At 46.6% G+C, this 101,378-nt stretch overlaps 2 protein-coding genes and 1 long non-coding RNA gene across 9 annotated transcripts; 1 reads left to right on the top strand and 2 right to left on the bottom strand.

Annotated features, from left to right (window-relative positions):
- Positions 1 to 3,766: 3,766 nt before the first annotated feature.
- On the bottom strand, positions 3,767 to 26,438 carry CHFR (checkpoint with forkhead and ring finger domains). 3 transcript variants are annotated; one of them, XM_089894296.1, is made up of 17 exons: positions 26,374 to 26,437; positions 26,074 to 26,217; positions 22,577 to 22,676; positions 20,131 to 20,240; positions 19,182 to 19,241; positions 18,837 to 19,055; positions 18,276 to 18,443; positions 15,755 to 15,908; positions 14,341 to 14,658; positions 11,726 to 11,868; positions 10,562 to 10,678; positions 9,930 to 10,013; positions 9,416 to 9,486; positions 8,386 to 8,473; positions 6,549 to 6,656; positions 6,045 to 6,097; positions 4,736 to 4,869 (listed from the first exon to the last, which is right to left on the bottom strand). In XM_089894296.1, exons 2-17 carry the CDS (start codon positions 26,204 to 26,206, stop codon positions 4,849 to 4,851), a joined length of 1,947 nt encoding a protein of 648 aa, XP_089750422.1. In that variant the 5' UTR covers positions 26,207 to 26,217; positions 26,374 to 26,437; the 3' UTR covers positions 4,736 to 4,848. The 3 variants fall into 3 exon arrangements, with proteins under 3 accessions (XP_089750421.1, XP_089750420.1, XP_089750422.1); XM_089894295.1 differs by lacking the exon at positions 6,045 to 6,097 and having other exon boundaries at positions 3,767 to 4,869; positions 26,374 to 26,438; XM_089894294.1 differs by lacking the exon at positions 26,374 to 26,437 and having other exon boundaries at positions 4,720 to 4,869; positions 6,025 to 6,097; positions 26,074 to 26,230.
- Positions 24,335 to 59,761, top strand: LOC149747532 (uncharacterized). 2 transcript variants are annotated; one of them, XR_016387444.1, is made up of 3 exons: positions 24,335 to 25,931; positions 26,111 to 26,807; positions 51,712 to 59,761. It is a non-coding gene; the product is annotated as an uncharacterized LOC149747532 (long non-coding RNA). The 2 variants fall into 2 exon arrangements; XR_016387443.1 differs by having other exon boundaries at positions 24,349 to 24,842; positions 25,667 to 25,931; positions 26,111 to 59,739.
- Positions 59,762 to 67,741: 7,980 nt separating this feature from the next.
- On the bottom strand, positions 67,742 to 88,916 carry ZNF605 (zinc finger protein 605). Of its 4 annotated transcripts, XM_022598233.2 has the most exons (8): positions 88,828 to 88,916; positions 84,677 to 84,776; positions 84,448 to 84,577; positions 82,783 to 82,919; positions 82,306 to 82,473; positions 77,820 to 77,940; positions 77,497 to 77,589; positions 67,742 to 74,083 (listed from the first exon to the last, which is right to left on the bottom strand). In XM_022598233.2, the coding sequence occupies exons 5-8, from the start codon at positions 82,318 to 82,320 to the stop codon at positions 72,288 to 72,290; spliced, it is 2,025 nt and encodes a 674-aa protein (XP_022453941.1). In that variant the 5' UTR covers positions 82,321 to 82,473; positions 82,783 to 82,919; positions 84,448 to 84,577; positions 84,677 to 84,776; positions 88,828 to 88,916; the 3' UTR covers positions 67,742 to 72,287. The 4 variants fall into 4 exon arrangements, with proteins under 4 accessions (XP_022453941.1, XP_089750423.1, XP_089750425.1 ...); XM_089894297.1 differs by lacking the exon at positions 82,783 to 82,919; XM_089894299.1 differs by lacking the exons at positions 82,306 to 82,473; positions 82,783 to 82,919.
- Between the last annotated feature and the right edge of the window lie 12,462 nt (positions 88,917 to 101,378).

The raw sequence follows: 101,378 nt of genomic DNA, 5'->3' as shown, positions 1-101,378 counted from the left end.
AAGGTCCTTAACTTGCAAAGTCCCTTCTGCTAGATAAGGTAACACTCACAGGGTCCAGGGGTCAGGACATGGATGTCTTTGGAGACAGGGGCAGAGGGCATTATTCAGCCTGCCACGGGGTGTTAATAGTATATAGGGTGTGGGGTTTGCCTAAAGGAAACCCACCTGACTTTATAAAACCCTGTGGTGTTTGATGTCTGATGACAAAGTGTTATGGGCTGAACTGTGTCTGCCTCTGCCACCCTAAATTCACATGTTGAAGCCCTAACCCTGAGGACCTCAGAATGTGACTGTGTGCAGAAATAGGGACTCTAAGTGGGTGACTGAGGTAAAATGAGGCCATATGCGTGGGCCCCAACCCAATGTGACTGGTGTCCTTATAAGAGGAGGAGATCAGGGCACACACACACAGGGACTACCACATGGGGACACGGGGAGAAGACAGCCATCTACACGCCCAGGAGAGAGGCCTCAGGGGGAACCAGCCCTGCAACACCTATCTCCAGAACTGTGAGACCGGAAATGTCTGTTGTTTAAGCCTCCCCATCTGTGGTGCATGTTATGCAGGCCCCAGGGACCAGCACACAGAGCTGCTACTGAGAGCAGCACCGCCCACAGCAGCACGTACGGTTGGGTCAGCACTCAACATGGCTTCCCACACTCGTCCTGCCAGGCTGCTCCGTGTGGGTGGGGGAGAACCAGAGATGAGGACACAGGTCAGGATCACCATCTCCAGAAGGAAACACACAGAAAACAAAATGAGAGAACACACTAGGCTCAACAGAGAGGAGAAGAGCCTCAGGAGAGGGGTGCAAAGCAGGGTCTTTGTGAGCACCCGACTGCCAGCGGTCAGCAGACGCTTCAGCCAAGTTTACACCAGCGAAGCAAGCCAGGAAGCGTCCTGCTCTGAATTGTGAAGGGGAGATAAAACAGTAAGGAAACGTTTCCTTTCCAATGGTCGGCACCAGGAAGAAAGCCAGACAGCCTGATGCTAGAATGGCTGGTTGGGAGGCCCCTCCAGGGAGCGGGTCTGGGCCAAGCCCTGAGTGGGGAGGAGACATCGCCAGGCAGCCCGGGCGAGGGCCCAGGTTTGGGTCTAGCTGCGGAAGACCCTGGGGAGGTTTGCTGAGGGAGGGGAGGGGGCCACCCAGTGCTGGGCCTTTGTGGGCCGTGGTAGCACCATTCATTCCTACGTAACAAGCCAACCCAAACCGCAGTGGCTTCAAACAACTATTACTTCTCACGATTATACTGGTTGGGGGCAGTGGCATGCTGCCTTTAACAACCTTCTCTCCAGAAAACAACAAAATGACCCTGATTTGCAGCAATTACCCATTTCCATGGTGTAGATACTCCTAGTGGGGCCAGTTTCAAGCTACCAACAGTGAGGTCCACAGACCGATCAAAGGCAGCACCGCAGAGAACCTACAGGTACAGTCGTAGATGCCCTCGGGAGCAGAGGAAACAGCCAGATGCACACGTTTATCAAGAAGGGCTGAGTCCTGAGTGCTTATTACCTTTGTTTAATCATAACTTGAGAATTCCAAGTTTATACAATTTTCTGAAGGGCTGTGTTTCAGTTACCAGTGGGAGTCATTCCTGAGATGGTGACAGTTGTCCCCTGGGAGCTGGCCACGAGGTCCTTCTGCAGGTCAGGACTTTCAGCTGGCAGATCCGCGGGGCTGGGCCTCCCTCCAACTTCCAAGCTCCACTGGGGCCCAGGGCAGAGGCTGAGAGTGGGAAGGCACGCGCACAGCTCATCTCTGCTGCATTTGCTTTGCCAGCGTCCCGAGGGACAGGATGGAAAGAACGTCCATTTGCAACAGAGAAATGAACCAGCACGTGGCACACCCAAGGGAGCGCTGGACGGCTCGACTGGGGGGTCCTCAACACCCTCACAGTGCGTACTTCATGGCTTCCATCTCAGAGGGGCCGGGAAGGGGTGGGAATGAGGAGACAGAGCCAGAGGCCGAACTGGGTGGCAGCCCTGTGTGCTGAGGGCCTCGGACTTAATTCTGCAGGGAGCTACGAATGCCACTGCAGGCCGGCACTTCCAGGGGGAGTAACCGAGACCCAGCAGCACGGTTCCCGTCAGCATCAGGCCTGGGATGGGCTGAGCTCTAGCGGGCTGCCTGGCCCAGCAGTCAGTCTGCTTTTTTGCTGGTGACACTGGAGCCTGCCTTCCCCCAGCCCCACCTGCTTACGGGGTGCTGGAGGCTAGAAGGCGGTGAGAGGCTTGGGTCTGGCTGCTTATCAGCTTTGGGGTCAGGGACAGGCTTCTGTTCAAACTGGTGGGGAGGCCACCAGTTCACCTGTGTCAGCTTGGAGGAAAGCTGAGGTCTGGGAAGAGGCCACCACACACAGGAAGAGAAGGGTCTCGCATCCAGCCGCGCTGGAAGTCAGGCTCACTCTGGACTTTCAAACCCCATCCATCCCCCATTTTCTCTTCCTTCCTCCAGAGCACAGGTCAGCTGCTTGGTGCTGGGCTGCTGGTGCCCTCTGCAGCAGCAATCCTGATTCAGAACCTCAGCTTTCCTGGGCGTCTTCTCTGCTGGCTGCATGAAGACTGGTCTGGCTGCAGGGCCCCCACTGATAGAGGCCTGGCTCAGAATCCACTCTCTCTGTTTGGGCACTTCCCTGGGGCAAGATCCGCCGATGTCATGCTGGGGCTCTCAGATCTGGGCCTGTGATTCCAATCCTGTTAGCTATGAGGTATTTAAGATGACCTGCTGGGTCCTTGGTCACACCAGGAGCGCTGACAGAGGCTGGCCCGAAGAGGACTCCAGGTGGTTGCCTGGGAGCTTGAACCCACAGGACAGGAAGGGCAAGTGTGCAGCCCCTGGAGGATGCCCAGCAGATGGGAAGCGCAGGCAGGGCCAGCCCATCTGACAGGGGCACCAGGAGCCCAAGAGGGACACGAGTCTGGGGATGGGCTGAGCAAGGCTGTACAAGGACGCGGGCTGGGCCCAAGGAGCCGGCCACAAGCACACGGGAGTCATCGGGCACGAGCTGAGCCACCAGGACACGAGCACACAGCAGGCTCCAACCCGCTGTGGGCTGGATGCGGCAGGGGGTGGGGGTGTGTGTGTCACGGAACAGGAAGTAGAGAAAAGTCGCAGAAACACCGCACGGTGCGCCCTGTAAAACAGCTTGTCAGCAAGCCTGGAGAACCACCACCCCGGCCTGGGCTCCTGCCTCAGGTCAGAGCTGACAAGCTCCGTTCTGACCCCGGTGTGCTTGTCAGAAGTGGGGAATCCAAGTTCCACTGCAGTCGGGCCGGCACCGTGGACCAGCAGTCTGATGCGGTGCATGCCCTGCCCTTTGCTGACGGATCCGGCGTAGCCCACGTAAGGCTGCGTGTTTAAGCCTTGGCCAAGAAAGCTGCTACATCTGCTACGGGGCCTGCGTCTCTGTTCTTAGTTTGAGGGAGGGGTCAGGGTCAGAAGTGAAGGGGGTAATGAGTCAAGGTCCTAAGCGTGGAGGGCAGCTTCATGCCCACACGAGCCAGGCCGGGGCTTAGACACAAAGCCGTGCCTTCAACCTGGGACCAAGTCGGGGTTGGCGGATCCAGGGGAACCCGTGCCTTTTCCCAAATGCTCAGACCCAGGCCCTGACCCCAGGTCACACGCGCCTGCAGGGCCTGCGAGGCTAATCCAAGTAGAGCCCCCGGGTGGACTCTTTGTTAGTCAGCAGGTAACCAGTGACGCCTGTAGCCGGTCCCACCGTGACAGGAGGGAGCACATCACAACCAGCACACGAACGAACGTGCCGGGGAGAGAAACAGACACGGCTTGTTTATTAGAACGCAGGAAGGAGGCCTTCTTCCACGGAGCGCTGCTTCTCAGAGTCTGTATCAAGAGCAACACAAAGTTGAAAATCGTATTCCTGAGAAGAAGCAAAAAAGGTACAATTTTGCAAACAAACGTTAACGGGTGATTTCAACAACTGATAAAAAACTTTTTTTTTTTAAACAATAAAATTTCAAGTATTATTCCAGATGACACGGCAAACCCATAGCAGGCGGAAAGGGCAAGGACTTGTGGAAGCTCTCGGTGGGAAGAAGCTGCTACTGGCAGGCCGGGGCACCACCAGGGACGACCTGCACCCCAGGTCCCTGGGCCACCCCGGCCCCGGCCGCAGGGGAGGAGTGAAGAAGGCGGGACAGGTTGGCAGGGCTGCAGTTGTGCTGAGGAGCCCGGCGTGGCAGTGACCCAATCATGCCCTTGGAGCTGGGGTCCCTGGACGTCTGATGATTTTTCTTTTATAAACAGAAACATATGCTTATTCTTTCAAATATCATACTATCTCCCATTTTAGTCAACTTGTAAATTATAAGTTATATCATTTGTGCTACAGTTTGCGATATTTAAACCTTATTAGGAGATGAGCACCAAACCTATGAAAGTGCACAGGTCAGCCGCTGTGTGCGCCCCAGCTGGAAACTTTGTTCCCTTCCCTCAAACAGCACAGCATTTCTGACAAATTCCCCTTCTTCTCCCAGGGCACTTTTCTTGAAGAGAGACGTCTGCTTTGACCGTGGCTGTGCGAAAGGTACAGAGAGCAAACCTCGTGGTCGTCTTCAACAGGAGGGGACGGCCGACAGCTCCTGCTCTGGCCCAGGGCTCTGGGCGCCACTGGTAGGGGTTCTCGCCGAGAGGGTCTCACTCCACAAGAGAAAGGTCGCACCAGAGTGCCCGAAGCAGTGACCCCCGGCGTCCCCTGAGGGGCACTGTGAAATGCTCTTAAAGCGTCTGTATTCAGTATTTTCTGAGACACTGTCATTGACCGGCAATACTCCCAAGCCATTGTGCTGTCTCCCTGGATGTTTAGTTCTTGAACCTCGTCTGTTCACAGATGTGATTGAATTTCCTGCAGGGAGACAACGGTGAAATACACAAGAGGGCATCAGAGACACGTTCAACAAAGGAATTCTGAATTGCACCTGGGGGAGCTACAGGAGAAGCAACCCTGTGCTTGGGGGTTCGCAAGGGCTTGTCTCTCATACCATCAAAGAAACTAGCCCCAAACGCAGCCTCTTTTCTCCTTTTTTAAATTTTAAAATGTAAGTGGAACATTTAGGTAATTCCCAGAGACTCAAAGCATCCCCAAGGCACTGCGGGTGACCTGGCGGGGCTGACGCCACCTCCTCTCCAAGAAGACGACTGTATCTTTGCTGCCCTGACCCAAGTGTTTACTGAGAAAGGTTAGCCTGTTACTGCTGAAATCTCTTTTCTTAGAATAAAATCGTCTCTTCCACACAGTTAATGCTCGCATACAAAGCAAGCCTTTTATTCCGCCAAATCGCTCCCTCAGAGGCAGCCGCCTTTCCGGAGCCCTCATGATGACTCCTAAGCCAGGGGCGCTCTCTCAAGTACTTCCGCTTGAGCCTCAAGGGGCTGTTTGGGGTTACAGTTGCCCCACACAGCATCCATCCTCAGGACTCATTTATGTGATTGCTTCCCTTACGGTTTGAAAGCGTAGGCGAGCCTGCTCCCATGGGCCACCGTGCGTGGCAGCGTGCACGTCAACGTGAACAGCCTCTAAAGACCCCATGGGACACTCCCAGCTAGAGCCTGCGAGCCATCACGGCACCAAAGGTAGACCCAGGTGCACGGTGGCGTGGCTCGGGATGGGAGTTCTCAGTGACCTCAGCCACGGATTCGGAAAGTGCTAAACGTTGAACGTGCGGGCTGGGGATGGCCGCCTGTGCGCTGGACACATAGAGGTGGAACGGGAGGTGAACGTTTGTATGCCAATGTTTCATGAAATGAGATAACAGAAAAGCAGAGTGTCTAAGTGATAATTTTTTATTGATATATACTATTTGACTTTATAAAAGCATGACAACTAAATTAGTTTATAAGTAGAGAGCTGACTAGTTCACGCACATCCCTAAAAGCTGCGATATCAACTTGGCCAAAACGCTTAAAGAAGAGCACCTTCCTGTAGGGAAAGCGTGGGTTTGCCTCTCTGCAGGGGACTCCTTCAGCCCCGGCCCGGCCCCCGCCCCCGTGCCGCACTCACATTGCGTGGTGGGCCTTCACCTGAGTGCGGCAGTTGCGGCCCCAGTAGCAATCAGGACGGGACGTTACGGCCACTAGGGAGAGAAAAAAGTGAACACGTGTGACACACACACCACACTCACAGACTCAGCCTAGTGAATTTAAGCCAAGGCCAAAGAGACACTGCAGCTCAAACGCACAGCGCTTCGTCACACTTCACAGCTCGTTTCCTTGCACTGTTCTCCAGGAATGGAAAAAAAGGTTCAACTGAAAACCCAGGTTAGAAATGAGATGACTCCGGTTGCCCACAGGACGTTTTTTTGGCATCTTGTTTTAGCAACCTGCTTCAGAGACCCAGAGCCTGAGCAGGCACCAGGCAGGGACGGCCCTGAGACCCGCCCGTGTCCCTGGCCGACGCAGACGTCCGCTAAGAACACAGAGCAAAGGCCCACACAGGCTATCTAGCTATTGCAAAGAAGAGTAGGAGCCAATGCAAAGAGAACTGAGCTGTGGGCCAGGTGTGGGTAGGGGCAGGGGTCTCCTTACCCGGCAGCTCAGAAGCAGGGATGTTCTGCCGATACTGGTAGGTCAGCTCGCGGAAGCTCCGCAGGCCACAGCAGTAGCACAGCACGGTGTTCCCGGTGATTCTGTAATCTAGAAGGAACACAGCCTCTTACAAGCACGGCGGCAAAATAGACGCGGCCTTGCAAACTGCTGGGGGACCAGTGCATGATCCACAGACTGGCCAGAGACAAAGGGCTGGACGTTTGGAACACGAGAACAAAACCAACCTAGATACCAACTTACTTCCTTACGGCAAAATAATTCCACCTGGATTAAAAATTCAAATATTCAAAAAAATCTAGAAAAGTACTAAGAGGAATGAATGTTCTTCTCTTGAGCTATTTCCAACTACAACATGAAAACCGAACAGCACAGAGGAAAGGATTTGTAAATGTGACTGCCTACAGTTTAAATATCACAATGGAAACACGTACAACAAAAATGAAATACTAATGAAATAGCAGAGAACGTATTTTCAGCACAAATGACAATGTGTTGTACCCTTAATTAACAAAGATATCACACAAATCCATACCTCCCAAGTTCAAATAGCCTAACATAAATATGGACCAAGGACACAGACAAGCAAATGGCCCGTAAAACAAAAAGATCTTCAATTTCATTAATAATCAAATATGGCAGATAAAACAATGATACCTCACCATTTGCCTCTTTCATATTTACAAGGCCTCGAAGGCAAACACGCAGCTGATGGGCTCAGGGGATGCTGGCCCTCAGGCCCCAGGCACACCTCAACCGTGCCTCCAGCAGCCCTGTTTATTATCCTAAGGGTACAACTGTTAAACCTACAGGACTGCATGCTTGGCAGCTTCAGTATTGTTTCACACAGTGAAAAGCTGGAAACAACTGAGATATTCTTTGCTAACGAACTGGCTACATGAACGATGGTATCAGGATGCTAACTAACAATCACGGTATAGATCTTCAGTGACATAGGAAGGGTCCAAGATATACTGGTGAGTGAATAGCTTATTAAAAGCACATCTGATAGGATTTCATTCATACAAATTATACACACACATGGCTACGTGTACTTAGAAGGGTGATCGTGAAAGTATTATCACTGGGTATATTTTTAGGCGGTGGGATTTCTAATGATTTTCACTTTATCCTTCAGACTTCCTTGTACCACTTACATTTTCTTTGTGAACCACGTCATTCTTATAAAAATAGCCATTAAAAAGCATAAGGACTTAAGACACAACCACACAGAGCCGTCGCAGCAGAGAAAACCCAAGACATTCACTAGAATGTGTCCAAAAACAGCTTAGAAGGGTTCCCAGCAAACCTCTCAAGTCTTTCATAATAATTCATGTCTTAGGAAAAAAAAAAATCACTTGCTGATTTTTCTGCACCCTCCCTTAGTGACAAAAATTCACACTTCACAATGCACTGGGTATCCCTGGGAGAGGGGGCGAGCCTTCACTGAGTCACCCACGCACTGAGGGACAGGCACCAAGGACCGCGAGGGTTTGGGAACAACCAGCCCCAGGATGTCAACGCTGACAAGCGGTAGGGCCAACACCTCTCCAGCTGTGCCCCTTCCCTCCCCTGTGCGAGAAAAGGTTCCAGAATATGTCATGTCGACTCAAACCCAACATAAAAAAAGAAACCCAAGAGTAGCAGGACCTTTGTGTGTGTCTGCCAGGGTGGGTGGAGGTCGCAGGTGTGAGCGAGGGAAAGCCGACAAGCAGTACTGCCAGCATGCGGCCTGGCGGATGTGGCTGGTTCACCAGAGGCAGAGCTGCCCTGGAAAGCACCACTGTCGGTGCAGGAGAGCAGGCACAACGAGGCTTACCAGACAGCAGGAACGCTCCCCTCTGTAGAGCCCCAAGGCTCTCAGTCAACATGTTTTTCCACGTCAAACCCCTGGTGGCCAGATAATTCTGTAACAGGGAAACGGGCAAGAGAAGAAACACAAGCTTGGAGAAAGAAACACTAAAATGGCAAAAAGGATTGACATTTCATAAAAGGCCCTGGAAGGTGGGTAAAGCCAAGCACCTAAACGTGGTGGGCACTTGCAGAGGGCGAGCACTGCGTGCAGTTAGGGGGCCTGCTTCCAGGACCACAGCCCAGACGGCCCAGGTAGCCTCCCGGACCAGGAGGCCTGGGACAGACGTGGTATCACATCCACACACTACTGCACAAGATTTTTGTCCAAGGTGCTTCTTCTGAGTCTCAAAAGGCAGGCTAGCTTTACAACCTCGAGCGTAAGAGGTACCACACTCTCTCTGAAATTCTGCAAAGACATTCCTAGCACAGGAGCAGCGAGACACCTAACCTTGGCCAGAGTGGCCACAGTGCAGAACAGGCCCATGACCACATGACAAGGAAGCCAGGGTCTGGATCTGTGCTCTGCCCTCAAGACACGTGGAGCTGCTTGGCTCCTTCTGTGCAAACCTACAAGAAAGTGCCCTGTGGACATCTAGCCTGAGTACCGCCGTGCTGAGGTGCCTGCCATTCACCCTGCGGCCGATGCCGCACATGATCCAGGTGAAGGCAAGGCTCCTGGCAAGGGACTGATGTGCACGTTAAGCACTGAAGTTCTAAAAGCCGGCTGCCCCCTGCAATGTGGGAAGAGAGCGAGGGGCAGTCCTGGTTCCACCCGAGGGCCGGCCGCGCCCTGCCCCACTCCGCGCAGGCCGAGCAGGAGCTGGAACTGTGGGACACAATTCCTGTGGCTTCCTGTGTGGCGGGTGTGAAGGAACACCTATTTGGGGGGAATATAGGGACAAGCAGATACAGTGGCAGCACTAGTCAGAAGTGCAGAGTCATGAGGTCACTGGTGGGTCCTGGAAGGCCTCCCGCTGGCCTCGCCGCGCCTGTACCTTCAGGACGTCCGACTCGTAGTTGTTGTTGCTCAGCACCCCGTCCAGACACCGGTCGCCCAGGTTGAGTTCTGTCAGGACGGAGGGAAGCAGTGTTACCTGTTTCATACACACTTTACGAAAGCACCGTTCACCCAACAGTTAAGATAACCAAATTTCCTTCATTATGGAGTCTACAAAGAATAAAAAGTTCCATGACAAAATACAACTTCAAACAGAGAAAAAGTAAAAGGACTTCCATTCCACTCCCCCCAGAAACAGCCAGTCTGTGCAGCCCCTGGTCTGGGGTCGTGAAGTCCGGATACGATTTTTCAGTGGGGGTGGTCCTTGTGCATGACTCAGCGTCCCCCTCACTGACGCTCGCAAACCTACGCAGACCACCAGGGAAAGGGGCCAACTCATGGTGACCAACGTGGCCTCTCCCTCCTCGGGCACACGGCCAGCCCAGCACTGGCCTCAAGTGCACGAGAGAACAGGGGAAGGTGGCGGCGATCGACGGCAGGGCCGGCATTACCGCAGAACGGGGCCAGGCAGCCGAGGCAGCCGGTCCGGGCGCAGCCCCAGTACAGGTGGCAGAAGGGCTGCAGGCAGATGGCACCTGCGGACACAGAGCACAAGCACCGGTCACGCCATCCAGCGAGGAGAAGGTTCAAGGGACTGGTAAATAAATGACAAGCTCGATTTTCATAGTGATCCAAAGACTGTAAATTAAAGCACCATATAGTTAATCTGTTAGACTTTAAAGTGACACCTTGGACCCGGGTTCAATCCCTAGTCAGGGATCTGAGGTCCAGAAAGCCACACAGTGAACAGAATAGAATAGAATAGAATAGAATAAAATGACACATTGGAGAACTACTGTGGGGACACACGTCAGATACAAGATCCAGAAAGAGAGCACCCCATGTGTGTAAACTTAGTGTATGACGGGAGCGGGGTTATCAACTGGTGGGAAAAGATAGATTATTCAACGTGGTCCCGCAGAGACACCTGACGACGCAGGTGGAAACAGAGCTGCGCCCCTACTTCACACCACACAGAGAAGTCCACGACACTCTTGAAACCTGAGCTGGAAGGACACACAGGAGCGGCTCCAAGGTGGGGAGGGGCGCCGGGGAGACGGCGCACACCCACACCCTCACTCACACTGCTGGGGGGCGATGCGGGGGTCCCGCTCGCGCTCCGCCCTCCGGTCGGGCATGGGCTGGAAGCAGCAGGTGCATATGGCGTGGCTTCCTTGCAGGGCACACACGTAGTCCTGGGCTGTGGAACAGATAGGACGCTCAGGCTGGTGCCGCCAGCACACGGGCAGCAAGAGCGGCTCAGACCGCACCTAGAGGGGCAGCTGTAAGGTATGCACAAGGACACAGACCTACAAGAAAACCCGGACAGAACTCAGGCCTATTTTCCTACAGCCAAGTGACGGTCTACCGCTCAAACTAAGAAGTTTAAATAGATTGAAAAATGACCAAAGTTATCTCCTGGTTCAGTAGTTGTAGCAAGATTTCAAAGATCACATGAAGGTTTTTTACCATTTCCCATAAAGGAAGGGCAGCCCAGAGAACAGTAAAGCGATTTCTCTAGTCCCTGCTGGCTGACCCTGGACCAGGAGCTGTGTCCACGTGGCCCGGCCCCCCGTCACTCACGCACCACACGAGGCTCTGCCTGTGCACACTGCAGTACTGTCCCAGTGGGGCCTTCCACACGCTGCCCCAGCCACCCCTACCTGAGGGGCCTACAAGGAAGCCCCCAAGAGCCATGGCACAGCATCGTGGAAGATGGTTTTAAGAACGTGGCTCTGGGTCGCAATCCTTAGGTCAGTGGCCTCTTGACAGGCTCAGGCTGACGGTGGCAGAGAGGCCAGGCCCTACAACGCAGGACCACAAACCACAGTCCACGTGTCCACCTTCCCTTTCTTGATGGCACCTGGGGACCTGCCCACTGAAACGGGCATCGAACAGATAGCTCAGGGCGGCTCTGGTAACATCATGTCCTGTTGCTGGAAAGAGGCCAGTCCCTCACTGGAGGGGCCTGTGTGTGATGGTCCTTTTGGCTTTGGTGTGAGCACCACGGGGGATGCCGACTGCCCTGAGGTAGTGGGCTGGGCGGGGTGGGGGGTAAGTGTTAGAATCAGGACTGAATCCCCGGGTGTGTCCAGGAGGCGAGGCCCACAAATGAAGTTAATTATCTGGTTTCTTAGCTCCAAACAGGTTATGAGAAGCAACGAGCCATTCGAGCAGAGAGGAGCCAGCAGAAGTGCCACCCGCTTCCCGAATGGTTGGGACAGCACGGAAGGTGTGGCTGTCTCACCTGTCGTGATGCTGGCGGACGTCGATGGTGCATCCCCAGGGGCCTGCGGTGCCCCTGGCTCACTGCCGGGCCCTGGGCAGGGAAGGGGCCGCCCCGCCTGCCTGCGGTACTCGGGGCACTGTCTGCACACGATGTACGGCTGACTGCAAGGGAAGAAAACCCGGAGCTTGGAGGAAAGAGGAGACACCTGCTCTGGCCGTGTGTAAGGGTGGTGGCAACGACGGCCCAGCCCTGGTGACGGGACAAGACCCAGATCCCCGCTCACCGGCCTTGTCCTGCCTGCACCTCAGCTCTGCACCAGGTGCTGCACCCAGTGTGTGCAAAAGGGAAGGATGGCTCGGCGCACATCCTGCACAGCAGCAGTCGCCAGGCTCTCCTCCCCGCCACCTCCCAGCCCCCCTTCCCGCACGTTCCCAGAGCCCTCGGCCACTCCTGGGGTACTGAGATGTCTTCTCCCTGCCCCTCGCCCCACTGAGCCATCCCTGGGGGCAAAGCCACCCTGTCCCCACACTGGGCAGGACGCGCTCTCACAGGTTTGATGCCCGCCCAGTGCACACCCTTCCTTTTGTTAAAATCTGAGCAGAACACGCCAGGGCTGGATGCCGCTGTCAGCAGGGGCTTTCACCCAGCTGTATGCACTTCAGCTGAGCTTTCAAATCTGCAGACGGTAAAACAGAATCTGCAGGAAAGGCACGCACGGACTCTCCCCTCATCTCAGTCAGAGGACGCCTGCCCAAGCCTGCCACCAATGGGAAGGATAGGCGAGACCTGACTAGAAAATGCAGAAACACTGAAGACATTCAGCCTCATATGTAAGAAAAACATATAAATGGGAATAAGATACCTGTTTGTCCCATTACTCTGAGTGTCGCAGGGATCACTGCTGTCCCTCTGCATACCCTGTGGGGCACCAACACCAGGACTCTCTGACAGGCATTTCATGACAGATGCCAGAAGTCCAGCAAGGCGTCCCCTCAGTGAGACTCCTGACCTGAGCATACTACTTCCATGTAGTTATCTCCAAGAAATGACTGGACATGTGCACTGAACTGTAAATGCAGGCCATGCACTGCAGCTTTGTTTGGAATTCAAAATATTACAAAGAATAAATGGTAAAAAGATAAGTATGTATGACTACACATATGTATGGCCAGATGAATACGTAATAAAATGTTCACACAAACCAAAAGTGATTTTTGGTTTTCTTTTTGCTTGACCATTATGTGCTAAGTTTGGGGGAAAGAAACAAAGATAATAAACTGAGGAGGGGGGGAGCGGTTTTGTCTTTTTAAATTTTATGGCCTCAACACAAAAATTCATACCCTGGACTTCCAAGTCAGGAAACATCAACATTCTACAGCAGAGGGCTTCCCTGGTGGCGCAGTGGTTAAGAATCCGCCTGCCAATGCAGGGGACATGGGTTCGAGCCCTGGTCTGGGAAGATCCCACATGCCATGGAGCAACTAAGCCCGTGCGCCACAACTACTGAGCCTGTGCTCTAGAGCCCGCAAGCCACAACTACTGAGCCTGCGTGCCACAACTACTGAAGCCTGCGCTCTAGAGCCTGCAAGCCACAACTACTGAGGCCATGTGCCACAACTACTGAGCCTGCGCTCTACAGCCCTCAAGCCACAACTACTGAGCCCGTGCGCCACAACTACTGAGCCTGTGCTCTAGAGCCTGTGAGCCACAACTACTGAACCCGTGGGCCTAGAGCCTGGGCTCCGCAACAAGAGAAGCCACCTCAATGAGATACCCGCATACTGCAACGAAGAGTAGCCCCAGCTCGCCACAACTAGAGAATGCCTGGGTGCAGCAACGAAGACCCAACGCAGCCAAAAAATAAATAAAATAAATAAATTTATGAAAAAACCCCAACATTCTACAGCAGATAAAATAAGGTCTCCTAGGGCTTCCCTGGTGGCGCAGTGGTTGAGAGTCCGCCTGCCGATGCAGGGGACACGGGTTCGTGCCCCGGTCCGGGAAGATCCCACACGCCGCGGAGTGGCTGGGCCCGTGAGCCATGGCCACTGAGCCTGCGCGTCCGGAGCCTGTGCTCCGCAATGGGAGAGGCCATAGCAGTGAGAGGCCTGCGTACCGGAAAAAAAAAAAAAAAAGTCTCCTAGGATTGCACCCTCTGCCAGGTGACTGTGGCTTTTCTACAATAGCATCCTAACAGATGATACATACGGCAACTTACGGCGCAGGACGTATGATCACTAGACAAGCTACAGAGAGTGAGTGCGCTTCTGCAGAGTCTGTCCCAGCCTGTGAATCAAGGCACTTGATGATGACGCAGCAAACAAAAGGGTGTCACTTACTGTGGCGATCCTCTCACAGTAATTAAGCCAAAGCATTATGCTGTCCACCCTGAACTTACATAGTGCGGTATGTTAGTTATATCATAATAAACTATAAAAAATATACAGATAAGCAACAAAATAATAAATATTCCACATATACAAAAAAAAGGGGCTGTCGCAGGAGGCAGGGCTGTGAGCAAGCCTCACCACAGTCACCTGGGCCACAGCGTCCCACCTCAGCAGCGGCCCAGACCAGCAGGTCCTGGGGAGCGGTCAGACCCGCCCCGCCCGCCCTGCCCCCACGAGGCTCACCTGACATCCGAGGACTCGCTGTCCACGTCCGACAGCTCCAGCAGGTCCTCGGAGCTCCCCTCCTCGTCGGAGAAGGCCCTCCTGACCTTGGGCTGCAGCATGTCCTGCGTGATCCTGTTCCTGGCGGCCATGCTGCGCATGTCCTCCTCGCTGCGCCTCTTGTCTGGGTGCTGCAGCAGATACGCCTCCACCAGGTTGTTGAGGATGTGGTTTTTACAGATCCGCTCCACTGGACAGCGGCAGGTGGGGCACAGGGCAGAGCGCTCCATCCAGCCCGAGTAGCAGGCAGCGCAGAAGGTGTGCATACAGGGCTGCAGGCTGAGGGCACAGGATGGGCACTGGGTGTGAGAAGCAGGGACCCAGGGTCATGCTGCCTCTTTCCCCGAAGGAGGACGTGGCCCTGTTCAGACTGAGGTTCGGGTAAAAACAGAAGAATGGGCCAACTGCCCCCCGCCTCCCACCACCCGATCTTTCGACTCCGCAGGGCCTCAGGCCTGTGCTCTGGGGCGCTCCACCCACGCCGTGGTGGGGCCTGCGGCTGGCGGGGATGCACCTCGGCTCACGCAGGGGCACGCCGCCTGCGAAGCAGTCCCTGCGCAAAAACACGGCGTTCGGCTGCAACTGCTTCATCTGTGCGCTTGCCAGCTACAAGAGAGCGGGGCCACGCGGCAATCTGTGCTCCAGGAGGGCCAGGGACCACTGGGGGCCAGGACCACCAGGAACGGGAAGAGCGGAGACACTGGGTGTGGGTGGCAAAGACCCGCATTTAAGCCGAACTGCAGACAAATTCTTAAGTTCCCACAGAGAAGCAAGGAGAGATCTTTGTTCTGGCACCTTCGCTCCACCTTAACTACCGTGTTGCCTTAACCACGAGATGCTGGCCACTCGGTACAGCTCCCCTGCTCTAGCTGAGGTGGACCTGGCGCCACTGAGGTCAGAGCCACTGCACGCGTCTCGCGGGCTCCTGTGCGGTGTCAGTCACCGGGCCCGGCTTTCAGCTCGTCAGCCGCACAAGGAGAACGGCTACAGTAACGTCAGCGGGCCTGACGCAGAGGCCAGCCCCGTCTGCGGCCCCGCAGGCCCTGCGCGCGCACCTCACACAGTCGTGCAGCAGGTCCTGGGCCTGACGCAGAGGTCAGCCCCGTCTGCGGCCCCGCAGGCCCTGCGCGCCCACCTCACACAGTCGTGCAGCAGGTCCTGGGCCTGACGCAGAGGCCAGCCCCGTCTGCGGCCCCGCAGGCCCTGCGCGCGCACCTCACACAGTCGTGCAGCAGGTCCTGGGCCTGACGCAGAGGCCAGCCCCGTCTGCGGCCCCGCAGGCCCTGCGCGCGCACCTCACACAGTCGTGCAGCAGGTCCTGGGCCTGACGCAGAGGCCAGCCCCGTCTGCGGCTCCGCAGGCCCTGTGCGCGCACCTCACACAGTCGTGCAGCAGGTCCTGGCAGATGATGCACGTGAGAGTCTCCTCCATCTTGTCTGGCTTCACGGTCGCAGCTCTGACGTCGAGGGTACTGTAGGGGTCTCCGCCTGGGTCTGTGACCAGGGGCAGGTTCAGGGCAGGCTCCCCGTCTGCAAGGGAAAGGGACACGTTCTCAACATCATGACCATGGAGGAAGTGCACTCCATCTCTTGGTTTTACAGATGTCTTAACCTGTGGACAGGAGACCCAGTCCTCCCTGTATTTTTTTTTTAATCTTTAAATTTTACTTATTTATTTACTGGCCACGCTGCAGGGCATGTGAGATCTTAGTCCCCCGACCAGGGATCGAACCCGCGCCCCCTGCAATGGAAGCTCGGAGTTGTAACCACTGCACCACCAGGGAAGTCCCCTCACTGTATTTGTTTTTTTAACGTCTTTATTGGAGTATAATTGCTTTACAATGGTGTGTTAGTTTCTGCTTTATAACAAAGTGAATCAGCTACATGTATACATATAACCCCGTATCTCCTCCCTCCTGCTTCTCCCTCCCACCCTCCCTATTCCACCCCTCTAGGTGGTCACAAAGCACCGAGCTGAGCTCCCTGTGCTATGCGGCTGCTTCCCACTAGCTATTTTACGTTTGGTAGTGTATATACGTCCATGCCACTCTCTCACTTCGTTCCAGCTTACCCTTCCCCCTCCCCGTGTCCTCAAGTCCATTCTCTAAGTCTGCATCTTTATTCCTGTCCTGCCCCTAGGTTCTTCAGAACTTTTTTTTTTTTTTAAGATTCCATATATATGTGTTAGCATATGGTATTCATTTTTCCCTTTCTGACTTACTTCACTCTGTATGACAGACTCTAGGTCCATCCACCTCACTACAAATAACTCAATTTCGTTTCTTTTTATGGCTGAGAAATATTCCATTGTATATATGTGCCACATCTTCTTTATTCATCTGTCAGTGGACACTTAGGTTGCTTCCATGCCCTGGCTATTGTGAATAGAGCCGCAGTGAACACTGTGGTACATGACTCTTTTTGAATTACGGTTTTCTCAGGGTATATGCCCAGTAGAGGGATTGCTAGGTCGTATGGTAGTTCTATTTTTAGTTTTTTAAGGAACCTCCATACTGTTCTCCATAGTGGTTGTATCAATTTACATTCCCACCAACAGTGCAAGAGGGTTCCCTTTTCTCCACACCCTCTCGAGCATTTATTGTTTGTACATTTTTTGATGATGGCCATTCCCTCACTGTATTTTAAAGGGCATTTTTACAAAGGTTCAAAGTAAGTCTCATAATCCAGTATGTTTAAGTTTTGTTTTATAATAGTTAACAGCATAAAAAAGGCACTCAGGATACACGGGTGAGAGATAAAGGCCAGGTGTCAAATAGCATTTGTGTGTAAAGTCATTTTTGTTTAAACAAACAAAAAATGTGTCCCATATGCACACAGGAAAGTGCTGGAAAATACAGACCCTCAAATGTTACCAGGAGCTTAAATTTTTTTTTTTTCTGCCAGTGTGTTTTACTTTTTTTATAATCAGAGATTAAATTTATTTTTAATAAAAAAAATACTTACAATTTAAAAAGTCAAATATTTAAAAGAAAACCAAAGCAGCAGCCCTCTGCCCCAGCCTGTCCTCAGCTTCACCCTCCCTCCTTTGGGGAAACAACTTTCGTGTCTTCTGTTTCTTCTGGTCCGGACCTCTGTGTTTCTGAATTGTCATGCTACGTTTAGGCTGATGGATTTTAGACATCATCTCCTCGCATCCATTAAAGCAGAGAAGGACTCTGCCCCTCTGGGTCTCCTTCCCAATATTATTCTAACACAATTATTGGTTCAGTATATTGTATTTATATTATTATGCTTAAATATTCACTGCTCACACAGTATAATTTTCTTCCTTATACAATTTTTCATTTCTCATAGAGTTAAAAGTGGCTCCATTTTCATACTTATTTTTATGTACCTGTTGCTGACTCATCCCACACCTCCCCAGGCCAATCAACTCAATTTTCCACTCAATACATCAGATAATGCAGTTTCTTTCCGAGGCCCTCCCTCCTGTCACACTGTCCCAATCCAGGGGAAGCTCTCAGGCCTGCCTCACAGCTACTGTCCTCCCAACAACATTCCCAAAAGTTTTTACAATCTTTTTAACTTTGACTTTTAAAGTATAGATTTTTCTCAAAATCACCTTTAACGTGAAGGTTCAAGCTATCACTTAAAGATAATATACTCTTAAAAACTGGCTGCTGTATCAGGACAGAGCTGCAACCCCAGACTGTGGTCTCCAGACCAAGAGCATATCCTGACAGTAAACACAGTTCAATCCCGACGGTGCAGACAGGAAAGAAAAGGCCCAGATTGCCATCTGGAAGATGCTGAGGTACCACAGGTGTCAGCTGAAGACAGGGTCCTCCGACTTCTGCAGATGGTGGGGCCCCAACAGGCTCAGATGGGACGGTGCTGCCGGGGCGCCAAGGCTACACGCAACCACTGGACTCTGACCTGCTTTTACTCTCTTCTTAACGGGCTCCAAGTCCTCCTGGTCCTTGGGTTCCGACAGAGAAAAGGACGCCCCCTCTCTTGCTGGGACAGCCAAAGGGAAGATGGCGACTTCATCACTTGCCACAGATGGACCACACCCTTTTGGGGAGACGTCTGCACCTCTCGAGCCTGTGAGAGGGACAAACAAGAGACATCCTGATTCACCTGCCTCAGAAGAAGAGACAGCAGTTCAAAGCGTCACTGATTCAAACCAGGCGCAGGTAATCCAAGATGTCATTAAAAAACAAACAAACAAACAAACGGAAGAGTTCACTTTGTGTGATTTTTACAGTATATGAATTATAACCTGTGAAGAATACCACAGTATTGTAGTCCCTGGCCTTCAGCCTGTCTCTTGGGGATGGAACAAGACATTTACTCCTAGAGAAATCTTACTACTGACAGCCTGATGCCTGACACCACCTCTGAACTCCTCAGTGGCTTGTCTGTCTCCGTAACAATGCAGGGCAGGATTAGCGAACAAAGGGCAACGCAGCTACCACCCTGAGATCCCCATCTCACCAGAGCTGGAGGGAGGCCCTCGCGCTGCAGAGGTGGGCTCCATGGAAGAGGTAGAGGCCGTGGGGAAGAGGTCCGATGTGGACGTTGATGGCTGTGGTTCCTCAAAGCACACCTGAGTGGCGGGTGGCGATGGCAGGACCTGGGGATCCTGGGGGTCGTCGCCTCGCCCTGCACCTGAGGTATCTTTGGTCACGTGGAACACGTTTTCTTTATTAGCTTCTGTAAGCACAAAGAAGCAGAAGCATAACACAGTCGGGGCGCAGGGGGAGCCGCTGCGTCAGGAATACATTCCAGCGGATGAAGAGTCAACGCACGCACCCGCTCCTTTGCGAAAATCTTACTTACCGAAGGAGTCTTGCGTTACGCCTTGCTTTTCATGGAAGGATTCGTAGAGGTATGCCACGTCTGAAGGAAATTAACCGAACCGGAGTGGCGTTCGCCACACGTCAGGAGAGCTCATCTTTCTCTTCTGCTCCCTCCCATCACCTCACGGTCACTTTGCCCTTGTTGACTAGTTCGACTTATCAGCTAGTAACCACATCCGCCGGTTTAAGGGATTTTAAAGCAAGTGATCCAAAACATCTGAACCAAACTTAAAATAAATAAGCCTCAGAAAACCATCCGGCGTCAGGAGGCAGACTAAGGCAAGCAAAGCGGTGAGGAGGAGTGAGCCTGTGTCTTGTCATTTCAAACCACCAGGACCGGACACAAGGCCCTTCCCTGTGGCCGGGGGCTGGCTTTGACTGCTGAGGGCAGTCTAGGGGATACCCGCCCTCTTCTTCCTATTTCCGGGGTAACCTTCGAAGGACTCCCCTAACTCTCCCTGTCCTGCATCATTCTTCTCCCGCCAACACAGGTGCAGATGCTCAGAGCTGGAAAAGCCCTCACGGAATATCCCGTCTAACCTTTGCTGTCTCCCGTAAAGCCTCCCAAAGCAGAGCTGTCCGTGGCCTCCAGCCCCCATTCTAGGCCTTATTCTCCTCACTCAGGTGCCCTCCTCGCCGCCCCCCCGCACCCCGTCTCCCTGGCTACCATATCGAGCCTGTGGCTCATGGCCACAGTGGCATTTGTGAAGAATGGCTGGGGCTCAGCCCACGAGGTCAACACTCCCATTCTTCAACAGACACTACCCACACCAAGAATGTACATGAACGAAAAAGGGGACGCAGCTAGTACTAACATTCCTTCAGGAAATACCTGCTTCAACAGCCTCTTCCCACAATGCTTCCCCGCTGTGGCAGGGTCCCCTGCTGCACCACCCGTGAGTCCAGCCCAGGAACCCCCCCTCCCTTACTGTGTTCTGGCTCATTCTTCCTGTACACCAAGTAGATGACGTCCCCAGTCTGTAAAGGGCAAGTCTGCTTCTTAACAACCTTCAGCTTGTTAATTACTGTTCCGTTGGTGCTGTAGGGACAACAAAAATCCAATTTATCCTACTTAAAACAACTTGGAGTTAAAATTTTCCTTTTCTACAGCCAGTAGGAAAGCAGTTCAATACCACCACTTTGCAAATGACAGAACACTCATAGGAATGATGTAAATACTCGTGCCACCTTACAATTCTCTTGAGAAGAACCTTGCCTGTTGCCCCCTCACTCACAGCCCAATGGTGTGTCAAGTGTTTTAACGCCTCCGCTGTGCCAGCCCCACGTTCTCCTCCTGGTGGAGCCCTGGACGCCCACCAGCAGCACGTGCTCTGATTCCCAGCTTCTCTCTTCTCTCTCTCTTCTTCTCTCTCTCTTCTGCACCACGCTTTGTCGACAGGCCTAACCCTGCTCCGGCAGCCGCGGCCCAGCTCAGTTCACTCCTCACATGAGCACTGACCCTCCTACGACATGGGCTCTGGGCAAAAGCAAATCGACGCAGGGCTACCGAGCAGAAGACGGCACGGTCCCTGCTGCTGGGAAGTCACTCCAGTTAATCAGGGACCACAGTGCCTGATGGGAAGGCACGGCCAGGAGACACCAGGACCTCAGTCAGGCGGGACAGGAGGCACCTCCCTGAGGAGGGGTTCCCGCAGGCAAGGGGAAGAGCGCACCAGACAAAAGTCAAACTCGGCAACTGAGCAAGCCCTCCCCGCCCCTTTCCAATTTCAGGCGCTCAGTCCACACGGGCCCCAACTCCACGGCCCCACTCCTAAGGCCCCCAGTGCTGAAGAGGCGTCGTCACCTTTCCCTCTGAGCAGATTGCCACTACTTGAGATTTCTGTAAAGGGCCAGGCAGGAAATAGTTCAGGCTGCGCGGTCACGCTGTCTCCGTCCCAACTCCTGCAACCAACAGGTGGCAGGTCCCTGGAGGGCTGGGCTGCCTTCCCAGTAAAGCCCCACTTACAGAGACCAGCAGAGCTGCTGCAGCACTGCCGCGGCCTCTGCTGCCAGGCTCTCCCCACGACCTATCCTCAAGCTCTTTCTAACCCAGAAGTCTGATTTCACTTTTCCGCTTAAACCCCTCGGTGACTCTTCACTGCTCTGAGGCTAACGTCCAGTCTCTCCAGCATGGACGTCGGGGTCTTCCTGATTGCACCTCGGGGCCTCTGCACCTGCGGCTCCTCCCACCTGGAACACCCCCGCCCCTCCAGCCACCTCGGCCAAGGAAGGCAGCAGCCTCTAGAAGCTGGAAAGGACAGAGGATGGCTTCTCCCCTAGAGCCCCCAGAAGGAGCTGACGCCAATGAGACCTGAGATGGACTTTGACCACCCAGGCCTATAAGATCACAGATTTGTGCTGTTTTAGCCACTGAGCCTGTGGTAATCGTTACAGCAGCCTTGGGAAGCACATACTATCCTGTGGTCAGGGTGGGAGAGCCAGGGCCTGAGGCAGAAAGAAGACTCTGGAACCAGCACTGTTACTGTACATTGTGCTGAGAAATACAGGACTTGACCTGCTACCTATCGGAGGAGGAAAAGCAGCATCCGTTCTTCCTAATAAAACCAAATTCCTGGTCTTCTATCCCTCAAACTGCTACTTACCAAAGAATCTCACAGCACTTGACCTTCACAACAATAAAAAAAATCACCTTGTGGGAAAGGCGTGTTCTCAACACGCTGTTGGATGGCTGTCCGCCACTCACACCTTCCACCCAGCATTCCTTCCCATAAACTTACCCCAGGAAAATCATCAGACATGAATGGAAAGCGTTTTGGAGGAGAGTCACTGCAGTGTCATTTATAATAAGAAAAAGTCAAAATAATAACTTTCCATCAGTAAGGGAGCTGACAAGTTATTATATAATAATGAAAAAGATGAGATGGACCTAGACATACGGACATGATGAGCACTCTGCAAACATTCCAAGTAAAATAGATACACAGTATAACAGTATAATCTCATTAATACAAAATAAATATGTATGTATTGTGTGGGTGAGTGGAATTTTGGAAAGCTTTTCACTTTCATGTACTACTTATGTGGTATAATAATAAAAAAAAAAAAAGAAAGACTTCTTGATTTGGGGAAGTCTAACTTGAATAGGTTTGCAAGAACCCAAAATGTATCACTGCCTTTTAAGTCTTATTTCTGAGCTGTTTTTGCTTTAACCTGAATACATTTAAGAATGGTCACAGACACCAAAGTGTCACTAAGTAGCCCATCCTGGAAACCAGAAAATACATCTTCCAATACCCGGAGACCCTATCGGACTACTGAGCTATAGAAAGCAGGCCCTTGTCTCTTCTCTGCACTCACTGGCTTCAAGTCGGCTTCCTGAAGCTACAAGAGGAAAGAAGTTCAGAAAGAGCTTACCTGGTATCTTCCAGCGACACCTGACCAGATTTTTCATCCACTATAATTTTACAGTGATCTCCAGAGACCAGTTTATTGCCGGGGAATGAAAGGTCACAACCTAAAACAGTGAGGGGGGCGTGCTGGATACGACCGTGGGTACCGGGCATAATACCGCCCTTTGCTTAAACAAAGCACGCGGCTGGAAGTCAAGACCCACGTTGTACCCACTTACGGAGACACCACTTAATCAAGTACAAAGAAACTTTTAAAAAAGCATTTAAGTGTTAATCCAAAGTAAGGGACAGGGACTATGTCTTGAACCTTTCTGACTCCTCCTTGCCTAGAGGATATGCACCATCAACACCTCCAGCTACCCATCAGCTGCTTCTTGGGGACATGTTTACAATATGCATGCATATGCAGATAGCCTGGTAAGTACTACAGAACTTTAAAAAACTATGGGGCTTATTAAATAGCTTCAGTATCTTAGTCCTTAATATCTTCTGTGTAACCTAAGGTTTCATAAATCATCACAAAGTTAAAGCAATGACAGAGTCACAGAAAATATGAATGAGTAAATTATCATAGGCACATGTACGCGTTTAAGAAAATTTAAAACAGAAGGGGGATGCATCTATAGCTCAACACAATTTTTATACCCTCATCAAATCCAAGAGGAAAACCCTCACATGCTTTGTTCTCTCCTTAAATCAAAAGAATAAAAGTGGGCTTCCCTGGTGGCGCAGTGGTTGAGAGTCTGCCTGCCGTTGCAGGAGACATGGGTTCATGCCCTGGTCTGGGAAGGTCCCACATGCCGCGGAGCGGCTGGGCCCGTGAGCCATGGCCGCTGAGCCTGTGCGTCCGGAGCCTGTGCTCCGCAACGGGAGAGGCCACAACAGCGAGAGGCCCGCGTACGGAAAAAAAAAAAAAAAAAAAAAAAAGAATAAAAGCTTTCAGGAGTGTTTTAATACTGAGTCACTAATCTCCTTATAACAGGTTTGCACCATAGCTACTAAGGTTTATAGTACCTTTATTTTATTTTGGGCCGTGCCCCGCGGCTTGCAGTATCTTAGTTACCTGACCAGGGATTGAACCCGCGCCCTCGGCAGTGAAAGCACAAAGTCCTAACCACTGGACCGCCAGGTAATTCCCTACAGTATCTTTATTTTTTAAAAACCAAACGTGGGAAGCAGTACTGGTACCCGTCAACTGGTGGTGAATTAATAAACACACTGCAGAACATCACCCAGCAACAAAAAGGAACAAACTACTGATATATGTAACTGCCAAGGATGAACCTCAAAAGCACCAACCAAGGGAAGGCAGCCAGACCCAAAGACTGTGCTACAATACAGCGTGATTCCCCTTAGACGGCATTCTTAGATGGTCTCCTTGCAGCCCCAGACCCAGGCTGGTCACCAGGCTTTGTCACTGGAGTGGGGTTTTACTAGGCTTCTCCACACCTGAACATCTGCATTCCAACTGAGAACTGAAATACCTTTGCTAAAGTTCTACTGTTGGTATTTGCCCTGCTTGTCGTTCAGCTGGTTACTCTCTCCATGGTTGGTACACATCTCTGCCACTCCCTGAGAATGGGAAGCTCTTTGGGAAGGCGAGAACCCCTGCATCCTTCCACACACGTCAACTCAGCTCTCCCTTTTCCTCAAAATAAGGCCTTGTATGTAGCAGGCGTGCAATAGTTTTAAAATAAATCTAGTTCTACAACCTGAAACCCTATCCCCCAAAGTGACTGTATTTAGAAAGAAGGCCTGTAAATGATAAAAGTTAAATGACATCATTAGGGTGGGGCCTTAATCTGATAGGGCTGAGGCATTTATAAGAGGGAGACGCCAAAGATCTCTTGGTCCAGCAGGCCAGGACACAGCGAGAAGGCAGCTGCCTGCAATCCAGGAAGAGGGTTCTCACCAGGAAACAAACTGACTGTCACCGTGATCTTGGACTTCCTAGACTCCAGAACTGTGAGAAATATACTTCTGCTGTTTAAGCTTCGTGATCTGTGGTATTTTGTTATGGCAGCCCGGGCAAACTACGTTTTGCTGGAAAGGTTAATATATTCAAGGAAAGGACTTCCATTAAGAATCAACTCAACAACACATTTTTGCTCCTTGTATTAGCATGTAAAATGATACTACAGTGTTGTGTTATAACAACAATGGCTAACATTAAGTGCTAACTCTTAGCCAGGCTCCTTCTAAGCACTTCACTCACGATCTCCTTTAATCTTCACAGTGACCCCATGAAGTAGCTACAAAGGCACCGGAAGGTAAATTGGCCCAAAGCAGGTTATGCAGTGGTGGTGATGCTGGTGGCCTAGGGGGCGTGAGGGTGGTGGTCTCCAGGCTTCTGCTCTTCACCAAACTTCCATTCACACCAAATAAAGACAATACATCTTGAAAAGTTTCTAATGATATGTAAATATTTTTAAAGTTGTAAAAAAAAAAAAAATTAACTTGATATTGGGATTTAAGACTGCCTCCCCAAAAAACCCCAACCAAAAACAGGTACAGGTGCATGATGATGGGTAAAATGAAACCAAAGAACATTTGCTTTTAAACACTAATCTTTCTCATTATCTCTTGCTTAAAGTATAAAGTCAGTGTGACAACTTATTAATTTGCAGAAAAACGAAATATTTTTGTTGGCCTGATCAGTGCACTTCACTCCCAGTAGGAAAGCTACAAGGGAGGTTAAATCATCAGATGGCCGCTAGGAGTTTAGAGGCAGCAAGCGTGGGGGGCGGGGCAGGGCTCTTCCTCTCACTAGTTACAGGACTTTCTTCAAGGCCGTAGCTTCCCACGTTCATTACATCAACAAATATTTGAGCAGCTCTATTCTAGGAGCTGGGACTTGAGATCTTTTTTTTAAATGTAGCTGCCTACGGCTATAAATTTCCCTCTGAGCAAGGCTTACCTGCATCCTCTAAGTTTTGGTACATTAAATTTTTATTTATCTCAAAGTATTTTCTAATTTCCCTTTTGATTTCCTCTTAGACCCACTGGTGGGTTAAGAGTGTTATTTAATTTCCACATATCTGTGGATTTTCCGGTGTTCCTTCTGCTAACTTATTTCTAATTTCACTCCATTAAGGTCAGAGAAGATGCTTTGGGTAGTAATACCCTTGAGAAAACCGCATTCCAGGGGATAAATTATTGCACCTACTTCATAACGTTGCAGTGAAAATTAAATAACCTGCATGAAACACGCAGAAGTAACTGGGCCGATCAATACGTGAATAAACGGCAGCTGTTACACGACGGCCCATTCCACCGGAAAAACCGGGCAGCAGAACGCGCCGCGCCCAGGAGCCTCCCACAGCCCAGTGGGCCCGGTCTCGCCCAGCCCCCGCTCTCAGGTACCGGCTCCAGTCCCCCAGCACTCGAACCCCGTCGGCCGCCCCCATCCCGGGTCCCCGGTCCCCGCCCCCGTGCCCGGACCCGTCCCCGGCTCGCCCCCAGTCCGTCCCACGTCCCCCATGCCCGCTCCCCGCCCCGCACCTCTTCTCCGCCCGATGGTCCACTCCCGTTTCCTCAGGAGGACGTGCGGCTCGCCCTCCTCGGCGCCCAGGCGGAGAAGCCTCCCCCACGGCTGCTGCTGCGGCGGCTGGTCGCCTTCCCCCGGCCGCTCCATCGGCTTCACATCTGACGAGACCCGGAAACGTCGGGTGAGACCCGGCCCGCGAAGGCAGAGGCTGCGGCCCGCCGCTCCTCCTCGGCGCCCGCGCCACGCCGCCGCGGCCCGCGCCGCCAGCCCCCCACCCGGGTCCCGACGGCCGCCCGCGCCCGCCGCCCTCTTACCCCCAACCCCGCGCCGAACCCGGAACCGGCCGCGCGGCCGCCGCCGCCGCTGTCAACGGACATCTCGGATCCCTCAGCTGATCCGTGAGGCGGGGCCAGCGGCGTCCGGGCCCTGCGATTGGCTGGTGGTGGCAACCACCGAGCGCGGCGGCTAGAGCGGAACCTGGCGGACTGCCTTCGAGAGTGGACGCGTGGAGGCGAGCAGAGCGTGCGCACACTGGAGGCTGCGGGGCTGGACGCCCTCTTTGATGCTGGCCGGGACGATTTGGTGTTCCAGGATCTCGGAAGTAGCTGCGGTCAGCGCCATGTTAAGTCGGGGCAAAAGGGACGGAGTGATTTGGGCGTTGGGCCCCGAAGCAAATTCCCAAAGCGGTGTTGGAAGTGCAGAGGGCGTTTAGATATACAAAGGGACGGCCCGCCTTACAGATGACGAGGTAAACGCAAGTCGAAACTTTCGGGTGCCAATTTCCCCGCGATCGGAAAGTTGGTAGTGCCCTGGGAGAGCTCTGGAGAGCGCGAGCATCTCGGTTGCGGGTCTGCACCTCTTGGAGGGGGTGGTGCTGTCTTTCGTTTTTAAACGCGCGTTTCGGTGGCTCAGCGATTCCGCTTCCTGGGGTCTAGCGGCGTTGCGGTGTGTGTGCCCGGGGAGGATGCCCTGGGGTCGTCCGTGCCGGGCGCGTGGGAGTGCAGGTGCGGGTCGGCCAGATGCCGAGTCGCGGGGGGGCGCCGTGCGGCCCCGGGCTGCGCGGTTCAGAGCAACAAGGCCATGCCTGACCGACGGGGACCTCGAGATGGAAGTAGAAAGGACAGATGTGTTCGTGCGCTCATAAAAATAATGTGAAAGGACAGAAAATAGCAGTGGCTGCCTCGTGAGAGAGAGCAGAAGTCAAGGTAGTAAGGGAGACATCTTTCGCTCTGTACTCCTTTGTGTAACTTAAACATCATTTGTAGTATTTACCTTTTTTTCTTCAGATAAAAAAATGTAACCATTCTTTCTCTGAGACTGTTTTCCAGTATTGTTTCGTGGGGGACTGAGGTTACTGCACTTGCTCTCTGAACCAGGGCCTAGCCTGGCATCAGGAGTGTTTGGAGGGCCTGTGTTAGTCTACACAAGGCCGACCTGCTGCGGAACCAGGATGACATTGAGCCGAAGGAACAGCCCAGGCTTCTTGGGTGACAGGCTTCCAGACCTCGGGGACAGTGAGCTAACTCAGGCCAGAGGCCCATGTCAACTTAGTCTTAAAAAAGCGCATCTCTCCTGTCCGTCTCAGATTCAGGACACAGGAAAGGCCAGAATTTAAAATTCCTCTGAAGAAATTTGGTTTAGGGGGAAAAGAAGCGAATCACAGCACCCTAGCAGACTCTTTGGGTGTTGGGGGCAGTAGGTGCCTGGCTAATCAGGCCTTTCTGTTCAAATGGAAGCCCTGTTCTTGGGATCACAGCTGGTGTAGCCCCAGCAGCAAGGTAATCAAGGGACCTGCCAAACTCCATCATTTCCTGTTCTACTCACCTGAGTTGGGTTGTTTGGTTACTGTATTAATTTCCCATTACTGCTGTAACTAATTACTGCAAATTAGTGGCTTAAAACAACACAAATTTAACAGTTCTGGAGGTTAGAAGTCCAAAATGGGTCTCATTGGGCTAAAATCAAGGTATTGGCAGAATGGATTCCTTCTGAAGGCTCTCGGGGAGAATCCGTTTCCAGTCTTTTCCAGCATTCCTTGGCTTATGGCCTCTTCGTCCATCTTCAAAGCCAGCAGTGCCCCGCTGAGTCTTTCTTACCAGGCTGTATCTCTGTTACTGTCTAGTACCTCCATCTTTCGCTTATAAGGATCCTTGTGATTAAATTGTACCCACCTGGATAATCCAGAGTAATCTCCCTATTTAAAGGTTCATAATTTATTCACGTATGAAGAGTCACTTTTGCCATGTACGTTCCAGAGAATAGGAAGTGGACATAGTTGGAGGCCACTATTCTGTCTACCCCAGTTACCGATCTCTGCTGTTTCTAAATAGGGATCATCTCCATTTGCCTGATTCCTGGATAATGTTCAAGAAAAAGTGGTAGGGAGATATGTGAGGTTATACAGACTATTTTAAAAATTTAGGTATCCACCTTGACCATTCCTGGGCATGGTGCTTCCTTGTTTCACCCTCGAGCAACAACGGGCAAGCCTGAGTGTTATCCCTTGCAGGTGGCTATCCAGAAGGAATCATAAGGGATGAAAATAACATTTAATTCTGGTTCGTTCAGCTGAATTTTCTTGTTGCAGTGACACAGTCTTGAATCATGAGAATAATAATCGCTTGGCTGGGTACACTGCTTTCTGATTTCCCTTTCACTGGCCCACATAGGGCAAAGTGGGAGATACAGTGAGTCTCTGAAAATTTTGGAAAAATGCCTTTGTCCCAATCCACACCTTCATGTGAAAAGTCTGGGCATGAATTTGGGTTAATTGTTGAAAAGATAAAGTGGTAACTTCTGAATACGCTGATTGTGTAGCAGTGAAGAGAGAGCAACAATGTTGGTGATTTGGAGCAGGGTGACCCTTAGACCCTGGGAGGTACAGGGAGTTCATGGGGCAGCCAGTGCGCTTTTTGCCCCCTCATCCAGCACTGATTCAACAGCTGTAGCTGGCAATCTGACCTGCAGGCAAACTTGTCATGCCCACCCATATCCTATAAAAACAAAAACCTGACTCCCAGATTCCAGTCCAAGGTGTAAGGAGCTTCAAGTTATCTCTCCCAGCCTCACAACAAGAAAAAAGCTGAAGAAGCTGGAAATCAACAGCTCTTCTCAGATCTAACAGATAATTGACCCCAAAATTGTAGAGATAGAAAAATACAGGGAATCAAAACTTACCAGAGCAGAAGCCACTACTGGAGCCAGTACCAGGATATTAAAACTTACATGTTAATTGGAAAATGGCCAGAGGCTCAGTGTGGACAAGCTTGAAAGTTAAAAACTCCAGGGGGTGCCAGTCTTAGAGGGGTCCTCACACTTTTGTTAATTTTACTCCCAGCAACCAAACACCCCCTTGTGCTCCTGGTAGGGGCAGGAGAAAAGTAAAAATTTTGAATATACCCAGAGTATTCTGTTCTCCTTCACAAAAGTCTGCCCTCAAGGGAAACTATTCCACCAGAACCTAACCTACTGGGGTTTTATTGGAGCCTACTTGACAGAGGGGAAGGAGAGAACCCAACTCAGCCTCCTCCAGCCTGCCTGCCACACATGGGAAGGGCAATACCCAACTCCAGTCTTCTCTAGCCTTCCTGTCTCACCTGAGGTGGGGGAGCTTGGAATAGAACAATCTGAGAAGCACTGTAAAGGTCACAGCCCAGGAGTACAGACTAAATAAATACTGAGACCTAATCATAAGCGGATAGACTGCTTCCCCGGCCCCACACATTAACAATACACCAATAGGGACGTTGTATAATAAGAGGGGGTTACAGCTGCAAGAACTGCAGAGCTCAGGCCTTACTTAAGAAGTAGTCTCTTGGGCTTCCCTGGTGGTGCAGTGGTTGAGAGTCTGCCTGCCAATGCAGGGGATGCGGGTTTGTGCCCTGGTCTGGGAAGATCCCACATGCTGTGGAGTGGCTGGGCCCGTAAGCTGTGGCCGCTGGACCTGCGCGTCTGGAGCCTGTGCTCTGCAACGGGAGAGGCCACAACAGTGAGAGGCCTGCATACCACAAAAAAAAAGAAAAAAGAAAAAAAAGAAGTAGTCTCTAGGGAAACCCAAGGACAACAGGGGAGACAAAAACAAATACACCAAAGAGGAAATTTTAGTCTCTATCATCACCTACACCTATAGGAAACAATAAGCAACCTGCCTCCTAGCCAGATAAACATGAAACCTCACACTAAAAGCCTATTTACCTCAATTCCTTTTACCCAATGCATCATGTTCCACTTTCAACCAGAAGTCTACAAGGAAGACTAAAAGACAAAAACACAGTTTGAAGAGAGTAAGCGTCAGAATCGGACTCAGACACGGCAGAGATTTTGGAATTATAAGGGCCCTCATGGAAAAAGTGGACAACATGCAATAACAAATGGGTAATATAAACAGAGAAATGGAAATTCTAAGGAAGAATCAAAATGAAGTGCTGGAGAAAAACATTAACAGAAATCAAGAATGCCTTTGATGGGCTCATCAACAGACTGTACACATCCAAGGAGAGAATCAGTGAGCTTGAAAAACTATGCCAACACAAACTTCCAATGCAGAAATGCAAAGAGAAAAAAAGTTTTAAATGAAAGAGAATATCAAAGAACTTTGATGGACTAACATGTAAAGGAAATACCAACAGGAGGAAAGAGAGAAAAAAACAGAAAAAAATATTTGAAATAATAATGGCCGAGAATTTTCCAAAATAATGACACCAAACCACAGGAATCTCAAAGAACACCAAGCAGGATAAGTACCAAAAAAATTACAACTAGACGTGTCATATATGCAGAAGACAGAACAATAAGAGAAAATCCTGAGGTGAGTAAGAGGAAAAGAAACAAAAGCCAAAAACACCTCACCTATTGAGAATCAGCATAAGAATTACATCAGGTTTCTCTTCAAAAACCACACAAGGAAGAAGAGAGTGGAGTGAAATATTGAAAGTATTGAAAGAAAAAAAAAAAACCAAACACTGAACTAGAATTCCATACCCTGCAAGGTTATTCTTCAAAAGTGAAGGAGAAATAAAGACTTTTTCAGACAAACAAAAATTGAGAGAATTTGTTGCCAGTCATCCTGCCTTGCAAGAAATGTTAAAACAAGTTCTTTAGAGAGAAAGAAAAGGATAAAGGTTAGAAACTCTGATCTACATGAAGAGTTAGAGAAGGAATAAGTGAAGGTAAAACAAAAACCTTTATTTTTCTATTCTTCAAAGAGGTAACATTTTGTTCAAAGTAAGAGCAACAATGTAGTCAGTAATTATAGCTGTAATAAGAGCTAGGAAGAAGGAATTGGGAATATTCTGTTATAAGATTCTTGTGTTACCATGAAGCAGTACAGTGTTATTTGAAAATGAACTTGCATTAGTTGTAAATGTTTGTTGCAAACTCTAGGGCAACCATTACAAAAAAAATTTTTTAAGTATAATTGATATGCTAAGAGAGGAGAAAAATGGAATCTTATAAAATGCTCTATTAAAATAAAAAAGGCAGAAAAGAATATAAGTAAGGAAAAAATAAGGGCGATGCATAGAAAACAGTAACAAATATGTAACAGTAACAGTAACAAACATTCTACAAATATGGTAGATATTTACCTAACTATATCAATACTCACTTTGTTAATGGTCTAACTACATCAATTAAAAGACAGAGACTGTCCTTGTGAATTAAAAACAAAACAAAACAAACAAAAAACCATGAAGCAGTACAGAAAACCAGAAAAACCCAAGACCTAACTCTGTGTCAGCTACAAGAAACCTTTCAATATAAAGACACAGATATATTAATGGTAAATGAATGGAGAAAGTTATACTATGCTAACACTAATCAAAAGGAAGTGAGAGTAGTTACATAAATTTCAGACAAAGCAGACTTCAGAGCAAGGCAAATTATCAGAGATAATGAGAGGCATTACATGGTGCTAAAGGATTCAAACCTCCAAGAAGATATAGCAATCCTTAACGTATATACACTAACAACACAGCATCAACATCTGTGAGGGAAAAACTGATAGAACTGCAAGGACAAATAGATTAATCCAGTATTATATTTGGAGGTTTCAACACTGCATATCAGTAATGGGCAGATCCAGGAAGGGCATAGTTGAACTGAACAGCACCATCAATCAGCTGGACTTAATAGACATTTACAGACTACATCATCCCATCAGGGCAGAAATCACATTCTTCTCAAGTTTGTCTGGAACATTCACCAAGATATGCCACATTCTGGGCAATAAAACAGTCGAACACATCTAAAGGAAAGTAAATCATACAAAATATGTTCTCAGACCACAATGGAATTAAACTGGAAATTTTCCAACAGATAGTTGGAAAATCTCCAAACACTTGGAGATTAAACAACACAATTCTAAATAACAAGCAAAACAATTTCTAAATAACAAATGGGTCAAAGAAGAACTCTCTCAAGAGAAATTTTTAAATATTTCAAACTAAATGAAAGCGAAAGTACAACTTAAAAGAGGAGATATATATATATATACATATAGCTGATTCGCTTTGCTGTACAGCAGAAACTAACACAACATTGTAAAGCAACTATACCCCAATTAAATATATATTATATATATATATAAGTATGCTATTTCTCAGCTGCTGAACCTGATATAAAAATTAACAACAACAACAAATTTGTGAGATGCAGTGAAAGCAGTGCTTAGAATGAAATTTATAGTGTTGAATGAATATATTAGAAAAGAAAAAAGATCCAAAATCATTAAGATACCACCTTAGGCAACTAGAAAATGAAGAGCAAACAATAAATGCTGGAGAGGGTGTGGAGAAAAGGGAACCCTCCTGCACTGTTGGTGGGAATGTAAATTGATACAGCCACTATGGAGAACAGTATGGAGGTTCCTTAAAAAACTAAAAATAGAATTACCATATGACCCAGCAATCCCACTACTGGGCATATATGCTGAGAAAACCATAATTCAAAAAGGGTCATGTACCACAATGTTCACTGCAGCTCTATTTACAATAGCCAGGACACGGAAGCAACCTAAGTGTCCATCGACAGATAAATGGATAAAGAAGATGTGGTACATATATACAATGGAGTATTACTCAGCCATGAAAAGGAACAAAATTGCGTCATTTGTAGAGACCCAATGGTGGATGGACCTAGAGTCTGTCATACAGAGTGAAGTAAGTCAGAAAGAGAAAAACAAATATTGTATATTAACACATATATGTAGAATCTAGAAAAATGATACAGATGAACTTATTTCCAGGGAAGAAATAGGGACGTAGACATAGACAATGGACGTGTGGACACGGGGGAAGGGGAGGGTTGGACAAATTGGGAGATGAGGAATGACATATATACACTACCATGTGTAAAATAGATAGCTAGTGGGAACCTGCTGTATAGCACAGGGAGCTCAGTTGGTGACCTAGCTGGGTGGCGTGGGGGGGTGGGAGGGAGGCCCAAGAGGGAGGGGATATATGTGTAAATATAGTTGATTCACTTCGTTGTATAGCAGAAGCTAACACAACATTGTAAAGCAACTATACCCCAATAAAAAATTTTTTAATATTTTCATGGGTATATACATATGTAAAATTCAACAAATTGTAGGTTTAACCTAAGTTCAGTATCTGTGTATCACTTAAAGGTCAACACAGCAGTAGAAAAAAAACCTGACTCAAACTGTAAGAGCTTTTAACTTTCTTGACAAAAAAATAATAGCTTTCTAAAACAGAATTAAGCTTATGAATTTATAAGCCAACTTTACAATTGGGCGTAAAAATGAACCCATAATTTACATACTAATGAATCTGGTGTTTCATTAGTAAATTCGCAGACTGCTTGGCTTAAGGCCATTGGAAAATATCTAAATGCATTCAGCATGGATGGGAAACGCATGCTGTCTGAAAGGAAGCAGTGGCTCTTGCAGATGTGGGCCAAACACACACAAAGGCAGAGCCATCCTGTCACTAACTGGTCATTTCTACATAGGGCAACTGGATGCCGATACCTAGATTAGATTAGACTGGGCCGAGGAAACCATGCCTCAGGTGATTAATATCTGACAGTCTAAGAAATTAAAAAAAAACCCTGCAGAATGAAAACTAAGAGTTATTTTGAAGGCTATAAAGGGTGAAATTAAAATTCACTCATGTATAAGACTTACAAAGTGAGACGCTTGACTGAGAAAAAATACTTTTCCTTCTGAGGAAAAGTTTAATGAGAGAGAATCTGGAAGACGGAAAGAAATCAGAGACACCTCGAGGAAGGAGACATTTATCTTTGTCTACTCTTTGTCACTGAGACTAGGGTTCATAGCCAACTCCATGTTTACCCATAGGGTGGTTTCAGCGTGGCTATAATCTCACAAAGAATCATAGGCCATCAACACCAGATGTTGTATGTAGGTCCCACCACCCTGGTAAAATCAATGGTCGAGTTTACCTCTATGCATCATCCCCACCAAGTACTCTGCTTTTACAGAAGACACTCTCCATAAGTGGTCGTCAGGAAGTTGTGCTACCAGGAAGGCAGGACAGTGGACAAGATGCTGTTGTTCCCCACAGAGCCTGTGACTTTACGGGAGAGGCCAAGCCATGTGCACACAGCAACCGCAACTCAGGCAGTGGGAACAGAGGCCTCGGGGGCACCCAAGACAACAAAGACTCCTGGATGGTCCTGAGGCTGTGTGACCCCAGAGTGGGGAGGGTAAGAGTTGGCCTCAAGAATGGTCAACTGCACTTGAGGTCAGACATGGCCGTAAGCAAGGTAGGAAATGCCAGACAGGTAGGAAATACCTACTCTAGTGCTCAGAGCTGAGGCAGGAGAGCTCCCACTCTATGAGTAATGCACCCTCGCTCCAAGGAAGAGTTCCAGTTTTAAAGATTATCTAAAGATCGCCTCCTTATTCTGCAGAGGTGCTTATTGTATTAGTGTAGTCATCTGTTCTAGAAGGCCACTCCCGTCATAACTAGTGAACACGATATGCTATCCCTGATCAATTCAATGAAAACACACTTTTCAGAAGCCAATTTCCCAAATACACCAAGCTTTAACATTCACCAACACCACTGACTTACCAAAATCTTACTATTAATAATACATACAGGGCTTCCCTGGTGGCCCAGTGGCTGAGAGTCCGCCTGCTGATGCAGGGGACACGGGTTCGTGCCCCGGTCTGGGAAGATCCCACATGCCGCGGAGCGGCTGGGCCCGTGAGCCATGGCCGCTGAGCCTGCGCGTCCAGAGCCTGTGCTCCGCGACGGGAGAGGCCCACATACCGCAAAAAAACAAACAAACAAAAAAAAAAACAACATACAGGGCTTCCCTGGTGGCGCAGTGGTTGAGAGTCCACCTGCCGATGCAGGGGACACAGGTTCGTGCCCCGGTCTGGGAAGATCCCACATGCCGTGGAGCGGCTGGGCCCGTGAGCCATGGCCGCTGAGCCTGCACATCCGGAGCCCGTGCTCCACAACGGGAGAGGCCACAACAGTGAGAGGCCCGTGTACCACAAAAAAAATAAAATAAAATAAAAAAATAATACATACATACATTTTGGGACTTCCCTGGTGGTCCAGTGGTTAAGATTACACGCTTCCCAATGCAGGGGGCCTGGGTTGGATCCCTGGTCAGGGAACTAGATCCTGCATGCCGCAACTAAAGATCCCACATGCCGCAACGAAGATCTCGCATGCCACAACGAAGACTCAGTGCAGCCAAGTAAATAAATATTTTTTTAAAAAAAACATACATTTTAAGGCAATTCATATTTGGATGGGATGGTTTTTAACATTATTTGAGGATAGCTAGGAAGTTTTAGTTGAAGAGATTCTGTTTAATTTTAATGGAACCATTAAAAAGATTGTTACCTGTTTACTGTCAGGGTGGTTTAGTATTCTAATGAATATAATATTTACTTACAAATGTATACTTTGTCATTTGTATCCCAAATCTAATTATAAATTGAGGTGGAAAGTGAGATAAAATCACAAAAGTAACCCAAATCAGGAAAACATTGATCTGTGAAAATAGAATCAGGAAACTCCTGGGAAAATACTGCTGTAACAGAGAGGAAAGTGTCCCCATTCCAGAGAAATTCCTGTGAATGTCCAAGAGTTAAGGAAAACAAGAAACTCTGAGTGACCAGAGACATTGAGGGAGAATCCAGAGACTACAAAATCAGGATTTTGATAAACACAGGATTCAGATAAATTCCAGATACCGTGGCAACATAGACTCCTTAAGTCTTAAAGGGAAGCCACAGGTAAATGGTATTTCACTGAGTTCAATAATTACTGATGTATATTCCACTTCTACTAGTGATTCTTAACTATTCTTTTTATAAAAGCCGTTTTGGGAATGTACACATGCCACTTCCCACCTCGAACCTCCTCTACCCCAGCCCTACCCAGTCTCTGAGAAAAGCCCAGCCATCCTACAAGAAGCACAAAAGCTTTTCTTTAAGTGACAATAGGTGATGAAATATAGGTGAGAAAAATTTAGAAATAAGTAAATCAATTCCTGTAAGAAAAAATGTACAAATTGTGTCAAATGCCCTCTAGAAATGAAAATCTGCCAATTTGCTATACCATGAATTGAGAGACAATATATTAAAAAAATTTGTAGGTGAGAATAATAATAAATAAAATTTAAATATACATCAGTGAAAATTTTTAATTTGGTGGCATATGTTCCTACATGTCAATTGCAAGCTGAGGAAGAAAATGGGGCAAAAATCACAAAATAACAGGGAAAACAAAGCCAAGAAGACAAATGACCCATCTGTTAGATCAGGCAGAGGAAGGAAGCTTCGCAGGAACGGACTTGGCCTGACACAGGAATTTCCATCATAGGTGGCTAGAAGTACAAAAGACCCTGGAAACTCCGAGGGGCCAGGGAAGTGGCGGAAGGATTCCTATCTTTAAGGAAGTGGGCAACAGACTCTGCTGGGGCCGGGGGGAGGGGCCATGCAGGCCGGCACCCGCCCCAGTCCGAGCCCTGCTGCACAGACCCTCGCGGTGCGGCGTCAGCGCGGGGTAGGGCTGCCGCCCTGAGCCCGGGACAACGGCGAACCCCCGCTGCGGGGCCCAAGTGCCAGCCCGAAGCCGCCCCTGGGGCGCCCACACGGCGGACCCTGCAGATCCTCCGCCTTCCGCGCCGCCAGCTCTCCACCCCTTGGGACCCGGGACGGGGACTGAGCCAAAGCGCCGCAGTGGAGCCGCCTCCGCAGCGGGAACCGCCCCAGCCAACCTCAGCACCTAGGCCAACGGCAATTGTTCGCCTCCCGTTGCTGGGCAGGATGCTGTCTCCCGGCAACACAGAGGCGCGGAATTGGCCAACAGACGGACAAGGATTTTAGCCAATGGCGTCTTGCGCCAGTGGGCCGTGGGCGCCCTGGCCAATGGAAAACGTGAGCGGTCAGTTACTAAGCTGAAACCGGTCTCTACGCAGCGCGCCTGCGGAGGATGGAACCCAGAAGGCACTAGCTGAGCGTTGATAAAGGGAAAGAAAATATTCTCTGTGAGCCGGATTTAAAAGTTTTGCTTGCCTTCCTAAACCCACTAGGCTTTCAGTGTTGTTCAGCCTCGCTCATGTACTGCTGTCGATCTGGCAGCCGCTCTGCCCCAGGCCACCCCCATCCAGACCCGGGTTTGTCCCCGAAGAGCCCCGAGGACCGGGATGCCAAGGGATCACTGCACAGAGAAGGCAGGAGCAGCGACCTCCCAGGAACACTGAAATCAGTGCTCTTATTTATTTCTGCTTTAATTTTACTTTTAATTATGTTCTTGGGAAAGAAGTGCTGCATTCCCACGGGCTGGAATTTAAGTGGGTGGTCGGTAAGCTCAGTGACAGAAACCTGGCTGGCTGTGATGAGATTCCTTGGGCTCACAAGATGGGGACAGGGGTGTCAGAGAGGTGAGCTCTATTAGCCAGTGATGGGTCTGGTTTGAAATAGTGGAAAGATAAAAGGAAGAGTAACTCATCTGAGTATACATTTTGGACAGCTGCGATTTGGGAACTTTTTATATATTCAATAATAAAACAAAATAAACAAGGTTGGGCTTAAAACATTTAAAATTGAATACAAAGATAAGGGCATGGACTTCACTGTGTTTCAAATGAACACTACAGTCACACAGGAGAAATAAAAAGAACCAGGCCAAGTAGATTGAAATATCAATACGATACTTTCGTTATATGTGCTTAGGCCAAAGACAGAAATAACTGCAAAGAATTCTGAAAGCTACTAGTAGGTTGTTTTTTGCAGTAGTATGGTGTAGAATTCTAGAATTATTTTTGTATTATGTAACTGAATACATGATTAAATAACTGAGCAGTGATTAGTATTATTGGGACCCACAGTTTTCCCCACTGGAGAAAGGAGATACAGACACTGAGGAGGGAAGGGGAGAGCAGTTGCAAGAGGTTAGATTAGCATTAGTTATAGCAGGGCTTTATAATGGTCACATATACGAGGTTATGTGTGTCTGTTTCCTAGCTCCGTCCATTAAAACAGCCTAGCTCTAACGATACCTCAGTAGCAACGAGCACACCAGCCTCCATATTGAGATTGATGAATCCCATTCGCCCCGATAGGAACCAGCCTCCCTTGGAGAGGGGTTGGCTGAAGCAGGGAACACACAAGACTGACGTGAGGGCAGGGTCAGCGCGGCACAGCTGCCGGACACGGTGGCCACACCCCTCAGAGATGTTTTTCTGTGGTCTTTGCTCTGCGGTCCTCAACCAGTCACTCCCTCTCCGGGCCCTACGTCCTCCCTAAGAGAACAAAGGGTTGTATCCTGGCAGCCTGGGGTCTCTTTTGCCCCCGTTGCTCCCATACCTACCTGTGACCCTGTGGTCTTTCTCCAGCACCAGTCTGAACAGTGGAAGTGGGGTGTAAACAAGCTGTGAAGCCACAAAGCTGAGTCCCCACCCTCGCTCTGAGACGTCTAAATGGCCCTTCTGCTCTCGTTTCACGGGAGCTGCAGCCTGAGGGTCTCAGCACTGCGCTGGGGCTGGGCAAGAAGGGGAAGCCTCTCCAGACTTGGCGCACGGCTCGCAGACCGGCCGGGTGGGAGAGATGGCACGGGGTGGGGTCCGCAGCCTCTCACTGCTCCAGTGGGGCCCGCAAGGCGTTGCACGCGGGCCCCCGGCGTGTGTGCTAGAGGGACTGGCGGTGGCAGCCTCGTGGGCTAGTGCTGGCCTCCAGTTCTTCACATGTGGCGACCACAGCCTGCAGGTCTCACTGTGAGGGCTCGTCTTCCGACTTCTAACCCACTGCAGGTTGGGGGCCACGCCCACCCTGAGCCCGAGCTGAGTCGCTGTGAACGCCCAGACCACGCACTGGAGGCCCTGCTCCGCGACAGCAGAGGCAAAGGGACCGGTGACCCCTGCCTCCCAGCCCCCCAAGCCTGTGCGAGCAGACAGCAGGGACTCCACTCCCTTCCTCATTCGCCGGAGTGCAGCTGGGGCTGGTGGCGGGCGCCAGCAGGGGCAGCCATCTCGTGACCCCTGTGCTGAGCTGCTTCCCCGAGGGAGAAGCAGTGCAGGCAGTGCCACAGCCACTGCCTCCTATGGCTTGCCCGTGGCCTTCAGCCTCTGCCTCAGCACAGCTGGAGGCTGAGTGGCAAGCCCGAGAGCATCCCTGGCAGGAGGACACTTGCCCCGGGGGGCCAAGGAGGCCTCAGCAGCAGGGCCCCCTGCCCGGCCAGAGGTCCCCTGACAGCCCACCGCAGTCCCGTGGATGAGGAGGCGGTTCTGACCCTCTCAAGGGACCAGCAGCCACCCCGACCCCCGCCCTGGTGCTGGCTGTCGTGTAGCCCTACAGCCTCGGGCTTGGGTAGCTGTCGGCCCTGCAGCCGGGGTTCCTCCTGCCCGTTCAGTGTCAGCCCTCACTGGGGCTTCAACACAGACTCGTTTCTTAAGAATGTTTAAAACGTGAGCACACAGAGCAAGGTTTGGACGGTAAACTGTTGTGGATATATGATTAGATGCATATAGACGTACTGTTTTACGTAGACATACTAGAGGCCCCCAGGAAAGTCAGGTTCAGGGTACCAGCTCCTGCATTTCAGTGGCAGCTTTTCTCCTTCTCCCACGCTTCAATGAAAAGTAGGGGCAGGAAGTGAGGTGCGGACCTGCATCCCATCCGCTGCCATTGTCGTGCTGTCCGCTCTTAAATCTGGTACTGGGGAGAAGCAGGAGGGGAGGAAACACCTGTCAGAAAATCCTGGAGGGACTTCCCTGGTGGCGCAGTGGTTAAGAATCCACCTGCCAATGTGGGAGACACGGGTTCAAGCCCTGGTCCAGGAGGATCCCACATGCCGCGGAGCAACTAAGCCCGTGAGCCACAACTACTGAGCCCGTGTGCCACAACTACTGAGCCTGCGCTCTAGAGCCCGTGAGCCACAACTACTGAGCCTGCAAACCACAACTGCTGAGCCCGTGTGCCACAACTACTGAAGCCTGTGCGCCCTAGAACCTGTGCTCCACAACAAGAGAAGCCACCACAATGAGAAGCCCGTGCACCACAACGAAGAGTAGCCCCCGCTCCCCGCAACTAGAGAAAGTCCGCGTGCAGCAACAAAGACCCAATGCAGCCAAAAATAAATAAATTTAAAAAAAAAAAGGAAGAAAGAAAATCCTGGAGCCACAGGGAGCTCGACTGGGGGATGAGGAGACCCTGGGTTGGTGGTATGTGGGATCTTCAGCTGAGGTAGGGTCAGTGTCCAGGCAGCCAGGGAGCCCTGGCTTCAGGCCCCTCCCCGTTGTCTCCTGCTTTCTGACCCTGACCCTTCCCTCCATAAGAACAGATGTCACTGCTTAAATGTCAGTCCCACGGGGCTCGGGGCTGGGAAGTGCCGAGCCTCCCTCATGGCCAGATGCCAACTTGGAGAGGCCAAGGGCAGGAAAGACTGGCGTCGGCGCCCGAGAGCTTGCTCACGTCACATTGGAGAACATCCGGGAGGATGGGAGACGGATACAAAATGGAAATTTCAAACATGAAAAGCATTTTATACGAAATGTTCACAGCACGGAAAAAGCAGTTTAACTCAGAACAAAGTGACTTTGGCTCTGACTCTGACAATGAGTGAGCAAAGCACGTGTGACACCTCGCCCACTTGTGCCCACCTGCGCCCCAGGTTGTTCTCACCTGAGTGCCCTGGGCTTGTGCTCTGGGGAAAATATTCCCTCTGGGTTTACACTTCGTCTTCAGAAAGCCACCTCTCATCTTCCGGAACTTTTTTGGAACTGAGGGTTTTTCTCACCCTCCGGAGGTCCGACATTCTTTGTTTCCCAGAATTTCTTCTCTATCTCTTTAATGTTACTTAACAAGAAGGATAACATGAAAGAGGGATTAGCAATCACTAAACCCTGGAGATGATCCCTCTAGCAGTAAACTGGTACATGGTTCTAACCGGTTCTATTATTAGTGCTGTTAAATATGAATTACTAAAATTTAAAACAATATTATATCAAAAGCTGATTTTAGAATAATTCTATTACAGCTCAAACTGTAGAGAACCAGGCAAATGGAACAAAAGTATAAATGTATTTCTTGCTTTCTGTTGACTTACATTGCCGTTTCAAGGGAAAATGGGTGTATTCACATGCCTTGCCATATAGAGGAAGAAAACATATTTTAAATTCTAATTCAGAGGCTGTTGTCCTGCAGCTCTTCACATACTATAGAACAATATCTCCTCTTTGGCAAGTAAGGTAAAGAGGCTAATTTGTGACTGGATATTTGTGGCCAACAAAGTCAGGCGATACATCACTGCACAGGGGTGGGAGATGGGGGTGGGAGGTGGGCATCTGCTGTTGCCCCGAAGGGACCGAACCCAGCCAAGAGCGAGGTCAAATCAATGACCTTGACACACCTGCACAGTCGTACTGCTCCTGACCAATTCATCATCCAACTTTATAAAACTGTTATACGATCACCAGCTTATCAACTGCATAGCAGAATTTCTTTGTCCCATTTTTGTTATAAGAATTAAGGGAACGGTCATAAAGGGTCTAACTGGATAAGCACATGTGCAGAGACATTTTTCCAAAATAATTAACACTGCACAGTTCTGTGAAAGGAAAAGTGTACACTAAAATGTAACACACTATTTAAAACTTGAAAATCAATAGTATTAACACTTGTCAGCATTTTCTAAGATGCAAGCCACGTTTTAGATTTAAAACGTTTGGTAGATACTAACCAAACTTTAGTATTTAGTAGCTAAAATAATCAAGTATTTTTTAACCAGGGACAAATATATTTTTGGTATGCAATTAATTATGTGAATTACTTGAAATTTGAAAATGAGGACTTAAATATTGAAAAATTCTTCATAAATATAGGGTACATAAAATGTATTTTTATTTTGTGGAAATGAAAGGATATTAAAACATACCTTGAAAGCATCCATCCTTTTTCAAATGTGCACTCATTTACTTCATCATAAAAAATTGAATATTGTAGACTAATATGGCCTAACATAGCATAAAATTGTCTGTGATTTCTAGATGTGCCCACTGTGTCCAGCAGAGCAAACCCAGCCAGAACGGCTGATTTCAGAAGGCTGTGAATGTCTTGATGCCCCATTTTTGTTCTAAATTCTCTATACTTACATGCAATTTGAGTGTGTCATTTATTATATATAAATTTTTACTTTAGCTGCTAATATCAACTATTCACATGCAGTCTAGTGCATATAAAATATAATGACCAAGGGACTTCCCTGGTGGTGCAGTGGTTAAGAATCTGCCCGCCAATGCAGGGGACATGGGTTCGAGCCCTGGGCCAGGAAGGTCCCATATGCCGTGGAGCAACTAAGCCCATGTGCCACAACTACTGAGCCTGCGCTCTAGAGCCTGTGAGCCACAACTACTGAGCCCACGTGCCACAACTACTGAAGCCCGTGCTCCTAGAGCCTGTGCTCCGCAACAAGCGAAGCCACTGCAATGAGAAGCCCGCACACTGCAACAAACAGCAGCCCTTGCTCACCACGACTAGAGAAAGCCCATCACAGCAACGAAGACCCAACGCAGCCAAAAATAAAATAAATATATAAATGAAAAAATATATATAATGACCAAACAAAATGTTGTGAAATTCAGTGAATAGCTCTGAAATATTTTCATGCACTTAATTATAAACATGATAACTACCTGTGGGTTATTAAAAGATGCCTTCCTAGTCTCTCTTTCCAAAGGACACAGATTAAAACAATTACCAAAAACTGGTGAATGATTTTACTCTCTAGAAATCTGTAAATGTAAGACTCTTTCCATTCTTATTGTGAGGACTGATTTTTAAAGCTATCTTACTGATAGCTTTCAGGAGTCTAGTGCTACATTATGATTTCTAACAAATGCAGAAGTATCATATGACAAACAACTTTGAATGTTCCTACTGTATACATGAAAATACTAATGTGGCTGTGAATTACAATGAAACAACCTATGAATCATTTTTTTATAATTTGGGCATCCAACAGAATGTAAAAAATTTATTATTCCCATATAATTTTAATTATTAGTAATATTCATGGTGAAATATTTTAATTCTTTATGTGTAATAGTACACTATTGATCTTTATTTTATTTATGTATAACATATATAATTTATTTATTTATATATGTGTACGTATATATCTTAAAGAACGTAACGTATATGTATATATATCAGACACAAACACGCTGCGTGAAATATTTAGGTGAATTATGTTTTTTTGTTTGTTTTTTTGGCCACACCACATGGCTTGTGGGATCCTAGTTCCCTGACCAGGGGTCAAACCTGGGCCCTGGCAGTGAAAGCGTGGAGTCCTAACCACTGGACCACCAGGGAATTCCCTAGATGAATTAAAACAAGGAAAACTGTGAAACAAAAAATAGCTTTCAAAATAGAATCAAATATTTAGCCATAACCCACATTTTATATTAACATTTTAACTGAAGAATTTCTCATGTGTTTTTACGATATTTAATTAAGCTTATTTCTGTCCAGGCAAAGTAACTGTAAACCTTCTTCAGAAGAGCAATCTCTCAAATTAACATCGTACATTGCACTGACACTAGGATACAACTTGTAGGTCATGGCATGACAGGAAAGGTTTTTTTGGAAAACAAAGATTAAAGCTAGTGTATTTTCCAAGTAGTCATAAAGCTATAAACCATATTTATCAGTTCATTTTGTCCCATGTATTAATTTCTGTTGATCTGGATGAAGTCATCAGGTTTTCCACTAGAGTTTTGTCATCAGGTTGTCCATTAGAGTTTTGTCATTAAAGCAGTTTATTTGAACTGCTACCCAGTTCAGTGGTATTATCTAGAGGCTATCAGAAACTTATATTTGTTTAAAAAAAATCTGTTTTATGAGTCTTCTTGAAGATCTTCATTTTGTAAAAGCATCAGTGTAAAATAATGATTGTCTTTAAAGGACAAAACTTAAAATAGCATGGTTAAAGATTTGAGTACAATGCAATTGGCAAGAAACTTGGATATTTCTGTGACATATAACATTGTAGGATAATAACTAGACTTATGACTGATAACATTATATCAGGGCATATCAGATGTTAGGAATTCCATATAAAATTTGGGATATCTATATTAATGGCATTTATCCATATACTGTAACCTAAGGTTCATCTCCAGTCTCTTGACAATGCTTCTCAAGTATTTTAACATAACAAATAAATTTAATGAGTTTAGCATTTCTCTCTGAGATGTTTCAGGGTTCCTTCAAAGCATCCCAGAGTCAGTTGGAGGCTAAAAGTTAGATTTTGATATCTGGGAAATTTGTTAAAAATATCAAAAAGGTTTTAAAACACAACAGAATCATAGGTCTCTATGAAGCAATACTTATTCATTTAAGCAAAATCACAAAAAGATTTAAAAAACAAATACAGGTCACTTAAGGGGACAGAAACTCACACAATCTGTTATCAAAAAGGAGCACTCTAAGAAACTTCGTTCAAATTCCAGTCTTGCACTGGCTTCCTTAACAACAAAATCCACTTACTTAACTTCATTCTAAATTTAATTAATCCTGATCATGCATAAAACCTTTTTTTTTCCCCCTTCAGGGTTCCTTTCCACAATCTTTCATCACTTTCTGTTTCCATATTAGTTCATCCCTTATTTTCCCATCCAAAACCAACCAGCTCTAAGACATACTTTCTTTTTTTTCCCCAATAAAGTGTAATTCCATTCCTCGTACCCTCTTTACTGAAAACATGCATTCTACTTTCCTACTGTATACTGAAATGCTTCCTACTGAAGAGGGATGTAGAGGGGTTTAGGGTCCCTCCTCTTGCTGACTGTCATGTCAGGTCTCTGTCCACTTGTCCTGGGGGGTTGATCCAAAGGTCCCATGTAGAATGAAGTCATTTCTTGAGTGTTGGTGAGCTGATATCCTTGGCTGAGGACCGTCTGAAATTTCATTGCCTGAAGGCAAGAGGAGGCAAATTTAGTTAGGAAGTTTAGTAGGCAAGGCCAGAACAGGAGCAAAAGGAAGATGGAAGCATGGGGCCCCAGAAAAGGAAGGAGCCAGGACAGCCAAGACCATGTTTGTTTCGTTTGTTTGTTTTGGGTTTTTTTTTAGTGAAACTCTTGGGAGGCTCTATCCTTGAGGCTGGTTTTGTGATTGGAACAAGTGTTGGTAAACAGCCTCGGGGATCTGGACAGAAGGGCACTTGTGTACAACATAGTCTAAGTTGGCTGAGGTTAAAGCCTATCCCCAAGGTGTTGTCAGATAGGCGGATCCACTTCCCCTAACAGATTTGTCAAGGCATAGCCAACAGTAACTGGAATATGTAGAACTGGTTGCCACAAGGAAGTGCTGTGCCTGCTTGAGAACCCCCTGGTAGGGGTTTATATCAGTGAACTCGGGACTGGCAGGAACTGAGAAGCAAGGCAAAAGTTAAAAATGACAATTTGGGGCCTATTCTTGAGGAAGACAGAGAAGTCAAATTACAAATATGAGAAGTCCTATTGTCAGGCAGCAGCCCAGTACTGGAGCCCAGCTATGTTGTGTTAAGAGGGTTTTAAGAGGAGCTACTTACCTGTTTGTTTTTTAAAGAGGAGCCTCACGTTCTCTAGGGGCTTACAGGTGTAGTTGTCTGGAGGATCCTTGGAGGGCTTCTCCTCAGCAGTTGCAACCCGTGGCTTGACCCTGGTGTGATGGATCCAGCTAGCAATGCCAGGTACCTTGACAGGGGGTTTTTTGTCTCCGGGCAGTTTGTCTTCCAGTGTCCTGGTTTCCCGCAGCGATGACAGTTGCCAGGGGAGTTGGGGTGGTGCTGAGGGGGAAGCCTCCTGGGGGCAACCGGGAGTTGGCTGCTGGACCTGTAATGCTGCCACTAGTTGGGCCTGTCTCTTAGCCCTGCGTTTTTCTTTCTCTTTTCCCTCTCCTCCTCTCTCTCCTGGTTGTAGAAGACAGAGGAGGCAGCCCTAAGGAGTTCTGAGACAGGAGTGCTAGGTCCTAGGGCCACCGTTTGTATTTTCCTCCTTATGTCTGGGGCAGCTTGAGTGTTGCAACGGTCATTTAAAACCAGTTTCCCTGCCTCTGAGTCTGGGTCTAAGTGTTTTATAGACTTCCCTCAGCCACTCACAGAAGGCAGTGGGATTTCCCTGTCATCCTTGCCCATAATGAACAGGTTTTAGTTTACATTGTTTCTTTCCCTCAACCAGGCAGAAGAGGGAGTGGTCCCTGGCTGCCAGCCCTACTGAAGTATTATAGTCCCAATTGGGTTCCGTCTGGGGAACGGCCAGCCACAGTTCCCCTGGGAAACTGTTGGGGGTTTGTCACGTGGTAGCCGTCTCCCAGCTGAGCGGTGGCTTCGTATATGGTTGTTCTTTCTGACTGAGAGAGTGTCCGGGCAAGGATGATATAAACATCCCTCCAAGTTAACTCAAAGGTCATAGTTAGATGCCTAAACTTAATCTAGATTTTTTTCAGGGTCATCTGAAAACTTTCCTAGATCTTGTTTTATCTGACTGAGACCCTGCATAGAAAAAGGAACTTTGATCCTTATGGGAAATTCGGAGGGCCCTATTACCTCCTGAAGTGGGCAAAGTTTTGAGTTATGGGGCCCCGGGTAAGGGGCCAAAGCTTCGGCGCGGGGTGGGGGTGGGGGCGTCCAGCGTTGGGTACAGTGGGGAAGAGGCCGTTTGTGTAAGAGGCTCCTTCTTTTCCCCAGAAGAGGGCTCCAATGGGCAAGGCTTATTGTCGACTAAGGCTTAGTATCACCAGGAGAGGGGGAGGGAGGTTTGGTAAGCAAATTAAGCATTGCCAAGTCAGCAGAGTCTACCCAGCAAGTCCTGTAAAGTTCGGGGTTTTCCCTCAAGGCAAAGAAGACTTGGACATAAGGGACCTCGCTCCACTTTCGACAAAAAAGGTCACGCTGGAGAATGGTATTGGAGTTTAAACTCCCATATTCAGGCCAAATTTCTCCCCCTCCTAGCTTGTACTGTGGACGTGCCATGTTGCAAAAGAAAATTAATTGCTCCTTCCCCAAGGTTTGGGGATCAAACTTAGCCCAATTCTTTAGGATACATCCTAAGGGTGAATCTTGAGGATGGATGGTCAGTTGCCCATCTGATGAGGCTGTTCAGAACTCAAGGGTCTCCAGTTTCTGGAGGGACCAGGCAGAGAGAAAAGAAAGTGTTTTAATTTTACCCACAGATGTAAATTACCATATTGTAAACCATAAGTAGCTTGAGCAGAAGGGCTTCTCTATATCTTGGCAGCAATCTGAGTCACGGCACCAAAACGTTATAGGCAGAACAGCAATTCCTCAGGGCTTGTCCTCCCAAAGGAAAGCATTCAATCAAGAGACATATAGAAGCTTTAAGCAGCACGTGTTTTATTAAGCAAAGTGAAAGTACACTCCGGAGAGAGAGAAGGGGAGCAGGCCGCCTGGGAACCAGAAGCAGCCTCTATTAGTTTTAATTACATATTTAAATTAGAATCCTCAGCTCTTAAAAACCTGAAATTCTAGTGAAAACTAAGAAATAAGCAATTATGAACTTTTACATTAGGATTCTGTAGATTGGCGAACATAAATGTCAGTGATAATTTCGAAAAACATTTGTTTTCTTATAGACAACATCTCAGTGTGGCACCAAACATATTCATTAATAGTCCTAAATACCTTTAGTTTCTCTGTTTATTAACTGATGTCTTAGTATCTTATTTTTTGTGTGAATGACCTAGCTATTCAATAAACTTCCATCACTTAACTTTTTTTTTTTTTTAATTTATTTTTGGCTGTGTTGGGTCTTTGTTGCTGCACGCGGGCTTTCTCTAATTGCGGCGAGCGGGGGCTTCTCTTCGTTGCAGTGAGTGGGCTTCTCATTGTGGTGGCCTCTCTTTGTTGCAGAGCATGGGCTCTAGGAGCACGGGCTCAGTGTAAATGTTTTTTTCTTCAGCCCTTTAAATATATATATTTATATATATATTTAAACTGGGGTAAATAGAGTGGACTTGTTTGGCTTTTAATGTTGAGGACCAGTAGGGATGCCTTTTGGCCCATTTAACCTTGGGTACTGTAATATCAAAACATTGTTTTTTAATCACATAAATGTCTGTTTTATTTATCCCATTTTAAATAACCATCTAAAGATTTCTTTATTCATTTGAGAGAAGTCCTTTTTAAAATTTCTATCTTGCTGGAAAAAGTATCTAGACTTTTCTTACAGGGTTTTTTTCCTGGTAACATTAATTATTCTAATGTTTTTATTAGCATTTGTAAGACCCACTGAGGGGAAGCAAAGACCACAAATAAGGCTTCCCAAACCGGTTTTTCTTGGTTTTAAACTAAAGATGTTCTTTGTTTATTATTTGTTTTATTTATTTTGGCATGTGGACTCTTAGTCCCTCAGGGCTCACCAATGGGAGTGGCTGCAGTCTGATGCTGCCGGATGGCAGGTATTCTTTGCTCCTTCCTGAGCTCCCTCAGGGCTTACCAGCTCACCTTTGGAGGGCTGCAACTACTATTGACTATGACATCATTTATTTACTGATATGGCAGGCAATATTTTATTTCTCAAGTAAAACTAATGTTAATAAAGTGGCTCGTAGGAAAGGGAGTCTTGTAAGTTTAGTGGAGTGCTCTTCTCAGATCTTGGAGTCGGGTAAACTTTAAGCAGTTGGAAAAAGCATTTTCCCTCAATATAAATGATGATATCAGTTTTAAAACCAGAACACTGGGCCTTGAGCCAGTACTAAAATTGCTGAACCTTAGATTCACACAATAAACCAGGATTCCAAAAGGGGGTAGGAAGGGTCCCAGGTAGTAGGTAGCTCCCCCTGGACTTTAGCAGAATCAAATACAAGTTGTCTCTGGAAGAAAATGTTCCCCAATTCATTCAGTCAGGAGTCCTCCAGCTTAAAATTAAACACATATTATTGACAGTTCACAAACAAAGATCACCAAACCCACATGAAAACGAAGCCATTATGAGGGAAAAGATCACCCAAATGATAAGCAACAGATTACGGCCCAAAATACATCAGATATTAGAATGATCAGATACAGACTATAAAAGGATTAGATGAAATGTTTAAATAAATAAATTAGGGAATCACAAAAGTAAATAAGCAAAAAGAGACTATAAAAATGACCAGGCAGGGCTTCCCTGGTGTTGCAGTGGTTGAGAGTCTGCCTGCTGATGCAGGGGACACGGGTTCGTGCCCCAGTCTGGGAAGATCCCACATGCCGCGGAGCGGCTGGGCCCGTGAGCCATGGCCGCTGAGCCTGCGCGTCCAGAGCCTGTGCTCCACAACGGAAGAGGCCACAGCAGTGAGAGGCCTGCGTACCGCAAAAAAAACAAAAAACAACTCCCCAAAGAATGTACAGAGAATGCAGCATAGAGGCTGGGAATATGAACTAGCAGGTATTGGGCAGAGAGACAAAGTGAGACAGTGCAATATTCACCTCAAAAGGAATTCCCAAAGAAAAAACAGAGACTGGGAAAGAGGAAATATTCCAAGGTAAAACAACTGAGAAGTGAAAGACGTGAATTTCAGGAATCATAACATTTCAACAAAAGGATAAAGGCATGATATCCCACAGGAAGTTAAAGAGAAAGATATATTACCCATAAAGTAATGACAATTAAACCGACAGATTTCTTAACAGCAATATTAGAAGCCATAAGACGGTAAAAGTTTCTTTAAAGCACTGAGAGAAAATGACTGTCAACCAAGAATTTTATACCTATCCAAAGAGTCATCTAAGATTGGAGACAGAATTAACACGTAGAAAGATACAAAAGGCCCTTGCTCCCATGAACCTGGACACTAATTATACTTTTCTATAGGGCCAGCGGAGACATATGGATACAAGGAAGTTTTGAGGAATTCAGTTTCAGAGAGTAGCAAGCTCTCTATAGGTTATCAGAGAACTGTGGCAGATTCTATACTTGGGGACAGGTGTCTGTTCTGGATATGGTCAGTCAGAGGAGAAGGTGCCATAAGCCAGAGGGACTTAACAGGAATGAGAAGAAATTAACCAAGTTTAGACATGGGTGAGGACTGATGGGAAAAGCTGGAATCTGGAAGAGTCCCTAACAGGAATAAATTGTTTAGCCCAACAGTTTTTCATGGCATTCTTCTGGAATTTTGCCAAGAAAGTGCAGAGGTAAAAGAGTGGTGTTTCAGGGGTCCCCAAGGCCACCCGCACACTCGGTAATTCACAGGGGGACTCACAAGACTTGGCACAGTTGTACTCATGGCTAAGATGGATTATAGCAACACAGCAGGGACACACAGCAGATCAGTGAGGAAAGAGAAAGAGGCAGGTGCTGGAGGAGTCTGTGTGCACGGTACCTGTGCTCTCTCCCTCCTATGAGGGGCCACACAGAGCACACTCCACCCCAGCAAAGAGAATGCAGCAACTTTTGTTTGATGTTTCTGCCCAGGAAAGACCAGTAGAGACTCAGCATGCAAGATGTGTCATGGAGGCTGGTCACACAGCAGCTTCCAAAAGGAAAGCAGGCGTCCACCATACACCATGCTGTTTATACAGTACAGGCAGACCTCGTTTTATTGTGCTTTGCTTTACAGCCCCTCACGGATACTGTGTTTTTCACAAATTGAAGCTCTGTGGCAACCCTGTATCGTGCAAGTCTACTGGTGCCATTTTTCCAACAGCATTTGCTCACATTGGGTCTCTGTGTCACGTTTTGGTAATTCTCGCAATGTTTCAAACTTTTTCATTATTATTATATTTGTTATGGTGATCTTTGATCAGTGATCTTTGATGTGATTATTGCAAAATATTACGATTTGTTGAAGGCTCAGATGATGGTTGGCATTTTTTGGCAATAAAGGATTTTTAAATTAAAGTATGTACATTGTTTTTTGAGACATAATGCCACTGCACACTTAATAGACTACAGTAGAGAGTAAACATAACTTTCATACGCACTGGAAACCAAAAAATTCGTGTTTTGGTCTCGCTTCACTGCAATGCTTGCCTTAGTGAGGTGGTCTGGAACCTCGGAGAAGGCCTCTGTGGGCCCACTGGCACCCCTTTATCAGTCAGGGAGCCTGTCACGGCAGTGCAGCGAACTCTCCACAAGCTGACTTGCCAGAGGCCTGCCTTGCAAACACCCTTTCAAAGACAGCAGTCTCAGGCCTACTATGTTAACCTTTTTGTTTTTTTCAACAGGTGGAAAGAGAAAATTTGCACAGTCCTACATATTTTTGCAATGTTTGGATTCCAAGAGTCTTCCAGAGTTGAACACACAGGTGAACCAAAATTAACTGAAACTGCAGTCCAACTCCCTCTCAGTTCAAATACTAAAAAGATCAAAAGGCAGTGTAAGTGGGAGCAGTGGGCGGGCTAATCATAGGTGGGCCTAAGCTAACTTAAACTCACTGTAATTCAGCTCAGCTCTAGAGAAAACCTGAATGATAAACCTCCACTCTAATTTCGAAAGGAAAAAGTTCGTATGCTCTGGAAAATGAACAAAACAAAAAATGGCACATTAGGGACTTCCCTGGTGGCACGGTGGTTAAGAATCCACCTGCCAATGCAGGGGACACGGGTTTGAGCCCTGGCCAGGGAAGATCCCACATGCCGCGGAGCAACTAAGCCCCTGTGCCATAACCACTGAGCCTGTGCTCTAGAGTCCGTGAGCCACAACTACTGAGCCCGTGTGCCAGAACTACTGAAGCCCGTGTGCTTAGAGCCCGTGCTCCACAACAAGAGAAGTCACTGCAATCAGAAGCCCGCACACTGCAACGAAGAGTAGCCCCTGCTCACTGCAACTAGAGAAAGTCCGCACACAGCAACGAAGACCCAAGGCAGCCAAAAATAATTAATTAATTAATTAAAAAATGGCACATTAGTTTCCACATAATTTTAAAAATGTGCCATTTTCAAAAAAAAAAATTAGACTGTGGTTGCACAAGTAGATGATTGCAGAACCCTCTAAACTTACTAAAAAATATTAAATTGTTCACTTTAAATGGGTGAATTGTATGAAACCACAATTGAGGAATAAATAAATAAGTTACTCACCTGGGACTTGGTCATTTTTTGCTACTCTTGGGAAAGGGCCAGCAAATCTAGGTTCTGCCCTATCATGTGAATCTTCTGGACTCTGTCATAATGCTCAAGTTAGAGGGCTCTGGTCAGGACTCTTCACCAAGGATGAATCCCTGGTCCTGGGCGTCCTCCATCTCACATAAGCCGATTAGTTCATGGAAACTGGAATCTGTTGAATCAGTAGCAAATTAAATTCTCTTTAGTTGAGGCATACTCTTTGGCATCTAAATCTCCCTATCTTGCTGGAAACTGACCTTCATTTAAAGCCCAGACTGGGTTTTCTATAGACTCTAAACAGAGCTAACAAGGACTGGAGTATGCAGAGGGTACCCCACAGCATTAATAGCAGTGCCTTTTTTTTTTTAATTTTTGGCTGTGTTGGGTCTTCGTTGCTGAGAGCAGGCTTTCTCTAGTTGCGTCGAGCGGGGGCTACTCTTCGTTGTGGTGTGCGGGCTTCTCATTGTGGTGGCTTCTCTTGTTGCAGAGCATGGGCTCTAGGTGCATTGGCTTCAGTAGTTGTGGCATGTGGGCTCAGTAGTTGTGGTGCACGGGCTTAGTTGCTCCACGGCCTGTGGGATCTTCCTGGACCAGGGCTCGAACCCGTGTCCCCTGCACTGGCAGGCGGATTCTTAACCACTGCACCACCAGGGAAGTCCCAGTAGCAGTGTTTAACCCAAGAGCTCTGCAAAAACTCCAAAAAGCCCTGTGAATTCCATGATCATCTGTGAGACTTAACAGGTCCTCTACAAATATCTCAAGACCCCTTGGTACAAAACATTTAATTAGGTGCTTGGGAGTGAATGTGTTTCAGGCAAAGAACATGAGATATGGAATAAAACAAATAAGGTTCAGTCTGAGCTTTGTCTCTTGCTGGCCATGTGACTTTAAGCAAGTCACTTCACTTCACTAAGCCTGGTGTGTTTTGTTTTGTTTTAAATGGTGATGGAAACACAGTCCACGTGGGATGCTTATAAGAATTAAAGGTAATATGGACACGAAAGTGCCCACTAAGGACCCTTAAGATAAGAAGTGGAAAACAGAATGATTATGAGAAGGGTTTCTGGAGCTTGAATGTGTACATCAGAATCTTGTCTTTGCCTTGGAGTCCCCATCAACTCTTCAGCTCGAAGGGGCCCACATTCCCTTCTTTCTGTGCTGGAGAGGATTCGGGCCCTCTGGCCTGGCCTGTCCTTACGTGGGAGCAAGAGAAGAAGCACGGTCCAAACACAGGACTGCACGTGGGTGGAGGGAGGGGTGAGGGCAAGTGTGCATGCTCTCTGAAAGGCTGCCTCTGAATTCCAGAACCCTTGTCTCACACAAGCTTCCACAGCACAGCACTCTGGAAGGTTGGAAGAATGTGATTTTCTTCACAATGGCGGGTGGCCTGGAAAATTGGGCATTTTCCATCATTCTCTCTGAAAGTAAGTAAGTGAGGAAGAGAGACGAAGAATGTGTGTGTGTGTGTAACATATAGCAAATGGGAAAGGAGAACATCAATTTCACTTTTAAAATCATGAATAAAAGAGGAAGTTGAATCCAACAATTCATTAAGTGAATAGTTTGCATCAGTTTCTCCTCAAAATACAACAGAGTTCATTTTAACCTCATAATGTTCTTGGGTGTTCTAAATTAGTTAATACGTGTAAAAAGCTTAGAACTGAGACTGGCACTCAAACATTTTATAAATGCTAGTTAGTGCTCTTATTATTGCATAATATGATTATAGAGAAATCAGAAAATACATGTAAGCTAAATAAAGAAGCAATTACCCATAATCCCGCTACTTCAAGGTAAGTAGTTTCTCAAAGGGTGGTAGAAACAAAAACGTGATCTTATAGTCTTTCTAACTTTGTGAACTGGCTTTAATGCTATATAGTGAAAACATATTTTTATATACATATTTTTTTTCAGTCCAATAAATATACTCATAGACCTGTTGTTTTGGCCTATCAGAGGCCACCCAATCAGTCTCAGCCACTAACCCCCAAATGATACCTAACCCCTCACCCTGAGCCCCTGCCATGCATTACCTCCCCAGGTCCCCCGGCCATCAACTCCCAGAAGGTCTCCCTAAACATGAGCTGCCGAGGCCCTTCAATGATTCACGTCCACAGGCTCCCCCCACCCCTTTCTCTCCATAGTCCATTCACTAGCCCCCAGACCAACCAACACGCGATATCCAGGTGTCCTATGTCTCCAATCACTGATTCGAGGCCACCCAATCATTACCCTCAAAGACCCCTCGCTCAATCCCACACCCTGGGCAAACACTCGTAAGGCCCTCATCACTTACTCCACCAAGGCCGCCCCCAACCAGCCCTGTGACTCCCACTCAGACCCACGTGGCCCATCCTGGCCAAATCAAAATCATCCACCCCCACAGGCTTCTTCATGTTTTTGTAAAAATTATTTGTTTATTTATTTGTTTGTTATTATTTTTTAAAATTTTATTTATTTATTAATTTATTTTTGGCTGTGTTGGGTCTTCTTTTCTGTGCGAGGGCTTTCTCTAGTTGCGGCAAGCGGGGGCCACTCTTAATCGCAGTGCGCGGGCCTCTCATTATTGCGGCCTCTCTTGTTGCGGAGCACAGGCTCCAGACGCGCAGGCTCAGTAGTTGTGGCTCACGGGCCCAGTTGCTCCACGGAATGTGGGATCCTCCCAGACCAGGGCTCGAACCCGTGTCCCCTGCACTAGCAGGCAGACCCTCAACCACTGCGCCACCTGGGAAGTCCTATTATTATTATTATTATTACTTGGCTGCATCAGGTCTTAGTTGCAGCACGCGGGATCTTCTTTGAGGCACGCGGGATCTTTCATTGTGGCGCTCGGGCTTCTCTCCAGGTGTGGCGCGTGCCAGTTTTCTCTCTCTAGTTGTGGCGTGTGGGCTTAGTTGCCCCGCGGCATGTGGGATCTTAGTTCCTCGACCAGGGATAAGATAAGCTTCCTCCACGAGCCTATAATTTTCACACACCGCACTCCCCGCCCCAGCACTGACCCCCACAGGGCCCCCAACCCACTCGTCCCTACGGCACAGTAATCTACTGAGAAAAATTCTCCCCCCCAACAATGAGATCCGGTCTCCCCATTCACAGAGCTCTCACAAACCCCAGCCATCCCCAAACCATACCGAACCCCAATCATTCACCCCACAAACATTAAAGGTCATGGTTCCTCCAAACAGCAAGTTCGTCGCCCTCTGCCGACCCCAGCAGGCACCCAGTTTCTGCTCTCCACACAGGCCGCCGTCACCGACCTCCAGAAGGCACCCCAGGTCCAGGTGCCGCATCACTGACGCCTTCGGACCGACTCAGGTAACCTTCAAGCACCAGTACTGCGCACCCCACATCATTTACCACTACAGCCGTCCAGTCACTGTCTGCGGACCCACGGATCCCCACACACCGGCCCTCGCACGTCCGCAATCACTTAAAACCCCTTCCCCACGCCAGCTCGTCCCAATCACCCACCCCCGCAGCCCCGGTACTCGCCTCCCCAAGCCCGCACGGCGCCCGACGCAGCTGTCACGCTCCAGGCCCGCAACCTGCGGATCCGAATCACCCAGTCTCCGCAGTCCTCAGCCATTCACCCCAAGAACCCCCGGATCCGACCCTCACTGGCCGCCTCACTCGGCCGCACGGCTGTGCGGGCCCCCCGCAAACGCGGACGCCGCCCCCCACACCTGACCTCTCCCCCGGGGCGCGACGCTGACGCCGCAGGGCCGCGCAAGTGTCCGCTCAGAACTACATATCCCATAGCGCTGCTCGCTCTAGAACTACATTCCACAGAGGGCTCCGCGGCGCATCTGGCCGGGAGCTCCCACCGCCTCCTCTGCGCGGGTGGGCGGGCTGCGATGATGGATGTCTGGACCTGGCGTCAGCCCGTCTGACCCCCCCTGGCGTCAGACGCCGGGGGTCTTGAGGCGGAGCTGACCTGAAGCACAGAGAGTGACGGTGGTGGGGGGAAACTAAGAGGAAACAGCCTCCTAAGTGTATTGTTGCAAGAATTTTAGATCACATAGTGCAAAGTGGAGTATCCCACTACTTTAACAGGAAAACGTGGAAATAAATGAATTAGGCAGTAAAGACGTTGGGAAGAAACAAAGTAGACGTCTGGGAAGCAGAAGAAATAAATGTGTGAAAGAAAGATATTGCCTGCCATAACAGTAAACAAAGGATGTTGCTGCCATCAAGCCATCATATTGCAGCTGCCCCCATGGTGAGCCCTGAGGGAACTCAGGCTAGAAACAGGATGCCCCCCATCTAGCAGTCACCTGCTACAGCCACCCCGCTGCAGCCACCCCCCACCCCTGACAGTGCACCCTGAGGGGACTCAGGATGGGAAAACACAGGACACTGGCCGCAGAGAGCTGAGGTGCACATCAAAGGAATGACTTCAGTGACCTCAGACTCTTGCATCTTCCCATACACAGAAAAGCACTAAATCCCTTAACTTGAAGTATCTGGTTTTCTTTAATCAACAGTAATCTTTTGATGTTCCATCTACCTGGTCTTTGTTGCAAAAACTCCTATGTATCCTGGCGCCCCCCACCTCACCTCTTCAGAGCAGTCTCTCACAGTTATCTGACATGCTGTGTCTTGGGCTTGAAGTCCTCAGAATGTCCACCAAATAAAACATAACTCTCAACTTTTAGGTTGTGCATTTTTTTCAGTCGATGATGCAGCACATAAATCAGTCCTTACGTATCACATAAATCTAGTTCTTTGAAAATTTAGCAGCAACATGGATGGACCTAGAGATTATCATTCTAAGTGAAGTAGTCAGACAGAGAAAGACAAACATCATATATCACTCATATGTGGAATCTAAAAAATGATACAAATAAACTTATTTACAAAACAGAAACAGACTCACAGACATAGAAAACAAACTTATGGTTACCAAAGGGGAAAGATGGGGGGGATAAATTAGGAGTTGAAGGGCTTGTTAAAATTCCCCTGAGCCCACCCCCTGGAGAGTCTGAAATAGTGGGAAGCCTGAAATCTACATTGTCAAAAGCACCCCACTGGCTTCCCTGGTGGCGCAGTGGTTGAGAGTCCGCCTGCCGATGCAGGGGACACGGGTTCGTGCCCCGGTCCGGGAAGATCCCACATGCCGCGGAGCGGCTGGGCCCGTGAGCCATGGCCGCTGAGCCTGCGCATCCGGAGCCTGTACTTCGCAATGGGAGAAGCCACAACAGTGAGAGGCCCGCGTACCGCAAAAAGAAAAAAAAAAAAAATTAACAAAAGAAAGAAAACATTGTTATCAGCTATTCATTAGCCCCAGTACATCAGTCCCACTCCCTTTAGCCATTCCTCCCAGCCCAAGGAGAGACGGCTCTAATTCATCCTGTGTCTTTCTACTCAGAGCATCTATAGCTTTACTACACAGACTACATGTAGTGATGTTGTCTTAATCCATTTGGGCTGCTATAACAAAATGCCGTGGACTGGGTGGCTTGTAAACAACAGAAGTATATTCCTCACAGTTCTGGAGGTTGGGAAGTCCAAGATCAAGGCACCAGCAGATTCAGTGACTCCTTAGGGCCCCAGTGCTGGCTCACAGACGGCCATCTTTTCTCTGTGCCCTCACATGGCAGAAAGGGCAAGGGAGATCCCTGGGGCCTCTTTGTAAGGGCACCAATCGCATTCACGAGGGCTCCCCCTCATGACCTGATGGCCTTCCAAAGGCCCCCACCTCCAAACACCATCACACTGAGGAGTAGGTTTCAACTTATGAATTTCAAGGGGACACCTCAGTCAGTCTACAGCAGATACTTTGTTTTATTTATTTTTTGTTTTATTTTTAATTCATATGAATGATAGGTAAGATGTAACACTGTTTTAACTCATTTTTTTTAAAACTCAAAGTTAGGTTTTACCTATATGGATGAACATAGATACGGCTCATTCATTTAAACTATGGTATACTGTTCAATTTATGAATACATCATAATTTATGCTGATTGTTAGATATTTGGTGCTTTTTTTTTTGTTTTTAGTTTTGAGTTTTGTTTGGTTTTACTATTCCTAGCCTAATCAGCCTAGAGACTTTATCCCTCACCAGGTGCACATCTGTAGTTCAACAACGTTCAATTTATTGACTCATTGCAATGAGGGAAGGTAAACGCCTGAGAAAGCATATGGGTCATCAGTCCAAAGGAAGAGATCAATAATTAAAGTATTTAGGTGAAAGGTAAATTTGGGTGAACTTTACATGAAGCAGTGTTTTGATAGCACAACAAGGCTGTGTGCAAAGGGAACAATATCAGGTCCAGAATGCCAAGTGGGTCCAGGGTCTGGTTTCCTAAGAAACTACAAAGATAAGATGACTGTGGAAGGCTGTGTCCGGACACTCCTTACCTGAAGCTCTGCCCCTGGGTTGGAAAAGAGGTTGCTTCTCTGAGTCAAAGTCATTTAGATCCCCCAGGCAAGAGTGAGATATTTCATTTTTACTGATACACTTTCAAAGGGCACAGTTTACGATGGTTTATGATTTTAGAGATAAAGTTTTCTCGGTGAGGAAGAAAGCAGCAATCACTCTAAGAGGGCTTCTTGATGAAAATTTACAGCTTGTCCTAGGGAGAAACATTGCTTCCTGTTAACTTTGCAGGTGCCTTAATTTATGTCTGTCCAGCCTAATGAGGGGCAGTGTTTACTTCCTTTTTTTTTTTTTGGCGGTACGCGGGCCTCTCACTGCTGTGGTCTCTCCCGTTGCGGAGCACAGGCTCCAGCCACGCAGGCTCAGCGGCCATGGCTCACGGGCCCAGCCGCTCTGCGGCATGTGGTATCTTCCTGGACCGGGGCACGAACCAGTGTCCCCTGCATCGGCAGGCGGACTCCCAACCACTGGGCCACCAGGGAAGCCCAGTGTTTACTTTCTTGATCCAAAGTAATTTTTACTTTTGCAACTGATTCAGCATTACTTCAAGGAACAATCTTACACATATTTCCTTGTCCTCCTGTGGACGTGTATCCACCAGTAATGGATGAGGGCTCCCATTACTCCCCTGTTCACATGTTCTGTGAAGAGCTTTTGCCTATTTAGCTTTCTGACTTTTGCTTATAGATTTACAGGAGGTCTTTATTTAATGTATTCTGGATACTAATTCCCTGTAATTATTGTTAAGCTCCTTCTGACGTGATGCTAGTCTTTCTATTTTGCTTATGGTGATTTTTTTGTTGTACAGCAAATTTGAATTTTAATATATTTAAATTTGTTAATCACTTTTTATTGTGAACAATACTTTTTCTGACTTGCACGGGAAATTCTTCTCAAGAGTGTTGAATAGAAGCAGTGCTACCAGGCAGATTTGATTTTTTCCTGACTGGAAAGGCTGTATCTTAGAATGGTATGTATTGCAAGCTTTTAGTACAAATACCTTTTCAGGTTAAGGAAGTTCCTTTCTACTCCTACTTTGAAAAATAATTTGCTTTCCTTTTCATTTTTTAACATTGAATATCAAAAGTTTTAGGATGTTATTTTCTGCATCTATTAAGAGGGTCATACAGTTCTTGTCTATTTTATAATTTGTTGATTTGGTGAATTATGTTAAAAGATTTCCTAATGTCCAGTTGCCTATGTAGTACTGGGATAAACCCAAATGATCAAATGTAAGTCCATAAAAATATGTCTATTGTGTACATATAAAAACACATATTTATAGATACATGTATATTGCCTGATTCACTTTTGTTCTCTTTTTTTTTTTTTGCGGTACGCGGGCCTCTCGCTGTTGTGGCCTCTCCTGTTGCAGAGTACAGGCTCCGGATGCGCAGGCTTAGCGGCCATGGCTCACGGGCCCAGCCACTCCGCGGCATGTGGGATCTTCCCGGGCCGGGGCACGAACCCGTGTCCCCTGCATCAGCAGGCAGACTCTCAACCACTGCGCCACCAGGGAAGCCCCACTTTTGTTCACATTTAATTGAGGATTTAAAAATCTATATCCATGAGTAAGACCAACTTGTAAAATTCTTTTTTTTATGGCCCATGTTCAGTTTTGGTTTTTTTAAAATTAATAGACCATTTTTTTTAGAGCAGTGTCAGTTTCACATAAAAATGGATTGTAAAGTACAGAGAGTTCTCTTATACTCCATTCCCCCATCTGCAGACAGTTTTCCCTATATTTACATCTTATATTACTGGGGTATATTTGTTACAATTGATGCACTAATATCGATACATTATGATTATTATTAAAGTCCATAGTTTACACCAGGTTTCATTTTTTGTGTTCTACATTCCCCGAGTTTTGACAAAGTTGTATCCACCATTACAGTCTCATGATTAGTTTTACTGCCCTAAAAATCTCCCATGCTCCACCTATTTGCACCTCTCTCCATAACTAGAACTGCCCCCCCAAATCTCAGCAACCACTGATCTTTTTACTGTCTCCACAGTTTCACCTTTTCTAGAGTGTCATATAGTTGAAATCATATGGTAGCCTTTTCACATTGGCTCCGTTCACTTAGCAATGTGCTTTCAAGATTCCTCCATGTCATTTTACAGCTCATTTTAAAATTTCTGAATAATATTCCATTATATAGATGCACACAGTTTGTTTATATATTTACCAGTTGAAGGACATCTCGATTGCTTCCAAGTTTCAGTACTCATGAAGAAAGCTGCTATAAATATTCATGTGTAGGTTTTCATGTGGATATGAACTATTCATGAAATTTCATTTGGACATATTTATTTGGATAAATACCAAGGGGCACGACTTCTAGATTACATGGTAAGAGCATGTTTAATTTTGTTAAAAGACATGCCAAACTGTCTTCCAAAGTGGCTGCACCATTTTGCATCCCCACCAGCACTGATGAGAGTTCCTGTTGCTCCTCATCCTCGTCAGCATTTGGTGTTCTCAGTGTTTTGGATTTTAGCCATTCTATATGTACCTGGTGGTATCTCATTGTTGTTTTCATTTGCACTTCCTTAGTGACGTATGATACTGAGCAGCTTTTCATATACTTATTTCCCATCTCTATATCATCTTTGGTGATGTGTCTGTTCAGGTCTCTTGCCCATTTTTAAACTGGGTTGAGTATTAGAGAAACAGAGAAACAGAACCAATAAGATATATCTAGATTTATCTCTGTGTACATATTTTTGTTTGTTATTGGGTCACTTGATGAAATTTGAACATGGACAATAGATTAACAGAATTGTATCACTATTAAAATTTGATAACTGTAAGGGGGTTATGTAAGAAAATATCCTTTTCTTAGGAAATACACATTGAAGTATTTAAGGGTAAAGGTACATTTATGCAATTCTCAAATAACATCACACACGCATACACATATGGGAGAGAGACAGAGAATACATAACACAATAATGCAAAAGCGGGGGTGAATTGTTTACAATAGGTGAATCTGGGTAAAGGATATTCAGATGCTCTATGTACTGTTCTCACTCCTACAACTTTTCTGTAAGTTTGAAATTATTTCCAAACAAAATGGGTTTTTTTCCCCAAAAAAGAAAAAAGTTGGTCAAAACAAATGCATATCATTGAGAAAAACCAGAACACTGGGCACAAAATCAAAATCTAATGGGCTTGCAGGAAGAAAAAGGTCACATACAAGTAATTAGGAATCAGAAAAGCTTCCTGCTGGAAGCAAGATCATGGAGCAATGCATTCAAACTCATAAGAAAATGTGCTTACAGAATCACAGTGTATCAATGCTGAATATTGCCCTGACCACAGTGACAAGGTACTACTTTGGAAGCACGAGGACGTGGGAAGAGTGTGCACTTGTGGAAGCCAACCCCTCACCCCGACAACAAACCTACGGCTGGTGCCTCATCACAGAAGCAGGATGGACAGCGGAGGTAAAGCACGTTGTCCCATAACTGACATGGTGATCTCCTCTGTAAACCAAGTGCATGATGTGTCTTTGTCAGTAGGGCTGCTGTAACAAAATGCCATAGAATGAGTGCTTAGACAAGATAACTGATCTTCTCACTGTTCTGGAGGCTCGGAGTCTCAGATCAGGGTTCCAGCCAGGGTGGTTGGGTGCTGGTCGGCAGATGGCTGCCTTCTCACTGTGTCCTCACGGGGCAGAGAGAGAGCTCAAGCCCTCCGGTGCCTCTTCTTAGAAGGGCACAAATCCCATCATGAGGGCCCCACCTTCTTGATTTCATACCACCTTACCTCCAAAGGCCCTGCCTCAAATACCATCGCTTTGGGGCTTAGGGCTTCAACACATGAATTTGGGTGGTGGGGGCCATAGACATTCAGTGCATAACAGCATGTGTATGTTTGATGAACATAAAAACTTAAAGCTGCGGTGATAGTTCTTGTCTTGTTTAAATTTTTTAACTAAAGGGATTTTAAATAGGTTAGGTTTCTTCACTGAGTTTGACATCTGATGAGCACCAAACGCCAGATTGGGAGCAGATTTAGGGAGCTCCTTTCTATCCCAAGCATTTTTTTTTCCTAAAGAAAGAATTGGAATTGAATTTTATCACATACTTCTTCTATTTCTTATCTTTAAATCTATTCATCTGCATGTGTTAATTAGTAGTAATAGATTTTTCCAAAGTTAACTGTTTCAATCCTAGTGTGAACTTACTTGTCACTGTTGTTTTTAATATATCGCTAGACTCAGTTTGCTAAAGTTATTTTGAATTTCTTTATTGATGTTCAAAGTGAGTTTGATCTCTTCTCTATATTTTCTGAAAAAAGTATTTGATCTAAATTTTCATATTTTATAGTTTCCTCTAATAATTTTTCAAAACTCTTTTTTCATTAGATGCTGTTTACTTTTTATTTTTCTCAACCTTTTTGAGAGATTCATCATTTAATTGGCATTTTCAAAGAATCTGTTAATAATTTTGTTGATAATCTCTATTATATGTTTATTTTTTCTATATCAGTGATTTTTCTCTCTGTTCTTCTCATTTAGCTAATTTAATTAATGTGCTGTTTTAAAATATTTCAAAGCCTGTGGGCAAAATCTTCAACACCCACTACTAGTAGCTTCAGCCTTCCCTTCCACCACTAGTTCCTGTCTCTCCGTTTCTTCCGGAGCCTGAATCAGCACCTTACTGTCCCCGTGTGGCCTCACCTACTAGCCCCAGGACTCCAGCTTCTGTTCAACCCTCTCCTTGGCCCTGGCTGCTCCTTTTAGGGTAAGTGTGAATGAATTCAGTTGTTCTAATTGCGCCTTTTCATTGAGCACTTTTGTTTTCCAGTGATTAAGAACAAGGAGAATTATTTAATTGTTAACAAAATGATTGTTTTTCAAATTATAACAAGATGTGATCATGGTTCATCATGTAGAAAATAGACACATACAAAAAAGAAAGTAATTGCCTTTAATCACACTCCTCTGGGACAAGCAGTTGAAATCATATTACATCCACTGCACTGGTACAGTTGGCTAACCACACTTCAAATGATAGGAAAACCACTAGGTATTTTCTAAGTAAAGATTTATTGAAATATACTTTATATAAACTAAAAGTCACTCTTTTTATATCAACGTGTGTACATTTTGACAAATGCGTAATTGCATACCTACCACCATAATAAAACTCACTAGCTTTTAATATTATTTGAAACTTCTAATTACATTTACCAAAGCTTTGAAAAATGCACCCACATAACAGCCTATGGGGATGAACCAAATGACTGCTGTTTATTGTCCTAAAGCAGGAGGGTTAAAAGGGAGGAAACGAGTTAACAGGCGTGGAGGACCCCAAAGGAAAGGCTGTGGCCGGGACCAGGCTTACATCCCCACTGCAGATAAACACACCAGATGGGAAACTAGGAGAGAAAAAAGCTGCCCCAGGTGTGAGAGTCTGATGTGGAGCCTCAGTCAGAGATCACTAAGGGCTGAGAAGGGAGGGAGAGATTCCCAGGGAATGGCCCTAAGGTGGGACTTGAAAGATGGGAAAGGTTTAAATTAGAAGAGAGTAGATTTGCAAGTAGGGGCGCTGGGGACTGACTGAGCAGGAGATTAATACCAACAGTAACCTGGCTGGGAAAAGCCTATGCCAGCTGTGGCTGAGTAGACAGCAGAGCGGCAGTCTGGATGGTCTTACTCCATTCAGGCTGCTGTAACACCAAGACTGCATGGCTTATAAACAGCAGGAGTTAGTGCTGACAGTCCTGGAGGCTGGAAGTCGAAGACCAGAGTGCCAGCGTGGTCGGGTTCTGCTGAGAGCCCCCCCCACCCCCCCGCCGGTCACTGACTTCTCGTGTACCCTCACCTGGGGGAAGAGATGAGCTAGCTTTCTCGGGTCTTTTATGAGGGCACTGGTTCCAATCAGGAGGGCTCCACCCTCATGACCTAAACACCTCCAAAGCCCCAGCTCCTAATGCCTTCACTTTGGGGTTTAGGATTTCAACATATGAATTTGGGGAAAACACAAATATTCAGATCATAGTAGAAAGCAAGTTACATTAAGCTACTAAAAGTTGGGAATGAAGACCAGGTATGATTCTAGAGGCGCAACTGAAAGGTCCATGTGGGGGACACGGCAGAGCACAGGCGGGCACTGGGATGCAAGGTTCACGTCCTGGCTCCCCAGTGACATCTGTTACCACCTCTGTTTCCCACCTACATAACAGCAAGATTAAACTGGATGGCCCTAAGAGGCCCTTCTGACTCACATTCAGGACTAGGGGAAACGGGCAGTAGCAATAAGGCTCATTAATACGGTATTTATTGGGCCCTCACTGTATACAAGGCTTTCCACTTCCTATTGCATTCAGCCCTCCTAACAATCATAGCATGTACTATTATGACCATCCTCATGTGTTAGGAAACCGAGGAGCTGAGAAGGCATGTCTGAGGTTATATGTTGAGTGACGTGGCCAGGACCTGAGCCCAGGCAGACCCGCCATCTGAACCACCACCCTCTGTTAGCCCTGTTCCTTAGGTGACAGCAACTGTACACGAGTGAATTATTAGAGGGAGTGGGAGAGGGAATGCACATGAAATTAAACATGATGTACTGGAACAAGAACAGGACTTGGTTCCAGACTATACATCAGGGAACAAGAATAAGGAAAAGGCTGAGATTTCTAGAATGGGAGGCTGGAGGAATGTTGTTACCAGTGACAGAAGGATTTGCAGCTTGGGAAAGGCAGAGAACGTGTATTTCAGAATTATAAGAGGCCTATGTATTCAAAAAATTTAAAACAGAATTACCACATGATCCCGTAATTCCACTTCTGGGAATAACTAAATAATTAAAAGCAGGGTCTCAAAGAGACGTTTGTACACCCATGTTCACAGTGACATCATTCACAACAGCTAAAATGTGGAAAACAGCCCAAGTGTCCATCAATGGATGAAAGGATAAGCAAAATGTGATGTATATATACAATGGAATGTTATTCAGCCTTAAAAGGAAGGAAATTCTGACACCCGCTACAACATGGATAAACCTTGAGGACATTATGCTCAGTGAAATAAGCCAGTCACATAAGGACAGATACTGTAGGATCCCACTTGTATGAGGTACAGACAGAAAGTAGAAAGCTGGTAACCAGAGGCTGGTGGAGGGGCTTCGGGGAGTTTAATGGGTACAGAATTTTAGTGTTGCAAGATGAAAAGAGCTATTGAGATGGACGATGGTAATATATTCACAATATCATGAATATATTTAACACACTGGAGTGTACACTTAAGATAGATAGGGTGGTATATTTTATGTTATATGCATGTTAGCACAGTGTTTAAAAATGAATAAAAAGAGGCCTATGCATTATTTATTTCTTACTTTGATCTTATGAAGAACCTTGCAAATAGCTAAGGCAGGTGTAATACCTACTTTAGTCAAAACTCTTTTGATTGCAAGAGACAGAATGCAACTAAAGTAGAAGATTAGGAGACAGAGAATTTGAGAGTGTAGATACCTCAGGGACGAGTGGGTCCAGACCTCAGATGACATCACTGGGACCTTCCTAGTCATGTCTCTGCTTCATTTTAAGTCTAGAACCCTCCACCCCGGCTGAAGATCGGGTTCTCCAGGTAGGGAGGATGCACAGAGCAGCTCCACCCTCCAAGGGAGGCCACCACTCGGCACCCGTTTATAGGGTCTTGGTAAATACAACTTCTTGACTCACATGCCCAAAACCTGGGCCGTCACTGGCCGACAGGACAGAATATGGCCGCGGCCAGGCAGGCCAGAGCAGTGCATTTGCAGTGAGGAGGGGGGGCCAGGATTCCGGCCCCCAGCACAGGATGAATGGACTGGCCAGACACCGCAAGACCACATAACCCCATTTTAGTTGTACAGATTGGAAACTGCAGCTCAAAAAAGTTATTTGTCAAAACCTATGCAATAGTAAAATGGCTAATAATGCAAATGAGGCACGCCTTGCCTTTTGTGATCCTAATTCTTTCGGACCCCCCGTCTTTCCAGCTTTAGTTTGTGACAGATGCCGGTAAGGATTTTGAGATATCTAAAGAAATTAGCCGCTTTATAGTGATGAGAGCGGCATAATTAACAGCAGTGTAACAAAGAGCACTTCATTTCTAGGGAGCTAGAGGGGTTCAAACCCAGCCCTGCCACCTGGTGGGACCCTGGTACCAAAGTAGCTTAGCGTGAGCGTGGAGCTAAACACTAAGCAAGCAAACAGTAAGAGAAACACGGGAAGTGCCAGGCACAGAGCTCACCTGCCACGAGCACTGCACTGACCACGCCCGGGGACTTCTCATTCCTTCCATCGGGAAGCCTCTCAACAAGGCGAACTCGTGAGACTTAACACCCACACTCAGGCATGAGTCAAAGACGGGACCTGATTGACGCTAGTGGGCCATCGAGGCGGGACAGGAGCCGAGGACTGTTGTCTCTCACAGGGACAGCCCGGACGTGGGGTGTGGGATCGAGGCCTGGCTGTGTCCGCTCTGGCAGCACTGCCCCTGTGTTTCGTGGGGACGTGGATTTGGTGTCTGATGGAGTTTCCAACATGAATTGTCTACGGCCCTGCCCAGACCCTCCTCTTCAGAAGGCGCAGGGCAGGTGTGGGTAAACCGTCTTAGACTCTGTGTCTCATCTCTATTTTTCTTGAAAGTTACGCTCTTGGTACAGCTATGAGTATCCTACTCTTTTAAACCTCAGAGGATTAGGGGTTAATCCCCTTCCCCCAGCTTTTTGTGAGTCTGAGCTTGATGTGTTTTTTAATGAATGATTTTAACGACTCTAGTGTTTTGAGAACTTCAAATTACAAATGTCACCTGTGTTTCTCTCATTTCACCAGTGACTGCTTCATAGCTACATTCTCTTTGCTGGGCACCTTTAACGATTTAGGTATTGTTAAATACCTAAATATAATGACTTAGGTATTGTTAAATACCTAAATAAAATGATTTAGGTATTTAGGTATTAAATAAATTTGGTGTTCCTGGTTTATTTCATCTTAGCATTCTGAAAATAAGAGTCTCAATGACAAGATGTCAAGACTACCCAGATGAATTGTGTAATAACTGTGAAACAAGCTGTAAAGAGCCCACAAAGAAAATACAGAATACATGGTATCACTAAATCTGCAGAGCTGGCCCCAGAACAAATCCACTACTAAGGTGAGTTGATGTGGCGATGGGGTGTGTGGTGTTGGGAAGGATCTGTGCTCTGTGGAAGAAAAGCTTACTTTAACTTAGTTAAATTTCATTCTTTTGAGCTGATCATGACATGTTACATTGCCTGCTTCTAAGTTGCAGACAGACATCAGGAGACAAATGAAATTTTCTAAGATAATCAGAGTGAGGATGGCTTTTCCCTTCACCATGTGGCAAATAAGGGGCCAGGGGAGAATTCCGATGGTGGAAGCCACTTTACATCATAAACAGAACACAGAGAAACTATTACAGGTAACTCACAATGCTCTTTTCCAATTATGCCCAAACCTCAAAAGATTTATTTCATTCACTATCTATTTCCATAAAGACAGGACCAGAGTGATATACAAGTTTATTAACACAATCTGCATTGTGAACAGTACCTCCTGGAGTTATATGAAATGGAAAACCTGCAGGAAGAGCTTCTTCAAAATGCAGATTGAAATGCAAATCCAACTGTTAGAGAAAATACCACTGTGTAGCCTGACGGCAATTATTTCCCTTCAAATGAGGTTTGCATGTCAGCAGGAAAGACTGGGGGAGAGAGGATGTCTGATAAATGACAGGGGAGTGTGCTCCACACCGGGCCTCTCTAACAGTCTACTTCCACCTAATTTATTAGGCTTCATGAGGTTATACCTGAAGCACCTCTGTTTTAATCTTAGAAAAGCTGATATTCAATTTGGCATGGTGTTTGTGATGGGAACTGGTGTGGAGACTTTGAAGAGCTTCTCTGGGGTGATTCAGACTCCTGAGATGGGAAATCTTGTCTACGGGTGACAGATTACGTGAATTATAATAAAAACAGCAGAATATTGAATAAGAGTATTTTAATTGCGCAGCACAAGTTTTTAAACTGAGAGTACACGGAAGTACAGTACATCATTCCTTTCTTTCTTCACTCAGTAATGGGATACCTTTTTCTTGTCTGTACACATTTAACATAAATAACAACGCTTTCTTGTAAGGCGTTCAGCTAACCCAGAGGCAGCATAAAGACCTCATAAACATTTCGATTTCTATCAGTGAAGAAAGTCTAGTAATAACCGCAAGACCACTGGCATATGGAGCAGATGGTAATGCTCTCCAGAGCCATTTACGTTTGCAGCAAAACAAAACAAAAAACACAAAGAACTCTGTTATAATTTCTACTGAATTATTAAAACACAAAGAGAAAACACTGATGTTGGGTGTGAAAAATCTTTTTTTTTTTTTTTTTTTTTTGCGGTACGCGGGCCTCTCACTGTTGTGGCCTCTCCCATTGCGGAGCAATGGCTCCGGACGCGCAGGCTCAGCGGCCATGGCTCACGGGCGCAGCCGCTCCGCGGCATGTGGGATCTTCCCGGACCGGGGCACGAACCTGTGTCCCCTGCATCGGCAGGCAGACTCTCAACCACTGCGCCACCAGGGAAGCCCAGAGTGTGAGAAATCTTGACAGATGTCAGTCTATGCCCCGTGGACCAGTAACTGATACTCAAAATTTGGTCAAACGTTCATTATTTAACACATCACAGAAAACAAATGTTACACTCAAATTATTAACTCAGGAACATTTAATAAAGGGACTATTTACAGATTTGTGTTCACAATTAAGAAAACCAACCAGGAGGGATGGTGAAGCCCCCAGAAGCAGTTAACACCCTTACATCTGACGAGCAGGGAGCTGCAGCCATCTGGGTGTCTGTAGACCAGCAGGAGGGAGGGGGGGCTGACACATACCTCCCTGTGTGAACCTGAGCAGAAACCCTAGGAAGCAGTTGTGCACTTCCTCTGGGCATGCAGAGCAGAAAAAGGAGAATGGGTGTGGTGACGTGCACAGATCCATAACACAGACAGCTTCCATCGTGCAGTTGCTACAAACACAAGTCATCCCGAGCCCCTGTCTCAGACGACACGGTCTGTTCAACTATTTTTTACAGATTCACACTTAAGTGCTATCGTAGTCATACACTTTACTTCTAAATAGATCATAACCCCAAGTATGTTGTCATTACTTTGGTTTTAAGCAGTCCATTAACTTTTTGAAAGATTTTTAAATGAGAAAAAAAATCTTTCATATTCACCCACACATTCACCATTTCCAGAGTGTTCTTTTCTTGCTGACCCCAAACTTTCTTCAGTGTTTCCTTACGGCAGGAACTCTCTCTGATTTTGTTTCTTTGAAGTCTTTTTTGCTTTCACTTTTGGAAGATGTTTTTGACAGGCAACCGAACTCCAGGTTGCAGGGGTTTCTTTTATATCTTTCATAATTTAATGATGTCACTCTGCTGTCCTGTCTTTTAGTTTGCATAGTTTCTGACCAGAAGTATGTTGTTATTCTTTGTTCTGTGAACGTGTTGTGTCTTTTTCTCCAGACATTTTACAATCGTTCTCTTTAACACCGGTTTTCATCAATTTGACGATGATGTCCATTGGCATCTTTATGTTTCTTACGTGTTGGGTCCTTTGAGCTTATTGAATATGTCGAGTTATACTTTTCATCATATGTGGATATTTTTCAGCCATCGTTTATCCAAATCCTTTTTCTCCCTCCTCTATTTCTGGACCTCCCATTCCATGTATGTTACACCACAGTAACTAATTCCCTGTTCTCCTTTCCCCCCAGTCTTTTTCTCTCTGTGTGTAACATTCACCTGGATAATTTTTATACTTACTGTTCAAATTCATTGATTGTTTTCCTTCTTCTATGTCTAATATGTTCTTAATTCCATCCAGTTTTTTTTTTTAATTTACAGATGTTGTTTTCATCCTGAGAAGTTCCATTTGAGCTTTTAAAAATATATCTTCCACTCATGTGTCGTCAAATTCATGTTTTCCTCTACTTTATACTTACAATAGCTATTTGAACATCCTTGTCTACTAATTCCAATCACTTCAGTCTTTTCTCTTTCTACTGCCTGATTTTCCTTCTGGTTACAAGTCATATGTTCCTGCCCCTTGGTATGCCAGGTAAGTGTTTGGACGTCAGTCACTGTGGGTAGAGTAGCTTTTAATCTAGGGTTAGTTACCCTCCCCACCAAGACAATATTGTTCTGGGAACTCTCTTGATGCCCACGTGCTTTCGTATGGCTGGTGGGAATGTGAACTGTCCCTGCCTGCGCTGAGCTCCAGGGCTCGCCCAGCTCACTGCTCCCCAGTGCCACTCTCATGGTCTCAGCTTCCTTCCACACACGTGTGAGTCAGCACTAAAGCCCACAGACTCAAGGGGGGACTCATTGCGGATTTCTGCAGGCCCTCTCTGGGAAGCTCCTTCCTATCCAGCACTTTTCCCTGCAAATTCTAGCCACCAGGGCTCCCCAGACGCCAACTCGGCAACTCTCTTCAGTCCAGCAGGACCACGTTAATTCCCCTCCCTGAACTGCAGCCTGGATGCTGCCCCCAGGGTCTAGGCTGGGCAGTCGTGGGGCTCTCCTCACCTTGTCCACCTCCTGCCAGGGATCACAAACCTGTGTTTGACATATGTCTAAAAAACCACTATTTCATAAATGGTACGGTTTCTAGCTGCTTAAGGCAGGAGAGTTTATCTGGTTCTTCCTATAGCACCATAGCAGAAAGCAGAAGTTTTCACACATAAAACACAGCTACCACTCTAAAATGCCTATTTTCTTATAATAATTTATATACAATGTACACATCTTCCTTTTAGAATTATTTTAATAGGATCATGCTTATCAAATTCTTCAAATTATTAGAACTACTCCTCTGCATGAGATCTCTAATATATAATACTCAGTATTTCCTTTGTGTATGTATTCTCTAGTGTACTCTGAGTTACCCTTTCCCAGTGAAATCTTTCACTTACTTGTTATAACAATTGAGTTTTTCTCCTGTTTAAGTCTTCTAAGTATTTAACAGGCTGTCACTTTTGACTGAAAGGTCTGTACTTATCACAGTACTGATAAGACTTCCACACTGAGGAACCATCAATATGTAATAAGTTTTGTTTTCTGGGAGAAGGCTTTCCTATATTGCCTACTTAAAAAAAGTTCTCTTTCTGAATTCTGTATGGTGCGACAGTCACTGCAGTGACAGGGTTTCTCTCCTGTACGTGTCCTTGGAGTGTGAGGGGCCTGACACCTGATGGCAGACTCCCCATACTCACCGCACTCGCCCTGTGTCTACAGCATATGACTTCTCTGATGTATCAGGAGCTGTGCCTTCCTGTGGAAGGTCGTCCCACATTCACTGCATCTATAGCATTTATCTCCTGTATGGATCCTCTGATGCCTCATAAGGTGCGACTTTCTAGTGAAAGATTTCCCACATTCCCCACATTTATAGGGTCTCTCTCCTGTATGAATCCTCTGATGTATAATGAGCTGCGCCTTCTCAAAGAAAGCTTTTGTACAATCACTGCATCCATAGGTCTTCTCTCCTGTATGATTTCTCTGATGCTTAATGAGCTGTACTTTCTGAACAAATGCCTTCCCACACTCACTGCATTCATAGGGTTTCTCCCCTGTATGAATTCTCTGATGCCTAAGAAGCTGTGGCTTCCAGGCAAAAGCTTTCCTACACTCACTACATTCGAAGGGTTTCTCTCCAGTGTGGGTTCTCTGATGGTGAATGAGGCTTGACTTCTCACTGAAGGCTTTCCCACACTCGCTGCACTCATAGGGTTTCTCCCCTGTGTGTGTCCTCTGATGAGATACCAGGCTGGACTTTTGGGTGAAGGCCTTCCCACAGGCACCGCATTCATAAGGTTTCTCTCCGGTGTGAGTTCTCTGATGTGTCAGGAGCTGTGACTTCCCAAAGAAGGTTTTTCCACATTCAACACATCCATAGGGTTTTTCTCCTAAATGAGCTTTCTGATGTCTAATTAGTTCTGACTTCTTAAAGAAGGCTTCTTCACAGTTCCTGCACTGATAGTTCTTCTCTCCTGTGTGAGTCATTTGATGTTTGACAAGTTGCGGTTTTCTGATGAAGGCTTCACCACATTCACTGCATTCATAGGGCTTCTCTCCTGTGTGGATCCTATGATGCCTAATGAGGAGTGAGTTCCTGCTGAAGGCTTTTTTACACTCACTACATGCATACGGTTTCTTCCCTGTATGAACCCTCTGATGAGTAATAAGCTGTGACTTCCAAAAGAAGGCTTTTCCGCAATCACTACATTTGTAGGGCTTCTCCCCTGTGTGTGTCCTCTGATGTGTAATGAGCCTTATTTTCTGGGAGAAGGCCTTCCCACAGTCATTGCAGCCATAGGGCTTCTCTACTGTGTGGGTTCTCTGATGCCTTTGAAGCTGTGACTTCCTACTAAAGGACTTCCCACAGTCACTGCAGCCATAGGGCTTCTCTCCCGTATGAGTTCTCTGATGTAAAACGAGCAGTGACTTCCTGCTGAAAGCTTTTTGACATTCACCACACCCATATGGCTTTTCTCCTGAATGAGTCCTTTGATGAATAGTGAGTAATGACTTCTGGGAGAAGGCTTTCCCACAGTCATGGCATCCGTAGGGCTTCTCTCCTGTATGAGTTCTCTGATGTATAATGAGCTGTGACTTTTTGTTAAAAACCTTACCACATTCCATGCATAAACAGACTCCTGTATGTGCTATTTGGTTTGTAATGAGCCCTGGCTCTTTACTGCTGACTTTTCTACATTTACTGCAATCAGAGTATTTTATTCCACCACAGGTTTTGTCAGGCTTGATACAGAATAGTAATTTCTTATCAAGCTCATCAAGTTTTTTTCTTTCACAGTTACTTTTTGGAATAAGAAAATCAAAAGGATGTTTCAAACTTTTTTCACCTGTGCCACATTTATGGGATCTCATTCCTAAATGATCAAAGTTAATGCCTGAATGAAACATTTTCCCAAAGACGTCATATTCATGGCCTCTCTCCATACTTTTAAGCTTGTCTTGATTATCCTGGTGCCACATTTTGAGATTATTATCTAGCCAGACTTCTTCTAAAAAGGAAAAAATGAACCATACTGTGTAAATTTCCCCAATGATTATGCTTATTGAATAAATCTTCTGAAATGGAGCCTAAGATCCCAGTCCATAAAAAAAAAAAAAATTCTCCCAAATACAATGTCTACTTATTAGGCATTGAGAATTTTAATAGAAATGAAAACAGATTTTGAAATTACAAATGTTTATAAACACAAGTTTCAAATAAGGAAAGATGAAATATACTCAAGTGATCATGATGAGGTAAAAGAGACAAGCAATTTCTGGGGGTGGTTAAGCACTCACTCCACAATAACCTACTGATCATCTACTGTGTGCCCAGACGCTGTGAGTAGCAGAAATCAGGGAGGAAGGCAGGTAAGTACCCCCATCAGAGAAGGCTGAGAATCACAGTACACAGAAGAGCAAGATTAGTACACAGTGCTGAACGTCAGGCAGGAAGAAACACTGAATATGATGCACAGCAAATGCAGGATATCAACTTCATGTCTGAAAGGTGAGGTACGTCAGTTTGCTGTACTATTGGTACATTAAAAAAACATTCTCATTCAAGATCCTCACCCGAATCACTGATATCAGTAATTTTACCATCATGAGAGTTACTTTTTGGAATTATCCAAGAGTTCTCCAGAGCTCAACATCAACACTTGTATTTAGGTTTTTGACATTTTAGTTGAATCGATCATCTATATATTGCATCTGTATATGATGGAAATTATTCTAAACCACAAGTATTCTTTGCATAACATTAGGACAGATTTTTTTTTTTTTTACCCTGTAAGTACAATTATTTGTGATCTCCACAATATGACCATTTATTTATGTTTAGTTCACGATATTCTTTACTAGGAATTGTGAGGTAATACTCCCAAGATGAAAGATATGGCAAGATCTCAGATGTAAGGCTATCACTCCTTTTCTGCAGGATAATATTTTTTTGGGGAAAAAAAGCCACATCTAACTCTCAGACATACCAGAATTTCAGAGGAAGAACCAACTAGAGCCCGATACGGAGGAGAACAAAGGATTCAACGATCCGAGCTTCAGTGAGTGTGGATGATAATGCTATTCGTGGGTATTTTAAAGACTAGAGAGAGAAGTTAGGGGGTTAAAAACAAAGTCGTCTGTAGACACAGAAGTGTGAGATCCACCTGAATAGTTTACAAAAAATTGTTTCAGGAAATGTTAAAGAAAAATTACAAATTTTAATTCAAGTCAAATCAGGAAATAAGATTAAGATATATATTCAAATTAATAAGTTAAATGATATAAAACAATATTGAAGTTAAACTGTACCAAAAAATCTTTAAGAAATTTTTAAAAAGTCTTGTCACTTTGGCAAACACGTGGACCGGGTTTCACTGGTGCCACCTCAGGTGCGGGTACACATGTGTTTCCCCGTCTCTGTTTCCATTACACTCCTATCCTTTCTGCCTTAATTTCACCCTATTTTCAATTGATATTCCCACTTCTAGGCTTGCTCCCTCCCAACTCTAGTCTCCACACAGCAACACGTAATATTTAGAAAATGTACTCAGGCCTTTTAACCCTTTGCTTAGAAACCTTTGATAAACCCAGACGTTTATCACGGCTTCCGCACCCCCGTGTGCCGGCTCCTTCCAGCCCCCACTCCCTCTCATAACACTGGGCTCCTCCCCATCCCAAACCCCAAAGGCCTTTTCCTGCTGTAGGCCCTTTGCATGTGCTCTCCCTGCCCAGCTTCCAGCATTCCTGGCTGACATTATTTTAAGGGCACACTAACAAACACCCTGTTTATTCCCTTCATAGCATGTATCAAATAGGTAATCACCTTGTTTCTGTCTCTCGCACTAGAATGTAAACCCTGAGGGCAGGGAACAGGTTTGTATTTTTCACTGAGGTACCCCCACTACATAGCGCATAACCAGCCCTCAATACATGTAGGATAAATACTCCTCACTTGTCATAAAAATTCTAAAGCAATTCCTTTCTATACAGTTAATCTTGAGAATTAACTTTGCATTTTGACACAAATGCTTCATGTTCAAACACTGAATTAGTTTTATATTTTCTTCTAAATTAAAATTCTCTGGTCCTGCAAGGTTATTTCATGACTCATATTTTATCTCAACTCCTCTCATTCCACAAAATAGCAGTGGTTCTAAATTAATGGGGGAACATAAAGTCTATCTTGACAGCTTTTCTAAACTACACATACCCAGTCCTAATAATCCGCGTGAATGGCGCCTAGACATCTGTAATTTGAAGTATTTCCTAAGGTACGCTGAAACACTTACTTAGACGAAAACCTTTGTACTAAAGAAATATTTGATAAATAAGAAAGCTCCTGCCATACCTGGCCTCACAACAACCAATTAATGAAGTATTTAGTAATTACACAGCATGAATTCCATACAGAACAGAGAAGAGTAAGTTACTCACCATCTATGTAGGAAAAAACCTTAAGACCTAATTGGTTAAGGAATTACAGATAATGTGTGATCACACCCGAGTTTCTACAATACTGCTCAGTGGGTAGAGATTTCAGAAAAGGCTGGGAGTCAGGGAACACTCCCTGGAGGTGGAAAAAGAGCTTAAAGTGAAGAAGGGGAGGGTGTCTAAATGGGAAAGTGTAGGACAACCAAAGGCCCACATGCAGAGAAACAAACGTGAAAGACACGAGGAAAGAACTACTTTGAGTGGCGTCAACCAGGACCTCTGGGCACAGGAAAAACTGCAGAGATAAGATGCTGCCACACCGTGAGGGTCTTCAACACAAATGGCGTTAAAGTATCACAGAGCAGGTCTTAAACCCAGCAGACTATTTGAAGGGATAAATGAGAAGCTTTATAAGCTGAATACCAAAGGCACCAGAAAGAAGCCCTGGACACTGACCCTGAAGCTCTTATCTGCAGGGAGGCCAGAAGAGTGCTTAAGGCGTTAGACTTTTCTCCTGTATCCATGGACTCACCTTCTGCTCTATGTGGGTTTGAAATAGAAATCTGACCAATTAGGCAGAGAAAAGAAAATTAATAAAGGAAACTCAAAGGCAATCAGTGTCACCTCAAACAGGAAAAAACTATGAATTCTTAAAGAGGAGGAAGGAAGCCCACATGTACAGGTGGGACTGGGGAAGCTAGCAAAAGGGGCGTATCCAAGAAGGCAGGTCCTAAATGACTGTGCTGCCGGGTACGGAAGACGGGGCACACTTCATCACCAGCTCCGTCAAAGGGGATGCATCCTGACACGGAGACCAGGATGGAGAGCACATGAAAAGTCAGGAAGGACTTGTGTCACTAGTCCTGAGTCAACTCTAAGGACGGAGGAACTTTAAACACGGTTTTACAGATAACATTGCAAAAGTACCAGCCTGTCATCAAAACCCGAGACCTAACTTTCACTACCTGCCATATACCTGATTATTTCTCACCTGGAAAGTTCTGACTTAGGATTTCTTCACCTAATATCCACGGCTCTTCTTGCTCCAGTTTGAAAATCACCTCAGGTTTGATCATTTGATAACCTGTCAATTGGAAACACAGAGAGTCCCAACTGCTTGGGCTGAGGGACTCTTAAATATAAAGAAGATTTCACTACAGAGGCTAAAAAACAAAACAAGCAAATAAAAACCTTTCAACTGGGTGTAGCAATCAAAAAATCCTTTGACATCTGAAACTTAAATCCGAAATCCGTAATATCTTAGGGGCCCCACAGTTGCTGGGTGCGCCCTGTGTCACACAAGAATGTTCTTACCCAAGAAGACTAGGTTGCTGTAGTTCTCCAGCGTCACATCCCTGTACAAGGTCTTCTGGGTAGGATCAAGCAGCTGCCACTCCTCCAACGTGAAGTCCACAGCCACATCCTCAAACGATACCTAAAAGAGCATAGTGCCTGTTAAATCGGAAGCCATTCTCTTTGTTGAACACAGGCTTTCTTCTCTACAGTGACAGGTGGCCTCCGAGTTGGCCCCATGGTCTCCAACTCCTGGGGTTCATGCTTTCGTTTAATCCCCACCATCCTGACTATGGGCTGGACTTACTGACTCACTTCCACTGAATGGAACAGGGTAGAAGTGCTGGATCAGGTGTAAGAGAATGTGACCTCCACGTTGCGAACCCTCTCCTGCTCTCCCTGGGCCACATGGCGAGGCAGCCCTGTGCCCAAGCCCACGTGGCAAAGACCTGAGGCCTGCCAACACCCACGTGAGTGAGCTTGGAGGGGGTCACCTCCCTACCACCCCGTGAGATGACCACAGCCCTTCTCAACATCCTGATGACAGGGCCGCATGAGACCTTCCACCAGAACCAAATGGGTGAGCAGCTGTCAGACCCCTAACTCACAGAAACTGAGATACATGTTTGTGTTTTCAGCCACTGAGATTTGGGGTAATTTGTTACATAGCAATGGGTAAGTAATATAATATCCTAGTCGTGCATTATACTTTGAGAGGAAAACAAAAATGTTATTAAAATATTCATCATTATGAATTCATTCACCTATCCACCCATCTACCCATAGAATAAGAAGTTGGAATAGGCTGTCTTTAAATAAGCAGTGTTCCTCAAAGAAGGTGCCACTGGTATCTGGGCAAAGGACAAGACACCACAGAGACCGATACTGTCCCAGGCTGGGCCCACGTACGTGTGCTGCCGTGTCGTCAGAAGGTGCCGAAACAGCGCAGAAAGCTGTCCTGCCTTCCAGACGCTGGACGAGACCCAAAACACTGCCCAGGGACAGGCTCCCGTGCCAGCGGGCCACGATGCTCTCAACACGTGGACCTCACTGGTCCTCTGGTCCCAACCAGAGGGTTTCACTGGACACTGACACTTTCTTGGGGTCTGGTCTGGCCATCCTCATGGGCTCCCCAGGCACGGGTCACACTCTCCAGGCCTTACCTGACCACATTTACTTCCTGTTCGAATTCACTCCATCTGATAATAGTCCTGTATTTGCAGAGGGGCTGAGTGAGCGTTTTAATGGACAGTTTGAGGACAGGCTTAAGGGGTTGACAGGAAGGCTCATGGCGACCCCAGCCTGGAGCACAGAGCTCAGAAGGGAGCGGCCCTTTGCACGGTGCCGGGGCTCGGCCAGGCTGCCCCCAGTCACAGCCCTCCTCTCACAGTCACTGACCCGTCATGTTCTGCGGAAGACCCCGTGGGAGCCTCCACCCCTACGACCCCGTCCTGAAGACTCAGTGACTGCCAGATCCTGTACATCCACTTTCAAATCTTTTAAAAACTCAGGAGTTTCTGCTAAGCAATTCTTAAATGCACTCTATCTCTCTGGTTAAATTATGTAAAAATATCTGTCCCTCTGTATAGGGACAACGTGTCTTTCCAGACAAAGGGTCTGGATGAAAACGGAGATGATTTCTTTTAAAGTTTTGATTACTAAATGGGACACACTGATGATGACCAGAGAGACAGGAAAATAAAGCCCAGCACCAGGGGAGGCACAGGGGAGGGAGAAAGACATTAACGACCTTTGTGTTCTAGACCTACTCCTGAAAACTTTCCTTCCTCCTGGAAAAAAAACAAGAAACAAAAGAAAATGACTCGCTGTGCTTCTCTCCGCGCCCGTGACTGCTCTGCGTGTAGACCGACGCCTGCCTGCTCGACGGGGCTGCCGGCCAGCAGCACAGGGCGCCTCAGCCCCCGTGCTTCCCACGCAACAGCCCGATGCCGTCTGCACCCCATGAGGTGGCAGGGCCCGGACAAACCAAATGGCCTGGAACTCAGCGCCCCAGGCAGCCCCTCGGAAACCAAGGACTGAAGTAAATTAATCAGACTGGGCAACGGAAAGCCACGCTGGGGCCGTTAGCCTAACTGCCTGATGAAAGCACGTGCCGCCTGGAGGCTCTGGGACTGTGCTTCTGGTGTGCACGCCCAGCCGTGTGACCCCGGTGTCTCAGCCCTGGCAGGCGTTCAGGCCAGCCTCCGCCTGCTGCCAGAGCTGTGCTATGCGGACCACTGCCTTGTGCCAGGTCACAAAGGTTCACACGGCCACTTGAGAAGCCTCCTGATGGGCTGACACATGCCTTCCTGATTGGGAAACGGCTGAGACCACATGCAGGCTGAGAGGCTGCCCCGGATGAACTCCCTGGTTCCTGTCTCGGCCCCTCTAGGTCCGACCTGTTCAGGTCCATGATGGGGTTGCCTGTTTCTCACTCAGGTCCTGAAACATCAAGCGGATGGGCTGAGGAGTCTGGCTCCTGGTTAAAAACCTACATGTGAACCTTCAGGTCCAAACACAGGCAGGCCCAAAGGGTTACCCCGCAGGGCTCCTGGGGGACACTGTCCCTACCCCTGCCCCCAGAACTGGGGCGCAGCCTGCGTGCCATGGCCTCCAAGGGGCCGGTGAGGATCTCGTGTGCCCTGCGTCTCTGCCTGAGGCCTTTGGCAGAAGCCTTTCTCAGGTGCCTCTCTAAGACCCCCTTGTGAGAGGGGGGACCTGAAGACACTGTCTGCACTCTGACCCGGTACCCTGTACTTTCCACTCCCTCCCCCTCTTCCCCTCCTCCTGGCCCCCAAGTCCACAAATCTGCCGGAGCCTCTTGTTCGGGGCTCCTTGGGCAGCGAACACCTGTGTTGACACACCTGGCACGTGGCCAGGGCGCTGTTCACTCCTCAGGAAAAGGTGATGGGGAGTCGGCGCCTTCTGCGGCGTCCGGCTCTCACTCGTGCCATCACTCTTGGCTACTGTCACCCCGGCTGCGCCGTCACCAGCTGCTCTGACGCCTGGCAGCTCAGCCCTCTCAGCTCTGCTGAGCTCCTGGCACAGAACACAGCAGCGAAGGGGAAAAGCTACAGTGCTGCGCGCTGCTGTAAACAACAGGATTTTTAAAAGAAAGAAAGGAACAGAGGAAGGGAAAGAGGGAGGAGGTCAGCTAGGTGGATGGGAATTGTTTTCAAGGTGAAGGGAGGGATTACCCTGGTGGCGCAGTGGCTAAGAATCTGCCTGCCAATGCAGGGGACACGGGTTTGAGCCCTGGTCTGGGAAGATCCCACATGCTGCGGAGCAGCTAAGCCCTTACACCACAACTACTGAGCCTGTGCTCTAGAGCCCGTGAGCCGCAACTACTGAGCCCGTGTGCCACAACTACTGAAGCCCGCGTGCCTAGAGCCCGTGTTCTGCAAAAAGAGAAGCCCATGCACCGCAACCAAGAGTAGACCCCGCTCACTGCAACTAGAGAAAGCCCACACGCAGCAACGAAGACCCAATGCAGCCAAAAAATTAATTAATTTAAAAAAAAAAAAAAGAAGAAGAAAAGTGAAGGGACACTGCAGTCGTATCTTGAGTCAATAAAGTCGGGGCGGTGGGGGGAGGGATGAATTAGGAGGTTGGGACTAGCAGGTGCAAACTATTATATCTCGAATGGATAAACAACAAGGCCCTACTGTAGAGCACAGGGAACTATATCTAATCTCCTGGGATAAACCGTAATGGAAAAGAATATGAAAAACAATGTATGTATATTTATATATATAACTGAACCACTTTGCTGTACAGCAGAAACTAACACAACATTGTAAATCAACTATACATCAAAAAAAGGTCAGGAAAAGGAACTGAAGGCAGATACCCTCCTGTGCAGCAGAAGCAAAAACAGTTCTACCTAAAATGTATCGAAATTCCAACTGAGGGAATATATATGGGGCCATTTGAAGGTTTTGTAGCAATCAGTTGTGCCGGATGATTCAGGTTTCTTCCCTAAACCCAGAGCTCAGGTGGGACACGGACCCAGGCCTGCTGCCCATTGCTGTGCTCTTTACACCCGCGCCCACCGAGGACCTGCGAGGAGCAGCCTCAGAAATGTGTTCATCCATTACAGGATGTCATCTCCCACGTCATCTACATCAACAGCTAGTAAAACGCTTTCTTTACAGAAAACCATCAGGAGATGTTTGCTCCCACCGAGCAAATGGTCTGCTTTTTGACAGAGGAAACCATGCAACTCTTCCTGTTTCTCTTTCTGTGGCGGCTTCTGGGAACATGTGAGGAAGCTTGCGGCTCAACTCCAACAGTGCAGGGCCTTAATTCTCTTATATCTGTGCCCCAATTTGAAGACTTTTGTATGATTCTGTGATCCACCTTGTACTTCTTTTGACATCTTCCTTCCCAAGGTTAGATTTTCTCTGGTTACAATTTAAATGTATTTAGCCCTTTCCTGTTAGTTGTAGAGATGCCTGTGAGCCTCATCACACCCACAGATAAAACCGCTAGAGGACAAATAACTCACCTGTGACTTGACCATTCTCCCCCGGTCCTGGGAAATCTGCTCTGCTCTGTCCTGATGCTCTGGAAAAAGGCCTCTGGTCAAAGGTCTGTGGACTGGGAATGCACCCCGAGTCCTGAGGCCTCTTCTTTCTTATTTCACATGAGTTTTCGTGCTCCTGAGGGCCATGGCCTGGAGGTGCAGTGGGAATTTTATTTTAGATGATGTAATTCATTTGGGGACCTCAATCTTGGTTCTCTATAGCTGGGAACTCAGACAGGCTATGTGCTAGCACTAAGAAACAGGATAGAAAGTGAGCTACTGGCATGTGTCAGCCGAGCCGACCGCAGCCAGGCCAGGCCTGCACCACACACCTGGGAATGCCCGACGGGAGCCACCTGCCTCACTGGTTCAACCAAAGACCCCAGGGGAGCCCCACCACCTCAAAGCACTCTGCAGAGACGGCAACAAAGTCTGGAAATACAGTCTTGGCTCACTCACCCTGCAGCACCTTTTCCCGGGGGCACTTAGATGAAACCACTGGCACAGGTACTACAGAATAAAACGCCACTCACTTCTAGGCAGGACAGGGAACGGGCAATGGGCTGGGGTGCTGGCTCTCTACTCCAAAATCAGCCCTGGAGCAAAAGGAAAGCATAGATCAGAGGAACTAAAAGAAATGGCCAAAAGAAGAGGAGAGACCTCGGGGGAGATGGAGGCCGCGGTGAAGCTGACGCTCGGGTGTGGGTTTCTGGCTGAGCCGGCCGCGCTACAGCCCAGAGCAGACGCAGTGAGAAGAGAGGCCTAAGGAAATCTTTTCAGTTCTTTCTTTCTCAGCTCACATTGGCGCAAATACTGCCTTCCCTTCCCTCGGAAATCAGCAGAACAGCCTAGGCCACGGTAGAAGGCAGCTCAAAATCCCTGCTGAGTTTAGGAATCACAGAAACGGCAAGGGCCCAGGCACTTGTCTCCCACCGCCCCATGGACCCCAAGGAAACTGCTCCACACCTGCTTCTTCCTAAGGGTCTCTGATCCCTGATCGGAGGAACTGCTCAGACAAGTGGTGGGTACGGGGCTATCCAGTGGCTGTAAGGTCCACACTGCTGGCCCTGGGGCCCCTTCCCTTCCCTTTACTTCGAAGGCCTGGCCTCAGCCCTTCCCTAATGCAATTATCAGAGTAGGAAAGCAGATAACACCTCTAGGGGGATACAGCTCAGAGCCTGTGAGGGCAAATACAAATTAAAAAGAAAAAGACTCCCCAGAACCTTATTCAAAGAGTATTTACTGTAGAAAATTACAAAGTCTTTCTCTGCCCCTTTGGGATGTAGGTTAATCTTTCCTAAAACTAAGTTTAACAACTCAAGAATGCCTTTCTTAAGGACATGGGAGCCGTCTCCGAAATCATCCAGGAAGGTACACCCCTCTCTCTGGGTCTCTGGGAGGACAGGAGCCTAACCAGCCTGACTTTGGCACCTGGCTCCAAATTGTAAAATTACCCCCCATCATAAAGGTACGACAAGTGTATTTTTCCTTTGGATGAAGGCAAGTAGCCAACACAGTAGCCACCCCCACTACCAGGCAAGGTTAGGATGGACTACATGTGACAAACGATCACTTATCTTGAGACCGTGTGTATAACGGCTTGTACCTGCCCAGCTACAGAAAAGGGCACGATCTCTTCCTGTCTCTCGCAATGTCTTTAGCAGACTGCCTGAGGTGGGCATCAAATTCTGGTTCAATTTTTATTCAATAATAAAACTATTCTAAGGGACTTCCCTGGTGGTCCAGTGGTTAAGACTCCATGCTTTCACTGCAGGGGGCACGGGTTCGATCCCTGGTCAGGGAACTAAGAACCTGCATGCCACGCGTGCAGCCAAAAAAAATTTTTTTTAATTAAAAAAAAATTAAGAAACAACCACCACCTATTCTTTCTCTTCTACTTTTGTGGAAAAGTCTTCTGGATTGGCAGAGACTGGTTGAAATTATTTCCCCAATGAGCCAAATAACCAAATAAATGAGTACAACCACTACTTTAAAAACTTTTTAAAAGATCACAAACTGTATTACAGAGATCACCTGAGGCAGAATTATCAGAACAGACGGACCAATAGTTAAGATCAGCACAGTCACAAAAAACATGACGCCTTCATGCACACAAATACTTACACTTTCAATGTCTCCACCGCTGTGGAGTGAACCAGGCACTTACACCAGCCGGATACCGGATCAGGGTCAAGGACTCCACGGGCTCACAGCAGGGTCACGCAGGGATGTGACTTCCTTCATGAGGGTACACCTGAAAGGAAATATCCAAAAATACAGTTACTGGTAAGCCTGGGGGCCCGAGGGACAAACTCCACCTCCCACCCGAGATGCCTAGCGCTGCGGTCCACACCTGTGGCAACTTGTTCTCCCGGCTTGGTCCCCACAGGTGGACAGGCTGAGAGGAAGGCCGACATGGTGGATGGCCAGTGGGCACCCTTCTGCGAAGTAAGCTGAGCAAGGAGAGAACGTAATAGCTACAGGAGATCTAGAGCAGGAGCCCCTTGTTCTAACAAAGAACGGGGGAGAGGAGGGAGGTATCCTCAGGGTCCCAGTGGAACAAAGAGAGATGGGCGGACTCATCCTCCACAAATGCGGGAAGCAAGTTGCGCCCTGGCGTTAGCAGACTGCCAGGCTTTGCTCCCGGGCGCCTAACGAGAATGGGGAGAACACTGCCCCCTTTGAGGCCCTTCCTGCCCACCCCTAGAGCTGGGCTGAGGGCTGGAATCAGACCACCCGCTCGGGAGCCCCACACCCTCAGCCAGCAAGGGAAAGAGGAAAGGAAACCCAGGAATGCTACTCAACGCCAGGTGGACCACGGACCAGCTCCTGGCACCGTCTCTCGAGGGCCTTAAACATCTCCCTCTTCGTCCTTTAACGAATCGAGGGAGGACACAGGCCAGGGAGGGAGGGCAGGTCCCAATGCTCCCCAGGTGCTGAGGATCCTTTGGAGAGTCAAGAACCAGCCCATCTGGACAGACAGGCTGGATTTTGAAGTTTGACGTGAAACAGTGGCAGAGGGCAGAGCGAGGGCGTCCAGGGCAGGAAGAACTCCACAAGTGGGAATGGAGAAGGATGGCATGCGTTCTGCCCACGCGTGGGGGGCAGCAGACACAAAGGTCAGATTCCCTGAGTGAGACCGGACTCTCCTGAGACCAGGGTGAAGAGTGTGGTGCATGAGAACAGGTGTCTCACGAAAAACGTCCTGGGAGAGCAGAGAGCGACACCCAAAGGAGAAGCGCCTCTTCCCGAGATGCACAGGGAGCTCCCTGGAGCTCCTGGGCACGGGCAGGTCCCGATGGTCTAGGAGGCCCAGTGAAAAGAGAGCCCAGAGTCACTGCTTTCCAAACCTGAGGCCCCCTGAGACACAGGCCCACCTGCCCTGGAAGCTTCTATCTTGTCTGGACCCCTTTTGGGTTGATGCACAGGAGACCTTCTGTAGCTTCTCCTCTGGAAAAGGGGACGTGCCAACTGTACTAACACCCCGAACAGTCACCCTGGTTCCTCCCCCAGGACCCCAACATACTCCTGCACTGTGCTCTCACATCCACGTCAGATCCCACTCACACACTAATGCAGACCTAGACACACACTCACAGTCTCGTTTACGGGCCAGGAAAGCAGCAATTTGCTGAAGGCTTCTTACTACCAGGCCCTGTTCCGGGCACGTGGGAGAGACCACTAAACAGGACAGACAGTCCCTGCCCTCTAGGATGGGAAACAGACACACAAGTAAGTAAAATAATTTCAGACTGTGAGAGCGCGCAGAAGAAACTTCAGATGCGCCAGAGGAGTGGGTGGGTGGAGGGCACTCCTTGCAGATGACTTTGAGCCGAGCTCTGAGGAGGCGGGGCCGGCCCCGGAAGGCTACAGGCCAGCCACGCCCGGCAACGAGCATCAACACAAAGGGCTGGAGCAAGGGGGGGGACTCCTAGCCGGTGGGGTCTCTGAGTACTTTTCAACAAGGCAATATTCAAGTAAAAGGAGCCATCACTGACCAACACAGCCGTGTACACGCCGGGTGAGAGGGGCCAAAGAACAAAGGACAACACGGTTACTGAACAGAAGTCACCACGTTGTCTTGCCTGAGCCAACGAAGGACTCACCCAAACCCCAAAACACCGCCCTTAAAGGCCCCGCAATCACCAACACCCAAAGCCCCTCAAATGCGGTTCCAAAGACCGCCTCAATCACACTGACTGACCCCCCCGAGAACCTGCAGCCCCCAGATCACTGGACACACGAGTCTCCAGGACACACAACCATTGACTCCATAAAGCCCATGTGCCCAATGCCCCCCCAGGGGATCTGGGCCATCAATTACACACACTGTGAGTCCCCATCGGCTCCTCTAGCAAGGCCCCCCCCATCACCAACCACCAGTGACAAAACCAATCCACAGAAGTGTGTGAATCAAAGAACCCCAAAGTCTCTCCACAGCCAACCCACGATCAGACACCCACAGAACCCCTGACTCCCGGTCACGGTGGGCTCTCCGTCACTCAGCCCCGCGCACCAGCCACAGGCCGCCTTACGGACCACCTGGTTGATTACGACCCCAGAGCCATCTGACCTCCACAGGCTTCTCAATGCCAAGGCCAAGAAGCCCCATCACTGGCTCCTCCAAACCCCACTCGATAACCTCCACGGTCTATCCACTGACTAGACACTGAGTCAGTGGAACCCCAAATGCTGAGTCCCAAAGGACCCCCAGAGAACTCCAACCCCTCCCTCTCGCGATGCCCTCCCACTCACCTTCACAGAGCCCGCCACCACCCGCCCCCTAAACCAGGCCCTCATCACACGGGGCTGCCAGCCACTCACCTCCAGATACCCACTCTCCAGTCCACGCCATGCTCACCCACCACTCAGACGCCCCCAGAGCTCATCACCCTGCGAGGGCCCCCAGCTCCTCACAAACACCCCCGGCCCCTCCAACGGTGCCAATTACCACCCCCACTTCCCCCTCACAGCCCCCAACAGGCCACTCGTCAACCTGTGTGCAGACCCCTGCCACTGACACGCGGTCTCCGACCTGATGCCTCAGCCACAAGATCCCCAAACACGGGCCGCCCCGGTCACTGCCCTCCACCGAAAAAGCTACCACCGAACTGTCAAGTCAAACCAAACATAGACGTAGCAAAGAAATGTTTTACTCCGAGGATTTATTCTTGGGTGGGGGGGGAGGGATGCTGGAAGAGGAAGGACGCTACGGCCCTAAGACGCACAGCATCTCTGCAGAGTGTGGGGAAGCTGGATCAAAGGGCGGGGGACCAGACAGCAGACGAGAGGACATCTCACCGGAGGTCGGCCAGTTCTGGGCGCAGCGGCGGGCTACAAGCTGCTCAAGCCTACCGCCCAGAGTTCAGGGAACTGCAGGAAGGAGAGAAGCTGAACCAAATTTGGTTTCTAAGCGCTCTGATCAGTGAGAACAAACAGTTCAGCTAATCATTGATGAGGCAAAAGATGAGAGGGGCTGCGTCATATTTACCTACGGCCTTGTCACAGGTAAACAAGGGCATCATGTGGGAAGGGGGTTCTTTGCAGCCAGCTGTTTCCCGGAACCCGAGCGGGGGGGGGGGGGTCTTCCCAGGAGCACACGGCTCAGGTACAGTCCAACACTGCAGCAACCAGCAGCCCCTCCTGCCGACGAATTCCTCAGTGCAACCACTCTGGGCCCTCTACATGCCCCCCACGCGCCCACAGAGGCTCGTCGTTCATCCCTTCGCGCCCAGTCGCCAAGCCAAAAGCACGCAAATCGTGGATGGCTAGAACCTTAACTATTGCTGCACACAGACCCGAACCCACATCCCCAGGGCACACGGCGGCCCCGCACAGCCCTCCACTCACTCCCGAGGGGAGCCTCCGGGCTCCCTCACCCCCAGGGCCTGCTGCCTCCAGCCCCCGAGGCTAAGGTCCCCCCAAAGGCCCCTCCCAGAGGCCCCCACCATCCACTTAATTCCCTCCGCCGGCTTCACAACCACTCACCCCTCCCTGGCCCCGAATTACCGATTTTCACAGACATTCCACTACCTCGCCAGCCAAGTGTCCCCAGCTTCATCAGCCCCACCGTCTCCCCGCACAGCTTCTCCTCTCCCACCACCACGGGAGGCCCTGCCCTGCCCCCCAAATCTCCCTCCTGCTTCCCACATCACTGCCGCCCACACCCGCCCCTCCAGACCCCTGTCCCCCAGGCGTTTCCCCACCGTCGCCCTCCCTCCCGCCTCCCCGCTGCCCGGCCGCCCCGCGGCCCCCGCGGCCCCTCCCCTCTGCCGCCCCACGCCCCTCCCCCACAGCGCCCCCCGACCTGGACCGGAATCGGCGCCTGCGCGGCAGGGCCGTCCTCTCGCGCCTTCCCCGCACCCGGCTTCGGGAGCCGGTTCGTGCGCACGCCGGCTTAGCCCCGAGCCGGTCCGCGCCGGGGTCACCGCGGCCCCGGTCGGACGCTGAGGCCACCGCCAGCCCGCAGCCCCGCCGTCCCGTCCCCGCCCCCCACACCCTTACCCCTTTGGCCCACGGCGCCGAGGCGGACACGGCCGGGCCGCGGGAGTGTCCGCGCAGAACTACATTTCCCGGAGCCCCGTTCGCTTTAGAACTACATTTCCCAGAGGGCTCCGCGGCACGCCTCACTGATGGACAGGGGTGAGGTTTCCTGGTGCCAACCTCTTTGCGGCTGCCTGGGGCTCCCGGTTCAGATGGTGGGATGTAGCCTGCGCTCCCCCCCACCCCTCAATGTGCTCCAGTTTTGATCATAGAGAAAAGTAATTTATAAAATCAAAGTAGTAATATAGGTACGTTTTATCCAGTCCAACAGTACTAACAAAAAGAATGAAAATAAATGAAATGAGGGATTTGGGGAGAAATAAAATGTAATTATGGGAAGAGAAGTAAATTAAAGAATATAAAAGCAGAATATAAAAGGAATTAAAATAGAAAAAACTAAACTTGATAAATCCAATTTTTAAAATAAAATATAAAATCATACTAGAGATTTTTATCAAAAAGTGAGAAGAAACAGCAAAAACAATTGGTAATGAAAAAAGAAAATGAGCCAAAAAGAACAAATTAAAATATTTGTGAAGGAATATTTTGCTCAATTATATGTAATCTAGGAACTATCTTAATAAATTTAGAACTTAATGAAGTACGTGATTTAAAGGAATAGTTAGGTAATTAACTTAAGAAAATAATATCTTTTTAGACCTAGAGTGATGGTTAAAAATGTTTTAGTGGGCTTCCTTGGTGGCACAGTGGTTAAGAATCCACCTGCCAATGCAGGGGACACAGGTTCGAGCCCTGGTCCAGGAGGATCCCACATGCTACGGAGCAACTAAGCCCGTGTGCCACAACTACTGAGTCTGCGCTGTAGAGCCTGCGAACCACAACTACTGAAGCCCGCGGGCCTAGAGCCTATGCTCTGCAAGAAGAGAAGCCACCACAATGAGAAGCCCGTGCACCGCAACGAAGAGTAGCCCCTGCTTGCCGCAACTAGAGAAAGCCCGTGCGCAGCAACGAAGACCCAATGCAGCCAAAAATAAAATAAAATAAATTTTTAAAAAAAGTTCTTAGCTACAGACTCATACGTTTTCCTTGGTGAATCCTCCACATTATCAAGGAGTATAATCTTACCAAACAATTTCTAGAAAAATCTAGACCGAACCCTTTTCTTAACACAAAGATAGCAAAATAGTTATACCATAACCAAAAGTAAATTTAAAAAAACAAACTGTAAAGCAGTTTCAGTTATATTCATGTGAAAAATTTAAAAAAATAGTAAATAGAATCAAGCAATACATTTAAAAACATATATCATAAACAAGTAGAAGTCATTGCAGGACTTTTCACCATATCAGTAGATTAAAGGGGGAAACATGCATCATCATCTAATTAAATACTGAAAAATCTTTAAATAAATTCAACCTAGAATGTCCATTAAAAAACAAAAGCACACAGGGCTTCCCTGGTAGCGCAGTGGTTGAGAGTCCGCCTGCCGATACAGGGGACACGAGTTCGTGCCCCAGTCCAGGAAGATCCCACATGTCACGGAGAATGTCCTAGAATGTCCATTAAAAATAAAAAAGCACACAGAAGTGTTAAGATACTACTACCACAACATGTGAAAATAAATGTCTCATAAATGGATAATGGTATAAGAAGTATTATCATTAGAAATCATAAAACTATCACCAATATTGTTTTCTTAAACTGAGAATATTTTAAAAATACACGAAAGTATAGAGAATGAGATCATAAACAGTCAAATGATCAGATATTCATATTTGGTAATATGAATATTACCAAATATTTGGTAATATTTGATTCAGATCCTTCTTTAATCAAAAAAAAAAATTAAAACACTGTATATTCAGTTGCTGTTCTCTGAGCCTTTAGTCTCTTTCTTCCTATTACCATTCCTCTTGGGGCAATCATTGCAATGAGTGTGCTGTGTAGCCTGCCATTCCATGTATACTTTTACTACACGCAGACTGTGTTTATCATATGTCATACATTTTATGTCTTAACTTTACATGAACGGTATTGTTAACAAACTCAACATTAAATCTCCAGGTTGTTGATCCTGGTCTCAAGTAAAGACTTCTCATTCTTTTTTTGTTTTGTTTTGTTTTTTAATATTTATTTGTTTATTTGGCTGTGCCGGTTTCTTAGTTGTGGCATGCGGGATCTAGTTCCCTGACCAGGGATGGAACCTGGGCCCCCTGCATTGGGAGCGTGGAGTCTTAACCACTGGACCACCAGGGAAGTCCCAAGACTTGTCATTCTTAAATAACTGGGAAACAGTACCAGCTGGAGGCCTCACACTGAAGGGTGTTAGGAAATTTTCAGAAGCAGATGACTGCATGAAGTGGACAACTTCTGCTCAAGATCAACAGAACAAGATGACCTGAGCACTTAGGTATGTACTTCATCCCCTTTGTCAGTGAAAGTTTAGAGTGTTTACTGCTGCTAGTTACATCTTTTTTTTTTTTAAGTATTTTTATTTTTATTAAGGTATGTGCTTTTTTTTTTTTTGCGGTTCGCAGGCCTCTCACCGCTGTGGCCTCTCCAGCTGCAGAGCACAGGCCCCGGACGCGCAGGCTCCGGACGCGCAGGTTCAACGCCCATGGCTCACGGGCCCAGCTGCTCCGCGGCATGTGGGATCCTCCCGGACCGGGGCACGAACCCGCGTCCCCTGCATCGGCAGGCGGACTCCCAACCACTGCGCCAGCAGGGAAGCCCCTCTAGTTACATCTTAACTATGATACCCTGTAGAGTCTCGATCTTGACGACCTTGACATTGTTCTTTGCGCCTCCATCACTCTTTGTAATGAGCCCAACACCTGGTTACAATTTGTTGATGATATGGTGAAAATTATTAATTTTGTATTCATTTTTCACCTAGCTTCCTTTGGTGCTAATTTATTGTGATAAATCAGTTGATTTCCTAAGTAAGTTGGATCAACTACGTAGTGCCTTTTTAAGTGGCAAAGAAGGTTTGGTTTTGTGTTTTAAGTAAGCAATTTAGTTAGCACTCCTACAACTGGTTCTTTTTTTTTTAATGTGCTAATCTTTTTTTTTTTTTGAAGATGTTGGGGGTAGGAATTTATTAATTTACTTATTGATTATGGCTGTGTTGGGTCTTCATTTCTGTGCGAGGGCTTTCTCTAGTTGTGGCAAGCGGGGGCCCCTCTTCATCGCGGTGCGTGGGCCTCTCACTATCGCGGCCTCTCTTGTTGCGGAGCACAGGCTCCAGGCGCGCAGGCTCAGTAGTTGTGGCTCACAGGCCCAGTTGCTCCTCGGCATGTGGGATCTTCCCAGACCAGGGCTCGAACCCGCGTCCCCTGCATTAGCAGGCAGATTCTCAACCACTGTGCCACCAGGGAAGCCCCAACTGGTTCTTTTTTACAAATTTATTTATTTTATTTATTTTTGGCTGTGTTGGGTCTTCGTTGCTGTGCGCAGGCTTTCTCTAGTTGTGGCGAGCGGGGGCTACTCTTCGTTGCGGTGTGTGGACTTCTCATCATGGTGGAGCAGGGGCTGTAGGCACACGGGCTTTTATTGCGGAGCATGGGCTGTAGGCACACGGGCTCAGTAGTTGTGGCTCCCAGGCTCTAGAGCACAGGTTTCAGTAGCTTTGGTGCATGGGCTCAGTAGTTGTGGCACACGGGCTTAGTTGCTCCGTGGCACGTGGGATCTTCCTGGACCAGGGCTCGAACCCGTGTCCCCTGCACTGGCAGGCATATTCTTAACCACTGTGCCACCAGGGAAGTCCCCCTAGTTCTTTTTAAAAGCGGACTTTGTAACAATAGACTGATTTTTCTGCAAAATCTTATCTCAGAGGCTTACTGCCTTGTGTGTTGTCATGGGTGCTCTGGTGTGCGACCCAGAACCTCCTTAAGGACTGAGACACTGATCCCTCCAGCTACCAATTGTGGTGCCTTCTAAGAGGCCACAAATGAGTCCCTCTCAAGAAATTGCCCTCAGCTGAAGGAGCTGCCTCACCCAAGATTAGCCTCCTCCTTGGGGACAGCCTGTATCCAACAACTGGTCAATATAGGGGTACAAAGTCCCCACCCCTTTGCCTCAATTTTGGATATATCTGAAGGGCCCGCTTCAGAGGCCTTTGCAGGGTTAGCTGAGGCCTCCTTTGTAAATGGATCTCTGTTCAAATTTCCCTTCCTTCCAGTCCTGCTTCCCTCATTCCCTTACAAACCACCTGCTCATAAACCTCCATTACAAAGTCTGCTTCCTGCAAAACTCAAGCTGCTACCTGTGTACACTTCTTGTTCCAGTTAGTTTATAAGCGTTTGTTAGAGAAATACATTTGTCTCATCTTTTGCTGAGTCCCTTAGTATTAAAGTCCTAGGCTTATATAGTAGATTTCCCACACACACAAAATAAAAGCACAGAAGGAGAATGGAAGATCAGGGAAGCTGAGACTGAGAAGAAATTATTATGAAAAAGACAATTTTAAAAATGGAGAAATAATTTTTCTAGGCACCTTCCATATAAATAAACCAATCAATTCAATATCTAAAGAGAAACTACTGTTTCCAAAACGGGGAGCAAAATAAATAGGAGCACTTTCTTACCCGAAGCTTAGAATTTAAGTAGAGAAAAAAATAAAGATATACAAGGAGGAAACAAAGAATGATATGTGATATGAAAGCCATAGGAGTAATTTACATGGTTCAAATTACAAGTCCTACTACAGTTCATAAATATAGTGGGATCAAAATTCACTGGAATAGATAAGAATGAATTTGGAGGCTTTGCAATATGACCTGAGCAAATTGAAAATGTGTATAGTGCTTCCTCATGCTGCGACTGTCCCATGGAACAGGGTGAATTCATGTATCAGGAGAGTCAGTAATTCTAGAACTAGAGGACCTGAGAAAATCTATTTTTGCCTTCCCTACATCCATTCCCTTTCTTCTGATAATTCATCTCAGTGTTTCTTTGGGAAACAACCTTTCTCCTATGCTTAGTCTATGTGGGTTCAGTAAAGCTTCAGACAATGAAGTATTGGTTTTATACAATGAGAAAGGGCTGGACCATCAGTCATTGTGACTCTTGTTCAGGGATGGGCATCTGACCCTATGAGAGTCCATCCCCGCATATTTTCCCGAACGATTATGAAAGAAGGGTGAGTTTTACTTTGATATTACATGAGAAAAGGCCAACTGGGAAGAATAGAGAAAGGGAGAAAGTAGTGTAATGGCGAATGAAGCTGTGAGTCCAGCCATTCCTGAAGCCCACTGCTTGTCCCCTTCAGTTATAAAACTAATACATTTTCTCTATTAGTTTAAACTAGTTTGAGCTATATTTCTGGCATTTGTATCCAAACGACTCTTAATACAAATTTACTACATTAATTAGCCATGGTGTTTCTGATCTCAGGGAGACAGCAGTGAGTGGTGGCTTGAAGCAGGATCTTAGTTCCCTCCCCAGGAATTGAACCTGAGTAGCTGGGGTGAAAACCAGGAATTCTAACCACTAGACAACCAGAAGCTAGAGGCTAGAAGCAGAGCTGCCCTGGCTCCTGTCCCTTTGAAAACAAAAGTTTTTCAAGGAGACAAAAACTTGAAAACAGGCACAAAGTTTATTATTAGAGACACAGCACAACATATGGGAGAGCACACAGAGAAGCAGTTTATTTATTTAAGGCAGAAGCAAGGCAGAAATACGCACCAGGAAAAGAGTGCATGCATCCTCCTTAATGAGCAGCACGCCAGAGAGGTGATTTAAATCATTGAGGGCAGTGCTTCTGAGTCTTTGTTTTTCTCTGGCCAATAATCTTGCTTTGTTTCCAACATCTGACCTGGCCCAGGGCCCTCCCCATGTGCGCGCATTTTTAGCCAAGATGGATTCCACCGTGGAGGTCTCTGGGAGATAGACAGCACCTATTATGGGATAGCAGCCCCTCCCTTTCTGACCCCTGAGGAGCCTTTCTGTGCATGTGCAGTTGGGGAGGTCTCCTTGACCTCAGGAGTGGTAGATGTGGTCATTTATCTCTTTACTCCAACAGAGCTCAGCTCCTGCCATTAACTTTTTCCTTGAAGTGTCAGGGGGAGACAAACCCCAATTTACTCAGCTTGACAAATTCCAGCTGCTCAGCCCCAGAGCCCATCCACCTCCCACCTCATTTCCAGCATCAGTTCCCATGCCAATTAAAAAAAAAAAAAAAAAAAAACCTAAGCTAAATCACTGAAAAATATAGAAACAAAAAGGTATGTATTTATTCATTGTTGCAGCTCTACTTCCTCCTTGCATGCAGTTGCCCCGATTACTGTCCCTAATCTTCTATGAAGAGAATGGTTTTCTTTGTGTTGTATTCTGTCATATCCTACACACTGAAATGTCCTCGTTGGTCTCCTCTTGTCTATACACTGTCATTAATTATTCTTACAGATGTCTATTTCTCTCACTCACTTTTCCAAGACCTCCTTCCGTTCCTTCATACCCAATAGCAATCCTAGACCCTCTTCCCTAAAAATAGTTCTGCATTGTTTTAAGGCAGTAGCAGCTTTACACGATAACAAAAGTTTCATAATTATGAATAAGGAGACTTGGATTAACAGGAGACTAAGGTCTAATATGGAAAGATCTGGAAAGACAGTAAGATTAGGGATTATCCATTTAAATTTACTTAAATGACATAAAATGGCAAACCAAATGGTAGGACAGCCTAAGAAAGATCTTAAGTGCTGAGTTTCCTTCAATCAGAGAATGGGGCATAGAATGTGTTTGGGACTTGTTACAAATACAATTTGCTTGGGAATTTTATGAAACCATAACAGTGACTGAGGAGGTCTGGGTTCAAATAGAAAGGGAGGATTAAATGGGAGGTAAGTGGAATAAAGGAAAGAGCTCAGGATTTGAATTTCTAGTGATTTAGACTTCTTGATATGTTGCATTTTCATTTTAATTTGGTTCAAAGTATTTTCTAATTTTCCTATGATTTCTTCTTTGAGTTAGGGGTTGCTTAAAAATGTTTTTTTTTTAATTTCCAAAAACCTGGGGATTTCCTACAGTTTTTCTGGGGTTGATTTCTAATTTAGTTCCACTGTTGTCAGAAAACATAATTTTTATGAGTTCAATCCTTTCAAATTTATTAAGCCTTTTTTGTGGTCCAACATAGGATCTATCTTGCAGAATGATCCATGCACATGTAAAAATGTAAAATTTTTGCATATTTAACCATCTTTAGAGACAATGTTCTATATTTGTCAGTTACTTTGAGTGGATTCATAGTATTATTTCAGTCTTTTCTGTTCCTGCTAATTTTGGATAGTTTCTTGCTTTTATCTTTAATAGTTCCTCTCCTTTGCCTTCTTTAGATTTACTTTGTTCTTTAGCTTTTTGAGAATTCAACTCACTTATTGTTTTCTTTTTATTGTTATAATTATTTAAGATTATGAAATTACCTGTCATCACTGCTTTAAGTTTCTCCCACAAATTCTTGTACCGTGTTGTATACGGTTTTTTCTGTATTTCCCTCGCCATTTGTTGAATAGAAAGCTTTTTTTAAAAAAAGATTTTCAGGCAGAAAGACCTTTTGAAATTATGCTATTAATTTATAGTTAAATATTGCCTGCCATATCAGTAAACAAAGGATGTTGCAGCCATCAAGCCATCACATTACAGCTGCCCTGATGGTGAGCCTTGAGGAAACTCAGGATGAGAAAACACAGGATCCTGGCCCCAGATAGCTGAGGTGCATATCAAAAGAACGATTTCAGTGAGTCCAGACTTTGCATCTTCCCATACATAAAAAAAGCACTGGAGAGGGCAGAAGCAAGAAGAACTATAATCCTGCAGCCCATGGAACAAAAACCACATTCACAGAAAGATAGACAAGATGAAAAGGCAGAGGGCTATGTACCAAATGAAGGAACAAGATAAAACCCCAGAAAAACAACTAAATGAAGTAGAGATAGGCAACCTTCCAGAAAAAGAATTCAGAATAATGATAGTGAAGATGATCCAGGACCTTGGAAAAAGAATGGAGGCAAACATTGAGAAGATGCAAGAAATGTTTTACAAAGACCTTGAAGAATTAAAGAACAAACAAACAGAAAAAAACGATAAAATAACTGAAATGAAAAATACACTAGAAGAATCAATAGCAGAATAACCGAGACAGAAGAACGGATAAGTGACCTGGAAGACAGAATGGTGGAATTCACTGCCATGGAACAGAATAAAGAAAAAAGAATGAAAAGAAATGAAGACAGCCTAAGAGGCCTCTGTGACAACATTAAACGCAATAACATTTGCATTATAGGGGTCCGAGAAGAAGAAGAGAAAGGACCCGAGAAAATATTTGAAGAGTTTATAGTTGAAAAATTCCCTAACATGGGAAAGGAAATAGCCACCCAATTCCAGGAAGAGCAGAGAGTCCCAGGCAGGATAAACCCAAAGATAAACACACCAAGACACATAGTAATCAAATTGACAAAAATTAAAGGCAAAGAAAAATTATTAAAAGCAACAAGGGAAAAATGACAACATACAAGGGAACTACCATAAGGTTAACAGCTGATTTCTCAGCAGAAACTCTACAAGCCAGAAGGGAGTGGCATGACATATTTAAAGTGATGAAAGGGAATAACCTACAACCAAGATTACTCTACCCAGGAAGGATTTCATTCAGATTCGACGGAGAAATCAAAAGCTTTATAGACAAGCAAAAGCTAAGAGAATTCAGCGCCAGCAAACCAGCTCTACAACAAATGCTAAAGGAACTTCTCTAAGTGGGAAACACAAGAGAAGAAAAGGACCTAAAAAACAAACCCAAAACAATTGAGAAAATGGTAATAGGAACATACATATCAATAACTACCTTAAACATGAATGGATTAAATGTTCCAACCAAAAGACACAGGCTCACTGAATGGATACAAAAACAAGACCCATATACATGCTGTCTACAAGAGACCCACTTCAGACCTAGGGACACATACAGACTGAAAGTGAGGGGATGGAAAAAGATATTCCATGCAAAAGGAAATCAAAAGAAAGCTGGAGAAGCAATACTCATATCAGATAAAATAGACTTTAAAATAAAGAATGTTACAAGAGACAAGGAAGGACATTACATAATGATCAAGGGATCAATCCAAGAAGAAGATATAACAATTATAAATATATATGCACCCAACATAGGAACACCTCAATACATAAGGCAACTGCTAACAGTTATAAAAGAGGAAATCGACAGTAACACAATAATAGTGGAGGACTTTAACACCACACTTATACCAATGGACGGATCATCCAAACAGAAAATTAATAAGGAAAAACAAGCTTGAAATGACACAATCGACCAGATAGATTTAATTGATATTTATAGGACATTCCATCCAAAAACAGCAGATTACACTTCCTTCTCAAGTGTGCATGGAACATTCTCCAGGACAGATCACATCTTGGGTCACAAATCAAGCCTCAGTAAATTTAAGAAAATTGAAATCATATCAAGCATCTTTTCTGACCACAACGCTATGAGATTAGAAATCAATTACAGGGCAAAAAAGATAAAAAACACAAACACATGGAGGCTAAACAATATGTTACTAACTAACCAAGAGATCACTGAAGAAATCAAAGAGGAAATAAAAAAATACCTAGAGACAAATGACAATGAAAACATGACGATCTAAAACCTACAGGATACAGCAAAAGCAGTTCTAAGAGGGAAGTTTATAGCATTACAATCCTACCTCAAGAAACAACAAACATCTCAAATAAACAATCTAATCTTACACCTAAAGGAACTAGAGAAAGAAGAACAAACAAAACCCGAAGTTAGCAGAAGGAAAGAAGTCATAAAGATCAGAGAATAAATAAACGAAATAGAAACAAAGAAAACAATAGCAAAGATCAATAAAACCAAAAGCTGGTTCTTTGAGAAGATAAAAAAATTGATAAACAATTAGCCAGACTCATCAAGAAAAAGAGGGAGAGAAGACTCAAATCAATAAAATTAGAAATGAAAAAGGAGAAGTTACAACAGACACCACAGAAATACAAAGCATCCTAAGAGACTACTACAAGCGACTTTATGCCAATAAAATGGAGAACCTGCAAGAAACCGACGAATTCTTAGAAAGGTATAACCCTCCAAGACTGAACCAGGAAGAAATAGAAAATATGAACAGACCAATCACAAATAATGAAATTGAAACAGTGATTAAAAACCTGCCAACAAACAAAAGTCCAGGACCCGATGGCTTCACAGGTGAATTCTATCAAACATTTAGAGAAGAGCCAACACCCATCCTTCTCAAACACTTCCAAAAAATTGCAGAGGAAGGAACACTCCCAATCTCATTCTACGAGGCCACCATCACCCTGATACCAAAACCAGACAAAGATACTACAAAAAGAGAAAATTACAGACCAATATCACTAATGAATATAGATGCAAAAATCTTCAACAAAATACTAGCAAACAGAATCCAACAACACATTAAAAGGATCATACACCATGATGAAGTGGGATTTATCCCAGGGGTGCAAAGATTCTTCAATATTCACAAATCAATCAATGCAATACACCATATTAACAAATTGAAGAATAAAAACCATATGATCATCTCAAGAGATGCAGAAAAAGCTTCTGACAAAATTCAACACCTATTTATGATAAAAACTCTCCAGAAAGTGGGCATAGAGAGAACCTACCTCAACATAATAAAGGCCATATACAACAAACCGACAGCAAACATCATTATCAATGGTGAAAAACTGAAAGCATTTCCTCTAAGATCAGGAACAAGACAAGGATGTTCACTCTCACCACTATTATTCAACATAGTTTTGAAGCCCTATCCATGGCAATCAGAGAAGAAAAGAAATAAAAGGAATACAAATTGGAAAAGAAGAAGTAAAACTGTCACTGTTTACAGATGACATGATACTATACAGAGAGAATCCTAAAGATGCCACCAGAAAACTACTAGAGCTAATCAATGAATTTGGTAAAGCTGCAGGATACAAAATTAATGCATAGAAATCTCTTGTATTCCTACACACTGACAACAAAAGATCAGAAATAGAAATTAAGGAAACAATCCCATTCACCACTGCAACAAAAAGAATAAAATACCTAGGAATACACCTACCTAAGGAGGTAAAAGACCTGTACTCAGAAAACTGTATGTCACGGATGAAAGAAATCAAAGATGACACAAACAGATGGAGAGGTATACCATGTTCTTGGACTGAAAGAATCAATATTGTGAAAATGACTATACTACCCAAAGCAATCTACAGGTTCAATGCAATCCCTATCAAATTACCAATGGTATTTTTTACAGAACTAGGACAAAAACAATCTTAAAATTTGTATGGAGACAGAAAAGGCCCCGAATAGCCGAAGAGGTCTTGAGGGAAAAAAAACGGAGCTGGAGGAATCAGACTCCCTGGCTTCAGACTATACTACAAAGCTACAGTAATCAAGACAATATGGTACTGGCACAAAAACAGAAATATAGATCAATGGAACAGGAGAGAAAGCCCAGAGATAAACCCACACACCTACGGTCAACTAATCTATGACAGAAGAGGCAAGGATATACAATGGAGAAAAGACAGTCTCTTCAATAAGCGGTGCTGGGAAAACTGGAAGCTACATGTAAAAGAATGAAATTAGAACACTCCCTAACACCATACACAAAAATAAACTCAAAATGGATTAGAGACCTAAATGTAAGACTGGACACTATAAAACTCTTAGAGGAAAATATAGGAAAAACACTCTTTGACACAATTCACAGCAAGATCTTTTTTGATCCATGCTCTAGAGTAATGGAAATAAAAACAAAAATAAACAAATGGGACCTAATGAAACTTAAAAGCTTTTGCACAGCAAAGGAAACTATAGAGAAGATGAAAAGATAACCCTCAGAATAGGAGAAAATATCTGCAAATGAATCAACAAAGGATTAATCTCCAAAATACATAAACAGCTCATGCAGCTCAATATTAACAAAACAAACAACCCAATCCAAAAATGGGCAGAAGACCTAAATAGACATTTCTCCAAAGAAGCCATACAGATGGCCAAGAGGCACATGAAAAGCTGCTCAACATCACTAATTATTAGAGAAATGAAAATCAAAACTACAATGAGGTATCACCTCACACCAGTTAGAATGGGCATCATCAGAAAATGTACAAAAAACAAATGCTGGAGAGGGTGTGGAGAAAAGGGAACCATCTTGCACTGTTGGTGGGAATGTAAATTGATACAACCACTACGGAGAACAGTATGGAGGTTCCTTAAAAAACTGAAAATCTAATTACCATATGACCCAGCAATCCCACTACTGGGCATACACCCAGAGAAAACCATAATTCAAAAAGACACATGCACCCCAATGTTCATTGCAGCACTATTCACAATAGCCGGGTCATGGAAGCAACCTAAATGACCATCGACAGACAAATGGATTAAGAAGATGTGGTACATATATACAATGGAATATTACTCAGCCATAAAAAGGAACGAAATTGGGTCATTTGTAGAGACGTGGATGGATCTAGAGACT

Source organism: Delphinapterus leucas, chromosome 14, assembly GCF_059928025.1.
Source record: "Delphinapterus leucas isolate spDelLeu-1000000601 "Yukka" chromosome 14, BTC_Dleu_Yukka2, whole genome shotgun sequence".
In the NCBI taxonomy this organism is placed as follows: Eukaryota; Metazoa; Chordata; class Mammalia; order Artiodactyla; family Monodontidae; genus Delphinapterus; species Delphinapterus leucas.
The sequence above is the reverse complement of the archived record's forward strand: the minus strand, read 5'-3'. Positions and strand labels throughout refer to the sequence as shown.

Bases quoted from the DNA above. Each gene is read 5' to 3' on its own strand.
- CHFR (XM_089894295.1), bottom strand. From the start codon at position 26,206: ATGGAGCGGCCGGGGGAAGGCGACCAGCCGCCGCAGCAGCAGCCGTGG. The intron at 11,869-14,340 runs GTGAGCCTCGTG...CTTCCCTTGCAG, and splicing joins AGCGAGTCCTCGGATGTCAG to TCAGCCGTACATCGTGTGCA. The intron at 10,014-10,561 runs GTGAGTGAGGGT...CTGTGTCCGCAG, and splicing joins CCGCATCGCCCCCCAGCAGT to GTGCCATCTGCCTGCAGCCC.
- ZNF605 (XM_022598233.2), bottom strand. The intron at 77,590-77,819 runs GTAAGAACATTC...TCCAATTGACAG, and splicing joins CAGCAACCTAGTCTTCTTGG to GTTATCAAATGATCAAACCT. The intron at 74,084-77,496 runs GTGAGAAATAAT...TTTCCTTTTTAG, and splicing joins CCTAAGTCAGAACTTTCCAG to AAGAAGTCTGGCTAGATAAT.